The sequence below is a fragment of the Glycine max genome, chromosome 2 (assembly GCF_000004515.6).
Source record: "Glycine max cultivar Williams 82 chromosome 2, Glycine_max_v4.0, whole genome shotgun sequence".
NCBI classification, from domain to species: Eukaryota; Viridiplantae; Streptophyta; class Magnoliopsida; order Fabales; family Fabaceae; genus Glycine; species Glycine max.
The window spans coordinates 11,144,612-11,267,469 of NC_016089.4; the positions used below are offsets into that span (position 1 = coordinate 11,144,612).

The following is a 122,858-nucleotide window of genomic DNA, read 5'->3' on the forward strand; positions in this document are numbered from 1 at the left end:
TGTAAATATCATGATTTCTTGCTAGCCTAAAATTTTGCTGTTTTAGCAAAGGCACCTTGCTTGATCATAAACAAGAAGTGAAAGGAATAATATAACCCTTTATAGACCTACTTAAAAAAATAAGTAAGTGGTTGGAATAATGCATGCTTTGTTTGAGTTAATATCCATAACATCATTTGATGAGTGGAACTTTTCAACAACAAAATTGATTTTCAGTGTTTGGCCCACCATATATTACAGCTACTAGTTTTGATACCGCAAACAGTGTTTTGTATTTGGCTATTTGAACACTCGAAAATTCACAAGTACATCGAAATAGGTTTCTGGTGCAATGCACCAATATAATTGCTTTAATGCAATGTCGTTGGGTGGATAGACAAGACTTTAATCCTAAAGCATTGCTTAAATAATCACTAGTATATGTATATCAACTGGTACTGCACTTTGCATTTTTTTTTTCTTGCTGAATTCACTTTTTGCATGTTAATTCGTACATTATTGTTTTTCAACCCTTTTATTTTATTTATTTTGAAAATTCATATACAAAATAAAAATATAATTAATAGTACGTATTTTTTTTAACATTGAAAGTTTTACTTTTTAAGCATAATATACTTAATTACTTTCTTTCATTTATGAAAAATATATTAAGAAATTTATTAATGTACACATACTTATTGTTTAGAAGAAATATATTAACAAGTTATAACTACAATTATTTCCTCCTTAAAAAAATATGATTATTTATTTTTTAAAATATGCATAAGATATAACTTGTTAACTCATATATTTTTCTTAAAAAACAAGTGAATTTATATATGTAAGCACTTATGGAGCTTGCAAAGGTATATACTCACTTCTTTTTTAGAATAAGTATGTTAGCATATGTAACTATAATTTTCTCAAAATAAACTCAAAGTGTAGCTTGTACGTTATTATACTCTTTCTAAAAAAAGATATTGTAGGTTAGCAAATTTCATATATAAAATATTAAAGAATTAAATCTAGATAAATATATAATTAAATTAAAGGATAAAAATTAATATTATTTTAAATTCTATATTAAAATATTTTTTTAAAAAAATAAAATTAAATTAAGAATAAATAATATATTATTTCATTTCCTAATTGTTTTAGATAATTCTGTCAACTTTTTTTTATATTAATATAAACAAGCAGGAGAGCTGGCTAGTTTAAATTGAGGGGGCCGATCATGACCCCCAATTTATTTTAAGTATTCTTTATTTTATATGTAATTTCTTTTTAAGAAAAGAAATTTAATATTCTAATTTAATTATTTTTCGGATTTTTTGAGTTTTTCTGTTGGACAACCCTGCGTCAAATCAATCTGATGCTACCACTGTATATAATTAATAAGCGAGACATGAGGTGATAATTAAATTTAAATATATCATTTTATGAAATTCATTTTAATAATTAGATTTTAATGTATAACTTATTTTTTATTTAAATGTTATATTTGTTGATTTGATAAATATAAATATATTTAATATTCCTAATAATATAATATCATATTATATTTTATTTAATCCATATTCATTCCTTTTTTAAAAAAACAATATTTTTAGTCTCCGGTATAAAGTTAACAAACTTTAGTTGATCTATATAAGAATTAAAGGATAAATACATTCTAAAAAAATATTAAAAATACTACATATTTATATGATCATACTATATAATTATTCATCGGTAATTATTCATCCGTACTTGTTTGTCACAAACATTAAATGTAGGATCTTGATGTCTCTTTCCACACGAAGGGTTTTTACCAGGATTGTGACAATTGGTCTATTGCAGTTTAGTTTTTTATTTTTTGGTGAAACCTCATGTATTTTCACAATTTTTGAGGCTTTGAACCAATTATGTTATTTTGATTTTTAATTGTAATATTTGGTTTGTTTAGTTTTATAAATTAATGATTTTAATTTTTTTATAGATTATTAACAAATAATTTTAATTAAGAAAATTATTAAATTAATTATAAAATAATTCAAATCTATTGATTATTAAAAAATTATCAACTCTAATTATTTGCAACATGGTGGTCCTCTTCTCCGTAAATGTACATTTCTAGTAGAAATAACTCTGAAAGAATAAAAAAAGAGCAACTGCCTTAAGAAAGCTGGAGATTGCTCATAGGTCACCATGTCATATATCCTCCATGCTACAAGCTGAATTCGCAAGGGCATCGGCACACCTATTAGCTTCCTGATAAATGCTGATGAGATTGACCTTCCAGGGCCCAGTCAAGATCTTTCTAATAGCAGCTATTAATCTTCTTTTTTTTTGAAACAGCAGCAGCTAATCTTAATCCTTCAACATATCCTTGTTTTCCTCCATTAATGGTTTCCACCACAGCTTTAGCTAGCATCCACTTGAACCTCCACATGTCTACAATGAGAAGTTAACCTTTTCACCACCACAAAGACATGCACGATAAGAAACTTGAAAGAAGTCATTAGTATTTTGAAACTTCGAAACCAAAATAAATTACTTTAAATATTTTACTTTTGCTAAGCAAATGTTTAAACAGAAAATTAAAGAGTCTATAAATTTCAAAAACAGTGACACACGTTTAACATAGATTATGGAAGAAAAATGATAAATGGAATACTAACATGATAGTTTGGTTACTATATATATATAGAGGATTAAATCTGAATTGTATAATTAAACATGGATGGTTAAGATTTAATGTCATGAAATTATTTAAAAAGTCATATCATATGAGAGATGATTAAATCTGGACCGTATAATCAAACATGGATGGTTAAGATTTAATGTCATGAAATCACTTAAAAAATCATATTAATTGAGAGAAAGTTATCTTATATATAAGAGTGAGAGAATTAAATTTAAACCATATAATCAAACATGGGCTGTTAAGATTTTTTCTCAAGTTACTCCTGTGTGTGTGTTAAGATAAATGTTAAGATGTAACAATAAATGTTAATGATAAAGCATTTGTGATGTTAAGATGTTAACAACTTAATATATAATGACCCCTTAGACAAAACTTATATATGGTATAATAGGTGTTTTATAATCAAAATTTGAGTTTTACCTCAATAAACTATGTTAGATATTAATACATGAACCTAGAGGGATAGGTCACCTTTTGACTATGTTGAAAGTCAGAAATCATGGGCATGACAAAGCAGCCTCCACGGTCACAACCAAACACCTCTTTATCAAAGCTATTACCTTATTACCATGATTGAATGTCCCATAAACCAATGTTGGATATCCCTTAACATATTTGAACACCTTGAAGCATAGTTGATATTCTCAAGACAAGCCAAACACGCTTTGGACATGGCCGAATACCCCGTCGACTATGGCTAAATATCCTTGTTTTTAATATGCACCCTTCAACTACAATCGAACACCCTCTTATCCTAGTTAAACATCCCTAATCATGGCAACATATATGCATGTCGATCATGGCCAAACAATGACTCTACTCCATGGAGATTCAACATAATATGAGTGGTCTCCCATGTGCATCATCCTTTAACATAGTCCCACAAACAAACCATTTAAGGAATTTCTTGGGCTGATTCTACGGAGGAAGTGTGATTTTATCGAATATAAACAAGTGTGGGTATTGACTTACCTCTGTAAGTTTACAAGGTCATACATCTAATAGGATTCGCCTACTTGTCTATTCTATAGGCCTATTCCTGTTAGCCACCATGAAAATTCCTACTCATATGTATGTGCACCAACTGTGCATACAATATATACCAACAACAATAACAACAACAAACCCTTCATTCAAGATCATGTTCACATCGTCGTCTTGACCAAAAAATCATCATGCATCAATCATACAATTATAATGACTTTCTGCCTCATATTTATGGTTCTAATAACATCTCTTAAGTTTTTGGGTTATTATCTCCTTCATTTCCTACTATGTGTTTATGACCTATAAACATTATAATTAAAGCTATACTAACTCAATTAAGTTGATTCTTGTCTCATTTGAAATCTAAAAATATTATCTCCAACTTTTATGTTTACCCAACACCTAGTTTGGAATTATACTTTGCCTAAAATTATAATCTATATGAAACTTTTACTTATTACCGACAACTTGAACTTTGGTCACAAATTTGACCATTTATAGAGGTATACACAATATTTTTAAGTGACACTAAAGCCATTAGTTAAATAAAATCTAGGGTTAAAATTTTTATGCAGATCACTTTTCCAAATTCGGTCATCTAGATCACCTACATGGTCACACAACTCGCCCAATGAGTAAAGCTATTTGTAATTCACATTGAGCTTGTCTTGCCCAACGAGCCTGTAAACTCCACAACTCAAGATTTCAATGTTCTTGCAAACCCAAACACATCTTTGTCACTCCCAACCTCTCCAAACACTCACAAATGATTCAAAACTCATCCCAATACTCAATACAAGTCTAGAACAACATAAATCAACAACTAATTAAGCATATGCAAGATTCAATCGAGAATTTCCAAATCAAAAGCATAAAAGGGGCAAGGACTCTAAAGGTAATCCAACACCAAATTCCATCAACCTAAAAAAATCAAACATTCTTTGGAGCATAAACAATCCTTCCAATCAGATTAAACAATAGAACATAAGGTAGAGCTTCCCTTACTTATTGTCTCCAAGCTTAGGTTTTGAAAAAGAAAAGAGAATGAGAAAAAGCTTTGAGTTTTTAACAAAAAGGGTTTCCTTCATCAACAACACCATCCAACAATGGGGTTACCAACACAAAGGAAAGGAGGAGAGCATCTTGCCTTGAAGAAAACCAAGCCTAAACAATGATGTAGGTTTTGATCTCTCACTCACAACAACAAGAGACATAGAGGAAGAAGGAAAAATGAAAGAAATGGAAAATAGAGGGAGGCTCTTGCACAATTAAACCCTCCCCTATTTAATTACTTTTGTTTTTTGCACCCAAGTTCCTCTAAGCTTACCCCCTTCTATATCTAAAGCTCACTAATAAGGTCTAACACTCTCACAACCTACATTGTAAGCCCTACAACTTTATGAAAACTGTCAATAATACTGTGACACATAACACAACAATATATATATATATATATATTAAATTTGGTTATAGATATCATGAATAGAAATTTAATTACCTCTTGTAGCATCTATCATGCACTTAACATACATTATGAAAATCATAGTTAGAGTGACCTTCTAGTAAGTTTTCTGAAAAGTGTGTGAATGATAACAAAGCACACTAAAAAATATCATGTTGGTTTGTGGGAACAATTATTAATTCTGAAAGCAACTAAAATAGATTGTTGAGGTCTCGAAAATGACTGTACGAAGGGTTCTAAGTGGTGGAGGATTCTAACTAACAAGAAAGTTGAGTGAAGTATCGTAGAATGTGAGTCATTAAGACGTCAATAACTAAATGCATTACAACTAGTCTAGTTGTGGCTAGGTGTGAAGTCCAATGGGGTTGCCAATAGGTTTTGAAATCCAATGGTTTGTTGGTCCAATAGTGGTTGGTTGTCTTAGTGAAATCTTATATTGAAGGGTAAGGATTGAGCGTAGCCCAAGGCTAGAGTGAACCAATATAAAAACTAATGTGCATCTTCTTTTTGCTTTCTTTCTCTACACTAATTGTGTTTTTTGATCTCTTTACTGGTTTTTGATAATCTAAAGGCATAAAAACATTTTTTATGAACACACTTAAAGCTGAACATTTTCATCAAAGCTTTTCAACCAACATCTTTTTGAAACAGAGCTTTGAACTGGGAAAACTTCTTTTCCAAAACTTCTTGCATTTTCATTCAGAGTTTAAAATAGTTCTTCATTTTGAATTGTCTCTTTTTGAATTGATATCAGGAGTTTGTTTATTTTCAAAAAAGAATTAAAATTTATGAAAACACAATTCAACCTCATTTGTGTTATATTTTTGTCACTTCACATAGGTCCATGAATATTTGTATATAAATGATGAGATTCTCAAGATAATATTATTTATTCTCATTTATTATTCTTATTTATTATATTTAGAGATATTTTTTACTTGAGCGGCATAATATCTTTATAAGTATCTAGTCATGTCACATAAAAAAGGAACTCAACACAAATGGACGAAAAGTATGCAACATCTGACAAAGGGAAAAATTACATTGATACCTCTATCCTTATGCAATACAAATCTTTATTGCGTATATTATTAACCAAAAACTCAAATTTTCATTATAGAACAAAAGCAAAAAATATGAATGTATGAATACATGATTTTGATGATGCCAAAGAATAATCAAACAAGGTTGCTTTCAAGATTACTTCAACAAACATTCAAAGATTAAGCATTGCTTCAAGAATAATACAAGGTTGCTTCAACAAACAAGCATTGCTTCAAGATTAATTCAAGATCAAGCTTTTGCCTCAAAACAAAGTGTTTCCAAGAGATCAAGGCTCTAGTAATTGATTACCAGGCAGTGTAATCGATTACCGAAAGACAATTTTGAAAAATCAACTTTTAGAAGGGTTTTGAAATTTTAATTTAAAAGTTGTAATCGATTACCATTGATGTGTAATCGATTACCAGCAACAGAACTCTTTGAAATTCAATTTGAAAAGTCATGATCCTTCAAAATATAACTGTGTAATCGATTACCAGAAACCTGTAATCGATTACCATTGAAGAATTTCAGAATTTTTTTTTATAAAAAAAAACACATCTCTTCAAACCATTTTGAAAAGGCACGAATAGCCTATATATATGTGTGTCTGACTTCGAAAAGCAAGAGAGAAATATTCTAAGAGAACTTCATAGCCAAATACTCTCTCAACAACTCTTGGACAAACACTTGCAAATCTATTAAGAGTTCATCAAGGAATTTTAAATTGTATTATCATCTCTAAGAGAAAGAAATTCCTCTAGAAACTTCAATTTGTATTATTCACTCTAAATGAGAGAAATTTTTCTGTTCATCTTAGAGAGTCAGTTGTAATCAAGAGACTAGTTGTCTCTTGAATTGTGAGTTTTCTGAACACAAGGGGAAAGAGATCCCTCGGGTGTTCAGAAGTTGTAAAAAAGATTTTTAGAAAGTTAGTGAAAATCTCAAGTGGGTTGCTTGAGGATTGAACTCGGGAAGTGACTAAATCAAGTTTGCATTTCTCTCTTCTCTTATCTCATTTATGTTATTGGAATCAATTTTGTCTTGCATACTTAAAGAACATTGTTAAATTGATTGTTGTTTCTTCTTCTGCATTTTACATTCTGAGACTATAATTTAAAAGGGAGTTAAAAGTTTGTTAGTGAGAAATTTTAAAACTTAATTCATTTCTCCTCTTGAGTTATTGAGGCTATTTGAAAAAAAAATACCTAAATTAAGGTTTTTATTTATGAATGACGAATGCAATTTAATTCAATTAGTTGAATTAACTATAATTCTTCAGGCAGCAAAATATTTGGTATGAGATATCTACTTTTTTTTTTTTTAAGGAAATCTACTGAATTTATTGATAACTTATACTTCAAATTTTTTTAACAAAACAAATAAACTTGTAATCAATGTACACGTGTTTAATTTGAACAATCAAAATTTACAAAGAAAAAAAGAAGTTAAGATACCAAAATTTTTGGCTTAACGAAAAAGTTAGCAACAAACAAATCCTACTTGCTCGAAGGAAAGCAACTGCAAGGAGGGTCCAATCATTCATCCGGGTGTGACCACTTTCTTTCTTCTACCTTACCATTCAATTAACACTCATTTTTCTAACTTATCTCTTTTCTTTTTCCTTTATTTATTTCACAACTTCATAATTCAATTCTTTTAAGATAAATGAAAAAAAAAAAAAACCTTCTCTCTCTCTCTCTTTCAACTGTGTATTGACGAGACAACGCTTTCAAAACGCTTCATAAACTTCAAAAACTAAGCGTCCCTTCCTCTTCTCAATCAAACCCAAACAAAAACCCTAACTTTCTCTCTCCTCTCTCTTCTCTCACTCTCTCTCCGTGTTTTCTCTTCAAATTATCCAGAATTGGATTCAAATTTCCTTCAACACGATTAACACAGATCGCGTTCGTTCTTGTTCAGACTTCACAATTCGCGCGCGCACTTCATGAATGGAAGACAAAGACAGAGCAGCCTCCGATCCAGCTGAGTTCGCCGGCGACACGAGTTGGACACTCGCCACCGATGACTCCGACGGTGCGTACCTGTTCCCCGGCGACCGGGAGCGGAGCATACTCAGGGAATTCGGGTGGAACCTCGAACCGGACCAGCCAAACCGGATCGGCACCGACGACGGATCGTGGAGGCCGGTTCAGTCCTCTCTGACCGGTTCGATCGAACCGGCCGCCGCCATGTCGTCTAGGTCGAATAACCAATCGGTGTCGTCCAGCTCCAGCGAGGACCCGCCGGAGAAATCCACCGTCTCCGACGAGAAACCGCCTGAGATACCGTGAGTTCGCGAAAACACCAAAAAAGAAAAAAAGAAAGAAAAAAAAAACTTCACTAATCACTTAGTTTCAACTTTGCTTAACACTTTCCCTGCGTGCGTGGTGAATCCGTAATTAACGTAAAATTGAGGGGGAAGGGTTTAATAAGAATAACTGAAAATCTCCACATCAACCAAAATCACAATCGAATCAACTTGCGCTAGTTTGTTTGTTTGTATGCATCATATTTTATTTATTCCGTTTTTTTATTTTATTGTTTTATTATTTTAATTTATTCGAGTCAGTGCAATTCCCGGCCCGTACAATCAGGAATCTTCTTCCATACAGAACATTTATAACAGACGCAATTTTCGAAAAGCCATGGATGAAAAAGCAAAAAATTGGGGTGTAAAAAGGAAAAACTATGTTGTTACCTTTTCGAGTGTGTGAAGTTTTTTTCAGCCCACGGGCACGCCGCTATTGCGGCGGCAATGGCTTGCTTCTGAGTCATCCATGGCTTGGCAGAGTGATAATAATTTAGTGGTGTTCATTATTTTCGTATTATTATTGTCATTATAACGCTTTGTTTTGATGAGAGTTTTTTTTTGGTCCTTGTTTTGATGAGAGTTTGAATAGTCAATGAAAGAAAAAGAATACCATAAAATAAAAATTGGAAAGAAAGGGTGGGTAATTGGGCTCCACTTTTTTTCCTTTTTTCTTTATTGTTTTATTAAATGATTTATGCTTACACACACTGCTCTTGAATTTTATTTGGGAATAAATAAGATTCTAACCACTTGTAGCTTTATGGTTCGAATTATTATATGCTCATTTTTACATTCGAATGTGAATAACAGGGTTTTTGCTTTCTATGTATGATGCTCATTCATTTCAGTGTTATAACATTTGCATTAATTAAGATTTTGTGCTCGTAATTATCATGTATTCAATGTAAGTTGCATATGACATAATGCCTATTCCCCTAAATATTGATTGCGTGTGTTTTCATTCTAAGGCTTGTGGTCCATATCTTATGTCCATTATTTTCTAATTAAAAGAAAATTAATGTTCATTTAGGACTCAGATATACGTATCGAGGTGTTGTGCGTCTTTAGTTATCGGATGGCGACCATGGATAACTATTTTGTGTGTTTTTGGCCTCATGCAATGTGGATCTTATTGTTTTAGCCTTTGAACATGAAATCACTTTAATAATGATTTGAAAAATCTAAATTGGAATAAAACGAGGCTTTTAGCAGAATTGCCATCAATCTCCATCTATTACTCATTTTTTATTTATTTAGAGATTATTAATGTTGAAACTTGAATTAATGCATATATCGGAATTGCCTTAACTTAGTTCCTCGTGATTCGGATTATATTAATGCTTAATGGATGACTTTTTTTTTTTTGGTAAATAACTTCATGGATGTCTATGTCTCTATGAAAACCAACAGAATATAAAAGAATACAATCTTATAGCTAGTTTTACTTTTTAAAACATATGCTCCAAAACATTTACATATAAATTGTGTATATATTGTTGATATTTCTGTATACAAATAATATTGTGTTATGCGTATGATTTATAATGGCATGGGAAGCAATATAAAATCTGCTTCTAGTTTAGGCTAATTATGACATTCTTTTTCTTGTTATTTTGATGATTTCTGTATGCTGCTTTTTTTCTGATAATTGTAGGTGAAATATTTTGTAGGAGTAAAGGTAAAAAGAAGGGGCAAAAGCGAATACGGCAGCCACGGTTTGCATTTATGACCAAGACTGAAGTTGATCATCTTGAGGATGGCTACAGATGGCGGAAGTATGGTCAGAAGGCAGTTAAAAATAGTCCTTTCCCTAGGTTTACAGCTACCTTCACATCAAATTAAACTTAAATCATATTACCAGAATTATTGCAAATTCTTATAAATATCAAAAAATTTGATATACAATTGATTATTTTGTGGCCCCTTTTGGGTTTTGTTAAATTTTCGTTTGTGTCAACCTGACATGCTAACTTGAGTTGTTTTGAAATATTCTTGAACCTCTTAAGACGTGCTTAATTAATAAATAAAATGAGAAAAAAAGGACATAAAAGAAAGGAAATATGCAATTAACTTAGCATGCGATGCATGAATTACTAAATTTATTCACATCTCTTTTTGTTTGGGAATATAAAAGTATCAAACTATGAAAAAAAAGAAATCAATAAGCATTCCAGATCGATAGATTTGCTAACACAATCTATATATATATATTTTCTGTGGAAAGGTCATAGAATATTATGGGCAGCTATCAGTATACGAGTCTTTTTTAATATTTGGTGTATAATGACCACACTAATATTAGAACTGTTATCCAAACCCTCACCACTAAATTGACTTCACAACATTGCAGATAATTAATTATTCTGATACATTTTGCAGGAGCTACTACCGGTGCACAAACAGCAAATGCACGGTGAAGAAGAGGGTTGAACGGTCTTCCGAGGACCCAACAATTGTGATTACCACATATGAAGGGCAACACTGTCATCACACAGTTGGATTTCCTCGAGGGGGAATCATTAGTCATGAAGCTGCATTTGCGGGCCAGTTGGCTCCAACAATGTCACAGTTTTATTATCCGATTCAATTACCCAGCAGAGAGAATGATGATAATAATAATAATACTTTGAGCACTATTTCTCAGCCATGCCAAGCACAGGATGAAACTGGAGAAGGATCAAGTGTTATGATGCCAGCTGATGGATCGTCACCGTCACAGCCTCCCACGGATGAAGGGTTGCTTGGAGATATTGTTCCCCCGGGAATGCGCATCAGATGAGAGAATTATTTGATGGTATATATATCCAACTTCGCATGATCTCTCTCTATCTAGTTTTTTGTTCTTTTTATTATGAAAAATATTTCATAATACTCATTATCCTATAAAACATCTAAAGAAAAAAATAGTATTATAATATTTATAATGTGATAGGAAAAAAATGATAAAAAAATATCAGTGAAATATTTAAAATAAGTGGATATTTATACATGATTGTTCTTCTATTATTATTACTGCATTATTTACTAGATTGCAGTTTTACAGGTTTAAAGGAGATTTTACAAAACAAAAATATAGGAAGTGTACTATCAAGGGAGACTAATTTTCATTTTAAAAATGTGAGAACTAAATATAAATCTTGGTCATACCAATTTAAAAATCATGCATTTTAATTTTACAAATTTTGAGCATTTAAATATAACTTAACAGTTTATATTTTTTATTCTCATTTTTTATAATAAGAACTTTTCTCATTTAAAATATTCTCTCTATAGTGAAATGGTTTTATAAAAAATACTACTGTTTTAACAATTTTAAATTTCTGCAAATAAATATTATATGCTTCCATTAACAAACTGTTATATATAATATGTTTTTTTATAATAATTACTTTTAATTTCTGATTAGTTGATACCATAAACTACTAAGTTGATAGAGCATTTTTAATAAATTAATGTATTTTCTTTTCAATAAAACTTTACAATTTTTAGTTGTCGTCTTAAAGCCTATATTAACAACCTGGTTTAAAATATAGCCTATATATCATTTTTTAAGGCTAGCTGCAGAGAGGAGAACAGTACTTTCAGATATACATTCTATAATAATAGAGATACTCATCATGGCAAGGGTTTAGAGTTCAATGATATATATTGGTTTTAGAACAAGAATGCAGTTTGTGAATCAAATAATAATTTGAGCACTACTATCAAATCTAGAATTAGAGTTATTAGAAGTATATGTTGGCAATAAAGGGGAATTGATAAAATCTAGATGCCTTAGTAACTATACTCAGATGGATGTTCAGCCAGGGTAATATTTAGGTGTTTACGTCATAATTTCTGCCGTAAAAGTAGTCTAATAGTAGATTGCTATATTTATCATAATGTGCCTTGTTAATGATGACTTGTTACCGAGCTCTATTACATATTATAGAGATCGGGAACTAGAAGGATCGTTTAGTTTGAGAAACTGTTTAGCATTTTTATTTTCTATTTTTTCTTTTAATTATAAAAATATTACTTAATGATATCTTGATCTTGTTTTCAAAAAGCTTGTTGTGTTGTGCACATGAAATAGTAAAAGATATTTTTATTATTTTCTATTTTCCCTCTTGTAGTAGAAACTTTTGAGAACAGAAAATCATAAAGTAAAAGTGTTATTTTTTAATATTTTTGGTAGGTGTCATTTTTATTATTAAAAGTTAAAATAGATAACAAAATCTAAAAACTTTTTCTCAAATAAAATTATACAATAATAGCATAGTGTATGGGTCGGGAGATATCATTTCTGCTTAGGATCTGTTTGCCTGTGGTCGTCACTCCGCATCATTACCATCATAATGCATATTGATTTCTTAGTGGCTACGAACTTCTCTGGCATTACCTTATCTTGACTCATCATGATGGTGTCTTCATCAGCACTTAGACATCTTAGGTTAAAGTATGACTGGAGACAACTTAAGCAACCCAAAGATATTGCCCCTCAGATGTCTGGTTTTTAGATTTTATTGCTTTACAAACAATGAACCTTTTCTTTTTTCCAGAAAAAAAATAGAGTGCTTTGGAACTATTTATTGATTCCACGAGAGACATATCTCAAAACAAAAATTATATAATTGATTATATTCATGTTAGATAAGCTATATAGGTTATGTATTCCTTGTGTATAGTTATTTTATATTGTTATCTAATAAAAAAATATTACGTATGAATGTAAGATAAGATTGATAACTGTTATAATAATTATCTTAAAAATTATATTAATAATAATTTTTTATTGATTCACATTCACGGCGTAAAAGATTTAACATTGACTGTGTCTAGCCATTAAATTCTGTGTTATATGAATTTACGCACTCAAAGGGAGTGAGAGAGACACTTTATTCTGTGTAAAAGATTTCACATTGACTGTGTCTAGTCATTAAATTCTGTTATATGAATTTACACACACTCAAAGGGAGTGAGAGAGAGACTTTATTCTGTTTATCTTTTCCTCCTGCGGTTCTTGAATTGTTTAATCTTTCTTTAATCTCCCGACTATTTTTTTTTATTGAAAAGTCTGCTCCGCGTGACATACCTGTTTCTCTTTATTCGGCAGATCAAGAAGCTTTGCTAGGTCTTCTGCTGTCTTTAAAAAGCCAATTCAATTAAATATATATACATCCTTAATAAATAAAAATTTGTTGTCTGTCACTTTTCAAGAGAACATGACATGTTTCTCCATAAAATTTCACCCTCAAAGTGAGGATCGATATAGGCTCATATATATAGTCATATCTGCGAGGGTTTCTGGCTGGTAAATTGTGGTTGAAAAAACCCATTATTATTTAGCACCTCCACGATTATTATTACCATCTATTTTATTTAGGTTAATTAGTCATTATATTTGTACACTGTACTCGTATACCGTTACGGTTGTTGATATCGTGATAGTTATAGATACATAGGTTCCCTTGGCTTCAAGTGAAGCATAAAGAGAAAAGCGAAAGGGAAAGAAAAACACCCCTTTTAGAGGTCAGGTTTGACTGGTTGCACGTTTGTCGCATCAGATCAAGTTGGTGTCAGTCAGATGTTACTCATAACGAGTCGTGTGTGTGAGTTAAATGTGACTCGAAAGTGTTACCTTACTCAATATGATTGTGAGCTAGTTAGAGCCTCGTGTAGTGCTGATGTCTTTGATGCCTACTTACTTGGTTTGGAAGTGGAACCCAATCCATCAATGCCTTTGCCTTTACCTGGCATTTCGTATATTGACTACACAAACAACAAATACATGAGGTTGCACGTACACATGATCAAAGGAGTACCAGATGATATTGTTCTTTTTCATATGTTTGTATTATTATCATATTGATCAAGCATTTGTTTTTCCTGATGTTGACTCAGGAATCCCTGCAAATTAAAGAAAAATATTAAAAACACACTTTCTAATACTTCTTTTAACACATTTTCTCGTTGCTTAAAATTTATTAAAAATTATAAAATTTAATAGCTCTCGTCTTATTTAACAAACTCTCCTGATTTTATATATGGGATAAAATTTATCTAATAAAAGGAGTGTGTTACATGATATATTCTTAACACTCCTTGTCCCTGCAATAATGCATATGCTTGCACCTGCATTTGATGGGCCAATAATCCTTGTCATGATTTGTGATTCAGCTGATGATCATGTGGAAGTGGAGCAGCGAAAATGCATGGGCATGCATGCATCTTTGTTTTCTGCATACTCTGAGCGAGTAACCCCCAAGTGGCAGCATTTTTTTTTTTTAGCAGCAAGTCCCTTTTAGCCATCTATTGTCTCGAGAAGCGAATCTAGTATTCATGCATGGGTACCATACTACTTGGTAGCAGGTAATTATCTACCTTGACCTTGAGCAGTTGAGCTAAGTGTTATATATATCATTCATTTAGTGATATATAGTTATATATTATGTATGTATGTATGTATATAGTTTATATTATTTTATAAGCGATAGCCACCGTGCATAATTAATGTATATTTAACGCGGTTTAGATTTGCCAAATTCTCCTTAAGACTGTACAATTTGTATCAAACCTAAACTCCTAGAACACTTTCATGCATGTTCATTATTTATAATCTATGTAGAAATACATAACTTTTGTTTTATTTTATATCCAGATTTGACAAATTTTATTTTCGAGAGGGTTTGTTGAACCATTAATTATAACTTTGTGGTGTGTATTTTGCGTGCTTAGATATTCATGGTTCATATGTTACGTGGCCTTGAAAAAGATAGGGCAACGGTAAATAGGGAAGCTGGTGCGCAATCAGTTGCGTGGAATTCGATATTGCTTAGGAGTCGGCAGCCCACGTTACTTTATGCCACTCCCACTTTTAACTTTCCACTCCTTTCCTTTTCAGATTTCACCCTTTTTTTTTTCATTTCCATGCTTTTCCTTCTTTTTTTTTTTATTCTCTTTTAACCGCTTGTCCCCTCACCATTATAGTATATTTGGATTATATCTTGTGAATTATTGTTTAATTCAACCGCAAAATATCTTTAAACAATTTAATTATTTCTTCAAATTTTAACTGAATATATCTTTAAATGAAAATTGTAGTTTTATAATTAAACTTTGTTCCTTCTATTTAAAATACTGTGAAGTATTTTTAAATTTATAATATATGTAAGAAATATAAATTACATGAGAAATATTTAATTTAAAATTATTAAGAAAGTATACATTAGTAACTCGAATGAATACAAAAAAATATATTGCAAAATATTTATGTTACATGTTTTTTTAATGGAAAGTACATTGAGAAATTTAATTAACTACCGTTTAGAGAATGAATTCTAATGTTTTATATATGGGTGAATTAGAGTATATTATCTTGATTAAAAAAAGAGAGTATATTATCTTGAAAATGACTCAATTAACTAATATTTTTTGAAAAATAATAGTTATTCTTAACTTCTCCTTTATTTTAATTAATTGTACATAATTTTCTTTGTATTTATACACATAAAATGTCATCTATAACAGGTAAAAAAATGTTAGGCTAAAGTGATATTTTAATCAAGATCATATTTAGGCCTAACAAAATTTAACCCAAGGTAGCCTATTCTTTATGAGTAAATAGAAGTGACTGATAAATTAATTAGGATAAGTGTTGTATAATATTTATAAAAATTAATTAAAAATGAGGATATTAAATACTCAATTAAGGAATATTTATTCTTTTTCCTTTAAAACTCAACTCTAAAAAATATCTTAAAGCTCCTAATTAATATATTTTGTTTAATTTTGAGAAAGAAAAGTGTTTCTATGGTATTTTTGTGCCAAAAATATTATAACAGATTCCTTCTTGAGCTTTTATAATTTGTTTTTTATTATTTTCTAATAATTATACTTTTTGAAAATATATTAAAATTTAAAATTATTTAAATAAAGTAGTGAATATATTTTTACATAAATACAAAACAAAATCCAAAGAACACTTTTTATGATACTTCCTTTTCAATACATTTTCTGATTGACTGAAATTCATGATTTTTAATAAATTTTTAATAAATTTCAATCAATTATACAACGAATGCGAAAGAGAATGTCAAGAAAAAGTGTTTGTGGCATTGTGCATTAGACAAAAAGAAACTTAAAAGTACATGTAATCTATCAAGAGACGAATTCATCGGAGACCAATCACATTTAGAGTACGTATTTTTAACTGATCAAGAAAATTTTGTAAAAAAAATTAAATACAAATTTTACTATTAAACAAATCATTTTATCACGTGTAAATGCAATATAATATTATATTAATATGTGATATGGATTGGATAATAATTTTTTAAATGTATAAATACTACTTTAAATATTTTTGTCATTTAAGAAATATATTCACTTCTCTGCCAATTTTTTTTCTAAATAAGAGAATATTGTATTTTTGAAAATAAAAAATTCTACAAACTGACTTTTTTCTCTAAATTTTAATACAAGGGAGTTTTCATTTTAAATTATAAGATTGAAATACTAAATAGTTTTTCAAGATAATATTAAAATGATTATTTTAATTTTAAAATGTATAAATTATCATTTTTTATTTTAGATTATTATATCAGTTATTTACTAATAGTAAATATTTTTTTTCTTTGCACATTTATTGAATAAATAGTCTTAGATTTTGGTACATAGACAAATATATTTGTTGATATAGCTAATTACTAAATTTTGACGGAATTTAATTAATCATCTTTAGTTGAATATTTTTTTCTACTATATCAATGACGTATTGACAACTAAAATCATCAATTTGATACATTATAAAGATTAAAAATATAATGAAATATTTTTTAACGGAAATTATAATTAAACCTGTTTCGTAATATATATTCTATTTCATTATATTAAATTTATCTTTTTCTTTTGTCTGCGCTACATACTAAAAGCACACACGATTGATTTAAAAATAATCAAATGAGTGAATGCTACTATAAAATATTATGAGTCGGATTGAGCAATTTAAATAAGAAAAAGTTGACCAACAAGAATTTGACATAAGTGAAATATTAATTCTAATTTTAAAATTAAATAAACATAAAAATGAATAAAAAAAAGAACTATGAATTTTTGTACCATAAAAAGTGTTTCAATAATTCAAAATAAAGTCCACTGATCAACTGATCATGCTTGACAAGGAAATAAATATTTTTACCGTACTCTTACTCATAACATAAGCTAGTTATAAACTAGTTCAGATTAAGTCCAGTTACATCCCTCTTTCAAAACAAAGTTCACAACAATGTATTGATTTCCTTCAACCTTTCATGTCATTTATGTTATCTTTTTTCGTATTGTTGATAAGGCTTGATTCCCTTAAATAAAGTTTTAGATTTAAATATTATTATGAAAAAAAAATTCTACTAAATATCGTCAACTAAGTTTTCTATAGAAAATTAATCATTAATAAAGTTAATGGATATTTTGTATAAATAATATGTTAATAAAAAAAAAATTCTTAATTTTTGTATTGAATTTCTTAATTTGTTTTACGAGTAAACTGGATTAAAATTATAACTTAATTGGGATCCAGAAATCCAATGCAAAATACAAAATTCATTTAATGATGTTTATGTGAAATTAAATTAAATATTGATCCCACATGTGGTGTTGTAATTTGGATGCATACACGGCCTCAATCTTTCAACTGGTAGAAAAAGAAGCTTCTACATCGGTTAAAATATGCTTTCTACATCGGGTCAATCATCATCTTTGATTCAAGTGTCGTTGTATGTCGACAACAACTACGATGGTCAACCTATAGCCGTCTTTGTAAATTGAGAAGACAACGTCAATGTCCACACAATGATATATACAACAATTCAACAACGCACTTTATTGTTTACCCGTCATTGTTTGGGTGCATTTCAACGTTGTGTGTGTACTCAACACCCATCGTTGTTTTAGTGCATTTCAACGTCGGGGTTTACTTGACACCCGTCGTTGTTTGGGTCTATGTTAACGTCGATGGTTTAAATACGTGTCGTAGAAATGGGAAGAATATAACGACGGGTGGCTTATTGACCGTCATTGAAAGATATTTCCTGTGAACAAAATTTGGGTTGAACCGTTAAAGCAGAAATCATAACTACGAAGAATCAACTAAAATTTCAAAGGAAGTTGGTAAGAGCAAGATATACATATAAGAATCACTTGACTGAAAAGAACAAAAGAAACGTGAGATAAGGATCACTTGAATGGAGATATATGAATGATTTGCTGATAAAAAAAGAAAAAAAGGGAATTATGGGTTCAAATTCTTTCACTAATAAAAACTATAAAAAAAACTAATAATTAACATTTCCAAATTAAAATAAGGACAATCTGACTCAAATGGTGAAAATACCAAATATTTTTTTAAAGGAGTGAATTTTGAACATTCAACTTTTTTAAATATGTAATTTACAAAGTGTGTTGTTAGCAATTCTAGACCCAAATAATATGCAACAAAAGATTGAACCAACCTAATCTATTTAGGAAATATACTAATTTAATATGTATAGTTAATTTGTGAAATTAAATTAAGATAAACATAACAATATACATTGTTGACAATAAGATAATTTCACAATCAAAAGCCATGAGACTAATCTCTCAATCTGAGGAAATAGAGTATCAATTAAGGGAAAATTCATATCCCCACATATGTTCCTCTATTAACATATAGCTAGAGATCAAACCACTAACATATGCTTAAATGATCTAAGCTATTTATGGCTTATGTCATACCTTATGGTATATATCATACTGTACAAAATATTGTCTATTAACTTATTATTAACACATAAATGTTTTTAAATTAATTGTGATGATTTAGTTTAAGTCAATTTGCTAAACAATTTTTAACCAAGTTATTGGTTTGAGTGAAACTGAATTCTATCTCCTTAAGGTCTTAAGTTTGAGTCTTATAAATAAAAAAAAGTGATTGGGAGTAGGTGATGCAATCCTACCCCGCAAGGGCATTAGGATTGCATCAGTAGGGGTGAAAATGCGTGCCTTTCCAGGACGGGTTGACCCATCAGTCCACAAAAAATGGCATGCTGAACTAGGTGACTCAACTTGTCACTCCACATTGGTCTACCTTACCTAACTCGCTAACCTGGTAGGCCAACAGCAAGGCGGGTTGACCCATCATGCATATTTTTTTTTAATAAAAATGTAAATATTAATAGTTGTTTAGACTTTGAGTTGTCACTTTGTATTTTTTTTTTTAATTTTATGATGTTATTCAAAATACATATTTGTTATTGTTTTTATATTATTTTATAAATCTAATTCTTTTAATACTAATAGGAAAATTTACACTAAAACCAAATTTAGGATAAACAATTGATATACTTAATGTTTTCTTACTAAATTTATTCATTTTGGTTAATTTTATGAAGATATTAAAACATCATTTTTGGTGGGTTGGCCAGCCAATGCACCACTAAGCGGGTCGGGTTAGGATTTTTAGCCCACCATGGGAAGACAAATCCAGTTCTCCTTATCTTGTTTTTTGGCGGGCTAGTGGCAGGGCGGGTCAAAATAGGTTGGACTGGTATGCTTTATCATCCCTAATTGGGAGAGGAGACCTCCATTAAAGATATCTTGTCAAGTTTTTTGACGAAGATTAATTATTAATAAAATCAATAAATATTTTACACTAATAGAATATTTAACAAAAAGAATAAATGTTTTTAAAAAAATTAAAATAATATATTTTATTAGGTTGAGACTATCTGAAATATAAATCGGACTCATTCTCAAAATATTAGAGCTGCCAGATAGGGCAATTTAATCTTGCCTGACAGGCCAATTGATAAAAGCATGTTGGTTTGGCCCAAAATTCTCACGGGTCAATTTTTTGCCCAACTTGATCCTTCGGCTTGTTAATTTGAACCAAATTCGCCCATTAATTTTTTTTGTTTTAATTTATATTATTTTTCAAAGAAAAAATAAATAAATAAAAATATCAAGGCAAATAGTCCTAGTAATTTTCAAGCCAACAATTTATAGGGCTTGATGACAACTCAAACCAAATTAGCCTGACTCATTTTAAGCCACCATTTTTACAATTCGTCTCGTTCGGTGAAATCAATTTTGATAACTCTTCAAATATGTTGAGTCTTATATTAAAAGTCAAAAGCTTGCACTTACCAATTTACGAAGTACTCCCTCTTTTCCCTTTTTGATATGTAAACGGCCTAATTATCCTTCTTATTTATTTTTATTTTAAAACAACTTTCATTTCGTCAAACCTCTTTTTTCTTCCCTAAGATATTCCCTCTATTTTGTGCAAATACTGATAAAATCTGAGTAGAATTACAATCCCTTGTATTTTTTCAAGATCTTCTCTTCATTGTGAATGAAAGACAGTCAAAATTGGAAGTTGGGGACTTGTCATATCAAAGTGATGCTTCCCAATGAATAGGGTGGTACCACTCTTACTTGCTTCCAAATTCATCCATCTCCTTTATACATCCTTCTACAATTTCACCATTTTGTGAGCCCACCTTTGAATGGATCCCTTAAAGGCCCACATGCTTGCCGTTGCATATGGTTAGGTCAAAAGAAAACTCCATTGGGTGCCTCCCTTTCTCGCCGAAAATACATTAATGGCCATTGTCACAATCACATTAGCTTGGAAATGTAACTGTACCTTGATAAGCTCATAGGAGTTTCTTCCCTGCCATGAGTTTCTTTCCAATTCCATTTTTTAGTTGGGGAGAAAGGTTAACAATTCATGTTATTTTTTCGTTGACTTAAAATTTATTAGAATTTATGAAATTAAAAATAATTAAATAAAATGTAAAATCCATTTCATTTCATAAATATAATGATGAATTTCAATTGCTAATAAAAAATTTACTAATTAATTAATAGTCCTCATTAAGTATACTGTTTGCAGGCAAGAATGAAGAAAAGGGAGCTGGCAGAGTAGTCCATCCCCCCGGAATTTTTTATTTTATTATTTATATGGGTCTCAATATATTATACTGTATCTGCTTTTAATTGTTTTATTCAAAATATTTTTTTTTTATTTCTCTGGAAACTCTTTACAACTCTTTTATTTGTTTCCTTCATATATTAAAAAATTAATTTAACTTTTAAATTTGTCCTGTTTCCTTTTTTAAATTAATTTTCCTCAAATCTTCCTTTGTAGTACTGTGCATGAAACCATGAAGTGCATTTCGTGTCTATCCATATTCCTAATTTTTAATTCATTTCAGTGCCTTTGACTTGTGATGTCTGTTTCTTTCCTCTTTCTTTTTTTTTTTTCAATCTCTCTAACCCCCTCCCCGGATTTAATATTCTTGTGATTCTAGGAAATTACGTGCATAGTTGTAGCTTATTAATAAAGGCACTAGTGTTGTGATGCAAGATTACCACGAATATAAATTGACCAAGAAAGAGACAACAAATTTATAAGTCTTAAAAGATAAGGAATTTAAGGGAGCATGCATTTAGATAGGGTGAGTATAGGTTGGTTTAAATCAAGTTTAGGAATGTATAAAAAGAAACAAGTTTAGAAAAACAAAATAAAATTTGGTTGGTTTGAGTTTATCATTTTCTTTTTCTTCAAATCCGAATCAAATCAGCCTTCTCATAAATAGGTTGATTCAATTTATGATATCAATTGATGTATATATAATACTTTTTCTTTCAAAAAAATCTTTAATAAAATATATAAGAATACATATAGCCATCATAAAAAATGCACAATTTTGTAATAAGAAAAAATTTAAAAATTTATTGAGTCTTTATCAAACAAATAAAGTAAAACCTTCTATTTATTTATGAAATGAACTATAATATACTAAACAAACAAACAAAACCAATTATACAATAACTACCAAAAAATGGTTATCAAGAGTTAAGCATAAATAAAACTAGTTGTTTTTAAGAAACAAGGAAAAAATCATTGGATTCAGTCATTGGGTTCAAAAAGTGATTAAGTTGAGATATGAACTAATTGGAAATATATTTTATTGGTTTAGTTTAAGTTAGAGCCAATGGTGAAAAAAAATGAACAAATTTTACTGGTTTGTTTATTTTCTCGAATTAACTTGTTATCATTAAAAAAAGAGGAGAATATAAATAAACACGACCTTATTAATAAAATTTTGATGAAGACCAACAACTCAACCCATTCTTTTGGAACTTGGTAATATCTCCTAACCTGATCAACTTTAGCTCAAATTATTTTTTATTTATGGTTGAAAACCATTTAATATTTCTTCTAAAGAAACACAATTTTCACAGCGTGTGTAGTAATCCCCTATCAAAGTATATACTTGCAGCATCAATAAATCAAACTTTCCTGCAATGCGACTTGCTTCACAATAAATTAAAAGATGACTTTTTTAAAAATGTTTTAACTCTAAAAAAATGTCGAGAAAAATATTAAACAATTCAATGTTGATCCAGTAAGAAATAAATTCGGTATTTAAAATGAAAAAAAAAACTTTTATTTGAATTTTTTTTTCTTAATTAAATATGTCTAACAACATTTCCTGTAAGATATTTACATGAGTTATTTAACTTTAAATAAAGTTGTTTAACTTTTTTCTTTCTTCACTATATGACATGAAGTTGTTTATATAAATACTATTGTTTAAAATATTATATCATAAATAACATATTTTTTCAAATATTTTAGGATATGCAAAATTAACTTAAACATTCACTTTAACAATCTTAGCATTTTAATAAATTTTTGTATAAAATATTTAAATTTATGTAAAATTATAAGACTCATAAAATTAAGATAAATAACTATGCATGATAAATGTTCCAATATTTTTTTATTGCAATTGCTTATTATAATATTTTGTTCTTGCGTGAGTACAAGAATCTTGATTTCGTCTCTTTTCTATGAGAAATTATTTGGTGATTTTGAACCATCATGGGTTTCATAATTCTAACCAATTTTTATGACACGTAACCAAGCCGTATTAATTATTTTCTTCTTTTTACATGAAGTAAAGTAACATAAAAGATTAAAAGTTAAAAAAAATGGTAGTTGTTCTTTTATTAAATAATTTCCTTAAACCTTTTCTCTCTATCTCCATGATGTGTATACACACACCTAATTCCGAAACTGTTAAAGGTCCATTATTCAGGAACTAGTGAGCACGCCGTTTCATATCACAAAGGACAATATTCTCCCTTCCACAATTAACATAGAGATTGCGGATTGTTGGAAAAAGTTGACAGTGAATATGAAAGACAAATAATAAAAATGTACAACACACACACACAGAGATTCCTTGTAAACTTACACCTTATCTGCATCCTGAAAAGCAAGAATATCCCGTGTAACTTTTTTCTTCCATGAGACATTAACATTGAGAATTTGAGATAATGCCTTTTTTCCACAAATGGGGTACTCACCCATGCTCCACTCAGCACTGAAAAATGTTCCAATAAGAGGTAGAACCAGTTGTTGTGATCCCCCCAAATACAAGCTGCACTGTTGATAACTTGAGTCAATTTTAATTGACACCAGAGTAATCTCAACCTTCACTGTGCAAATCTTTGTCTTAACAAGAACTAAGTCAGAAAAGTTGCCTGTTTAGCATTTACTTTTATGGGTAATAGAGACAACACTTGTCCTTGTTCACTTAAGCATCATGACTCTGAGTCACTGATGACCTACATCATGAATTAAGCAGGGGTGATTTTTCAGTTCTAATATCACAAAGCAATATGTGATGACATCTATGACCCCTTTTTATTTTTATTTTTCTTGTTTTTCATTTCAAACTATTAATTATCCTTTTAATAAACACATGAATCAATTGCTGTTAGATTGTTTCGGCTGACTTAATCAGTTTTCTCAAATTTAAATCTTAAATACTTTCAAAGAACTTTACTCCCTGTAATGATCTTACTCGAATTCAAACAAGAGATACATGTGGTATGTATCAGAAAATTATTACGAGCGTATTTGGATAATAGTTACGTTGAACTTAACGAGCTTTTATTCTAAAGCAACAAGGGACTTGCTTCTATTTTTTTGTCTTGGAAAGTGAAAAAAATCCCGTTAAACATGATTTCAGCGGAAAACCTAACACACACCAGCTACTCATAAAAGTTGAGAAATTTTTACAGGACCCCAAAAATGTGCCCTGATGAAAACTAAGTTCAAATTTATTTCATTGATTCATCATTTGGTTGTATGTCTCAATTGAGGAGAAAGAGCATAAAAAATTCTAGCCGACTCTTGATCACTCATCAATATATTTGCACAAGTTAAGGCACCCCTTGTGTGTGGTTCATTCCCCCGCATGATTCCACATCCCATACGAGCATATAATTCTGTTGATACACGGGTTTGATTCTTCTTGAGTGCCTATGGATTCTACCTGATTGAGCCCACATGTGACCATTACCAAGAGCTAGTAAAATACAAGTGGTCCTCTCTTACTACACCCCAAGGACTAAAACAATTGAAAAACATAGGCAACAAAATGTAAAGGAACCGGCATGACGAAAAAGGTGTACAGATTCTCTTGCCATTAAGATATATGTGTTTGAAAGGTGTACATGGAGCAATTATAAGCTTTACTACCATTAACTAATATGCGACCTTACAACACCTCACCCACAAATTTTTTATCTTGAACAATAAAGAAGCTTCTTTTGCTTCCTCTTAGTTCTACAACGTAATTATCCCCAAGTCAAATCTTCAACCTAAGGAATGATCCAACAACCACTTGATCTTTTTCAATGGCTAGGGAATAGGACTAGTTAAACAAAAAATAAATAAAAATTGGTGAGGTAACTAGGGAGCTTCCTCTTACGACTTCACCTTCCAAAAATGATGCACATATCACGGGCATAACGGGTTGACCATAGTGCTAAGTTCTATGTTAAAGGAACCACTTTGGCACGAGACATTCCTGTGCTTTAGCTAAGTTTAAAAATAAAAATTGTTTATTTAACTTTAAGAAAATTAGAAAACCATTAACATTTTTCAACCTTGGGAATGGTTCTCCCACACCCAAGTACAATTTTTAGTTTTCAACCACTTTCATAGCATTAAAGGTGTTGGTCCCTGATCTTTCTTAGGAACAACACATAACTAAAAAGCAAGTTTTAGTCACAGTTGGAGAGAGAAACTAGGATCCTTGCAAACAAAATCATGCCTCCGAAAAGACAAGTCACAGATTGCAACTTGCAAATAGGAACCAAGAACTGGACCCTGACTTCAAAAAAATGAGTTACTATTTACTTTAGTTTTAGTACATGGTTATTAGTAGACCCATGATACCTACATTTTCATAGGAAGATGAAAAATTGGAAGACCCCAACATTAAAAGACAAAATTTCATTGAACCAACTAAGGGTGAAGTTAACATTTGCAGGAAAAGAACATAATTCCAAGAGTATATAGTTGTACTTGATAAAGGAAGTAAAGAAAAAATTCAATGGAGAAACTAGAAAGTTCTCATATTCCATAAACATGAAAAAGAAAGACTACCCCTACCAAATAATGGATCTAAGGCCTTAGGAACAAAAATCAATTACCCACTTGTCTGTACCTTGTAATTGCTTTCATCATAAGGGGATAAAGACAAGACATTTTCAGAACTCCAGAGACATTCAGCTACCTCAACAACAGAAGATGCTTCAAAATGATGAAAAGCAAAACATAAAAAAAAAAAAAAAGGATTTTGGTTTCAACATTTTCTTTCTCCCTATTCATCAACAGGTGCTGGTAGATTGAGATCAATGAGGCAAGGCACAGCAGCAGGAGGAGCACTTGGCCTTATCACAAGTGTGTTTTCCTCAGAACCTCCAATAAAATGGGATCTTTTGTGACCCCCCAAAGCTTGGCCTGACCTGAAAATCTTGTTGCAAATTGGACACTCATGTGCCTTGCTTTTCTTTGACTTCAACTTCTTCTTCCCCTTATTGCCACTGAGGTTGTTCCTGTTGCTATGATGAGCCTTTGGAGCAGGATAAGAATCAGTGTCTGTGCTGTTCTCATCACTCTCATAAGCAGAATCATCAGAACAACCATTGTACCTTTCACTAGTCAAGCACTCATACTTCCTAGTAGAAACCCCACCTAAGTTTTGACCAAGAGAATCATCATCGTAGTTGGACTTCTTGAATTTCTTTGAACCAAATTTCCTTGCAGCCACATCACCATCCTCTCTATCATAACTCTCCCAATCCTCCAAAACAAATTTCTTAAATTCACTGCTCCTGCTTCTTCCCCTGCTCAGCACCTTCCTCGATTCAACAACATCATACTCCTGATCAAAACCATTCAAGTACCCAACTTTCGAAGACTTTACCTCATTCCTGAAAAACTCATCATTTGATTCATCCGACTTAGGACCATATCTGAAATACCCAGAATCTGAATTGTCTGAATCATAGCCAACTTCAACAGACTTAAACTTCAAGTCCTTGTGCTGCTCCAACTCCAGCTTCCTCTCCATAGAATTCTTGCCATAAACATTCATCATAGTAGTAACCTTGGTTTCAAGAGAAGGTGACTTTGTAATTACAACCGAGTTGTTGTCAGAAGACTCTGTAAGCAAAGCAAAACGACCCTTGTAGCTAGAATCTTTAGACAACATCATCAAGCACCTAGCCAGCTCTTCTTGCTCCTGCTCAACCTCTGACACAGAAGAAGATTGAGGTTGGTTGTTGTTGTTGTTGTTGCTGCTGCTAAGGGTTTTGGACTTCATTCTCTTGGACCTCCTAGGAGCAGAAGAAGTTTCGGTGTCAGATTGACTATCCATAACCAATTTCTGCTTCTCAGTAGCAAAACCTCCCTTGTCCTTTTCAGAGTGACAAGCCATGTGGCCACAAAGAGCCTTCAGTGATGGGAAACCCTTCCCACATTCTTTGCAGAACTTGTCAAGTTGCAAAGTGGCATTGGAGTGCACAAACCTAGTGGTCTTCTTGGGGTTCTCTCTGAGACCATAATTGTTGTTGTTCCCATTTTCTTCAGACCCCAAATCCCTCTTCTTCTTTCTCCCACCATCAAACTTGAACATAGCATTAGCAGCATTGTTGTTGTTGTTGTTCCTCTCTTCATTGTTGGCTAAAGCTGAATGATGATGCTCACTACTCATCATGTGAGTTCTGATGTGGCCACCCAGAGACTTACCACAAGGGAACCTCTTGCTGCAATACTTGCACACAAACTTCCTCGTCTCCTCCATTGATTGATACGACATCATCATGAGAGTAACAAATAACGAGAACAAATCTGATCCAAAATGTAATTAATTATTATTATTATTATAAGCCCCACCCCGGCAAAAATAAAAACACATAAAAGATCAGCAAACAAACTTTTTCAACACTACTTACCTCAAAATCAGCAAGTACTGTGTTGTGTGTATGCACATTCCATGATCATGTGAATTGTGAACACACAAAACAAAACGGTTGAAGGTAGAGAGAGAGAGAGAGAAAAAAAGAGGTGATGAGGTAAGAGACAAATTCAGATCAAGTTCAGAAAAACAGATCACGAAGCTTCTTGCTTTTTAACCCAGGTGGTGATCAGAGAGAGAGAATCAAAGAAAGCGTTCAGATGTGACAGTTCCATAAGTACAAAGAAAGGATCAGACCCACCACAAAAGAAAAAAAAAAGGCATAACAAGAGAGAAGAGAAGATAGTGAGAGTAAGAGAGACCCTTTAATTTCGGTTTCCCAAGCAAACAAAATTAACGGGTTTGCGATGGAAAAAATCGAATTTTGAGAGATGGGCTGTTGTTGTTATTGCTATACTGCTGAATATGCCCCCGAAGAAGAAGAATTAGAACTAACCATCACTCTCTCTCTTTTTTCTCTCTATTTTCTCTCTATATATCTATCTCCTTGGTTCTCTCTTGTTGGTTGTGTTGTAGTTGAAAGAGAACTCCATGCATGGAAGAAAAATAAAATAGAGTAATTAAAACTTAAAGGGTGGTTTTTTATAAATAAAAAGGAAAAAAAAAAAAAAAAGCAAAGGGGGCAAGGAATGATAGGAAGCACGTGTACTCGGTTGAGAACAGTTCGGTGGTTGTTTTGACGACCAAGATTTGAGGATCTCTAGGCCTGCGGGGAGTACCAGATATGGCAAGCCAAAAACTGAAACACCCAAACTATGCCTTAAGTTGTTGTTGTTGTCTTGCTTCTAAGCTCACACAAAGTGCAAGTTCAGAATCTCCAACCGTTGTTGTTTTAAGCTGCTCTCAGCAGCTCCTTATTCACTTCCACCACCCCATTGCTGAAAACGATATGTTTTAATTGCATTTATTGGAATTTATTTTTTGTAACATTGTGGTTTTAATACCCTGTCTTTCTTTTTCTTTTTTTTACCCCCGTATATTTTCCATATTCCTTAATCATTATGGTCATTTTTTTTGCTACATAGGTATTTTTTTAGAGACGATTGGACTGAATATTTAATTCGGTTGTTATTCAAAGTTTGAGCTCAAAGTATTGTTAATTAGTTAAGTTTGATGATTCTCATACCAGTTAATCCAAATATTTAGTGGTACATCAACAAGTTATTTGTTGGAGTAGTATCACACTCTATTTTTTTAAATAAATCTTAAATTCAAGTTATAAAATATGGCTAAAAGTAATCAGTCAGGGTTGAATCTACTACAAAGTTTAATATCTCATAACATAGTGAATCAAATCGAGTTTAATTTTTTATTCCAACACATTTAGTTTTGAATAAGATTGTCTCCAAAAGAAGAAGAAAAAATGTAACTAGATTTTTTTTTTAAATAAGTAAAATTTCAAAATTTTCATAATTTATTAAATGTATATTATATCCCATTATAATTTTAACGGTTAAATTTGTAATCAACAATTATAATTATGTTTTATCTTTAAAAGAAGGGTCTTATCTTTAGTGGAGCGAAATCTTTTTTTCATTGGGTGTTAAATAGAGAGTTATATCCCATATTTTGGTAGTTAATAAAATATTTGGAAAGAGACATTGAATTTAGATTCTAACTTATTTATATATTATGCATATCATCTTTTAGTGGATTGATTATGCCTATTCTCGTGAGGTCTATTTGATGACTTACTTAATCAAGAATATACCTTTTTTTAATAATAACTAATACAGTATGTATGTTTATGCACGGGTAAGATCGTTGGTTACGTATGTTGTAAAAAAATAAACAATTTTATATTATACATATAATTTGAATTTGGTAAGTCGATTGTTATTGGGTAATGTATTGTTATGAGATGGTTATTTAATAGGGTTTAGTAACATGAGCAATAGGATAAATTGAGTTTAAAGGATTTGTTTTGTAGCGGCAGACTAAATTGTTTGCAAAAGGAGAACCAAGTTATTGCATATTAAAAAAGTTGTATCTAATTTTATATAATTGATTAGTTATTAATTTAGATCAGCCAATAGAGAAAAAGAAATGATATATTTCATAAGATATCGAGGTAGAGTACATAAGAAAAGAAATAAAGTTACAAAATCAAGAAAGGAGTGGTTTGTAATCTCTTATCTTAACTATAACTATGTCCTGGTACAAAAAATCATCTTGTATCTAAAACACTATATTACCCATCCTTTCTTCATATATCCATATCCAAGCAAAAAACTGATGATGAATATAAAACACATGCAATATGCTTAGTCCGCCTCAGTGATCGTGTTGTTGGCAGATAGACCAAGCATATGAAGAGTAAGAAAAGTTTCTAACTTAAGTTTCATGGTACTATGGTGAGCCATTTCTACTCCCAACCATGTATAGTACTTGACTGAAATTTAACTGCACCTAAAAGACAAATTGTTCTCATTCTCCTCATGTTCACTCATAGATGAAATCAAATGATTTCTATGTGAATAAAATGGTAGATACAATGAGGAATAAAAGGAAATAACATGTTAAGTATCATATTGAGTTTTTGGGTATAAATTTCCATAATGATAAGTTTAGTTTCATGATCATAGGAAAAAATGACATGATAGTTTAGTTTACAAAAGATAAGTTATTATACAGATACATTATCATCAAAACATAATACTAATATGCAATTTTCACTCGGCAGCAACCTGTGTTGGAGATAGAGGTCACGAAATTAATTTGTATTTGTAATCATGAAAACATAAGCTTTAATGGAACGGGGATGAGTAATTATTTTATGCATTGTTAGTAAGATTATTTTAGGTATAATACTTACCAAAATATTGTAATTGTTTCTTCAAAAAATCCTAAAAAAATGATCTTTGCAAACTAAGTTTCCAATGTTCCCTCTGTTGGATCAAGTGGCATCGGAATAATTAAGAAGGAGGTTGAATTAATTATTACTAGACCTTTACTAATTAAAAATTATCCTTCTTAATATTACCAAAAGTAAAAACAATAATTAAAGTGCACAGTCGAAATTAAAAGAGTAGGGAAGAAGGAGACAAATACACAAGAGTTTTATACTGGTTCAGCAACAACCAGTGCCTACATCCAGTCCCCAAGCGACCTGCGATCCTTGAGATTTCTTTTCAACCTTGTAAAAATCCTTTTACAAGCAAAGATCCACAAGAGATGTTCCCTCCCTTGTTCTCTTTGAACAACCTAGTGGATGTACCCTTCACTAGAATTGATCCACAAGAGATGTACCTTCTCTTGTTCTCAGTCAACAACCCAAGTAGATGTATCTTCTACTTGTACCACAAAGGATGTACCCTCCAATATGTTAAGACAAAGTTCTCAGGCGGTTAGTCCTTTGAAACTTTGTGAATGGGAAAACAAAAGAATTTTCAGGCGGTTAGTCCTTTGAAATCTTTTGTTTATGAGAAAGGGAAGAATCAAAAGAATTCTCAGACTGTGTCATTTTGAATTCTTTGACAAGGGAGAAGGGAGACACAAAAGAATTCAGGCGGTTAGTCCTTCGTTCTCTTGGAAAAGGGAGAAGAGAGACACAAAAAGAAGTCAGGCGGTTAGTCCTTGGCGAATTTTTTTTGGCAAAGGGAGAAGGGAATGAAAAAGATGAATAACACAAGTTTTTGAACAAAGAACTTTTCTTGGAAGAAAAAGTTTTGAACAAAAACTTTTAGAAAGATGAAGAGAAGATGAAATAAGAAAGTTTCGAAAGAAATGAAAGAAGATATTGAAAGATAGATTGAAAGATAGAATGGTTGAAAGAGATGATAGATCTGAATGAGATTGTTAAAATGTTTCATCTCAAGGTCACATATTTATAGTTTCTTGATGACTCAAGTCAAAACTTGTAACTCTTGGCAATTCCTTTAAAACTAAACACATAAAAAGATATGACTTTTGAAAGAATCTTCAGAAACAAGTCACTTGAAGAAATGTGACTTTTGGAAATGAATTTTTCGAAAACAGCCACTGATAATCGATTACCATAAAGGTGTAATCGATTACACATCAACAGATGTGACTCTTCATTTTGAATTTTGAAAATCTTAACGTTTTAAAACTACTGGTAATCGATTACTATAATCTGGTAATCGATTACCATAGAGTAAAATTCTTTGGTAATGATTTTGTAAAAAAACTTCTTGTGCTACTCAATGTTTTGAAAAACTTCTTAATACTTATCTTGATTAAGTCTTCTCTTGATTCTTGATTCTTGAATCTTTGAGTCTTGAATCTTGATCTTGATTCTTCTTGAATCTTGAATCTTGATTCTTGAAATCAAATTTCCTCTTGATCCTTGAAGTGTTCTTGACTCAATCTTGAACTCATTCTTGAATGTCATCATCTTTGTTATCATGAAGTGATCTTGAATTTTGAGCTTTTTGTCATCATCTTTGTTATCATCAAAACTCCTTGAATCAATCTTGATTCATCATGAAGCTTGCTTCTACACCCTCCATAAATGATCTTTGCTTCAATAACATGATTTGCAAGTCTTGTGACTATTAATTTAGTTCCATTGCAGAGGTCTTCAGATTGATTTAAATTCCTCAACAACATTATTGGAGTCCCACTTTTTAATTTGATTCTATGATCAGGAAGCCCTGATGTCTTTAATGTGTTAAGAAATTATGGAATAATTGCCTCTAGTGGGTGTTATCAATTGCATCATATATGTGAACAGAATTAGAGCTCGAATATTCTCTTTCATCACTAGGAATCAAATAAAGAATTTAATCATTTATTTGATTAACTGTGTCAATATTTGAGGCCAATATAGCTCTAGATTGCATAAACTCTTCATTTTTGTAGAGCTGAATTAAACCTAGATATGTTCTTTGTACAATGGCTTGTATGGGATCATTGAAATCAGTTATCAAAATTTCATTAGGAATCTGTTTTTTTGTGTAACCTTCATTTGGCTCAGTTAGTTTTCCATCCCCTACACATAATAGTCATTCTAAAAGTGTTTGAGCTCTTCAAGATTTAAGTTGCTACCATGACTTTGTAGCCTCATGTTTTTTTATTAATTTCAATACTTTAAAATATTCCCAAAGGTAAAAGGCATTGGTAGTAGCATTGACAATATCAGATCTAGTACCTCTTGGAATGACAGGGTGAATTTGCCTAAAGTCACCACCAAATACAACAACCTTTCCACCATATGGCGAATCTCCATTATTAGAGGAACTCATGAGGTCTCTAAGGCTTTTGTCTAATGCCTCAAAACAAAACTTATGAGCCATTGGAGCCTCATCCCAAATTATAAGTTTTGTGACCTTCAAAAGCTCAGCAAGTTCACTACCTTGAAGAACATTGCAAGTTGAGTTTTGCAAGGTAGGAACAGGGATTGCAAACTTTGAAGAATGTGCAGTTCTACCCCAGGCAACAATAAGGATGCTATGCCACTTGATCCAACTGTTAAAACAATATGTCCCTTTGAACGCAATGCAAAGACTAATGTCTTCCACGTAAAAGTTTTTCCAGTTCTCCCATAACCATAAAGAAGATGTCACCACATTGCAGATTAATAGCATTCATTATTGTATCAAAGATACTTTTTTGCTCATATGCACTAAGGACAGTTGACAATAATTTTAATTACTTAAGATATATAAATAATTGAATTTATATGATTGTTGCTAATTAAATGTATACTTTTAAAAAAAAGTATTTGTAATTAATCGTATTACCTATAATAGAAGCAAATAAAGATTCAAATTCAAGGGTCAATTGATCTTTATTGTAATCTCACTCTGCATAAATCAATTTATTTCCCAATTGAGTTGTTACAACACCTTTTGGAAATGACATTGATGGATAACCCCGTAAACTTCTTTGATTAGATTGCAAAAAATCTTCAGTTTGCAAGAGAGCTAAGTTTTGTAATTCTTGATCATCCAATTGTAAGTATGTAACATAACAAGTCGTTATACATGCACACACAAAATGCATCATGAAAAGAAATATTTCCAATAGGTAAGTAAGATGTTTTAATATATTAAATATATGAAGAGGTATTTGCAAAAGTCAAGTAAGATGTTTTAAGCTAATTAAATGAAATGGTGTACCTTAAATGTTTGATAACCTTTTCTTATGCAAAATAGCATCCACTAAACAGTCTCATGTTTGCTCCCATACATGCTCAGGTCTATTTATACTATTAGAGATAATCATTGTGACAAACAACTTTCTAAGATAATGACCTTATCCCCAATTGTTGGCCTCTTTAATTGCTTCAATGTACTCTCTATCATCATGAAGAAATCCCATGGCAAAGCAAGCCTATCGAAAAGTAGGATATTGTATCCCAACAACAGTTCTAATTTATTCATAGATGCATGGTCTTTTAGCTATAGAAAGCATCATCCTTAAGTAAAACAACTCACCAGTAATGTAGCCTTGTTTCCTTGGTTGCTAACATATTTTGCTAGAAATGCACATTTGGGTATGATAATTTAATCAAATTTTCCTTTTTTTTTTTAAGAAATTGAATTTTGGACCGAGAACGGAGTGAGGATACTCGATCCCAAACAAGGACAAGAATGGATGTAAAAAATTAGTCCCGCTGTAGATCAGGGACGAGAATGGGGAACATCAAACTCGTCCCTACCCCACCTCAGTTGTCATGCCTACTTGGTAGTGTGAAAAGAGGTCAATCTTGGAGACCCAACTTGTTCACCTCAACAAGTCCTAATTGCCTAATTGTAAGTGCAGCAAAGCATGTGATGTAGCATTATGATAATGTGTGCTGTGTAAAGATGTATACATGAAAAAGAAGGGTCATGCTTCGTTTTCTTCTTTAGACATCCCGCATAAAGAAGGAAAGGTACCTTTTTTTTCCTTCTCGTTTTGATTAGTTAGATGTCATTCAAAACCAAATAACGTGTATTCTAGATTAATTATCATCACAATTAAACTCGAAATATATATTATTGGATCGTGTATGAAAATATAAAAGATCATGGAAAGGATCTTGACTCTTTATCACTTGTATATACATATTCAATTATCCATTTATGAAATAATGAAAATAAAGAATCATAAATAATTATAATTAACGTAAATTTTGTTTGTCTCCAAATAACGATTTGTCTTTTCAATAGTACACCCTCCCAAGATGTGGACAAGTCAAGGATACCAATTTCGTATATGATAAAATAACTGTGTATTGCAATCTACTTACTTATTATGGGCTTACATATAATTTTGGTATCTATATTTTATCAGTCCATAATTTTGATTCCTTCATTTTAAAGTAGACACATATGGTCTTCTTATTTTAAAAAATCTTTAGTTTTGGTCCTCATATTTCAATATAGAGACATTTGGTCTTCTTACTTTAAAAAATTTGTAATTTTAGTCAAATCCATAATTTTGTGTATACTTTATTATATTTTATTTTGGTTTAATTGAATCATAGACCTAACGTATTCATTTAAGGTGTCATAAAAAAATAATTTAATTAATTACAATGTAAGAAATAAAAATAGACAATTAAATATTTGACCAAAATTATGAATTTTCTAAAATATGGGGACCAAAATTATGAATTTTCTAAAATAGGGAGACTAAATGTCTTTATTTTTAAAATAGGAGGACAAAAATTATGAATTAAACGAAATAGGATGATCAAAATTGCATTTAAGCCTAGGTAATTATAGGTGTAAGCAAGTCTAATTAAGTTGCATATAGTTAAAAAATTTATATAAGTTGATCAAAATATTTCAATTTGGGTTAGGTTGGATCAAATCGACTTATATATTTTTCTTGTAAAACCAAGGAGAGTTGTTATTGATCCCATTGGAATTGCTCTTGACCCCTATCAAGGGGCTGACCCTTTTTTGCCTTCCAAAATTATCCTTCCACATCACTTTGGAATTATGATTCCATTGTGATAAAAAATAATAATTAAACAACAAAATCTTGATTCCGTTATGATAAACAAACAAAACGAAACTATGATTTTGTTGTATTCTTTGTTCAGACACAACAAAATCATGATTCTGTTGTGGTATTCAAAACCTAAAAAATATTATCGTAGCTCTATATTGGAATTGTGATTTTGTTACTCTTTCTTTTTTGAAATAAAAAAAAATTGGTGGAAGAAGGAAAAGGGAAGGGTTGCTACTACTGGTGGAGCAAGGAGAAGGAGGACGAGAGAAGAGGAAGGGGTCAGAGAGGGGTGAGAAAATTTTTAATGGGAGACAAAATTGAGATTTCAGCCCTTGGTAGGACCAAGAGCAAAATGGGTCGAAGTCAATTGTAATCCCTCTCATCTTAAATATAAGCGAAAAAAGACACATTTCACATTTATTAAGAAAATTAGTTAATTTCATTAAATTGTATCATTTTCAATTTAAAAATAAATATTTTTCCTAAATTATCCTTCATTGAAACTTGATATCAAACATAAAAAAAAATCTTTGACCTTATTAAATAAAAGATATTTTGAAGAAAGTCTCATTAAATAATACATAAGTAAATAAGATTTGCTTATATTTGAGACTAAAAAAATAAGAGTATTATGCTGCTTATATTTAAGACTGGATAGAGTAGTTCCCAAAACCTAATTGAATTACCCAAATCAAATAACATGTTAGATCGAGTTTGATTTATCAGATAAAAAAACTTATACAACATTTTAAATTTTCTAAAAAATATTGAATTGTAAATAAATAAATGTAAAAAAAAAACATATAAATGATAATTAAAAAAAATATTACATCAACAGGTTGGATCATTAGATTCACGAGTAAAAAAAAAAATTACTCAAACCAAAGATCATGATAAGATTTAAACGTGTTGGTGAAATCCAACTTAAGCAACACCAAAATTTAAACCAATGCGTTTAAGTTGGATCAATTCACAAATTAGCCGAACATACAAACACCATAATAGTGGTTTGAGATAAAAAAAAAAAAAAAATTGAATGGATCAAAGATCAATTTTACTTTTGCGTTTATTTTTTTTTATCCGTTAAATTTAAATTGAAACGCGTGCCACAACATTTTCTATTACAAACCAATTACATACACTTCAATGTTTAACTGAGCTGAGGAGCTCTAGAAACTGGTGACAATCCAGCAGTACTTACGGGATGGGTTTTGTACTGCCGTTCTACACTTGTGGTTGGGGGCATTACTTGGTGTTTTTACGAAGGTAAGAGTATCTTTAATCGTGATCTGATATTTCTAACCCGTCGTTGTTTAATAGTAGCATAATGCATTATTAAAAAAGTAATGATGTGACATATAAAGAGTATGAGCCAGTTACTACAAAAATGATTCTACCGTGTGACCCACCACCTTTGGTATAATAATACGTAATATGTTAGAGATAAAAGTATGCAAGTAATGCAACTCAAAAGTACTGTATGGATTGATGTACATGTACAAATGTACTCATACAAATTCATGGTCATTGAAGAGGGAGCGAAGTTGCTTGCAGGGATGGAATTCATGCAAGATTTGGCAAAGTACTATAATGCTCCTTTTTCATGTTTGTGATTTGAAAAGCATTTGTCGCTGGGGTACGTACTTATGGGAGTAAGTAATTAATTATACAGATAGATATCTAGCTATTCGTACTCAACTTTATTATTCACACTTTACCCGTGCAAAGTATGGGTGTTGCTCTAGTTTACCATACGTTTTTTTTTTATATTTGGGATATTTGTATTATTTTTTTTTTTTTTTACTTTTTACACAATTAAACAACCTAAAAAAATGTACCAAAAAAACAACCTAATAAATTATCATTTTTAGTCTCTTTCCTTTTACTTTTTTTCCTCTAACTTTCTTTCACAAACCAAAGTTACCATTAAAGATTTTTTTTTTTTTTTGGGAAAACTTATCTTTAGAGATAAGAAGGGAAAAAAAGATAAATAATTAATATAATTGATATATATTATGATAAGGATAGAGAAATTGAGAAAAACAAGATATGTAATGGGTGGAGCAACTATTAGGGTAGTGAGAGAATTATTACTTAAATTTTATTTTATGCTTTATACTTTAAATAAAAACTTAAAACTGTTAGATAGGTAATTACTAATTAGTGACACTCCTCAGGTAATAAACTTGAGCAATTGTAGTAAACAAAGAATAAGATATAAGAGTGGTTCTGATTGAACCTCTTTAACCAAAATTTTACGTTTGAATTGGTGATAAAAAAAACAATAAGTAGTTGCACATTTCAATAGTTTAGAGATTAAAAAATTGTCATTGCAATATAATCTGTAGGCTGTGACCATAAAATTATATAGTTATTGGCGTAATATTTGTTTTTCTAAAATTTAATATGATAAATAATGTACTAGTGGGGAGACGGGTGGAGTGGGGTAGACAAGTGAGTCCAGTACCCATACTTATATTCTTCATTACACGTATTTATATGGAAATATCTATACACGAAATGACATTCATTGAATAAGTAATTCTCCTTTCCATAGTATTTTTTCGTATTGTAATCATTAAATTCGAGCACGATTTTTTTTATTAACAATAATTATAATCATTCGGAGGTTTAGTCATACTTAAACTTAAAATTTCTCCCATCTTCCTAAAAATCTATTATGTAAGAATCAAATCTTAACATGCATGTATTACAAATTGAATACGACTGTTGTTGTTAATAGTTATTGTTGGTGATAATAGTTATTGCCAATTGAGTACCTTGCATAGATATGTATTACATAAAACCCTTTTTTTTTTATCTCATGCTCCAAAATAAAATAAAATAAAAATTTGAAAACTTTTGTGTTAAACCACTTCTAATATAATAATTACAGCATAAATATTATTTTACATATGTAATATTGTACCTTACATAGATATGTATTACATAAAACCCTTTTTTATCTCATGCTCCAAAATAAAATTTTGAAAACTTGTGTTAAATCACTTCTAATATAATAATTACAGCATAAATATTATTTTACATATATAAATGTGTTGTGTATTATAAAACACATGAATTAATTAAGGTAAAATTATTTGAACTTAATTAGAGATTTTTCGTTTAGTGTTGGTTTCTAAATATGACTAAGTCTCCACCCCAGCTCCTCAACATGAGATTATCGTAGGCTTCTAAGTTCTAATAGACGAGTACTTTCTCAGAATAAAAGTGAGTAGTCATAAAACTAAAGGATCCTAGTTGAATGCTTTAGTCAATTGGCGTAAATATAGGGTACCATTGCTCTACAAGGCCTGTGTGTGGCTCAAAATTGGTAATGGAATTTTGGACCGTACCAAAGATGCGAATTGGAGTGTATTTTATCAATGAGGGCCTGGATCCTGAGCATGAATTGGGTTGCAAGTCCGAAACAATTTTTCATAATTATGAGGAGAGAGCTGATAAATAAAGCCATAAAACATAAATAATATTCAGCATTTGCCTATAAAAGTTCCCAACATCCCTGAGGAGGGTTATAAATTATTAAAAAGTCCCTATTTAAATGATATTATTTTAAACTTGTTTGGGTGTATTTACTAAGAAATGCTAGTAAGGCATTCTTTTGGGTACATTTTATTATTATTATTGATTTAAATTTATTGAAAATTATAAAATTTGATGAATCTTCTTATTTGATAAGCTTTATTTATAAATTTGTAGTTTTTAATAAATTTTAACCAATAACAAAAAATACACATATATTTTGAGACATGTGTCAGAATGTATTATTACCGCTCCTATTATTTATTTTAATAAATGCTTATGAAGTATTTTGGTCTTATATGGATGAGCTAACATACAATAATTTTAAAAAAAAAAATCCCAAATAAGTTGTTTCATACTCATCTTCACATACTTATCTTCACAACTTAGAGAATAGAAATCAAAACAAAATGAAAATAACTTAGGGTGCCAAAATTAAAATCAAGGTCATGGAAACTACACGTTCAATGAGACAGATGCTTTTAGGCTATGCTTAGATTGATGATATATGGTGGAATGGAAAAGGATGGGGTAGAAACAAAAGTCGTTTCACTGTTTAATTTGTAAAAATAAGAATGGAACATAATAATAAAAAAAGTTGGATCATGATTCATTTCATTCCATTGCTTAAACTCCAAATTTATTTTCTTTCAATTTGGGGTGCATTTCATGAGTAAAACTTTTAGATATTAAAATGACTACTTTCTCCTTTCAAATTTTACTCTGTTAAGGATAATATATTTAAAACAAAGATAAAATAGGAATTGAAAAGTTATAACTTGTTCCTTTCTATCCTTTTTCCAAACAATGGAATGAATGTTTTGTTTAGTTTTATTATAAATATTCAAACAATACAATAAACATTTGTATTCCATTTCATTGCAATCCATTCCATCCGATTATATTTTTTATCAATTCCATTTCATTTTCTACCTCCAATCCAAAGATGACCTTAGGTTCTAAATGATTAAGGTCACAATTTTTTCTTATTTAAAAAAATATTTATTGTTAATTTAAAATATAAGGTTAATTATATTTTTTTTTACAAAATAATATACTATTTTTTATTATTTTCATTAGTAAAACTATGTGGTCTTAAGATTGTATTGATTGGAAAATTAAAAAATTTGTATGAGAATGAATTTAAAAAAGATTGCGTTAAGTTTAAAATGATTTTAAGTTCTTGTGAATATTATAATAATGAAGATTTTGATTTATTTTTTAAAATAAAGAAATTGCTAGAAGTACAAAAAATATACCGCACTAGAAATATTAAATTATATCAAAATATCATATTCTTTTTTCAAATATCAGCATCACTTTTAAAATAGTATTGATAATATTTGTAATTATTGTTATTGTTTAAAGTAGTTTTCAAAATTAAAATTACTCAAATTTTATTAATATTATGTATGTAAAGAATAGATTAAATGAATTTTCTATTTTATATATTGATGTAAAATGTTAGAAACACTTATCTATAAAACTTTGATCAGTAGTTTTATAGTTGATAAAAAAATGAAAATTGGCAAGTTGATAAATTAAACTTTAATTTGAATATAAATTTTGTTTAATGCCTTAAATTTTCTAGACATTACCCGGTTAAAATCTACTTAGATGGCAATTAATTTGTTATGCGTTATACTATATTAACATCATTGAGTTCTCAGATAATATTTCTTACTCTACAAATAATTTTTAAAGTATATTTAAATATTGTTCAATTTATTTTAATTCACACTTATTTTTGCTTATCCAAAAAATATTAATCAATTCACCCTTATAAAAAATGTGCTTAAATTTAATGCATTGAAATCCTTCATATCTAAAGTTAGTGACAACATGTCTTTTGTCCATAGTCATGTATCATGTGCACCTCCTCTAAAATTCACTAGGGTGTAATGGGAGGTTGGGGTAGATATAGGAGGACTTCACTTTGATCCTCATTATCATCATTGAACACAACAAAAAAAAATGCATCTTCCCTAACATTACTCAAGCAATTGCATAGCATTGATACTAATAATGTCTAGGAGAAATTCTACTCTTATGTTTTACAATCTTATTGAGTCATTCTTGTTGATCTAGTGTGACCCAAGGAAGATCATGCCTATTTATTAAATATGATTGGGTCTAAGGATTGGAGGATCACCCATCCAAAAAGGGACAATACATAGTTCCTCAAGCACTAAGCCTAAAAGCTGTCTCGATCATCTTGGTCAAATAATTCATAGCTTTTTTAGCATTGAACTTGAAAGACATCAATATTATTTGAGCTTAGTCATGCTTGATTGTTCTATCTGGATAGTTCAACACCCCCCCACCCCCCCCCCCCCCACCCAAAAAAAATAAACATTGAGCCTAAAAAGCATTGAAACTTGTTATGATCAACCATCTTGGTTAGATGTAGGTGTAGGTGCATGTTAAGGTTGACCATTTTGGTTGAATACTTCACATCCCCACAAGTGTTGAGCTTGAAAGGTGTAGTAGGTGTATGTTGTAGTCGGCCATCTTAATCAAATAGTTGATAGCCACATAATTGTTGAGTAGTTAAACCTAAAAAGTGTGAGTGTTTGTTAAGTTTGATAATCTTGATCAAATGGTTCATAATCTCTTAAGTGTTGAGTCCAACGATTTATTTTTAGAAAGTTCATCTTGGTCGAATAGTTCACAATCTCTCATTTTTTTGTTTAACCATTCTTTTTTTAAACTTTTTTCTTCTCTTTATCTTTTATTTATGATATATGTTTTATTGTTGATAAATTTATTGTTTTAAAATTTTATATTTTTTATTGTATTTATTAAATACTATTATGTTTAGTTGAGTGAAAAATAATAGGAGAGAAAGTAAAGTTTGAAATTTAAATTAAAAAAAGAAAAGAAAATTTTGAATTTATATTTCTGGAAATTCATTATTTTTTCTTCAACTAAACAAAAAAACCATCATTATTCATTTTTTTTCTCTATAATAAAAAATACGGTACATTTTAAGAACCACGAGGAATAAACAATAAGGAGAACTCTTTATTTCAAGAAAAAAGAAAATGACAAAATATCTCTCGTCACTTTACCAAGATAGTATTTTTAAAGTACTAGGTGTGTAACAAAAAATTAAAACTAAATCTGAATAGTTTTATTTGTAAGAAAGGAAATGGATGGGAAAAAAGGGGATATAATTTATACAACCCGCACGCCACACGTGGTCTATTAATATAATTTTGTTTATAGAGATTCATCTGTCTATAGCTGCCAACAACAAAAGCCTGAGCTAGAGACAAGAGAACATTTCTCATTTCTTATTATCAAAAACATTTTTCATTTCTTTTTTCAAGAGAATTTTAATTAGCATACTTAATAATAAAAAACAAGCAATCCCTGTAAGGCTGTAATGTTAGAAGAGTAAGAAGCAAATTCTTTATTTGAGACTTCTGATTATTGATTTATTTATGCACTAATGGAGAAGTGCTTCTAAGTGTTTTTTTTTTTTGTTACATGTTTCCAAGTGTGATTATTATTAAATAGAGAAAAAACGAAGGCAAACTAATGGTTAAGAATAAAAAATATTAAAAGTAACAAACGGAACATAAAACGAATGATATCCGTTGTATAAAAAATCCCTTGGTACTCCTTTATTACAATAAACCAGGTCAACAATAAGGATTTTTAGCGAGCTAAAGACAATAATATACTTAGGAAATTAAGCTCTCTCTACCTTGGGGTAAAACCTGATCCAATAAAAAGTAACATCAAAGACAAAAACAGAACAGAAATCTAAACTATTAGATAGAAATATAATACAATGGATTGGATGGGGGGGGGGGGGGGGGGGGGCATTCTCTCTGAAAGACCAACAGCAAATTCAACATCCCTAAAGGAAGCTCCAGATTGTGCTTTTTTCTTTATTTTTTTCTTTAAGCCACTGCAGGCATGTCCTTGAGCCATGAATCTAGAGGTTTGCCAATGGAGTAAACAATGAAACCAATTTCCCTCAGCTTGTAACATCCACGACGTTGCGGCCATCGAAAATGAATGCAGGCTTCTGCATGCTGTCATAAACCTTCTGGTAATCAAGGTTCTTGAACTCATCCCACTCAGTCATAACGCAGATGCCATGTGCATCCTTGATTGCCTCATAGGCATCCCAAACCACAGATACTTGTTTGTTGGAAGTTGGACTCAGTGGTTGAAGATGAGCAGGGTGGTCCCAATCAAACTTCTTCATTGCTAAATCCCTCATGATTTGATCTCAGTGACCTGAGGATCATATATGCTCAACTTGGCCTTGTCTCCCAAAAGGCCCTTGCACACATCAATGGCTGGGGTCTCCCTAGTGTCACCAGTGTCCTTCTTGAAAGCAAATCCCAAAACAGCAATCTTCTTCCCTGAGACTGTGTTGAACATTGATGACACCACGCGATTTACGAACCGCATTTTCTGGTAGTCATTCACCTTGATGACCTGTTTCCAGTAATTGGCCACCTCTGGTAGGCCATTGCACTCACAGATATAGACCAAGTTCAATATGTCCTTCTGGAAGCATGATCCACCAAAACAACACTGGCATTCAGGAACTTTGGTCCAATTCTCGAGTCTGTCCCGATTGAGTGTGACACCTGGGAGACATCAGCACCAGTTGCCTCGCAAAGCGCCGACATGGCATTCACAGAGGAGATCCTCTGGGCCAGGAAAGCATTGGCTGCAAGCTTTGAGAGTTCAGTAAGTTTGATAATCTTGATCAAATGGTTCATAATCTCTTAAGTGTTGAGTCCAACGATTTATTTTTAGAAAGTTCATCTTGGTCGAATAGTTCACAATCTCTCATTTTTTTGTTTAACCATTCTTTTTTTAAACTTTTTTCTTCTCTTTATCTTTTATTTATGATATATGTTTTATTGTTGATAAATTTATTGTTTTAAAATTTTATATTTTTTATTGTATTTATTAAATACTATTATGTTTAGTTGAGTGAAAAATAATAGGAGAGAAAGTAAAGTTTGAAATTTAAATTAAAAAAAGAAAAGAAAATTTTGAATTTATATTTCTGGAAATTCATTATTTTTTCTTCAACTAAACAAAAAAACCATCATTATTCATTTTTTTTCTCTATAATAAAAAATACGGTACATTTTAAGAACCACGAGGAATAAACAATAAGGAGAACTCTTTATTTCAAGAAAAAAGAAAATGACAAAATATCTCTCGTCACTTTACCAAGATAGTATTTTTAAAGTACTAGGTGTGTAACAAAAAATTAAAACTAAATCTGAATAGTTTTATTTGTAAGAAAGGAAATGGATGGGAAAAAAGGGGATATAATTTATACAACCCGCACGCCACACGTGGTCTATTAATATAATTTTGTTTATAGAGATTCATCTGTCTATAGCTGCCAACAACAAAAGCCTGAGCTAGAGACAAGAGAACATTTCTCATTTCTTATTATCAAAAACATTTTTCATTTCTTTTTTCAAGAGAATTTTAATTAGCATACTTAATAATAAAAAACAAGCAATCCCTGTAAGGCTGTAATGTTAGAAGAGTAAGAAGCAAATTCTTTATTTGAGACTTCTGATTATTGATTTATTTATGCACTAATGGAGAAGTGCTTCTAAGTGTTTTTTTTTTTTGTTACATGTTTCCAAGTGTGATTATTATTAAATAGAGAAAAAACGAAGGCAAACTAATGGTTAAGAATAAAAAATATTAAAAGTAACAAACGGAACATAAAACGAATGATATCCGTTGTATAAAAAATCCCTTGGTACTCCTTTATTACAATAAACCAGGTCAACAAATAAGGATTTTTAGCGAGCTAAAGACAATAATATACTTAGGAAATTAAGCTCTCTCTACCTTGGGGTAAAACCTGATCCAATAAAAAGTAACATCAAAGACAAAAACAGCAACAGAAATCTAAACTATTAAGAATAGCATGATAATCATCATCATATCAGGAGGATGGATTGGGGGGGGGGGGGGGGGGGGGGCATTCTCTCTGAAAGACCAACAGCAAATTCAACATCCCTAAAGGAAGCTCCAGATTGTGCTTTTTTCTTTATTTTTTTTCTTTAAGCCACTGCAGGCATGTCCTTGAGCCATGAATCTAGAGGTTTGCCAATGGAGTAAACAATGAAACCAATTTCCCTCAGCTTGTTAACATCCACGACGTTGCGGCCATCGAAAATGAATGCAGGCTTCTGCATGCTGTCATAAACCTTCTGGTAATCAAGGTTCTTGAACTCATCCCACTCAGTCATAACGCAGATGCCATGTGCATCCTTGATTGCCTCATAGGCATCCCAAACCACAGATACTTGTTTGTTGGAAGTTGGACTCAGTGGTTGAAGATGAGCAGGGTGGTCCCAATCAAACTTCTTCATTGCTAAATCCCTCATGATTTGATCCTCAGTGACCTGAGGATCATATATGCTCAACTTGGCCTTGTCTCCCAAAAGGCCCTTGCACACATCAATGGCTGGGGTCTCCCTAGTGTCACCAGTGTCCTTCTTGAAAGCAAATCCCAAAACAGCAATCTTCTTCCCTGAGACTGTGTTGAACATTGATGACACCACGCGATTTACGAACCGCATTTTCTGGTAGTCATTCACCTTGATGACCTGTTTCCAGTAATTGGCCACCTCTGGTAGGCCATTGCACTCACAGATATAGACCAAGTTCAATATGTCCTTCTGGAAGCATGATCCACCAAAACCAACACTGGCATTCAGGAACTTTGGTCCAATTCTCGAGTCTGTCCCGATTGAGTGTGACACCTGGGAGACATCAGCACCAGTTGCCTCGCAAAGCGCCGACATGGCATTCACAGAGGAGATCCTCTGGGCCAGGAAAGCATTGGCTGCAAGCTTTGAGAGTTCAGCAGACCACAAATTGGTGCAAAGGATTCTGTCCTCAGGAACCCAATGGGCATAAACACTCTTCAGAGAATGAATAGCCTTTTGACCCTCTGGGGTTTCCCTGCCTCCGATGAGGACTCGATCCGGCTTAAACAGGTCTGCAATTGCTGTACCCTCAGCAAGAAACTCAGGGTTTGACAGAATTGTGAAATTGATGCCTTTCCTATTGTGAGTCAGAATCCTCTCAATTGCCTCAGCTGTTTTCACAGGCACGGTCGATTTCTCAACCACGATCTTGTCCGATTTTGATACATCAGCAATCATCCTGGCAGCACTCTCCCAATATGTGAGATCAGCCGCCTTACCGGCTCCAAGACCCTGAGTCTTTGTCGGTGTGTTCACCGAGACAAAGACAATGTCAGCCTCAGCAACATGCTTCTCCACATCAGTGCTGAAGAAGAGATTCTTCCCCCTACACTGCTTCACCACATCATCAAGGCCGGGCTCGTATATCGGGAGGTGGTCACTGTTCCACGCGTTGATTCGTGGAGCAGCAATGTCCACCACGACCACCTCGATCTCAGGACACTTCAAGGCAATCACAGCCATGGTTGGGCCACCAACATAGCCAGCTCCAATGCAGCAAATCTTTACCATTTTTTATGTCTTCTCAGCAACCTGCGTAACACAAAAGGCCTAAACTCAAAACAACACATCGACAATGCAAATTGCCTAATTCACCCTCAAAATGTTCATTACCAGTCAACAAGGTAACCAACCATATCAAGATCCAAAACTAAACAATTGAAACACCAAACAACAAAATTCATCTAATATCCACACATACAACATTGCATCAAAAGCGAATTTCGAAAAATCAAGAGTATAGTCACAGGGAAAACAAGATCTATAATTTCCAAGTAAAGCAATCATAAAAAGACAAACAGATCCAGAGAATATTGGCAAGGAAAATGCAAACGGATAAATAAATCATTGAAATGTTCGATAACTCACACACATGCAAACACAAAAACATATACGAAACAAGAGACAAATTGTGGAATCCAAATTTCCGCATAATATATTTAGCAATCAGATCTAACGACACAATTCACACGAAACCAGCCAAAACAACAGATCCACACACCAACAATTCACAAAAAACAATTCCTCCCAATCATGCACAAATCATAAAAAAAAGTTACAATAGGTGGCATTTGAGTTCGAAACAAAAATACCCAGAAGGCGAAATCGAAAGGCAACAAGGAAACTCGAAATGGGTAGGAGGAAAAAAACTCACTTGCTACCCAGAAACGCAAATCAAATCAAAGGGGGAGGAAGCAAGAGAAAGAAAGGGGGAAAAAAAACGAAGCAGAACTTACCTTGTGGTTGGGATGGAAGGAAGGGAGAGGGAGTGAGAGAGAGAGATCTGAAGGGTGAGAACAATTCAGAGGGAATGAGAGGAATGAAGACGCGTGAGAAATTTATATAGAGAAACGGAGAGAGAAAGAGAGAGTGTGTGTAATTCACGTAGCAATAGCATCATTTATAGACCATAGTTTCCGTGACAAAAGCACTGCTACCGCCACTGCCATTGTGCCTGACACGTTTGAGCCATTCACATTTTTCCTGCGTCTTCAGCTCTTCTTACCCGCTAATTATTATTATTATTATTTCATTCATTAGTTATTAATTAATCTTGTCTTTACCACAAACTCCTCTCCTAGTAAAACGTATATTTCAGACCAGGAAAAAAAAAACTTTTTTTTAATCCAGAATATTCTCTCGAATTTGAACTGATTTTTTTCCACATATTATTGTTCTATGTAACAATATTAAAATATATATTACTTACATATATATTCATTAGTTTTTATTAATTGAAATTTGGAAGAAAAAAATGGGAAGACAGTTAAGGTGAAATTCTCTTATCTTTTATGTTAGCTGAATAAAGAAAATGTTAATAATTAATATTAAATAAAAGATTAATCAAACATGAATAAAATTAATATAATTATTGATAATGCTAGTCAAATGATAAAATTTAACTAATTTTAATATTACCTAAATAAGTAGAAGGTCAATTCTGCTATTTAGTATTAGCTGAATGGAAGAATACACTTAATTATTTTAGTATTAGTTGAATGTGCATGATGTCAATTTAACTACCTATAATGTTAGTCAAAATATTAGTCTAATGATTGATTTTGGCCAATTTTAAGCATCCAAAAATTAGTTGAATTAAATCAGATTTAATTTAATAAAATTAAGAAAATATTTTCCACAAATTTCTGATATTTAAATGACTTGTAATGGTTAAAATTGACTAGTGATAGTGTTCCTGGAAAAATAAGAAGTGATTTTTATCTTTTTCAAAATTTTGAAATAACATATCAATTGGCTTGTGGAAAGATGAGAATGCGTCCAAAGCACTTACCAAAAGATAAATTGATATCAGAATTAGTTAGCCGAATTCAATTGTTAGAATTAGTTGAATTACTATCAAACTAGTTAAATGACTCTTAAATCACGGTTTAGAAAGTTATTAAGTAAAATTTAGTTTAATAGAGGATTTGAGTTTGTAACCTTTAAATAGGTATTGTAGTTAATTTCAAATGACAAAATCAATCCAAAATTAAAGCCCATTTTGCTGAATATTTCATTTTTTATTGCCTTTTGTCTTTTATTGCTTTAAATTATAGTTTTCCTCTATTGCTTTCATTTACAACCCTTAGTTTATAGCTTTCAATTTTTATCTTTCACACAAAATCTTATTTCTTCCTTTCTTTTTTATTTAACTACACCAAAGAGTAGCTTCAAAACCAAGTATACTCTCCTTCTCATCACAAGTGATTTGATCATTATTTGGAATTGTATTGAAGCAAGATTAGTCAAAACATATTATGACTAACTTATAAATTTTCATGCCACAACACTTATTGACAACTAAATTTTACTAAAGAAAACCTAACTAATCAATTTTGTTAACTAATCTATCATATTTTTTTTTCTTTATGAATATTTAACACACTCCTTTGGATGCATGCTCATTGATTGGTTCTAATTTATTAAAAACGATAAAATATTATAGGTTTCTCATCATATTTAATATTTCTCTCTTCTATTGTAATTTTTAATAAATTTTAATAATTTAAGAGTATATATTTTAAAAAGTGTTCAAAGAATATATTTTTAACACTCATCTTAGCACCTTTATTCATGATTGTTTTTCTTCATATCTTATTATTTTCTTCATAATATTTTTTTAGAATCTAATTTCATTATTGTTTCTGGTAGAAAACTTTACACTGTTATTTAACAATGCATTCATAAATAATTACACTCGTTTTTTTTACTAAAATTATTACACTTGTTAAATTCTGCAATAATACATAATTGTATGATGATATAGTAATTTTATAGTGAAAACTATTACATAGTGAATTATTTGTTAATAAACTCTCGCTATATTTTTTTATACTAAAGTTTAGTTTTAGTTTTAAATTATTTTGCATGTTTAGTTTAATTTTCATAAAAAAGTATTTATTTTAATTCGTATATTTTAAAAAATGATATAACTTTAATTTTCAGAAGAAAATAAAAAAAATAATTTTTTTGTGAGTTTTTAATAAATAAGAACGAATAAAATTTTATAAAAAAACAAAGTAAAAGATATCATATTTTAAAGAGAAAATCTCTTTAAAAAAAGAGAATAAAAACTTCTTTAAACCTTTTACATTTATTTTAACATTGATTGCCATTAATTTTTCATGTATATTAAGGATATTTCATTACATTTAATTCTTAGTTTCGAAATACAAGGAAAAATATCTATTATTAACCAGTTTGTATTCTTTTTGCAAATAATGGCACACTTTCTCATATAAATCTAAGGATTGAGTTCATAAAATCTTTTCTTTTCAAGAAAAAGATTTATTTTTTTACTGTAACTAAAATAACTAATACCGTGAAATCGATGCATTTAGGAAGGAAAAAAAAAAGAGCATTACGATGGCATCAGGTATGTTCAGTACCGTAAATCTTTCTTTATTATAGTTCGTATTAATAGAATTTTGTATTTATATATTTAAATTTATTTGCATTAAGTGCAACTGAGCAAAATCAATATTACATTAATTATTTCAGGAATATCTAAGTGAGTTTGTTGCATTTAATTTCATTTATATTTTCATTAAAAACAATAGCATTGCGTAGAGTACATAGTACGTATTTTCTGTTTTTGCTTGGTGAAGAATTGCATCTGATACGTATTGATTTTTTTTAGAGCAAGGATTTTTACATGAGACAGTGTTACTTAAGGCTTCTAGGATTATTATAAATACTAAATTTTATCTCCAAGAATTTAATTCAATTATATATATAAGATTCAATTTTAAATCATTAACTAAGTTTAGATAATCTCACGTCAATTCATCTATATACTAAGTAGTTTTGCATCTAATACCGGTCTAATAATTAATATAAATTAATTTATTGTCTTTAAATAATATTTTTATTATTAGTTATCTTTATTAATTAAATACTCTGTATATTTGTGTTTTTTTAATGACAATTTTTTTTAATATTTGACTCCATACTTTTGAACATGAACTACATAATTTGCGTGTCTTCTTTTACTACTCCATTACATTATATCATTATGCATTAGTTAAAGTTAAAAAAAATTATACATTTATTATTAGAGCTCATAAAATGTTTTTCACTTAATTTTTTATACAATATGTTTTTCACTTAGTTAAGTGATAGACATATTTATGTATTTTTTTAATCAATACAATAGACCAGATTTTATTTATTCTTTTATTTTGGGATTTAATTTGAAAACCTTCTTAAATTTTTTTAAAGATAATAATATTTTTTTAAAAATCATTTAACAGATATTTTATTTCAAGTTTTTTCATTAAACTTTACGTACTTTTTAACAAGTTTTTCGAAAATAATAGTGTATGAGAATGTGTTCTTTATCAAATTAGTATATATAAAACACTTTTAACATGCAAATTAACCAAGAAAAGCCGCAGAATTTAGTATTTATCTAACAAAACTTTACCGGTTCGACAAAATGACGGACCAACTTGATATATTCTGGTTATCGCATATAACATTAATAATATTTTTAATTCTTACACGTCTTATTTAATTCTTATATATAGCATTAATAATATAAATTTTTGAACTGTGACAAAATAAAATTTTGCATGTGCAGGAGCACTTTCCTCATGTTTATTTGCTACCGTACGTGATTTAACATGTTTAATTATCATTTAATGGTTATTATGCATGTATCTAATCCCTTTCTCAACCTTCAAGAATGAAATTTACGCAGTGTTAGGATATGGGACATGATTATGCCTTTTTTCTATGGAAGGATGTGGTAAAAATATATGATAAAAATGATGGGAGTAGAAAGAGGATGAGTTTTTAGAAAATTGATACCTTAACTTGAATTATGCTTATTAGCTTCTTTACTTACATTACATGGCTTGCTACAACTTATGCCTTTATATAAGTTACACAGGTGATTTCTACACACTTCTATTCTACTTAGTCATAGAGTCTTCTAAACTCATCTATCATCTACCATTCATCTCTATAATGTTTTAGGTGCTTCTATGACTTTAGATAATAAGATATTTTTCTACATCCATCAAGAAGTTTCTACACACTACAACATCTTCATAGGTGTAGAACTCTCTAGATAATGGACCACCAATTATACATCTACACTTTTCTAGATTAATCTTCAACACTCCCTCTTAGTCTAGAAAAGTCTTGAACTTCAAGCATGTCTCTAAATTTGATGAACTTCTCTGTTGTAATTGGCTTGGTGAAGATGTCTGCTAATTGTTCTTCAGTCTTGTAGAACTCCATTTTGATTTCTCCACGTTCCACGAGCTCTCTGATGAAGTGGTATCTAATCTCAATGTGCTTTGTACAGCTGTGGAATACTGGATTCTTAGTCATTGCAATAGTTGACATATTATCACAATGAATAATTGTTGGAGTCTTGGAGTCTTGTTGTACGTCTTGCAGAATTTTTCTGAGCCATGTTGCTTCACACGCAGCGCTTGTTGCAGCCATGTATTCTGCTTTTGTTGATGATAGAGCAACTATCGTTTGCTTCTTTGACGCCCATGATATTGCTTTGTTGCCTAGAAGAAACACATATCCACTTGTGCTTTTTCTATCATCTGTGCTTCCTGCCCAGTCGCTATTTGTATAACCTGTCAAGTTAAAGTCTCTATCTGTCTTGTACAAAATGTCAAAATCCTTTGTGCCTTTGACATATCTTAGGATTCTCTTGGCTGCTGCAAAGTGTGCTTTGCTTGGATTACTCATGAATCTAGACACGATGCTAATTGTATGTACGATGTCTAGCCTTGAGTTGGTTAAGTAGATTAGCAAACCGACTAGGCTTCTATAAACCGTTGCATCAACTTTGTTTTGCCCATCATCTTTTGAACGCTTCTCGTTCATCGCCATAGGTGTGGCAAGTAGTTTGCAATCTTGCATGTTGAACTTCTTTACTAAGTCATCCGCATATTTTTCTTGCGAGATAAATATTTGTCCAGGTCTTTGCTTGACTTGCATGCCGAGAAAATATCTCATGAGTCCAAGATCGGTCATTTCATACACTTGCATCATAGCCTTTTTGAATTCTTCCATCATCTGTGCGTTGTTGCCGGTGTAGATTAAATCATCTATGCATAGGCACAAAATCAAGAAATGATTACCTTGCATCTTCACATATAGTGACGGCTCACTTGGACTTTTGAGGAATCTATGCTCGACGAGGTATTTGTCTATTTTGTTGTTCCATGCTCGGGGAGCTTGTTTGAGACCATAAAACGCCTTTTTCAAGCGATATACTTTGTCTTCTTCTCCTTAAACTTTGTATCCTTGTGGTTGCTCCACGTATACTTCTTCTTCAATCTCTCCATTCAAGAAAGCTGATTTTACATCTAGCTGGTAAACTTGTAGCTTCAACTATGCAGCTAAGGCTAGTACAGTTCTGATTGTTTCCATGCACACAACGGGAGCAAATGTCTCATTGAAATCAACTCCTGGGAGTTGTGAATAGCCTTTAGCGACAAGTCTTGCTTTGTGTTTCTGGATTGTTCCATCCTCGTTATATTTAATTTTGTAAACCCATTTCAGGCCAATGATCTCCTTGTCTTCTAGTTTTTGCATGAGCTCCCATGTATGATTTTTCTTTATCATTTTGATTTCCTCGTCCATGGCTTTTCTCCAAACTTCTTCTTTCGATGCTTCCTCAAACTTTTGAGGTTCACAGGCAAAAAATCCAACATTTGCATACTTTGGATTCAGTTTGTGTGGCCTTCCTGATCTTCGAAGTTGTTGTTGTGGGACTTCTTCTTGCTGGTGTTGTTGGTCATGCTGTGTTGATGATGGTGGCAGTGTGCACGGGCTTGGATTGGTTACTTCTTGCATCTCATTGACTTCAGTACTCCATTGCCAACTTGCTCCTTCGTCAAAGATGACATTTCTTAAAATGATCAGCTGCTTTGAATCTAGTTTGAATAATCGGTAACCTTTAGATTGGTCACTATAGCCGACAAAGATGCATTTTTCTCCTTTTTCATCGAGCTTTCTCGGTTCTCCTTTGGAATGTGCGAATAAGCAACACATCCAAAAACTTTAAAATGATCAACTGTTGGTTTTCTGTTGAACCATGCTTCATATGGCGTCATATTTAAGACTGCTTTAGTTGGAGAACAGTTGAGGATGTATATTGTTGTGCTAACAGCTTCCGCCCATAGATTCTTTGGCAAGTTCTTGTGTTGTAGCATTGATCGAGCCATTTCCATAATGGTTCTATTTTTCCTTTCAGGGACACCATTCTATTCTGGAGTGTGACGAACAGTTAGCTCCTTCTTGATGCCATGATCATTGCAAAAATTGATGAATATGTGCTCATTGAATTTTCCCCCATGATCTATTCTCAAGATTTTGAGGGAATGCTCACTTTGCTTTTCCACTAGGGCCTTGAAGTCCTTGAAGCAAGAGAATGCATCGGATTTTTGTTGGATGAAGTACACCCACATCATTCGAGTGTAGTCATCAACGAAGAGGATAAAATATCTTCTTCCACCAAAGCTGAGGGTACTTGATGGTCCCCAGATATCAGTATGCACCAATTGAAGTGGAGCTTTAGCTCTCCAAGATGTTTTTGGAAACGGTAACCTGTGCATCTTGCCATAAATGCAGCCTTCACAAACTTTAAGGTTAGATGAAATAAAAGGAAGTCCAAGCACCATATTTTTTTGTTTTATTAATTTGAGGCCATTAAAGTTTATATGACCATACCTCAAGTGCCACAGTATGGACTCATCCATATTCTCACATTTCAATGCATTGTTTTGCCCAAATGGCATAAATAGAGGAAATACTTTATTAGGAACCATTTTGATAGAAATAATTTGGCCCTTTCTTTTATCAATGATATTACATTTATCATCATCAAAGATGACTTTATAATTTTTATGAATAAATTGACCAACACTTAGAAGATTTTGAGTAAGACCTAACACATAAAAAACATCATGGATATATTTTTGGCTACCATTTTGAGTTTTAACAACAATGGTGCCTTTTCCTTCAACTGTTTGAACATTTCCATCACCAAGTGTAACTTTGGATTTTATTGTCTCATCTAGTTGCACAAAGCAACTTTTGTTTTTTGTCATGTGGTTTGAACAACCAATATCAACATACCATACATCCCTTGATTCTTGAGAAGATAAAGCGGAGTACAAAGTATGATCAAGGGATTCTTTATTTTCTAGAAAATTTGCTTCTTCTTTTTGTCGGTAAAAACAATCTTTTTCATAGTGTAGGTACCTTTTGCACTTTTTTCATTTGTACCGACAATCATTTGTATCATGATTATTTTTCTTGCATAATTTGCAATAGGAGCTTGAAGCTTTATTACTCCATTGTTTTTCGCTCCTTTTTATCAGGATTAGTAAATGCTCCTCCTCGGTTATTTTTCTTATTTCTATCATTTTTAGAGATATTAATTTTAGATTGGAATGCTTGTTGCTCTAGTGGCTACTCAAATCTTTTCATTCTAGCTTCATGAGCTTTTAAAGAGCCCATTAATTCTACTAGAGTGAGTTTAGATAAATCTTTTGATTCTTTTATGGCAGCCACAATATGATCATATTTTATTGGAAGACTTCTTAATATTTTTAGTATTATTTTCTTGTCTTCAATCGTGTCCCTGTAACTTCTAATTTGATTGAAGATATTAGAGACATGAGAGAAGAAAGATTGTAAAGATTCATCTTCCTGCATTATTAATGTATCAAAATCCTTCCACAAAGATTGAAGTTTAATAAAAATTACCTTGTCTGTGCCTTTAAATTCATTTTTCAGAGTCTTCCACGCCTCCTTTGCATTTTTTACTTGCATGATTCTTGGAAAGATCTCTCTACTAACTCCTTGTTGGATGAATAAAAGAACCTTATCATCATGTTGCTTGTTTTGCTTGTACTCCTTTTGCTTTGTTGTTGTCCACGTAGCCAATTCTTCTTGGCTTTCTGGGACTGGATATCATTCTCTATAACATCCCACAAGTCTTGTGAGATGAATAGAGTTTGCATTTGGATGCTCCAATAATCATATGCTTCCCTATTAAATATGGGAACTAAGGTTTGGTTATAGTTGAAGGTTGGTGGGCTAGGTGATGTAGCAAAGGCCATAGGATCAACACTGCTCTGATGCCACTGTTAGGATATGGGACGTGGTTATGCCTTTTTTCTATGGAAGGATATGGTAGAAATGTATGATAGAAATGATGGGAGTAGGAAGAGGATGCGTTTTTAGAAAATTGACACCTTAACTTGAATTGTGCTTATTAGCTTCTTTACTTACATTACATGGCTTGCTACAACTTATGCCTTTATATAGGTTACACAGGTGATTTCTACACACTTCTATACTACTTAGTCCTAGAGTCTTCTAGACTCATCTATCATCTACCATCCATCTCTATAATGTTCTAGGTGCTTTTATGACTTTAGATAATAAGATATTTTTCTACATCCATCAAGAAGTTTCTACACACTACAACATCTCCATAGGTGTAAAACTATCTAGATAATGGACCACCAATTATACATCTACACTTTTCTAGATTAATCTTCAACACGCAGGTCTCAATTCTTACAAAAAAAAATTGATGTATAAAGTTAGAACATAAAACGTAGTTGGAGGAAATTAAGCCTTTATTTGTTTCCTTTTCTGAAACTGTTGGGAAGCTTTGAACCTCAGGAACACATGGCCAGAGGAATTGAGTACCGTGGAAGGTAGTTGAGCACAACAAGAATGGCAGTTGCAAACCTGTGTTCAAGCAATTGTTTAAATTTAATATCATGAGCCAATAAAATAAAAGAAAAGAAAACCTAAATTTGTTAGGTTAGTATATTGTTCATTATACATTCATACTTGTCATAACATGAAACAAAATAATATATTTACTATGTTCACACAAGTAATTGGATCTCTTAATCAAGATCGGTAAGTTTGGATTTATTAGAACAAATGGAAGTATCACTTTAATTCAAAATAAGGCGACAGACAAATACTTCTTTGTTAATTACAAAAAAAGGTATATACTGTATTTACTTTTTATGTTACTTTAAATATATTGGAGATCCATGAAATATATCGAAATTTTGCAACTAATTTTAATTTTTTTTTACTTTTTGTTGAGTTTCTGGAATTTCAAAAGTTTCATGAGAGATTCCTGTAGTTAATCTCTATCTAAAACGTGATGACATGTCCATTAGTTAAATATGTCAATGATACATGTGCGAAACTACATTAAAGATATCAATGATACAACATGTCAATTGGATTTTTTTATATATTTAATTTAATTCAGTAAACTATTTTATTAAAAGAAAATAAAGTTAAAGGTTTGGAGTTTGTCTAAAAACAATGTTTTCAAAAAAACTAAACCAAGTCCTAAGTTGGTTAGTGCGTTGCTGTGAAATAGAGAAGTAATCCCTTTTCGTCTCCATCTCTAATGCATCTCTTCTCTGTCTCCATCTCATGTTTTGTCTACATTGTCAAAATTCTACACCTCTGGCAACTTATTCTTATGCAGAAACTCCAAACATCAGCCTATTAGACATTTAAATCTCACATAAACCCACCCACCCATGATCAAAGCCAAAGTCCTAATCAGTTGATTCTCTTCAACTATATACAACACATTGAATCCATCATAAACCAACCCAATTTACAAAACAATTTTAATCACCTTGAATCCTTCAATTTCGGGGACAAATATATCTGACGGTTAACTTTTGTTCGTCAGCGTTAATATAATAGCTTACGTGGCACAGAGGGACAAATTTGTCTCTGAAATGATTGTCAATGTGACTATCTCTAATTGCCAGCATAGAAACATATTTGTCATATAATATTTTTTTTTTACTTTTTGTCTTCCCACACCGTTGACAAATGCATCCCGGAAAGATGAAAATACAAAATTTAGTCCCTGAAAGTATAACAGGTGCAACAAATATATCCAAACGTTAATAGTAAACTGTGATTAATTATTATAATTTGAAAAAATTTATAATGATTAAGACAATTTTTTTTAACAAACTCGTAAATTAAATTAAGTCTAAAAGAAAAAAAATACTTGTTTTATAAACTATAAATAATTTTTTTACACTCACATTCTTGATGAAAGGTTCAAGTAAAAAAAATGATTATTGTAAAACATTATAGTTAAATTAGATCTATGAATAATTTTTAGGAAAAATTACAATTGCAATGACACTTTTAATTTGTAAAAAACACTCACCTCCTTTGGAATTATTTTTTTTAAGATTATGATTTTTTAAATGATCAGTTAATAAAAAATAATTGTGTATGATTTAAAAAAAATTTAAAAATTAATAAACTTTTATTATTATAATTTATAATTTGATGGCATTGCATATATTAATAGACATTCATATTTTATTATTAAAAATTTATTAAAAAAACAATTAAATAAATAGTATAAACAGAAACAATGATTTTCTTATTGTTTTACAGTAAAATTTCTTCTTTTTTTTCCTGTGTTGATAGCATTTATTCAGGAATTAACAATCAAAGGATTGATTTTTTTTTTGTAGTTGAAGAAAAGTAAGAAGAATTCGCTAAAGCAATAAAAATTTACTTCTATTGGTAATATTTTATGCATGTCTCAACCTTTGATAAAACTTGAAAATTATATAACGAAAACATATATTTACCAATGTGATATAACTCTCCCAAAATTTTGTCACAATCATTATAAATTTTTTAAAATTATAATAATTAGTCATAATCTATTATTAACGTCACGATATATTTGTCGACTTTTTACACTTTCGGGAACTAAATTTTGTATTTTTATATTCTAGGGATGCCATTTGTCAGCGGAGTGGGAAGACGAAAAGTCAAAAAATATTATATGACAAATATGCCCTTATGCTAACAATTAGAGATAATCACGTTGACAATCATTTCAGTGACAAATTTGTTCATCTGTGTCATGTAGGCTATTTTATTAACGGTGACGGACGGAAGTTAAATGTAAAATGTATTTGTCGCACTTTTTACACTTTCGAAAACTAAATTTTATATTTTTATTTTTCAAAAATACATTTTTCAGCAAATTACATATTCAGGGACAAAAGTAACTATTTATCTAAAGAAAATTTAAAAAAAAAATAAAAAATTAGGACTCAGACTTTATTTCTTTTAATAAAATAATTTATTAAATATAAAAATAAAAAAATTCAGATGACACGATACTCTGACATGGCTTCGCATGTGTATCGGTGACATGCTTTACTAACAGACACGTCATTACATTTTGGACGAAAACTAAAGACAAAGATCTCACACAAAACTTTAATGTTTCAAAGGCGTAACGAAAAGAAAAAAAATTCACGATCAATTACGAAATTAAGATATATTTGAAGAAACTCCAACATATTTAAGCTTTTTTTTATATAGAAAATATAGGAGTAATTGTGTTTTTTATCTAGCTATTATGTATGATCGGCGTGACATTTTGATTTTTCAATATCTTTTTTTACTCAAATTTAATCGTCTATCTTTTTTATTATTACAATCAAGACATTAGTTAGTCGGTTTCTTGTATAAGAAAAATATATTCTGTCCAAGTAATTAAGAAACAAATTTTGAATAGGAAATTGTCAACGGATTAAAAGTAAAAGAAAAACGATGATATTTTTGAAACGTTTTGTATGAAAGAATATATAGGATTTCAAAGAGAGACCAACTTTTTTTTTAATTTTAGATAAAATATAATATATGTTCGATTGATAAGTACTAATTTACTAAGTAAAATAATTGAATTGATTTAATTTATAAAGATTTTAAACAACATAAAAAAATGAGAGTTGTAATTGTAGGTAATCTAAAAAGAAGGATTCAATTGTATGAATTAAAAACTTGTAAGAAGAAACGTTATTGGAAGAGATTGACTCTCCCCTTCAAAAAGGATTAGTTTTTATTTGTCGGCAAAAAAAAAAATCTTTTTTTAGGAAGGCAAAGAAATATCTTTTGTAAGATGGTATCCAAAAAAAAAGAAAGTTGAGAGATAATAAAATAATTATTGAAATACAAAATTATACATTAATTATAGTAGAGAAACTACAAGTGTAATTATGCCAAAAGCATAAAATTAAAACAACTGCATGCTCAACTTTAATTTTTTTGAGAAATAATATTTTATTTTATTTAAAAAAAACATTGTTAAATTTAAGTATCAAGTATGTCAATTATAATTAGGTTAAATATTTGATCTGGCCGGGGGTGGGGGAGTTGTAATGAAATGAAGGCTATTCAAATTATATCTGTTTTGGACAAACTATATTGAAAGTTGAATGGACCTATATTGATATTTAAAATTAAATCAATTGAGAAATTAATAAAATAAGAAAAAATTAAGGGGTATTTGGTTTTACTGTTTTCAGTTTTCATTTTTACTGAAAATGTGTTCGGAATATTTTCAGTGAAAATATTTTCTCAAACGAACCAAAAATTGGAAATAATAAAATTTCGTTTCTAATATTTTTAGTTAAAATTAGAAATCTCATCTTGGGTAAAATAAAAATGCGGTGACAAACAATGTAATTTTAAGCAAATATAAAAATACATTTTTTTTAAAATGTATTTTCAGTGTTTTTATTTTTTGAAAGTAGAAAAAAAAGTCAAATCAAACATGTTTTCAAAATTATAATATTTTAAAAATAAAAATAAAAACAAAACACACCCTAATATTTAGGCATATCTTCTTTTTTTGAATTAAAGCTGCTACCCAACAACTCATTCACGGAAATAGTCTCTGGAATCGCCTTTTCTTCTTTCATACTCTTTACTAAATCACATTCTAAAGCCATTCATATTAGGTCATTATTGTTTATAGAAATCGTAGAAACTAATACATCATAAGCTTATATAATATATTTGGTTCGTGCAAGATCTCATGTTCCAACTAATATGGTAGGTAGTTGTTTATTTTTGTAATGATAATTACATAATAATAAGATTCATCATACTTAGGAATAATTTTGTCAAGGATCAAATATCTAATAGCGTTAGTTATTAGGTCGGATCTCAATACTCACCATTTTATATCACTAATATCATATATAAAAAATTTATCATTAGATGAACTTTTCTTGGTAATTTTATGGGGGTCTATATATACTAAAAATATGAGACATCGTATTAACTTTATATAATTAAATTCACTTTACATGAATGTAGTTTATTCAATATATATATATATTTGTTGACAGTACCAGGTATAAATCATTAGACTTACAGTAAATTTAAACCATTAATATAAATTATATAATCTTACTGGTGTGTTTTGAGAAAATTAATTAGTTAGTTTTAATTAATTAAATCATTTAGTTTTATTTATCTAACTTTTGATTTTAATTATTTATGAAATTATTAACATATTAATATTTACATTTTTTCAAAATAATTAGTAAAGTATATTATTAATTTGATTTTTAATTATTTTTTTAAAAATTATTTAATTTTTTTATAGAAAAATTAACTAACTCATTTAAGTTAAAAGTTAAATGGTAGATGGTAGGGATTTAATTAATTTACACGCGCGCGCGCGCGCATATATATATATATATATATATAGAAAATTATTACGGTAATAATTAACTTTGTATTTAAATAAATAATTTCTGCAAGTAAATAATTATTAACGTAATAATTTAATAATTATTAAAATTTTTGTAAATAAATTAGATGAATTTAATTAATTGTTTATATAATATAATAAACTCTGATCATATGAAGATTTATATTACAAATTCAATTATAAATTATTTTAAAATACACTAGATCACAAATTTAATTATAATAGTTATTGAAATTCATTAAAGAAAATTTATTTTAATAAATCACACCGAAAAATTCATTTAAAAATATAAAGAACTCATAATGATCAGAAACTACTATTTATAAAAAAATATAAAAAAATGTTAATAATTTAAGTCTATAATTTTTGGAAAAAAATAATCAATTAACTAAAATGGTTTAATCAATCAATTAATTAAAGTTAAAAATAATTGGCTAATTAATCACAAAAACCATGTCAAAATTAATATAATTATATTTTTTTTTCAATTTATTATGGGAAAATTAGTAAATTAATTTTTCAATAATTTCTATAAATAACTAAAGTAGAAGCTAAATTGATTAAACAATCAATTAAATCCTCTAAAAAAATAATTAGTTAAATCAAAACAAATGATATAATTGATTGATTAAGATTAAGTAATTGATTATCAAAAAAATATGTTAAAATTACTATATATATGTATGTATTATAAACAGCAAAATTAATTAAGTACTAATGATTTGGATTTATTATACTAATGTCTAATGTCAACAAGTGCATGTCTCTCACGATCAATGCTTGAGGCTATGTGAAACATCCGAATAAATTAACAAGGCATGTCAAGCGCTCACGATTTTCAAACTCAATATTTAAGGAATTCTGAACTATCATAATAGATCAATCGAGGCAGATCAACCTTTGACCCTTAGACCTAATCATTATTAATGTGGATCATCTCATTTAGAACTGGTGGACATTGACCCTTTGACTCAATGACAATAGCTAGAAGTGATCCCATTGATCACACTAATTCACTGAAAGCAGGACAGTGCAATAGGATTTCTTGTGAGCTCCTTAGCATGCTTCCACTTATATATATATATATATATATATATATATATATATATATATATATATATATATATATATATATATATATATATATCATGGCCTGGGCCACGGTGGACCTCATTTTATTTGGTCTTTGGGGGACAAGGAAAAATGTCACCTGCCGTAGAAAGTGTTGCTGTTAAATGTAATAAAACAATAGCATGATTATTTAATTCTTTTAAATATATATGACTGTTTTGTCATTAATAAAGTAAATGATCATGTTATTTTTGAACTGTTATGTTTATGATAATGTCATCACTTACATCTCATAAGAGAGAAAGAGTGTAAACAAGAATAGAGTGGTTTTACAAGAGAGTGTTACAGTTCGATATGTATTTGGTGGTGTATTTCTTTTGATGTTTGTTATTCACTACTAGTCTCAAATGTGTTGCCTTTATCTTGGCACAACTCAAAATAGTTTGACTCTTTCACCATACCTATTGACCACAAGGTTGGTTGCAGTGTTGGTTTTGAAGTATTGTAATGGTGGCGTATGCTGTTGCGGTTTGGCCGAAATGTTGTTGGATACAACAACTTTCAAGTCATCGGCGAAGAAATTGTTTTACAACCAAATGCTTTATTGTGCCGAACAAACCTTCAACGAGGACAAGACATCTTTAATTTTACTCTCCTATGTAATTTTCGAACCGTTATAATCTTCACCCGCAAATCTAAAAAAGAGACACAAAAATAAAAACACTTAGATGGAAACATATTTATCTTTATACAATAATAAGGACATAAAGATCATCAACAACATAATTTATTTAAATAAATTATTTAATCAAAATTCATATATATCTACACTAGCTACATGATCATTTACTGGTCCACCAAAGTCACCAAAAAGACTGGACCACCTTAGCATTGGGCATATATCATAAGCAATAGGAAGACAGTTTTTTGTTTTTTTTACTCTAGCTGTATGGTTTTTTTTAATAATATAGTTTTGGAATAGTCAGAATGTTTAATGCAGTATTGCCTAATGATTGATTTGTAGTATGTGCATGTTTTCAAATTTTGCATGGTTAGGTGTGAGTGGGGATGAAGCCACGAAAGCTATACTCAAGTCGCAATAAGTGTGGCGACGAGCTGACCAAGTTCAATAATCAACAATATACTTAATTAAAAAACATAAATAAATTATTATCAGTTTTTTTTTTATGATATTGATACGAATTAACTCTATAAAAAATAATAATTAATTTTTATTGAAAATCATGAACACACTAATAAATATTTTTCTCATAATACAATTTCTTTCATACCTAAAGACTAATCAAGATTTAAACTTTAAAACATTTGATTAAAGGACACAGTTAGTATCCCTGTGTCAATATTGATTTTACTATCAGTTATTTAATGGAATAAAAAATAATTTCTCAAGAAAATCAAATACTGGGAAATATGAGGCTTTCAATTCCTCTTTTTTCTATGTATTCATCCATTTATTCCGAAACTGTTGGCTAGATTAACGTAATGCTAACAAGTCATGTGAGGTTGGTGATGTATCACTTAACGAGTGTGCAAAGAACTCTTTTCATGGAATGCCACTGAACTTTACCGTTTTTTGACCCGGCCTTTTTGCTTTTTCTACTCAATGTGACCTTGTGGCCTATGGGAAAGTTTCCATGAAACGTAACATGCCAAAGCTCAAGTTTAATTTTCAAACTTCTAGTTAAACCAATTGAATTCGTTTAAAATTTTCTGGTATTTAAAGTAAATTAGTAATTAATGTAAACCCAACTCGTTGACCATGTCATTTTCCCCCCTGTACATGCCCTAGGTATGCGTTAGGTTCCAATTGATATGAGACCACTTATTAGCTGCCAACCACATCGATTCAAATCTGGCTCCCTATGTTTGTCAATCGTCCCCTATGTTAGGAAGAAATTATTACTTGGTTCATGATCGTTACATGTTGTGATTCCGATTAATGATTGTGTAACACGTAAACAATCAACTCACTAACAACATGATTACGATTAATGTTGTTGTCCTTTAACATAATGATATGAAATTTAAAATCCTCCTTAATCCTGGTCCGGAGGGGCTACTCTTAGTTATCCTTCACAAGTTATCATGAATGTCGGGAATAACCATTGTGCAACATGGAATTGTTAAAGAAACAATGTTCATGTTTAGTGGCACTTCCTAATCATAACCAACTTTTTTTTTCATTTATAAAAATTAAATTTAAAATCTTGTTTGGGGAACTCTAGTCAAATTTTACTTAAACGAAACACTTGATGTTAGTTATTAAATAAAAATATTATAAAAATGAATGCTTTTTGGGAACTACATTTCTTACCCATAAAATCACATCAATTAGGTTAAATGCGTGAAAGCTTGAACTAGCTAGGAGCTTCTACTGTGATGTAAAACACTGCATCATGGATGCAAAAACAAATCCATTATAAATTTGGTATCATTGATAGATAATCATGTTTATTAAGCATTTAATTAAAAATTTGATCCTCAAGTGTGTTTGAAGAAACATTTATTAGGAAATATCATCTCCTTAAATAAGTTTTGATGCTTTGAGAAAATAATCTTTGACTTTCAGCTGCTGATGGATAGACAAGCTAAGTTAAAAAAAAAATAATAAATTTGGTTTAAAAATGTATAAAAGAAGACAAGTTAGAATATAAATACATCCTAATTTTAATTACACAATAGTCATATAATACGCAAATCACACGTACATGATATAGATACATCAACAATTCGGAGGGGAAGAAATTTAAAATGTAACTAAGACTCTAACTGGGATTAGTTCTATAACCAACACAAATGACAAACCTGTAGAGATACCTCAAAGTCGTCCTACTTGACAGTGGTAAAAAAAATAAAATACATCGATAATTTTGAAATACCCGTGTACGAAAGTTCAGTAGTCAGTACTAAAGATTGAGTTAAGCTTTTTTAATTTTTTCAGGATTAAATATTAGCCTGGACCTAAGATTTTTTTTTGAGTTAAGTTTTTTTAATTTTCTTGGCACCAAGTTTCTTTTGTTTGTTCATTGATTGTGACATCTGTAGTTGTTTAATGGTTTGGCAAAAACATTTACAAAAAGTAAACTAAATCAAAACCAAATGATTTTAATCAGTTTGGTGTTCTTTTTTCCTTTTCAGTCCGACCTAAACCGGCGCTTCTCCATGCACCCTTTTTCCACCTGAAGGTTTCACTTAGATTTTAGTCAAATGAAGGTACAATATTGAACCAAACGGTTGGACATGTGTCATTTTACGTTACACAACTTAAAGGAAGAAACGTAAACACAACTAAGAAGGAGATTTGCTGAGTTTGAGTAACATTACATGCTTGCATCTCAAGGGAATGGTGGGTTGTTTTATGCTCAATATAGAAGCTGTAATAAAGTACAAAGTGTGTGTTTTTTTTTCCGTACACGAATGGTTTTTTTTTTATCAGATGGAACCCAATTCATAGGCACTAATTGTAAAATAATGAGCTAAAATATATTTTCTATTTTTAATAAATACTCTAATTTTGTATTTGTTCACTGATAATTTTTTTTATTGAGTTCCTAATAAAATAAATTATTTGATTTTTGGTTCTTGACACTTTTATTTAATCATTGATAAATTAGTGAATTTTATGTTTGTTTTTTTATTAAAAAATCATTTTTATTAGTCTTTTTTAAAGGAACTAATAACAAATCATTTTGATAAAAAAAACTTTATTTGATAAGCTTTAGAATTTTGATCGTCCTACTTTTGAGTGCATGGAGCGTATGCTCTTTCTTCCATATGAATTTGCGTCTTGTTTTAAGTTCAGTGGTTATTTAACGTGTGAAATGATTAATGTATTGACATGTGAAGCACTCAAGAAAGTTACTAGCAATTTGTGAGTAAAATAATCAAAAAGCATAGTGATGATTATGTTATGGTGGTTGTGTGTTGCTCAAATGCCAACTATGGTCCTTGCTTACAATTAAGTACATGAAAGGAAATTATCTTTTTTGCCTAAAATTGCTTACTTTTTTAATTGTTTAGATCTGTCCTTTACATTGATATCCATAATCATTGGCTCCAAAATTTGCTCCATTGAAAAACAAGAAGTTACAGATTAATAATGTAGGGACTAATTAGTCTCCATTATGTGCAATTTGTACAGGCCATTGCTCAATTTAGAACTGTTTACTCTTATGTTAGCGAGAGCAAGGCATTGAATTCTTATTCTGATGCAATACAAAACACACTGAAGCTTGGATAGAAGGCAGGGATGGCCAAAGGTTTAAGCCTAGCTAGGATGCACACATGGAATAACTTGTAATGAAACATCCTTTTGATCTTCTCACATGTTTGTTTACTTCAACAGGAGTTTGGGACAGTCATTTTCGAACTTAGTCGCTTTCAGCAAAGGCAAAGCAGATGGATACAAATTGATGGAGTTCATCAAACAGAAACCAACCATAGTGGAAGATTCATCTGAAGGAAAGTGCTTAGCTGAGGTTAATGGCAACATATATTGAACTAAAGGATGTCATTTTCAGCTACCCTTCGAGGCCAGACGTATTTATCTTTCGCAATTTCTCAATCTTTTTCCCTGCAGGAAAAACTGTTGCGGCTGTTGGTGGTAGTGAATCTGGAAAGATCACAGTTGTTTCCCTGATAGAAAGGTTCTATGATCCAAAACTAAGCACATTTTTAACTCTTGTAGGACCAAACTTTTGGTACTGACATTTTTGTGATACTATTGAAACTTTTTACTTTGGAAGATAGCAAGTTTTGATTCTTGGATGAGCTACAATGCTGATCATTTTGAAATGCCCAAGCAGGTGAGGTTTTTTAGGAAGTTTCACATCACTTGACTCAATTCTCCGGGTGCAGATCATATATTCGTTGAACAACTTTACTTAGTACTAATTAATTTTAAATAGAAATCTAACACTGTTGGATATCGTGGACATTAAGACACTACAACTAAAATGGTTAGGCTATCAAATTGGATTGGTGAATCAAGAACCTGCACTCTTTGCAACTACTATTCTTGAGAATATACTCTATGGAAAACCTGTTGCAACAATGGCTGAAGTGGAAGCTGCTACTTCTGCTGCAAATGCTCATAGCTTTATCACCTTGCTTCCTAATGGCTATAACACTCAGTGGATTTTGGTGAATTTATTCACCACAAATGAAATTTTTTGTTTGATTACCAAAAATGAATAGTGCAATTACTGAAATTATCAACACCCCTTTGTCCAATCTTGGCAGAAATTGATCAACAAAAAAAAAAAAAAATCTTGGCAGAAACATACATTCAATTAATTTAAGTTAACCGTTATCATTGCAGTTGTTTGTTACCCTCTTGTCTTGCACGGATTTAGTAGTAGGTAACAAAACCAGTGTCATGGATTCTTCAAGGTGTGAGAAACTTACCCACAAATTGCTCTTACTTCACGTGTCAAAAAAAAAGTTTAAAAAAGAATTACATGAACATAGAGCTTTTTTAGATTGAGAAAACATTTTATTTTATTTTATTTTGCTTTTTACAAATAATTATTAAAATATGTTTTTATTTAATTCAAAGGTTTCAAAAGATAAAAATAAAATAAAAATAGAAAACCAAACACGTCCTTTAGTGTTTCTAAAGTTCTATAAGCTGAATGTTCTTGTCTTATCTGTTATTTCATTCATTTTCTAAATGATGGAATATATATAGAGTTTAATGTTACAATGTTTTGTTGATTTCATTTTCTTTTATTTAATTTTATTGAGTTAAATAATTTTATATTATCAATTAATTATAAATTAGTATTGAAATGGCATTTAAGGTAATTTTGTCTTAAAATTATAAATTTATAAAAATCATCTGATTTTAAAACTTAAATATGTTTTTTATTCATAAAAATATTACCAATGCCAATTTTAGTTATAATTTTTATTATTTTTTAAATTTTTATATTTGAGTAAAAACACAATTTTATTTTAGTCTCGAATAAAGAAGTAAAATTATATCACTTTTAATAAATATAAAAATTAAAAGTAAATAAAAAAACCCTTATAGAAACTAAAATTAAAATTTGTAATATTTTAATAAATAAAAACATTTAATCATTTCTATTAAACACTAAAATGTGATTATTGAAGAGGAATATCAGAATATCTGTACGAGAAACATAACAAAGAGAGGAAAACACACGAACCCAACATAGAACAAACAAAGCAGTTGAAGATGGAGCACGACGAAGACGAAGTGCCACCTCTTGCTGTTCAGATTCAAGGGAATGATGATTCCGTTTATCAGCGATCTTCTTCTGTTGGGGTCACTCTCATCACCGGTTATCTTGGTGCGGGCAAGTCCACTGTAAGCTTTCTAAACCCTTTCCGTTTCTATGCCATCATTTCAAACACCCTGTCATTTTTCTGCTCATGATTCACTCTAAATTTTCCATTTTTTCTAATCTTTGGCCAATTGGGTAGTTTAAAATTGTGTGCTTTTTCACTTTGGAATGGTGATATGATGTTGTGACTGAACCATTGGCCTTTCAGCTAGTGAATCATATTTTGAACACGCAGTATGGGAAGAGGATTGCTGTCATTTTGAATGAGTTTGGTGAGGAAAAAGGCGTGGAAAGAGCGATGATCAATGAAGGGGGTAAGGGTGCACTGGTTGAAGAATGGGTTGAGCTTGCCAATGGGTGTATATGTTGCACTGTCAAGCATAGTTTGGTTCAAGCACTTGAGCAGCTTGTTCAGAGAAAGGAAAGGTAAAACACGAAAACACTTCAAGTTTTCTGGTTAATTTGAGGAATGGAAAATTGAAGCAACAGTTATGAGCTATGGCACTTAATGTTGCAGTTCACTTTCATCTAACCCCGTTTTCATTTTTTATCATGAATTGATGTGGTGTTCAGCAAAGTGGGTCAACTTTGCTGCATATTTTGGCACAATTAAGCACTTTTTTTTTTTATTAAGTATTGTGTGTCCTTAGGCTTGACCATATATTGCTGGAAACCACTGGATTGGCAAATCCGGCTCCTTTGGCATCTGTTCTATGGTTGGATGAACAGTTGGAATCAGAAGTGAGGCTTGATTCTATTGTCACAGTAAGTATCTTTCTTGGGTGAAATTCACTATAATTTACCGTCTTTTGGCATGAACATTGCTGTATTTTTCTATATTTTGTATTTTAATTCATTCTCTAGAATTTTCTGTATATCAAGACATTTGCTTATAGTTGTTTTATTCCATGCCAAACAAAATGAAGCTGTGCTAGCTATTGTCTCAAGCAAAATTGTCATTATAGTTTTTGCAGACTTAGGTGGGCCATGGTTTTTGGAGACTGTCCAAGAAATAATTTTCTCTATAATAAGACATTTGCTTGTAGTATTTTATTCCATGTCAAACAAAATGAAGCTGTTTTAGTTATGGTCTCCAGCAAAATTGTCATTTTTTTGTGTCTAAGAAATAGTTTTTGGAGACTGAAGCGGGACATTGTATAACACCTGTCTTTTATCATGTTAAATTTTGTAACTCTTCCACTTTGATGATGATAGATGCATTTCTTTCCTTGGTATATAATGGTTTGTAAATCATGGCCACTTTTCTAATTGAGTATATGCTCGAGTAGGTGGTGGATGCTAAAAATTTGCGCTTCCAGCTTGAAGAGCATCGTGGGTCATCTTCATTTCCTGAAGCATATTTTCAGATAACATTTGCGGTAATTATTTATTATATTAGCTGGATATTGGATTATCGGTTCTTATTGATAATATGATTCTCGTTTCCTCATTTAATAGCTGCCAGAATTTCAAAGATTGATGATAAGGGAAAAAATAAAGAGGGAAAATTAGAAAATATATTTCATTAATGAGACTCTTAAGTAATTGTTATGTATAACATTGACCTTATACCCCTATTTATATTAATTATTTAGGTCAGGTAATGGCATAGCACAACTAGTACAAGTGTTTAGTGGAATCGGGTACTGAAGAGCTAATTTTTTGCTGCTTGTTACAGGACATTATAATTCTTAACAAGGTTGATTTGGTATGTGCAGAGAGCTCTGGAGAAACTTGAGGAGGAAATACATAGCATTAACTCTCTTGCAGAGATAATACATTCTGTCCGATGTCAAGTTGAATTGTCTAAGATATTGAACCTTTGCTGTTTCTCTTTTCAGCGTGCCACACATTTAGAGGCATTATTAGAAGAAAGTCGTTCTTTGTCTACCAAAAAGCTTCGTGATAGTGGCGTGAGAACCTTATGCATGTATGAGACACGGTCGATTGATCTTGATAAGATATATATAATGAGACCCATCAAATGAGAAGGTTTTTGTTGTATGAGGGACAAATATTGACCATTAGATCTTATCATGAATGATTAAATTTAAAATATAAAAAAATGTATAGCTTTACGACCAAGATTTGCTCCTCTCACTCTTGTAAAAATAAACTTTTCACTGAATACATCCACACACACGGAAAATGTTAGTTTTGTTAGCAAAGGTTCTTCTATTTGTTTATTGTGTATTATTGTTAAATCATTTGTTTGTAAGAAAAACTTGCAGGCAGTGAAGGAACTTTATGAGATTGTTCCATCTCTCAAGTGGGAAAAGGAAGAGAAACGCATAAATAAGATAGTCTTTATTGGTAATTTGATCTACTTTTTCTAGTTTTAACACAAAATTTGAGGAAGTGAAAAAGGCCTTCTTCAGCTTGTTAACATTCTTCTTCTTCTTTTTCTTTCTGAATGACAGGTCATAATCTAAAAGAAGATATTCTAATTAACACCTTTAGAGATCGTGCAACGTATTGAGCTGTATTTGCTCCCATTGCCTGGGTAACAGTTCAATAATCAATGATTTGATGATGATTTTAAGTTTCAATCAAATGACGATGTGTTTGAAACATAGGCGTTTTTTAAATCACATTCATAGGCTAAGTTTGAAGTGTCAGCTTGCTGTATACATAATAGTTATAGTTGACTAATATTCATAAAGACTTTTAGGACAAATACACAATTGTGAAGCTTCAAGCTTGCTACTTTTAGGTGCTATTAATCGGTTTGTTTGTAATAGTTTTTTTTTTTGGTGAATCACTTTTAAAAAAATACTTTTTTTTTTGTTGTTCTTGTGCTTATTTCAGTTTTTTTTTAAATAATTAGAATCTATAGAAAAAATAAAATCTGATTAAAACTGAAAGCTATTTTGAATAGTTTCTCATAAAGTCACATTAAAAAAAAGTGTTTTCTTCGATTGTAAATAAGGTTTAATGTCTATAAATTGATAGTGTAAAGTTAATATATTTATTATACATGATGAATTGTGATTATGTGATCGGAAAATTTGTTACAATATTTAACTTTTTTTCCTCTTGTAAATAAACATAAATTAGCTTTTTTTTCTTTTAAAAAAGTAATTACTATTTTGCATCAAAATTATTTTTTAATCTGTAGCAAATTGGCCTTTGGTTTGACAAAATGTTTTCTATTTTTATTTTTTAGTGGTGATATTTTAACATTCTTTTATTTTTAAAAACACCTCACCAAAATATTTATCTTTATCTCTTTTTATTTCACTTCATATAACTCATTATACTTATATTTTTCTCTATTTTCTTTCTCTCTCACTAGGTGTGTATTAGTATTTGGGTGTCAAGATATATTTTTCCTTTATTTTTTTATCTTTAATTACAAAAATTGTATCTTGTTTCGTCCATGAATATTGCAGTGGGAGTGACAAATTGGCCCTAGCTTGGGTAATTCATTTACTTACTTTTATTTTACCCATAAAGTTTTGGAGCATTTGATACAGAGAGGTCCATCTTTATAAAGAATCGGTTAATATTGTGTTACAGCAATGTTCTTGTCTTCTTGGTAGGCTTCTGGTTAAGCATTATATTATTTATCGCTTAGATTTTTGTGGTGTTATGAATTGGAGTATGTTATTAATTGTGTTTGTGTGTGTTTACCTTAGAATGTGCATCATTTACTTAAAGTAGTAATATATAAAGCTTTTAATCGGTATAATTCATTCATTCAAATGTTAAACCTGCCAATGCGGTAGGTAAGAATAGGTCCATCATTCTTCTGCCTTTTTTTTCCTAGTGGTTCATTAACCAAACTTAATAACAACCATTTGGATTTGGTGAATCTGTAGCTTCTAGATTCTACAATCAACAACAACCGTTACCTACAACATCAAGTGAAGTGAGAAACAAGTAATGCTGCTATAAAATACTAGTACTAAGCACCATGTTTACTTTTTCTTTATAACAATGAGATGAAAACCATTGATGGCGAATATGATTATGTGTTATTGTGTATATTAAACTTGAGCCGTTCAAAATATTTTAATACTAAGATTTGAAACAGATTTTATTTTGAGGTATTGGTCTTTTCTTTTTAAAGATGTTTAACTTTCACAAATGCTACCTACAAATCTAACTCTTTTAGTAATGTGCCAACCTATAACTAAATTAAATGCGCATGCACATAAAGTAAATGTACAAAGTACTACAAATTATTTTTTCTACGGTTAGCTTTAACTAACAATGCGCAGAGGGGTGGGTGGGAACAAAGTTGAGTAATACTACTATATACCTTCAAGATTAATTGTTATACTACTCTAGATTCAGTTTAACTTATTTTGAAAAAAAAATAATACTACTAATTAATTTTGTTTTCAATTTTCTTTAGAAAACCTTTGGAAATTTTAACTTGGATGTTGATCGACTTCTTGCGCCGGCAGTGTCTTCAACTTAAATTTTAGTATACTTAATTAAGATGGAATCATCAGCTAATTAGTAAAAAAAGCCATAAAGTCAATGTATAAATAAAAATAGGCAACTGTTGTAATAAATAAAAATAACACTAGTCAAACACTTTTTTAATTTAGTTGTACATACGATATTTTAACTTAGGCGTTCGTGGTGGTATGCTAGTCAAAAAAGGTTATACTTCTTTAACAATGTTGCCTGTGTAATGAAATACTAGCATACCACAAAAGCATAAGTTAAAATTTATAGTGACACGTTTCCTTTTAAATGTGAAAGATCATGGTCTGGACTCTAAGGATTAGGCCGTCCAGATTAATATATGAGTTGTATTTCAAATTTTAAAAGTGAGTATATTGAATTGATTTTTTTTAATTATGTTATTGATATGAAATATTTATTAATTTTATTAATGATTAATCTTTTTTGAAAAACTTGTTTGATCACCTTTTATATGATTCTTTTCTATCAATTATGTTATTTTTATTTATAATATTTAAATTAAAAATGTTATTTAAGAAAATTAAATTCAGTATCATTCAAATTAATAACTAATAACTTGATGGTGAATTGAATTCTTTGAATTCAAACTATTATGAGGGACGATAGTAGTAATTATAAGGGTTGGGGTCTCACCAGTTATATGGATTTCATAGGACCTTTGTATTTATATCTCTCATACTGGAAAATTTCAGTAAATGAAGAAGAGTTTTTCCCTACATATAAAAACATTTTGATACATAAGTTAACCATGAATTTTATAAAGAGTACAATTTTAATAATAAATATACCTGAAACGCTTATGCAAGTCATATATTTTAATACTCGGGGTCCATGATACAAAGAGATAACTAATGTTAGTTTTAGAGTAATCGTAAAATGACTTTAATCCCGTATATAATTGGCCATGATCTATGTAAACTAAGAGTAAAGTATATATTATTTATTCTAAAAATTTCCCACAAATTTAAATTAATTCAATTTTAGAGCTGATAATTCATTAGTTTGATTATCCGTTGATATAAAAATTCTCAAACACGTAGTTATGATTTGGTTGTATTTAAATTAAAAAGAATCGAGAAAAAATTTCAAAAATTTATATAGATTCCACATCTTAAAAATATTATTTTAATTTAAATATTTCTTTTCAGTTTTATTTTTCTCTTCTACCCCACGTAACCAAACTATAAACCTAATAATCAGTTAATTTCTGCGAAACATAACTTACAATGACAAATCAGCACACATAAATTTCAAATATATAAAATGTGAGCAACAAAATATGTGATTGGGTGGCACAAAAATATTGCCCCCATTTAGCCCAACATGTACACGTATTTATTCATTTATTAGCCGTCCATTTCACTGACAGCAAGATCACCAAATGCACTAAAATCAAGACGCCAAGTTGCCGTACCTTTGCCAACTTGGTTTCTACTGTACTACATTTTATACAATTCTTTTGATATAGTAAATCTGGAAAGACTTTGTTGCCACCCAATTTTATAAGTATTTTGATGAAAAAAAAAATTATACAATTATTTTTGTAAAAATTAAAATAATTTAGTATACCTGTGAAGTGATTACAATGTTTTAATTGTCGTTTAAGATTTTTTTACTAAATTCTGTTAACCCTTTTTTCTTTGAAAAAAATTCTTAAATTAGTACAATCATGTGGTTAACCCTTTCTTTAATGACTAAGTTTATCATAATTTTTTAGTTACTATATTATAGATTTGAAATATTCGTTATCTTTGTTAATAATTATTCTCTACTGAAAACTTTATTAGTTATTTTTATTGAAATCTTTCATTGTAGTTAACTATGTTTTTTTTTTCATCCTAGTTTATCACAATTTTACTTTTACATCAAGTTTTTTCTCCACTTCTAAAAGAAATATACAACAAGAAAAATCACTATAAAATAAAATTCATATATTAATGAAAAAAATAGTTAATAGTTTTATTTTTATTGATATGATTTTTAATTAATTAAAATATATTATTAATCTAGTATATATTAAGTTGTATTAACATGATAGGTCATATTACTAAATAATTTTAGTAGTATAAAATAACATATATTATTGATGAATTATTTTATTAATGTGCTATATCATATTATTAACATTGATTTATAAATTTTATGTTAATAATTTAAATTTTGTTAGACAAAATAATTATCTAATGCATTACTGCTATTGTCTACATTTATCGAACATAATACACTGCATCTATTGTAATTTATTCTTTTGATTCCATGTTTAGGAACATTAGCAAATGAGTGTTTAAAAGAGTTTGGAAGAAATTTATTTAATTTTATAAACATAATTTAATCTATTTATAATTTTTTTAATTTATTTCAATAAACTTAACAATTAAATATCATATAAGTTCTTATACAATAAATTTATTTAATTAATATTAAATTAAAATATTTATCAAAAAATACTCTTTGTATCAAAATAATAGTGTAAAATCAGAATTTAAATTTTTGTTAAATAGAAAACAAGAGGAGTCAAGGGAAAAGTTGAAAAATAAATAAATTATATGTTAGTTTGTCCAAATTTGTACTTCTTGTACCCGTTTTGGGTCATATTAATAAATTTATTTTCCGTTGTTTAAAAAAAACATTTTTTCAGGAAAAAAAACGTTAGAAAGGAATATTTTCAACAACTAATTTAATCGCTAGCTCGTTTTAGTGTGACTATTATAACTTAACCACAATTTGATTTTTTTAACAACAAAGTTAATCAAATGTAATCCTTTTTAGTTATTTATGCTACCCTAGTTACTATTAACTTGGATAAAAAAAATTATTAAAATGAAAAGTGTATAATTAAATACGGATATTGTTAACAAGTGTTTTATTGATAGCGGAAATAATTATATAAAAATATTTATTAATTTCTTAATCAATATCTTCAACGACCTTAAAATATTAGTACTAATTTATTTTGATGATAGACAAATTATATACTGCACCTTTTCAAAAACATAATATATGTTCCCTAACGTTGAAGCTACGTAGTGAGATAGTAAAAACAATCATTAAAGAACAATTATTCCTTGTTCGTTTTCGGTTACCCAAAACATTTATGAATGTTTATTGCTTTTTTCTCTCTTATGGTTCTGTTTTATGAATGATTGTTGGCATATAAATGCCAAAAGACAAACATGACATCACAACAAAATTGGACTCAATTCCATCAATTTTTGCTTTATCAATCAATCTCACTCTCTTCTTAACTAACTCAACTTCTTGGTACCAACTAAAACCCTAATTGTCCATTTCCCTTTGTCTTTTCTCTTTCCCATGTTCTTTTGCACTTAATTATTTAACACCTTTGATCTGATCTGTGTTAGTTTTAATTTTTTTTTTTGTTATTCTGAGATTTTTTATTTTCTTTATGTGAAATGGGTGTACATTGATTGATGGATGGATCGAATCTCTTTTGAATTTGTGTTGCAGGTGATCTGATTGGTGCTGTCAGAATTGGGTTTGATTCAGAATTGGGACTTTGGATTCAGAAGTTTTAGCCCCTCTTTTTGCAGCATATTTGGGGTCTTGATGAATCCATTGACATTCCTTCGTTATTGGGGAAGGAATGTGAGCTATTGTTTCAATGCTTTAAGGGATAGTGAGGGTTTCATAGAATCCTGTGTTATGTTATGATAGGTTGTTGTGGCTTTTCACTTTGCTTGCTGCTCTTGGAATTCTGGGTTGGTGGAATTTGGTGTGGGTTTTGAATCTTTTTGTCAAAGGAAGTTCAAGGATTTGGACATGAGAAGCTCTTGGTTCAATAAATTGTCAATCATTATTGGCCCTAGACCTCCTGTGAACTGGTTATTCTTGTGGCTAATGAGTCTGCTTGTGCTGATTGTTGTTCTTGGTTCATCTTCTTCTAATATTGTTGATCCGGCACCTCATATTCCTGTGTCTCTCATCTACACAAACTATAGGAGGGTTAAGGAGCAGGCGGCGGTTGATTATTTAGAGTTAAGGTCCGTGGCTCAGGGTGTCTCTAGACAAAGAGAATTTGACCTTTGTGGCAAGGAAAGAGAGAATTTTGTGCCTTGTTACAATGTTTCAGCCAGTTTGTTAGCAGGGTTTAAAGACGGAGAGGAGTTTGACCGGCATTGTGAACTGTTAGTTGAAGCAGAGAGGTGTTTGGTTCGCCCTCCTAAGGAATATAAAATTCCCTTGCAATGGCCAACTGCCAGGGATGTCATATGGAGTGGAAATGTGAAGATAACCAAAAACCAATTTCTTTCATCTGGAAGTATGACCAAAAGGTACTTCTTTCTCTATGTTGATTACTAGAGCGAATCTTTGGGCCAAAATAGTGTTTTGGCCATAACAATTGACTGCTTATAGAAAAGCACTCCAGTTTTTGCAAGGAGTTTGTCGATTCATTAATAATGAATAAGGTTTTTCTATTTGTATAATTTTGCAATGAATTATCTAGGTTAATGCTTCTAGAAGAGAATCAAATTGCTTTCCACTCAGAGGATGGACTGATCTATGATGGTATGAAAGATTACTCTCGCCAACTTGCAGAGATGATAGGGTTGGGAAGTGACTATGAGCTTCCTCAAGCTGGTGTAAGTCTTCCATTTATCATCATTTCGCCTTTGGGGAACATAATGTCTGACAAGGCTGATTTTTGTGCAAAATGGTTTAATGTTTAGTAAAGTCTCTTTTTTCATTCTCTTTAAGGATTTTGATGTTTTTGTTGCATATTATGTGACTGCTCTATATTATCACTTTATGGCAGGTTCACACTATACTAGACGTTAATTGTGGATTTGGTAGCTTTGCAGCTCATTTGGCACCTTTGAAAATAATGACAGTTTGCATTGCTCCATATGAGGCAACAGGTAGCCAGGTTCAGTTGGCCCTTGAGAGAGGCCTTCCAGCTGTGATTGGCAACTTCATTGCAAGACAGCTTCCATATCCTTCATTATCATATGACATGGTTCATTGTGCTCAATGTGGCATCATTTGGGATGAAAAAGGTAATTATATTATATTATTGTTAATGGGTATTCACAAGTCGTATTTGCTTCCTAGGTAGTAGACTTCACTGTGGATTATTTGTTTAAAAAAAAACTACTTCCCTCTTCTTTCCTAGTTGCCTGCTTGCTCTATACTATAGCTAATAACGTTTAGCTTCTTTATTAACTGTCTTCCTTTTTGCTCTCTAACATTGACATGTTGAACAGATGGAATGTTCCTTATAGAAGTTGACCGTGTTCTTAAACCTGGAGGATACTTTGTGTTAACCTCACCCACAAGCAGGTCACAGGGAAGTTCATCACAAATGAAAAGGAGGAACATGTTGATGCCAATGGAACAGCTGACCCAGAAACTCTGTTGGACTCCTCTAGCTCAGCAAGATGAGACATTCATCTGGCAGAAGACTGCTGATGTTAATTGCTATGAATCTCGGTAAAGAAAGTTGCTAATATTGTCTATAGACTGTTTATTTGAGATTACTAATGTTGACTACCTTTAGCTCTGCTAAAGGCTTGCTCCATGGGTCTCTTGAAGTAGTCTGCTACCGTAATTCTTTTAGTGACATGTTCCCTTACACTGTAGAAAGAAGCATGCTATACCATTATGCAAAGAAGATGATGATGCTCAGTCGTATTATCGGCCTCTTCAACCATGTATAAGTGGGACCTCTAGCAAGCGCTGGATTGCAATACAGAATAGATCCTCTGGATACGAATTGAGTTCAGCTGAGCTTAAAATGAATGGAAAGTATTGTTTGTAAAGGCTTTCATATCATTTGCTTTACCTCTTTCTAACTTCGTTCACATTTTGTACTGCTTTGTCTTTTCATTGACATCTCTCTGTTATAGCAGGTGTTCAGCCTGAAGATTTTTTTGAAGACTTGCAATTCTGGAGATCAGCTCTCAAGAACTATTGGTCTTTGCTTACACCACTAATTTTCTCTGATCATCCAAAGAGACCAGGAGATGAAGATCCATTACCTCCATTTAACATGATGCGTAATGTGATGGACATGAGTACTAAATACGGGGGGTTGAACACTGCCCTTCTAGAAGAGAATAAATCAGTTTGGGTCATGAATGTTGTTCCTGCCACTGCTTCTAATTCACTTCCTTTTATACTAGATAGAGGTTTCGCTGGTGTTATGCATGACTGGTAAGTTGCTTTTTATTCTTGGTCTAGGCAAGTTGTGGAAACTCTTGTGAAATAAGTGGTTGATATATGTGATCTGGTGATTGATCTTTAGGTGTGAACCTTTCCCCACATACCCTCGGACATATGATATGCTTCATGCAAATGGACTTCTTTCTCATCTCACTTCAGAGAGGTGCAGCTTGGTGAACTTATTCTTGGAGATGGATAGAATACTGCGTCCAGAGGTACACTGTCCCCTACTGTCACAATTATTTGTGCTGGAACGATCAATGTGATAACTTGATTTTTCTATTATGCATAATTCAAACTTTACATTTATTAGCAGAACAATTATGAATTATCTGACACCCTCTTTCCCAAGTATTTGACAGTCACTCATGCATGCTCACTTGTTGGTGTGATGCACAATCTTGGATTCTTTTTTGTCTTTTTGAAATAAAAGGAATTGTCTGAGTCAATGATCTTTGAAACCTAATATTGGTATAGCATTACATGGCTTGGTAGGGATGGGTCATTCTTTCTGATAACATGGGAGATATAGAGATGGCTCGCACACTTGCTGCACAAGTACGTTGGGAAGCACGGGTAATCGACCTTAAGAATGGCAGTGACCAGCGGCTTCTTGTTTGCCAGAAACCATTTCTGAAAAAATGATTGGATTGGCTCTATTATGTCTTACCCTGGCGGATGAACACGCTGTTTTGCTCTGGTAATTCTTCTTAACTTCTACTGTACTTGGTGAGAGGACTGTAGGTGGAATTTAATTCAATACAAAATCAAACATTACTGGATGCTGTAAAACTCTAGAACCATGTAGGACATGGGATATGCATTGGTCTTAATGTGAATTCTTTTGTATACTACTATACTAGTATTATGTTTTTGTCAAACTAAGCTTTGATAATGTTGCCTCCAAAATTGTGAGGGATGGAATCTAAGCATCCATGATGACTTTAATCTACAAGAAGCATTGCTACTTTTGAATTATGATGTTTAAGCTGAGAATCTTCCAAAAATCGATTCCAAAAAATATGCAAATTGAATTCTTCTGCAGGCTGTAGCATATCAGAACGTATTGAAACTTAATTACCTTCATACTGAACTGCATTATTTTTTTTGTTTTTGTTTCAATTTCAGGGAATAAATAGATTATTCAGCAGGCACAGGTTGTATATACTGCACGAAGCCTTGACATTTTTCCATCTTCTTGCGCAATTGGGTCGGAGGATTGTGGAGGTTCTTGTTGAACTTAGGCTCCAATTCATTTTATTGGTCAGAGGTGTTTGTAGTAATTCATTCATTTATATCTTTTTAGCAAATTTTTGCTTAATGATTTATTTTATTGAACATTGGAATTTGGACATAAATGTCAACTTGTTGAACAATCACACTGATTTTTATAAGAAAGAATATGAATGGCCACGAAATTTAAAAATGAATTTGAGACTGTAACACAGTTGGAGCCAGTGTTCACCATATGAAGAGCATTTTTCTTTCCTGTTGATGGTATATACAGAGCAATTCTTAATTAAGTATTTTTATCATTCAGGGCAATCCTTTTTGTGAATAACAACAAAAAGGCTCTAGAAGCCTCTAGAGAAGCTAATACAAGCTAGATTTGCATGTATTACAGATAAAATCCGTCACTACCTCAAAAACATGAAATTGACCCATTAACTTCATTCCATGCTTAACCAAACTATCAGCAACTTGGTTAGCTTCATGCACAACACGAACTCAAATGTTATGTCCTTGATGCTAATAGATATTTGGATCCTTTGCACTAGAATATAGGAAGAATGCAAATGACAACAACTCTTAGTTAACAAGTTCAAGGCTACTTGAGAGTTTGACAACACTTTAATCACGGAGACCTCTTCCCAGGTTAATTCAAGACCATATAAACATAGCTCAACTGTTAAAATAGAACACACATCTTTGGCAGAAAATCCGCAAATAAACATGCCATTACCTATAATTTTATAAATAAAAATTAGATGTTTACAAGAAACACAGTAAAGAAAAACAATATATTGGGACTGAGGCAATGCATATTAAAGTATGAAAACAAAGTGATTCATACAATCATTCTTAAACATACAAGCGCATAAGTGTTCATATAAAATCTAAAACTATTTGTCCAAGGATTCTCTCATACATAGGCTCTCATATAGAATGCTTGACTATTTTCACATGCTTCCAAAAGCTTTTAAGACTTGTCCAAATCCAAAATAAATGTCTTTGAGATGATTATCCAAATCTCCCATAGGTAATTTGGGGGTGGTTTGCTAGAGTCTTTCACTCCATTATTTTGGTCTGCAACGTAACCCAGCAGAAAATCATCTTTCTAAGATCACCTGAAGAGTAGTGAGTGCAGCAGTGCCCTTTCATACATTGCTGAATCTTAATAAATGAGCAGCACAGCACCTTCTTCAATCTTCATGTTTGAGAAATGAATTCAACTTTGACACTGCTATTTTCAATTTTCTAATATACATCACATTGCATCATAGTATCATACCACTTTCAAATTCTGAGATCAGACAAATCAAAATTATATGAAAAAAATGAGTATTGATTGACATTCGGTATATTTTAAAATAAATAAATAACTCACATTTACGAACCTACTTAGAACAAGACATTGTGCTTAAGGAAATTAACAGATTGAAAGGATTGTTACAAATAACCAATTACAGAACCAATACTACCGCTCAAGAAAAAGGTTGATACAAAAGTCAAGAATCCACTCATGCAATAAAGTCGATCCCGTAGGGTTTTAGTATCACTCTACTTGTATTAGAAGTTTAGAAGCAAAAACAAAAAGTAAACCAAAGGAATTGTTATTAATCATTTTAGGTACAAAATTTTAAAGCCTGCATAGTACGTGTTTACTCCAATTACTTAAAATTAATAAAGCTTGATTGACATAAACGTTCCATAAAGGACATGCACTACTGCAGTGATCTTTTGAGGATGGATTATCTTGGAAACAAGAAAGATGTAGATGTCTTTCTACCCAGAGTTGTTTTTTTTAAATAAATAAATCAATTGGAAACAAGAAAAATGTAGATGTTTTTCTTTTGAGAATTTTATTTTTTTAAATATAAGAATAAGAACAACAAATGAAAGTACACAACTGATCTTCAGAAAGACAGAAACAGTAAAAGGCACATGCTCACCCTAAACCATTATTTTAAATTATTGTTTCATAGAAACCTCCAATAATTGGAGAGAGACATAGGTAGCTTGTATATGAAACTGGAAAATCGATGATGATAGTAATATTTAAGGGCATATCAACCTGAATCATGTGCTCCTTGCAGGTTAGGTTGCTGTTCCTAAGCTTAAAAATGTTAAGATTTTTTATCAATTACCTACTTCATTTCTAATAAACTTTGGTTTTTGACACAAATTTACATAGTGTATAGATTTACACAACCTAATGATATCAGTCATTAGAATCTTCAGTTATTGGACTTCTGTTCCTTCTCCTATCTCTAGTAGCCATCTTCTGCCCATATCTCTCAAGTATATCTGCCAAATCAACCAAACCCACCTCTCTCAACTTCTTTCCCACATCCTCAAACATATGCACACCTTCCTCATTCGAAAAGGAGTGCAAAAACTTATTATAATCAAACCTTGGCACCTCCATTCCTCTGTTCAACACCCTCTCCACATACTTAGTAGCTTCCTTTGACTTCCCTGCCTTCACCATCCCCCCAACAAAAATAGTGTCGAAATTCACAAGCGGATCAGACCCTTTCCTCCCCCTCCTCCCCAAATGCCCTTGCAGCAGCAGTATGTACCTGGGCATAGTCGGCTCGCAACCTCTCCCTATCATCTCCCTAAACACCTGAGTCGCCTCACCGGCCCTCCTCAGCTTCAGAAGCCCCTTTATCAACCCGTGATACACACTCAAATCCGGCGCCTCAATCCCCTCAAAAACTCCATAAGCCTCTCTAACTCTCCTCCTCATTAGAAGCCCATACACAACATCCCCCAACGTCGAGTTCTCAACCCAAACACCCCTCTTGTGCATTTCGACAAACACCTCGTGAGCCTGGGCCGTCATCCCCTTCTTGCACAACCATCTAATCACCAGCCCATAAGTCGAGGCACCTAGCTCATCCATCCTCTTGAACCTCAATGTCTCAAAGAGCCTCAAAGCCTCACCATACTCATTCACGTTAAAAAGGGTCTCCATCATTTTCTCCACAGCATCAACATCAGCCTCAAAACCCTCATCCTCCATCAAGTTCCAAACTTTAGAAGCCTCAACCAAATCACCCTTATCACAATACCCTCTAATCAAATTCCTTTAAGTCACACCATCAGGCCTAACACACTCCCTCAACTTGAAAACAACAAATTTGGCCTCCTCAACAAGCCTACTCTTACACATTGCCTCAATAATCTTATTCAAAGTTCCCAAATTGTATTCACACCCATTAGAATTCACCAAATGGAAAAACTCCACACACTTCTTAAGCTCCCTGGCACCACCCAGAGTCCTCAGGGCAGTGACAAAGGTCTTGTCGTTAACGAAACGACGGCACGCCATGTCGTTTAGAAGGTCCCAGAAGAGGTCGATGTTGCGGGACTTGCCTATCACGTCGAGCATTTTGTTGAAGGAGACGATGGTGTGGGTGAAGTGAGGCTTGGATTGCGTGTAGAGGAAGAAACGGTAAACGGGTCGCCATGAATAGGGGAATTTGTTGCATACATTGAGGAAGAACTCGTGGGTGAGTTGGAACTCGGACGAGGCGAGTTTGGAGGTGAGTCGTGGCTCGGGCGAGTTCTGCTGCTAGTACAGGATGGTGCTGACTCGGAGGAGGTGGTCGGGGTTCACCGGAGAAATGTGGCGGCGGCGGCGGGGTTGGAGGGAGAAGGGGGTTGACAATATGAGCGTGGCGGTTCGCCGGAGAAGAAGCATTACATTCTGGTTTTTAAGCGTTTGAGGTTTTTCTTTTTAAAGGTTTTTAAGCCGTATTTTTTAGAAGTGTTAAAGCAGGTCAACTGTTCATGCTATAAACGAGTTAACTTTAACTCAGCTTACTTTTTGGTGAGCCAAGAAAATCACAAAACCCAAATTATTTTTTTTCTCTAATTTATTTTTTAGATTCATTTAATTTTATTTTTTTAATCCAATCTAGTCCTCTAATTTTTAAAAATAATTTAATTTGATCCTATCATCTAAATTGGATCAATATTGTTAAGAAATTATACTTTATGTTACTAAATAATTTTAAATTATCACATAATACATATTTTTTAAAACTGTCAGTTTTATATAAAAAAAATTAAATTGAATTAATTTTATAAATTAAGGATCAAATCGAATCTAAATTATAAATTAAGAGGAAAAAGTAATTTAACCAAAAATTAATCATGTTTTTTATATAAAAAAGGTCACATTTTTCTCATAATAACATTCAAATGATTTAAATACAAATACAAATAATAGTATTATAATATTTAAATATCAAGTAATTTAAGATTGAAATAACAATTCCAAATAGAAAGTGTAACACGATAAAGTGATTTAAATAACATCGTTTAAGCATATAATATTATCTTTCAAATAATATGAGCAAGTGATCTACTTACATCAAGGAAGAATACAAGTATTTCTTTTATAAAAATAAATAAATAAATAGGTTAAATAGATCAACTTGACTCAAATTCAACTCAAATCCATTTAGCCTGCTGCTTAAGTGAGTTGAGTTGTTATTGTCCCATAATTGTGAATTCTATTTTTATAATACACACTTCCAGATTCGCTGGCATTCATGATTTGTTGGGTTAGCTTATCGGATTCTGACTCACTTTGACACTTCTATTATTTTTTTAGTGTGTGTGAAGAAAGGAGACTAAAATGATTAAGTTATAAATTAGGGGTTAGAAAAATGTTTCATCATTTGGCTTCTGCCCTAATTGCCTTTGTGAGATTGGAAGAACATACTCGAGTAAAATGAGAATCAAGTTTGTTTTTTATTATGATGATATTGATAAAAAAAAAAAAATATTGAAAACAAACCTGGATGGGAGAGTATAACATATCTCTTACTGTAGAAATGAAATTTTAGAAAGTCAGATATATTTATTTGTAAATTGATGATTCAGAATAAAAAAAATTATTTGTTTCTCCTTCATTATTTTTAAATCGTGGGTCCCGTAGGAGTCATGTTCTACTCTCCCACCGTAGTAGACTGCAAGTGAAGTATTTTATATAAAGTTATAAAATAATAAGAGAAAAATATAAAATTAATTCATTAATGCAAGTGAAGTATGATTTTATATTTTATGTGCTTTTATTAAAATATGTAACTTTACCGTAGTTTAAAATTTTTTATTTTAAAATTTGATATCATGTTAAACCTTTGCGTTGCAAGCCAAGATACTCAATAATTAGATAGAAAAAAGAGAATTTGTCCAATAGACTGGAAAAAAATTCCATATATATACTAAAATATAAACAAGTAATATGTTATAAAATTACTACATATTTTTATGCATTAACCATTAAAATTTTATTTTATTTAACTCTATTTTTTTATTTTTTTAAACATCAATTTTTAATTTTTAATGTATTACTTTTTTACAATTAAGTTTTATAATATTTTTACTTTTTAGATGTTGTTTTAATTATTTTGAATTAATTTAAGAGAATAAAAATTCATAAAAAAATACTCAATAAAGCGTTATTGAAATAAATCTACAATATTAATCTCCAAATTCAAAATTGAGATAATTTTATATCAAGTCATTATTTATTTTAACATGTGTAATTTTAATGTGATTTAAAATATTTTATTTTAAAATTTATATTTCTTTTATGTCACATTAATTTTTTTATACTTTAAATTCTTATGTTTGTAAATATAAGTAAATTTCTCTTATATTTTTCTAATGTTAAGTTTTTCCTCACAAAATAAAATATAAACATATACACTATCATTTTTTAAATTATACTCCTTGAGGTTTACCCAAATTACACATAAATTGTTTTAAAATATGTTTAAAGACAGGCACAGCTCGTCTAAATACACTTATGATCGACTGACTAGTAACTTGTTGGGACGGGTTGCATGAACAAATGATACACAAAAGAAATCTTATTCATATACCCCAACTAGAAATGAACATCTTTCCTATTACAAATCTTTTTGTAAGAGCAATACAATAATGTCCGTATCAAAATCAGAAGTGAGAACTTTATAATAAGAAAAAAAATGTTAAAATGTCAATATCAAGATATAAGAAATGTTCTCACAATTCCAAATGTAATAAAACTATGACATTTTTCATATCCAGATCAGTGTTACCATTTTTCACCAAAAATTCTTTGGAGCAGGTATTGATCTTAGTCCTTCGTCTGGACTTGGAGGAGACCTAGAAATCCTCTCAAACCTATTTAGCTTTAATCTCATAGGAGGAACCTTACGTGCAACAGCCTGCCAAATCATTTGGACAGCGTCATTTTCCTTAGAAGGGAAGTGAAATTCTAGAAATGTTCAACCTCTTTCAACTTGTTCCACATTTGTGTCCACTTGATAGCATAACAAACATGTTCAACCTCTTTCAACTTGTTCCACATTTGTGTCCACTTGATAGCATAACAAACACACGGGAGAACACAACAAGTAGAGGCAAAGACGTAGCAAACACAGAGGTGCCATTAGCAGATGATCACGCACAACAAGCAGAAATAGAGGTGCAAACAGCAAGCAAGATCAAAAGAAAGATTTCAAGGCCTGCTTACCTCAAGAATTTCATCTGAGCACTCATGATCGTGAGGGAATGATGCTGCAAGATTTGATGCTGGTAATTAGGAGACAATAATAACGAATTGGTGATATTCTAGATCACAAAAGGACAAATTTTGTTATGTAGAATTCAGTATATATATTACTATGTAATAATAGCATCAATCATCAATGAAAATTAACAAATTACATTCTCTCTCTCTTTTCTTCTGAGGCATTGGTCCCTCGAAACCAGATCCTTGCATTCATAGCACCTATCATCTTGGTGCCCTCGTTGATCCTTCCATGGTCGATTCTTCACCCACCCTTGAGGATGCTATCCATAAACTAACCATTCACCATATTTCCCTTGGCGAAACACTCCAAGCCGTGACCCTGAAACTTGACGTGCTCCTTCATCGTCTTCATCCTGTACTTCCCAATCTTGCAACACCTTCACCCTCACCACCTCCATCTTCTACTCCTGCCACCACACACAAGATAAAATTAGATGTACCTCGTTTCGATGGTACTGACCCCCTGGGCTGGATCTTTAAGATCACCCGATTTTTTGAATACCATAAGACATCGGAGAACGAAAGACTTATCGTCGCGTCATTTTACATGGATGGCCGCGCTTTGGCTTGGTTCCAGTGGATGATTGGAAATGGCCAATTCACCTCCTGGCCAACTTTCCTTAAAGCTCTTCAGACACGCTTTGCCCCTTCGCAGTATGAAAACCGGATGGGGACTTTGTTCAAATTGACTCAGTGTGGGACAGTGGCGAAGTATTTGTCCGCCTTTGAGGACCTTGCCCATCGCACGATCGGTCTTCCTCTGTCGTTCCTGCTCAACTGCTTTATTTCGGGCCTCACCCCCGAAATCTACCGCGAGGTTCAGGCTCACTAGCCTTTGACCCTCGTTCAGGCTGCTGGCCTCGCCTGCCTTTAGGAGGAGAAGCTCCTCGATGCCCGCCATAACTTACGTCCCCGACCCTCACCACCCCTACCTCCTCCTCCCCTCACACAGCCTCTTCCTCTCCGCACAGTTCCCCCTTCATCTTCCCCCTTACTGCCTTCACCCACTCGTCCCTCCCCTCCCACAGTGAAACGCCTAACTCATGAGGAAATTGCCGCACGGCGGAAGCGTGGGCTATATTTTAATTGTGATGAGAAATACCATAGAGACCATAGATGCACCTCTAGGGTTTTTCTCCTCATCTCTGAGGACGAGGACCCCCTTTCTTCTCATATAGAGTAGCGCGACCCGCAACCCAAACCCGACCCTGTTCACCCATACCCGACCCAAATAAGTTTCAACTCCTTGGCTGGTAACGTCACTCCGGAGACACTCCAATTCATGGGGGCCATTGGCAACCATCAAGTCATACTGCTGGTGGATAGCGACAGTACGCACAACTTCATTCAACACCAGCTCGTGTACCATTTGGGCTTGCCAACTCGAAGCACCACTCCCTTGCAGGCCATAGTGGGAAATGGTCAGCAATTGGAGTGCAATTTCTTATGCGAAGCTATCACGATAACCATTCAGGCCACGCAATTCATGGTGGACCTTCATGTCCTGCCCATCGTCGGTGCCAACGTCGTTCTCAGCGTCCAGTGGTTAAAATCCTTGGGGCCGATACTTACTAATTACAACTCATTATGCATGAAGTTCTTCCATGCTGGTAATTTTGTTGAACTCAAAGGCGATACGGAGACTACCCTGAACTCCTTATCCTCATCGCAATTTCACAGACTCCTCCACATCCAACCGGATAGTTTGTACTTCCATGTGGCAGTGCTCCACGATGAAGGATCACCGGGGGTTGCCATGGGCATCTTCCTTGTCCTCCAAGCTCTCATCGATAGGTTCCATTCTCTATTCCAGACCCCTGACCACCTCCCACCTGAAAGAACTACTGATCACCGAATCCATTTGATACCACAAGCTACTCCGATGAATCTGCGATTGTACCGTTACCCTCATTTCCAAAAGCAAGAAATCGAGAACCAGGTTGAGCTCATGCTTCAGAAGGGCCTCATACAACCCAGCATAAGCCCATTTTCGTCTTCGATGTTGTTGGTTAAGAAGCGGGACGACTCGTGGAGGTTTTGTGTGGATTATCGGGCTTTAAATGCACTCACCGTCAAGGATCGCTTCCCCATTCCTACCATTGACGAGCTTCTGGATGAGCTCGGAGGTGCTCGTTGCTTTTCAAAACTGGACTTGCTCCAGGGATACCACCAAATTCATGCACGCTGGAGACATCCTGACAACCGCTTTTCGAACTCATCATGGCCATTATGAGTTTCGAGTAATGCCATTTGGCCTGTGTAATGCTCCTTCTTCCTTTCAGACCACCATGAATTCACTTTTCCGACCTTACCTCCGATGCTTCATTATCGTTTTCTTCGATGATATCCTCATTTACAGCGCTTCGTTTGAAAAACATCTTACTCATTTGGAGGTCGCGTTCCAGGTATTGCTTGATCATTAATTTGTTCTAAAACTCTCTAAGTGTTTTTTTGCACAGACCCAGGTTGAATACCTTGGCCATTTGGTATCCTACGAAGGTGTGCAACCTGTCACTTCTAAGGTCGAGGCCATCCAACAATGGTCGGTTCCTCAATCTATCAGGGCAGTGCGCAATTTTTTGGGCCTCATCGGATTCTATCGGCAATTCATTAAAGGATATGCCTCCATAGTAGCTCTTTTGGTGCAAATTGCCACTCTGGATCGATTTCACTGGTCAACACAAGCCCAAACATCCTTCGAGCACTTGAAGCAGGCATTGTCGGAGGCACCAGTACTCGCCTTTTTGGATTTTGCCCTGCCTTTCACCATAGAGACTAACGCTTCCGGGGTTGGTATGGGAGCAGTCCTATCTCAGCAAGGTCACCCCATAGCCTTTTTCAGTAAGCCTTTCACCGCAAAGCTCTTTAGTGCGTCCACCTACGTGCGAGAATTATTCGAAATAACCATGGCGGTCAAACGGTGGCGTCAATACTTACTAGGACACCCTTTTCTAATCATCATTGATCATCGGAGCCTTAAGGAGTTGCTCACTCTGGCAATTCAGTCACCGGAGCAACACACTTATCTAGCGCGACTGATGGGCTATGATTATCAAATCATTTATTGCTCCGGAACCCACAATCAAGTCATGGACGCACTATCCCGTCTCCCTGAGCAGCCTCGCTCTTCACTAATGACGCTCTCAGTGCCATGTCTTACCTTCATTTTGGAGCTCCATCAGCAACTAGAAGCCTGTCCTGTTTATGTCGACCACAAGAACGCAATTCTGCAATCACCAACTGCACATCCCAATTTCACCATTACTAATAATTTGGTTCTTCACAAGAGGCATATTTGGCTACCGCGAGGATTTCTGATGATCCCCACCCTACTCACAAAGTATCACTCCACTCCGATAGGAGGTCACATGGGCATAGCCAAAACTTTTGCCCGCATAACAAAGAATTTCTATTAGCCAGGTCTCCATGAGTATGTCACTCGCTTTGTTTCCCAGTGTGTCAATTGCTAGCAAACTAAGTACGAAACAAAGAAAATCGTAGGGTTGTTATGTCCATTGTCAGTGTTGCATCGTCCATGGGAAGACCTCTCCCTGGACTTCATCTCCGTCCTTCCCCCTTATCATGACAACACGGTTATCCTGGTCGTGGTTGACCCTTTTTCTAAAGGAATTCATTTGGGAATGTTGCCCACTTCGCACACTGCTCACACCATGGCCTCTTTATTCGTGGATACGTAGGAAAAATCCACTGGTTACCTCGAAGCTTGGTCTACGACAGGGATCCTCTATTCATGAGAAAATTTTGGCAAGAGTTATTTCAATACAATGGAACTCAGTTGTGGATGATCTTTACCTACCATCTGTAGAGCGATGACCAAACAGAGGTCATGAACAGGGTGATAGAGCAGTACCTCCAGGCCTTCACGCATAGTAAACCATGAACGTGGGGCAAACTACTCCTCTGGGTTGAGTGGTCCCACAATACCTCTTGGAATGCAGCAACAGGGTCTACCCCATACGAAATCACTTTCGAGTGCAAACCATTTAATTTTCTCGATTACCTTGCAGGCTCATCAAAGCTTGACGCAGTGGAGGACATACTTACAGATAGAGATGAAACTTTCAGAATCGTCAAGAAGAAGCTCCTTAAAGCTCAGACCACTATGAAGTAGGTTGCAAACACCAAACGTCGGGACGTGGTGTATTAGCCAAGAGATTGGGTTCTTCTTAAACTTCGGCCACGCCACCCACTCTCGACCAAGGATTCCTCAGAAGTAAAAGGCAATTTGGCAAAGCACTTCTATGAACCCTTCAAGGTGTTGGAGCGCATTGGACCCGTGGCATATCGTCTGCAACTCTCGAAGGGGATTCGTATACATCCAGTCTTCCATTGCTCTATATTGAAACCATTCCAGGGCTCCCCTAAACTCGATGAAGCTGTTCAATTGCCTAGCCAATTCTTTCAGAACCAACCTCGCATCTCTCCTCTAGCCATCTTGAACTATCGAAGGTTATCACCGTCGGGACCATGGGAGGTGTTGGTGCAATGGCAGGGACTCTCCCATGACGACACCTCATGGGAAGACTAAGGTACACTACAAAAAGAATATCACCTTGAGGATAAGGTGATTCTGCAAGGGCCACCGGTTGATAGCATAACAAACACATGGGAAAACACAACAAGCAGAGGCAAAGACGCAACAAACACAAAGGTGCCATTAGCAAATGATCACGCACAACAAGCAGAAATAGAGGTGCAAACAGGAAGCAAGACCAAAAGAAAGATTTCAAGGCCTGCTTACCTTAAGGATTTCGTCTGAGCACTCATGATCGTGAGGGAATGATGCTGCAAGATTTGATGTTGGTAATTAGGAGACAAGAATAACAAATTGCTGATATTCTAGATCACAAAAGGACAAATTTTGTTATGTAGAATTCAGTATATATATTATTATGTAATAACAACATCAATCATCAATGAAAATTAATAAATTACCTTCTCTCTCTCTTTTCTTTTGGAGGCACTAGTCCCTCGAAACCAGATCCTTGTGTTCATAGCACTTATCACCACTCTTCTTTGGCAATAACCCTGATGAAGTTTATTAGAAAATTTTCTTTGATAGCATCACTAGTATAAACAAATATGCAGAACTCGGAGTAATCAATGACATCTTCATATGGTAGCTCAATTTTATCATCGATGATGACAGGGCCACAATAACTAGCGATGGCATCGAATAAGCGGTTCAATGAAGGGGTGTCACCGGCTATGTTGAGGTAGAACTTGGAAGCATGCATGCCTTCTATTGCTTTCTTGATTCCATCTTTCCCAATACTTCCAAAGGAAAAATGCATATCCTTTTCATTTTTCAGAAGATAGAACAACTCTTGTCGCGCTAAACCTCCCTGATCAAAAGGAAAAGAAATTCAAGATAAGCATAATTAGTACTAGAAGATTTACAATAACTCATGCAACTTGAGCTAAACCCCTAAATTACAAAACATATGTACAATTTAGACTAGTGAGAACAAAAATTATTACAGAACAAGACACAAGACAAATACTTAAAGTGAATATCATTTTGGTTTAACTTGGAATTGAATCTGGCATACAATCGATGGAAGTGATTACAAGACAAACTACATTGATTTTCTACTTATAACAATAAAAAGCATACTTCACAATTCTCCCTCTTATAATTGTTTCAGAACAATTGCATAACATTATGTAACTAAGATGACCAAAACATCAATATTTTTATTTATTTTAGACAAGGAATTTCTCCTTTGGAAATTGATATTGCATCAGACCAATATTTGTACATAAAATTTACTAGATATGGCACCATAATTCCCAAAGAAAGATATTCTTAAGAAAAGTTCCTCCTGCAGTACTTTAACTTAGTTGGGCAAAGATATGATCATTAGCATGTACACTGTGTTGGAAGCATGGAGAAGCAAAGAAACTTATGATAGAACATATTTCGTGACAAGAACTTGGTATTCAACCAACCAGTGTAGACATCAACTCAGGGATTCAAATTTCACCAATTTCAGACTCGTTGAACCACATAATACTCTAATTTAGCTAATATGGATTCCTTCGTTATTTACTCTATATTGTTATGATTTAATAGCCAAGAGGCAATGTAGCAGACCTTCATGAAAGGATGCAAAATCGTCAAAGATTGCTCCTTTAAGATACCTATCAAGTGACTCTTATAGAATAGGGACCCCATTAGCCCCCTTAAACACTATTTAATTATAATATAGAAGTAAAATGTTCTCTAACTTAATAAGTTCTGGATGTCAATGAAGAATTATCTTTTCTAAAAAGCTATTAAAAAAAGCCAGAACAACCAAGATATGAATAAAGAATAAGAAGAGCATACATCTTTTCTATATATTGCCCCTTGGAAGTACAACAATGTTGGTCGGCTATCGAAGTTGGAGTTGTCATTGACATAGAAATTGATTAAATGTTTATATGGTGCAATCACATCCTTTTCAACATTAGCTATATTTGGAGGATACCTTCCAAAGTCTGAAAGAATGAAAGTAGCAGGCCACAACTTCATTCTTGCATCCAACATACTTTTGGGATGGTGTGCTAAAATCAAATGATCATTTCCTCCCGATCTCTTCCGTTCCTCTTGCGTTGTCAAATACTTCACTAACTTTTCTTGCAGTATCTTGTTTCTGCTCTTCTTTACATGAGGGCTACCTTTGGAGTAGCGGTTATAGCTCAAAGATGAAAAGAATGGCACAAATATAATATTGGCTTCACTAGAGTTTCGAACTCGGATTACAGTCCTAGCCTTAGAGGCTTGAGGAAATTCTGAAGCAAGAATATCCAATGAAAGCCATAACTCTATACTATGTTGCAAATTCAAGCCCCCAGGGTAACCAGGTATATTAGTTCTAACATCAGGCCACACACTATTTCCACTTGGTTTCCCATCTAGGAGTCCAAAATGGAATTCTGGTGGTAAATCATACAAGAAAACCTTAAGAACAACCTCATCATGTTTCAGTAGTTTTTCTTTCCCATTGAGAGTTTTTGTCTCACTTGCCTCTTCTACTACATCTTCATTATCCACAAGGATCGCCCGATTCCCAAACATAGATTCAACATTTTGCTTCTACATATGAGGCTTTGAACCATCTAAGGTAGAGAAAAGCTTTGAATTGGGCAACAATTTGTGGTCAAAGAAATGAGAACTACTCGTGGATCGCAGAACAAAGAACCAAGACATGATGAACAAAACAAATGTCATTATGAAGAGGAAAAGCAACGACTTTCTAGAAACAATCTTGAGGAAAGAAGCATTATTTCTCTCAGCAATTGTTATAGTACTCCAATTACTATTTCAACAATTCACACACCACTATGCACTCCACTATTTGGCACAATCATAAATCATGGTTAACTTTGCCATGTCTTAAGAGAAATTGTACAAACTACAAAGACAATGAAGAAGGGTATGATCATACACAAACAATACAACATGAACCTCCAAAAGTGAATAGTTTTAAAGAGGGCATTAATAGCACCATTCACTATTCATTGAAATTACCAACCCGAGATGTGATGAGTGATTACTAGCTACATAGATAAACAGTGTGTTAAAACCCAATTGAGATTAGAAACAAGGAGATCCACATTTCCTATCATCTCAACATAATAGAAACAAGAAGAAGAAAAGAAAGATGTTGCTTTAGTGGTGCAACTGTGGTTGTTGACATAAAAAAATAGACTATTTAGTTTTTGTGACAATGTGTGTAGAGTTGGAATGGAATGAAATGGAAGAAGAGAGCAAATGAATAGGGTCTAACAATGGAAATGGACTTCTAAGCTTTGAACTCCACTATTTTGTGTCACTTATTTATTCCTTTTTACTTGTTAGGAATCTATCTTTATAACTTCTACAAAAGTTTTGATGTGACATCTACTGTTTATAGAAAATATTTATTTTTAATTCAAATATTCTTCACTCATTTATGTGTTGAATTTTTTTTAAAAAAAATATTAAAGTTGTTATATTTATTATTTGATTATTAGGATCTAAAAGTATAATTAAGTCTAATAACAATAATAATATTGATAAATATAAATATAGTTAAGGAAGTAATAATATGAATCTACTTATGGACCGTTTGGAAAAATAGGTAGAGAAAACAAAGAGAAACTTGATCCTAATCTTATCTGTCGACCGTAAAATCAAAGTTGTTAAAGAAAGTGTGATCCTAATCGTGATTCTTAACCCAAGAACAAAGTGGAGCTCTCACAATAAAGAAATACTTAATTTGATTAATCTACAAATTTTGCCTTGGAATCTTACTAGAGGTTCCCATTTATAGGCTGAAAAACATAAGATGAAAGTATCAAACAATGAGAAAAGCAAAAAACAAAGAAGATATAAGATTTCAAAACAAATTCAAAACCCTTTATCAGTTAAACCATAAGAAAAGTATACAAAGAATTTATACTAGTTTGTCTCAATCTCAAGATTACGTCCAGCTCTTGGCAACCACCAAGTTTTCGCTAACTTATCAAAGTTACAAGTATTATTCATTGTAACTTCTGGCTCTTACACTTGCAAGCTCTATCCCAAGCTTGATTTAAATCCAATATTCTTCGTCCTACCAAATCACTACTAGCTCTAAACAAATCAACTAGATTTGTTGGAAAATTGCACACTAATTAACAAGTATGATCGTCTAACAGATGAATATATCACTCACACTTTTAGTCTTTTTATCTTTACAAGGATTTACAAAAAGCTTTATAAGAAAGAATGATTTGCGTAGATGATTTGTGTCTTTTTCTTCAAAGTTTCTTTTAAATATATCCTTCATCTTCAAGTATCTGTTGTCTTTCAACGATTGGATTCCTCACTCTATTCTTCATCTAAGGTCTTGGGTCTGTTGGTGCATTTAATGCTACATTCCTTCTTCATGCAAAGTACATGCTAATAGTATAATGTGTATTGTAATTTAGCAGGAAAGTCACTTCTTTCATCATAGCAGGTCTATAACAACAGAGCCTGTCTTTTGATGAGGATCAACATCGTCTAGACTATAGGCTTCATTTATTCTTCATAAGACTTTGATAGATCATAGGAAAATGTTTTCTGCATGAAAGAATATAAGACATTGAGTATTAAATGAAACTCTTAAATGTACTACTTCAATGTTATATCAAAACTCTCATGAGTGCATCGTTTGAAAACTTCAAATGCATAGAGACAGATCATAATCTGATAGCATATCAGACACAACTTTTATCATTTATATTTATTTGCATCTAATAAAAATAATTTGAAGTCTTGATTCATTTTAAGACATAAATATCTTTTGACTTAACACCCACTAACAATTACTTCCTACTAAGCTTGTATTTTTCACCAAAATTTACTTCCCAATAACCATCATAATGGATTAGAAAGCCTAAAAACACTAAAATCTAGCCTAGAAAAGATGAAAATATGTTAACTCATTGGAAAGTGAACCAATTTATCTCAAGTAGTAAAGTACTCGGAAGTTTGAGTGTCAAATCCACAAGAACTTTGTTTGTACTTAGATTGATGCAAACCCAATTTGCAAGCAAGAGATAAGTAAAAGAGATAAGAAATTTAAATTAAAAGATAAAGAAAGATAGAAGATAAGATAAAAATTTAAATCAAAAGATGGTAAATATATAAGATAAAGATGATGATTAAAGGTAAATTCAGAATTTAAAATATGTCGGGGCCTAGAATGTCTAACTACCCTTGATGCAATGTTAAGATATTTCCCTATTTAATGTTATTCCAATTTCTATCCACATTTACTAAGACACTCAACCCCTGATCCCTCAGGGTGAAGAGCCTAATTTATGTATTCTTTCTCTCAAATCCCTTTGCAAGGATAAAATAGTAAATCACATGAAGCATGAAGATGTATACAGAGATAAAACAAAGTCACTCTGTCCATAGCAAACCTCTCATGGGGTTGATATGGATAGAAGAAGAAGAGAAATGGATATAGGAAAAGAAGGGGATAATGGACATAGAAAGAGGGTTTTGTTAGATTTCATCTTAAAACCAATTGGCATTAAGTGAAGTTGCTCAACAGGTATATAAACTGCACTCTAAGGAGTAAGGCAGCCGATGTGGGACTTGAATATTTCCCAACACACCCCCTCACGCACAACACTTATTGGGCTTGGTGCGTGAACAACAAATGGTGGGTGCTCGTCACAGCGGAAGCGAGGACGAGGTCCCAGGTTAGAGCCTGCTCTGATACCATCTTAGAATGAGTAATGTGAGAGGCCTAACTCAACCCCAAAATTTAGTTCAAGGGATGAAGGTTGCCCCTCACTTATATATTCTAATATGGGATTACTTTTAGCCGATGTGGGACTTGGATTATTTCCAACATACCCCCTCACGCCAAGCACTTCTTGGGCTTGATGCGTGAACAACAAATGGTAGGTGCTTGTCACCACAAAGCGAGGGCTAGCGGAAGCATGATCCTAGGATCAGAACTAACTCTGATACCATATTAGAGTGTATAATGTGAGAGACCTAACTCAATCCCAAAAGCTAGCTCAAGGGGTGAGAGTTGCCCCTCCCTTATAAAGTCTAATATGGTTGTATTGTTAGCCGATGTGAGACTTGGATTATTTCCAACACACCCCCTCACGTCAAGCACTTCTTGAGCTTGATGCGTGAACAACAAATGGTGGGTGCTTGTCACCACAAGCGAGGGCTAGCGGAAGCGTGATCAAAACCCGCTCTGATACCATCTTAGAATGAATAATGTGAGAGGCCTAACTCAATTCCAAAATCTAGTTCAAGGGATGAGGGTTGCCCCTCACTTATATATTTTAATATGGGATTACTTTTAGCCGATGTAGAACTTGGATTATTTCCAACAGGTTTCCCCTATTTAACATGTTCAGGCAGGATCTATTCATTAGAGAGCTTTGAGTCTCGAGCGTGTCCTTTACTTCCTACTCCTTTTATAGGCCTAAGGTAGTTTAATTTTTACGCAACTTTACGCTAAGCGCGCTTTTGGACCTTTTTGTGGACCTTCTTCCCACTAAGCATAATATATTTAGAGTGGAAGAAAAATTAAACATGTGTTTGATATATTTGAAATTATAATAATAAATTAATTTTTTTTATTTAAAAAAACCATCAAATCAAATCACAAATTAGTTTGGTTTGATTTAAATTTAATGTTATATTTAAACTAAACCACATTTATTTTTAGAGAAAGTTATAATGAAACTCTCTAAATTTTACATGAATTATATAACATTTGATGAGGTAAATGTGTAATTAGAGTAAAATTGAGAAAATATTAATAGAATTTATTTTTTATTTTATATTTGGTTCGTATCACACTTTTTTACAACATTTGATAAAATGACGGAAACAATTTTACAATGACAAATACAAAATTTAGACAAGATAGAAATCATACAAAAATATTTAGAAAAATTAGAAAATATCTAAAAAAGGGTAATTAAACCTAACAAATATAACAAGAAGACAATCCTACCATAAAAATAATATAAACAAATAGCAAAAATTACAGATAAGCAAGCATTGTTCTCTTCTGAGTCGATCACGATTTGCGCGCTTCGTCTTTCAAACTCAGAGATCCAACGGTTGAGATTTCGGTCTCCCTTTGACCTCCACAACATGCTCCCATCTTTGGCCACTATATAACCACTCCACCCTTTTCTATTTTTCTTCTTCCTTCATTGCATCGTTGTTGTTCCCTTCTTTTTTCTTTCTCCGCCCCTTTTTTGTTGTTCCTTCTTCTCGTTCGTCGCTTTGTGATCTCTCTCTGCAACCATGTCCGTCGAGAAAGAGAGAGAGACCCAGGTTTACTTGGCCAAGCTTGCCGAGCAGGCCGAGAGATACGAAGGTCTTGTTACACTTACCCTTCTTTTTTTTCTTTTTTTTTTTAATCTGATTTCTTTTTTTGTTTTTGTTTTTGTTTTGAATGAGTTGTTTTTTAAAATGTTTTCTTGATGGGGTTTGTGTTATTGATGCTGGCATTGGTCTGGATCTGTTTGTTGGATCGTTTTCTGGTGTTTTTTTTTTTTGTGGATTGGTTGGAAATGTGGGTGGATATGTAAAAGATTTGATTTTGAGATGTGGGTTTTGATTTTTTTGTGGATTAGTTTGTGGATTAGATCGTTTTCTCTGCGTGACCCTCATTTATTTGTTGAATTGTAATTTGTTTGGATTAGACTTATGCTGTAATAGTTTTTCTTTATTGTGGCCTTGTAGTGGATTTTAATTTTTAACATGTTAATCGTTGGATTTGATGTTTTGTCAGGAAAAAAAAAAACTAAGGGTATGCTTGATTTTTTATTTTCAAAATTTGTTTTTAGTTTTCATAATGTAACTAGATAAGGTTGCTCAGATAGTTGGTGGAGGGTAGGCAAAGGAAAAATGGAATTGAAGGAGAGACTGAACTTGATGAAAATAGAAGAAAATGATAAAACATCTCCATGCTGTTTCTGTTTTTGGTTTTTTAAACACTTATTCTGGGAACAATTTTCAAAACTTATTTGATTTTGGATGAGAAATTGATTGATGAATAATGTGAAATTATTTTAGAGAACAATTTTTAAATTCAAAAAGTGAGAAGGGAATCAAATGGGTCCCAAGTTTCAAAACTGAATAGGGTTACCAATGTGTTGTCATGGGGCCAATGGGGGAGACACTGTCTAATTCATGATTTTTTTGGTCAACAGAGTGAATCATAGAAAATGAAATGCCGTTTTTTTTTTCTTTTGCTCTTGAACCTGTCCACCTCTATTTGATAAACACTATTTGCATTTCTAACTTTTTGATCGCAAGAGGCCAATATGAATATGCTTCAATTTTTTTCTTTTACCTTTTGAGTGTCATCTTGTTGCCCGATTAGGTGAAGAACTGAAGATTAATTTGTTTTAAATTTTATTTTGTTAATTTTGTCTGATATTTGACCAGGGTTGAGAAAGCCTGATTTGTGCTCAGAATGTACAGTATGTGAGCTTAATTTTTGTTGCATAATGCATAGTGCATGCCAGTTTGCTTTGAATTTACAAAATGCAAATAGATAATATTTTCATCCATGTAGTCAATTCCTCAGGCTTGGTTTTTTGTTGTATTAACACAATGATATCTCTCTGAAACTTAGTGTTTATTATGCAGAAATGGTTGAGTGTATGAAGAAAGTAGCAAAACTTGATCTTGATCTGACTGTGGAAGAAAGGAACCTTCTCTCAGTGGGATACAAAAATGTGATTGGTGCACGAAGGGCCTCTTGGCGCATAATGTCCTCAATTGAGCAGAAGGAAGAGTCTAAGGGAAATGAGCACAATGTTAAACTGATCAAGAGTTACTGCCAAAAAGTTGAGGAGGAACTCTCCAAAATCTGTGGTGACATTCTGACTATTATAGACCAGCATTTGATTCCTTCTTCCGGATCAGCAGAAGCTAGCGTTTTCTACTACAAGATGTGAGTCATGTTGCTACCTTGCTGTGCTACTTGCTTGATGAATTCAATTCATTTCCTGGTTCTTTCAGTGATTACCATTATCTCCATATTCTTTTTTTGAGTATGTTCTAAACTTGAGTAGATATAATTGGCTTTTCTCATTAAAGTCTAAAAGAAAGTTATCAGGACAGATCTGGTAAGCATAGAATCTGTATGAATATGATGATTTGATTACTTATTTTCTGTGTGCTGCATGTACTGTTTTTCCACACGGTGGGTAGAACACCCTTAGCTTGAGTTGTTCTTAGTTCTATAGGGACTCCAATGCTATGAATGAGTCATTGGATTTGTGTGTTCAAATTCTTCTCAACATTAATGTTGCACAGCATCTCTTGTTGGTTACCACATACTTTTCTTTGCTATCCTTGATTTCCTTTATTCTTCTTTTGATCCAGGAAAGGTGATTATTTTCGGTATCTTGCTGAGTTCAAGACTGACCAAGAAAGGAAAGAGGCAGCTGAGCAGTCACTAAAAGGATACGAGGTACATGCTTGTCTGTTTGATCTTGTGTTTTAGTACTAAATTAGTTCATAAGTTATTTATATTGTACACTATACCGTCATTTGATTTTCGCTAATGTTTTAATTATCAGGCTGCTTCTGCCACTGCAAACACAGATCTTCCATCAACACATCCAATCCGTCTTGGACTTGCACTCAATTTCTCTGTCTTTTATTATGAGATAATGAACTCTCCTGAAAGGTAAGTTATTGATTCTCTCATTCTTCGTGGATCCATTTAATTGTTTTTGTTGCTAGCTCTTGTCTGAATATCATTACTGAAACTTACAGGGCCTGCCATTTGGCCAAGCAAGCTTTTGATGAGGCAATTGCGGAGTTGGACACCCTGAGTGAAGAGTCATACAAGGACAGCACTTTGATCATGCAGCTGTTGAGAGACAACCTTACTCTCTGGACTTCCGATTTACCAGAGGATGGAGGTATGAGAATGATTGAAACTTGATATTAGATGCATTTGAGTTTTGCATAGGGAAAGCAATAAATATTGCACCGTATGTTGCTGAATAATGATGTCTTAGAGGCAGAAGTGATTGATGTACACTTTGTACAATATCATTGCAACTGTTATCTTCCACTCACTTAGTCCCCCTCAACCTTGTGAAACAATCAAATTAAGATGAATAGAAAATGAAAAAAAAATAAAAATTGCATGCTCTTGGATTGTTTATCATGAAGATCAATGTCATTGTTTCAAGAGTGGTGTCTTCAACTGAGTCACTCCTAATTAACTGCATAATTATGTTTCTTGTTATTATTTGGTTTATAAACTAAAGTGATGCTCTCGTGCAGGTGAGGACAACATAAAAGCTGAAGAAGCCAAACCTTCTGAGCCTGAGGTGTGTGCATTATAAGTTTTGGCTTATGCTTACATGATTTTCTCGAGAAATTTGTGCAAAGACATTATATTATAGTTGTTAACTTTTAATACTTAAGAATGTGTAATGTAGAAAATAAGTAAATTCTTGTATATGTAAGAATGACTTAGGGTCTGTTTGGTTTGAATTTTTTTTTTTCTCATTTGTTGGTTTTTCAATTAATTACAAAAAACATCACCTTTTTTTTCACTTAAGGTTTCAAAGATTTGTGTAAGAATAATTTTTTCTTTAACGATTGTTTATAATAAACAAGGTTTCTTATATTGACATTCTACTACTTTTGCAGCATTGATGTGATTCAGTAGTCAGAAATCTAAGGTACTCCCCAAGAGGGCATTTTTCAGCTTTTCTTGCAATGGATTTGGACCGGACAATAGGGACTGTGGTGGCCATTTCATAATTCTTGTTCTCTCTTAATATCTTTACCAAAGCCAGAAGATCTGCACCCTTTTTTTTCCCTTAAAACTTTTTATTTTTATTGCCTTCTCTGTTTTAAGTGGTCAGTTAAGCAATGAACAATTTACATTTACCCTTATAAGCATCTTCTTATTCCTTCATTCATAATGTTTGGCTTTATTTTGCTCAAGATATTTATGTTTCCTATACACTCCTAGATAGTACACAACACAGATCAATGGTTTAGAATTCGTGATGTCTCCTGACCTGAAGATTGCACCTTGCACCTAACATGCAATCTCTCCCCTCAAAATTTCTACCAAACAAAAATAACCCCAAGGTTCCAATGAGTAATTTTTCTTACTTATTAAATGGATTAAATTAATCAACAATAGGCACATTATATTTAGTTACTTTCTCGTTGCTTATTTCTTTTTAGAAAATAATCATGTGCAAAACGTAGAAGTATGAAGGTAACTGTTGAAAAGTGCTAGCACACATTTTCTAACACCTGAACACACTACTATTTGTTGAAATTTATTTAAAACAAAAAAATCAGTAAAGACATTTAATAAGTGAAAACTAAAAATTGTGATTTTAAATAAATTTTAATTAATAATGAAGTTTGTTCAGAATAATGTTAAAAAATGTGTTATTACTTGTTAGTATTATTTTTTCTGTGGGCGGCAAAAATTTTCTTTAGTATATAGCATAATTTATATATTCAAATTTAAAGTTGAGATATTACTTAAGTTAATACTTTTGCCTGAGTTGATTCATGAGTGCTCGATGGTGTTGCTAGTTCTCATTGTTATTTATACTCCTTTTTAGAACCATATTCATCAATCTGAAATTATCATTTAAAATCATTTTTCTGTTAGTCCTATACATAGTTTTAAATTGCCGTCGCTGTCTAAAAGTTTGATCTCGTTCAACTTTTCATGTGCCGTAGCACCGTATTAGAGAGGGGTGCGTGGCAGCAAAAGGAGAATCAATTTCTAACTTGATTAAGGTGGGAAAGAAGTTTTGAGCTTCATGTGGTAACCTTTTTATCTGGAACAAAATTTTTCTACTTGTGTCGAGTGTTTAAGTTCATTGTTGGAAAATTTTATTCACCTGTAATTGATAGAGTTGTGAATGTGATACTCTCGATGCTTGCTTGATTTTTTTACATATGTGCTGAAATTGTGTTCTGCTGTGAAGATTATTGTGATATGAAGCTGGTGACATTATTAGATAAACTTTGGATTTAAATTGTTATTTTGCGACTGATAAAAAAAAATGTTATTTGCGTGAGGGAGTAGGACTGTAGGAGAGTGGATTAACCACGGTTTTCAATGAAAAACCAATGATTAATCTCTTTGATACCGAAATTCATTTAAGGATTGATTTCTCTCCATTAATATTTTTCATATATAAAGTCAAATCGAAACTGTAAACAAATGTTAATGGACAAAATTTAAAACCAGTTCGCTCACTAGAAGACCCACTTTGTTGGATTAGTGTATATTTCCCTTCTAAAATTTTAATCAATATAGAAATCACATAATAATATTACTATTATTATAAGAGGTAGAATAAATAAGTTTCAACCATCTCCTAAAATATTTAAACGTGACATGTAACACTTACATATATTAAGTGTATCACACTTTAGTTTTAGCAGGCGCACGTAAACGTAAATAAATAAATAAATTGCTGCGATTGAACTTTCATTTTGTCTTATGGACAACAACTAATCTTTTATGTTAAAGTTGATATCAAGAAAAGTAATTAAATTGTTACCTCTGGATAAAAGGATTTGTTGAAAAGCCCATTATTGAAAAATTGAAATTGTATTGAAAGAAATGAATTTTTTCTTGTTTTTTTTATCGATAAACATTAATAGTTAGTTTTTGTTGGCAGCAAGTTACAATCTTTTCCTCCTTATCCTCCCACACCTTGATGAACATCAACTCTAATAAGACTGATTTTAATCATATCATGGTCTATTGGACGCATGATCCTGGAGTAGCTACACCCTGTGATGGAGTGTGAATCTTGTGGTGGAGGCCAAGGAGACCTCGAGGGTTGTGACTCCATGTCGTGATTAAGGCAATTGACGCACTATCATTCGTGATGGATCACTGTAATTTATCCACAGTATAGAGCATTGCCACGTACTCTTTATCACCAAAAGCTTTTACCGTTCTAGCTTCGATTGATGATTCACCTAATGCTATTACCATTCTAGATTAGGTGTATTAATATGATATAAATTAACATGCTTGGCTCTGTTGATGAGGATATTGAAGTTCAAAGACTGGCACAAGGACCAGGAGATCTATGATTAGAGCTAAAGTCAGAGAGGCTGAGGATATCCCATAACAAGTGATAGCAACAATTCTTAAAGCTATATGACATTGAATTAAAATTATTTTGGCATAATAATAATTGAGACTCATGAGTTGGAGGGTATTGTTGCTGACTTTCTTTTTAGAATTAAATAAAATTGTATTTCTTTTATTTTCGTTTTCTTTTCTTTTATTTATTTTAGTAGTTGATAGCTTGGAATCTGTTCATGTGCACCACTATGAATTAAAGTATTGTGCTCATAATTGTAGTTAATGGTGTATTTAGAATAATTAAGGATTGTCTGCTCTCAGTGCATCTAGAAAGATTGACTCTCTACATTCTAGGTTTCATGCTGAACTCATTTGTATTTATCAAGGACTGTTCATCACCCTCTTGCCGTCTTCCTTTAGCTTATCTTCCATTGTTGGAAGTAGCGCGTTTCACTTGTCATCAAACAATCCCCTAACCAGAATCTTGTCATCAGTGGAGACAGTAAGAGCTCCTAACTATGCTACTATGTTGTTTAAAAGTTCTCCATGGAGGTGAGTCAGCATCCATGTATTCATCTATTGTGTTTGATCTCCTCTCATCATTTTTGTATCCATCCATTGCATGTGAATATTATATGTAATTTTATATACTTGTATGAATTGATTTTATTTTTATGGTGATTTTATGCTAGATTAGGTCCCTTTGTTTGCTTTGTTACGGCATAATGCTTTGATCACGATTCTCTTATAAATGAGTGGTAGTTTATGCAAAAGCAATTGCAATTCTTTCAAAACTTCACGGAGCCAAATAAGTTGAGCTGCAGTGAATGCAATACTCCAGTATTCAGCCACAATAAATGACTTGACAACAATTGATTGCTTCTTACAAGACCAAGAGGTGGCATTAGGACCAAAGTAAATAATGTAGGGTAATTATTTAACACACCTCATTATTTGTTTAGTGCATCCCAAGTGTATCAGAGATTGTCCATAATATAGGCAGTAGTGGACTTATCAGCTGAGTCACCAGCCCAAATTACGCGAAGGTGAAAACCAGAAGAGGAAATTGCTTGGGGCACCCAGCAATTTCTGAAAATGCCGAAAATACCCTTATAGTTGTAAATAGCAGGTTCAATTTTTCATTTCTGCAGTGCCATTTGCCCCCCCCCCCCCCTCCAAAATTTCCATGACTTAGTGTAAGTTATTTCCGTTAAGGACGGTTTGGAAGCGTATTTGGTCTCTGATGGTGTACGTGCGTTTGTGAGTAGTATACGGTGAATTTTGGTCGATTTCCATCATCAGAGTGCAAAAAAAAAAAATTTGACGTATGTACAGATTGAAAATCCGTATGGGCCATACAGATCAACAATCCATATGGTTCATACATATCAGCAATCCGTATAAATAATACGGATTGACAATCTGTATGATATGGCCATACGGATTGCCAATTCGTGTGTACGTCAAATTTTTTTTGCTTAATACTGGCCTTTTTCACAAAACAATTAAAAAATTATTTTAATGATTAATTTTAATTTAGTTATTGGTTAAATTTAGTCATTAATTTTAATTTAGTAATTGATTAAATTTAACAATGATAAAAAAAATTTCATATAGTCATTAATAAAAAATAATTTATTTCAAAAACATGACCAATTTTTTTCAAAAACAATGAGATAATATTAGACATGACAAAACAACTATTATATATAAGAACATTGTTGCAACAAATTTTGAATCAACACATGATAAAATAATTATTATAAAACAACTATATAAATAAATTGTTTAGAAGTAATTACAATGTTCATAATAATTAAAATGTTCATAATAATTGAAATGTTCATAGTAATTAAAATGTTTATAAACATGGCCAATAAAGCACACGGTTAACATTGGGATCAATGAATTAAAAAATTATTTTCATGTCAGCTGTCAAGGACAAGGTTTGGCAGAAATGTTTCCATCCAGCTCCAATTTTAAGTGTTTTCCTCCAATGATTGAACACAAGCCGGCATTTTACAACGTCCTCCAAGTGCAAATGAGTCCAGCTTTTGTTTTTAAGAAAATAATATATACTACTTGGAACGTCCTGACAAATAAAGAAATGTTATGTCAACAATTTATGTTATGAAATTTAAAACTTGGAAAATAAAGAAATGCTAACAACTAAATTATAAAGTTGCTTACCAGACTGTTACAGGTAGCTTTCTGCCGAGTGAGATAAACCTTGAAGGTGACAGAATCTGGCACTTGATGGTATAAAGAGTGTCATCTTGAGAATGATCTGGGCAGACAATTGGTCTTGAATATGATAAGAAAAAATGCACTCTTACCATAATGAGTTAAGGATACTAGATGATCTCTAGTCAGCTGGTAAAAATCTCATAGTGTTGTTCACCCTACTACAATGGCTGGTTGGTCCAAATCTTTATTGTAGACAACATTATGATAATTTCCGTCCTTGTCAACCAAATGCCATATGCCGTCAAGTACGTCCTTCCACCTGAGAGCATATACCTTACTAACTTCACCGAAAATCTACATTTGACATCACAAAATAAGGTTGGTTAGTTACACGAAATAACAGAAAAATCATATGTTAATTAAATCAAAATGAACATGACCGGATCCCTGGCGTGATCGATCTGGAAAAAAAGTCTCTAGTGGAACCGTTACATTCTGCATCATGTTTGCCATTTCCCTCCATTCTCCGTGCTCTTCAATTGTTAATTTTGACATAATTAACATTCAAGCAATTAATAGGCATTCAAGCAATTAACAAAATTAACATTCAAGCAACTATATGTTAATTATCATTGGGCACAGTCGCAAGAAGCTGCTCCAGTTTCTCATTGAGGTTGATCCAACGTGATAACGACGGACGAGAGCGTGGCATTCTGAAATATATTTGACAAAGTAATATTTTACTATTTTTGTTCTACCAACATTTTCCTGTTTCTAATCTAATTTTTCTTTCTCAAATCTAATGTTTGTTTTAAAAATCTAATCTAAATTGTAATCTAATCCTACTTTTTCGTTACAAATCTAATAAATAAATCATTCATAAAAGCAATAATAAGCAAACTAAAATCAATATAAATATTTAGAGTTTTTCCTACTTTTTTCTAATAAAAATCAATTTTTTTTAAAAAAAAAACCCATAGGGATTGTCAATCTGTATGACTTTTCACTAACAATTTTTTATTTTTTATTTAAAAAAAAAACCCATACAAATTGTCAATCTGTATGGGTTTTTCACAGAATTTCCATGGAACAAAGAAGCATGGCAGGGAACAGAGAACAGTACACACAACAATACATGGAGCAGAATTTTCGAGAATTTTCATGGAGCAGAGAACAGTACACACAACAATACACAAAACACAAAACAAGCCGCACCAATGCAAACCAAAACACAAAACAATACATAATACACAATATCTAATGGCAAAGAAGAACAAACACCACAGGAGGAAGAAGATTCACTAACCTCGAAGACGGGAGACGAAGAGGCCGCAACAGCGAAAAAGAAGTCGCAACACCGACAAAGAAGAAGAGGCCGCAACCGACAATGGAGAGGCCGCAGGAGGAAGAAGAAGAGGAGGCAGTGCGGAGGCAATGCGGACGAGAAGAAGAATTCTCAGAAGAAGAAGTTTTCTCTCAGAGGAAGAAGAAGCGTTTTCAGAAATGAACAGTGACTCGTACGAACGAGTCACTGTGCCGCTTTTGTATTAAAGGATGAAAGGCATTTTTACCCTTTCACCCACATTGCTAAGTGCCCCAGCAAAAATGCTGGATGCCCCAAGCAACTACCACCAGAAGAACGTCAGAGATGTAGGCCAAAGTCACGTGAGCCTTGAAACACTATTGTAGCAACTTGCATGTGAAGAGTGGCAGGAGCATGCATGTACTGGGAAAGCTTGTTGAAATATCAGGGTGAGTGACAAATATTGTAGAGATCCAACAATTTGGCTATAGCCACGTTGATCACACAAAGCAGCATCACCTGTAGAAGCCAAGTTTGTTGTAGTGGACAGCGAAGTGGAGACTGGTTTGGCATCATGCATATTTGTTTTGTGTAGTAACTTAGTTGCCTATCAATTTGATTTTTAATCATACCTGAATTGTAAGACTGGAATATTATCAATTTGGTTTTTTAGTTGTTAATTTTATCTTAGATGTGCAATTAGCTTAATTTGAAAATTCATTAACTAATATGTATAACTAGCTCCTTTTGAAATTCAATTATGTAGCAAACTTGTGCAGCAACTCATATAAGTGCTACATCAGAGTGAATAACATTTTGCAAATTCTGTTCTAAAAAAACTACAGTTGGGTTCGGTTGAGTAGAAATAAGAGAGGAAGTGGGAAGAGCAAGGAAGAGAGGTAGAAAAGGAAAATTAAAAAAATAAAAAATAAAAAACCATAGGTCCAACAAAAAAATCTCCCATACTAAAAGGGACGAATTTGTGTGAAAATGGTACGATATTGGTTCTCACTCCACAACTACAAGCCTGCATCAAAGAAAATTATACGATATTGGTTCTCTCTCCACAACTACAAGACAAACGACTCAAGTTCGGTGTTTAGGTGAATATTTCCAAACACAGCACATTCATATAGAAATGGACATTTACATCTCTAACTTTTTAGACAATGATAAAAACGTGCGCTTGATTGGAAGTTTTACCATTATTTGCAGTAGAATTTAATTTAATACAACCACAGCACCACAAAAAGCAGTTTCCAAATCCTTGGAGCTTGTAGTCGTTGCCACACTAGATTGTTAAGAATAAGCAGGCAGTGCCAAAAAAACACAACAAAAAATTAAGAACCATGAGAGAAGTGTCGATCTTGATTCTAACCTCTTCCAAAATTGGATCAGTCCTACAATTATTTCGAACTTTGCTGGAAAATTCACTGCTTTGGGCTTTCACTAAGAAAGCTAATTCCATCATCAACATCCTCCCCGCTTCATAAACACATAAATACAACAAATATAAGATTGCACAAAGCTGTTCTTTGCATCATCCGGCCCCGGCAACCTGAGCAGCATCCACTAATATACATAGATTCCCTTGGAAACGGATGCAATAAAAAGATATGCCAAATAGTTCAAATAATTCATTTGAACATCAAAGACAATGCACCCTGCCAAAAAGAACTATATATCAATATGAAGAGTAGGTTTAGAACTAAACACCATTCAACTTCAATTCATCCAAGAGGAAAGATAAATCCTCCAAATAAAAAGAAACAAGGGAGATAAACAGAAACAAATTTACTGTAGGCACTCCTTTATAAGAGTCATACCCGCAGTGTATTTGTGTGAAAGAAACAAGACTTAACCAAAATGTATATACTACATTCCAAAAGTAAATATTTTCACTCAGTAAAATAAGAGACCATTTGAATTAAGAAAATATTTTTTGTTTTTAATTTTTTTCTCTTTTAATTACAAAAGTACCGTCTTATTTTCACTGTTTCCTATTTTCAAAAGTTCCTATAATAGTGAAAAAAAAAAAAAAAAAAGTGATATTTTTAAACAGGAAACAAAGTGAAACAGGTGACATTTATATAATTAAAAGTGAAAACAGAAAACGAAAACAAAGAACATTTTCTAAAATCAATCAATCTTTAAATTAACAAACCAACAAACTAACATTTGCCAATAATAAAAAATCCTTAAATTTTCCAAAAAATTATCTTGTAGTGTCAAAACTTACCATTCAAGCATAACCCATACTACTGTAATTAAGATTAAACAGAATATCCCGTCGGTTTTCTGAACCCAATCGGTAATTCAAGGAATTAACCAGTGATTGCACTCTGGCATCGCTTTCGTTGTCCATTTCTCGCATGCATCGCCTTCTGACCTTTTTTAGCACCTCTTTTGATGGTTCATATCCAGCAGCTCTCTGTCAATGAGTTTGATATACATCAATGACCTTTGTTGGCAAAATATACTAATTTTTTTAAGAAAAAAAAGAACAATGCAGTTACCATATCATCAATCACTGCCAGAGCAGATTTGACATCCCGGTTAATGAGGTGGGCATCAACAAGAAGAGAATATGATTTTGCATTAGGCTTGAGACCCAAACTCACTAGATGCTCAAACACCCTTGTAGCTTCATGTGTCTGCCACAAGACAATTAAAGATATAAGTGGGTTTTTCTTTGTTTGACACATCAGTCAGACCTTGCTCCAGTACATAATAATTAAGCAGCAAAAGAACAATCAAAAGGAAATGTGCCCCCACAGCGCCCACTACCACATCAGCTTCCAACCAAGCATGTGCATCCTTTCCTATCATCCTATGCAATCACAGAAACAATTGTAATGACAAAGAAAAGCTAGACTGAGTGGCACCTATGTACTACATCTGTCACTATATATAATATAAGACTATTTTAACTAATTCACAGGAATTAAGAAAGTTGATTAATTTAGTGAGTGGCATTAAAATTAAAATTTGTTAACAATTTATCCTTCAAATTATTGGGACTCATCATCTCACTCTACCTAATTAATTAATGTTTGCGGCTAGTCAATCCTCTTACAAGAAATAATTTACAACATTTATTGTTTATTGACTAAAAAATTGAAAAGTAATCAAGGGTATTTTGGTAAAAATAAAAAAATAAATGCCAGAGAAATTTGGGAGGAGTCTAAAAAATAAAAAGGGTCAAAAAAAATTCTCAAAAGGCTCCTAAATATATAGGGACAGAGGTATTATATGTCAACTTAAATATCATGCATGCAGAGCTCAGGCAAAACTGATTTAAAGTCTAATGCAGGCTTTCAAAAGGTGTGGGGCAGTGGAAGTAGAGAGGATGGGCAAAAAGATACATAAAGAGGAGGATTGGGAGAATGAATCATCACCTTCTTCAGCTTCCCAAAGGCATACATCAACCCATTGTATGAATGAATGTCAGGGATCAACCCAAAAGTAGATCCAATTGATTCAAAAGTTTGGTAAGCACGATCAAGGTCCCATATGTTTGCACATCCTAAAATGACACAGTTTAGTGCAGCAACAGATTTATAAGGAGGTTCTGCACGGTTTAAATTCTCCAGTTGAAAATAAACCTATACAGAACAAAGCATGATTAGACAAAGCTGCAAATGAATATACCATAATTAAAAACCAAAAAGACCATGGACGCGATTTAATATATGGTGCATGCGTGCCAACAGGTGCAGAAAGGTAGTATAAATGCAACATATGTCATAGCAACATGGAATCTTATTTAAATAGATATATTTAGGACAATACATATATATTATGTTAAGAATGAAAAGTTGCACAATTTATATCCAATAGAAAACTTGTAAAGTCTACAAAAACTATAAACATCACAACAGGATTGGATTAGTAACAAATCCTAAAGGTTAGGCAATTATTTTCTTCAACAGAAAGAAAGCTATACATTATCTAGAGTCTCAAAACCCTTCTTGGAGCATGCCACAACCAATGGATGTAAAGAAGTAAATGGGCAGAACAAGTCTTCAGCTTCTTGACCAGAGTCTCCATAAGCTGCCTCATATTCATTTAGAGTACCAAAAGCCTTTTGTAGATTCCCCAATGACGCAAGCGCGTATATCTTTCCAAGATAGGACTCTGGATTAGGAACTTTCTTTTTACGCAATGAGCGGTCCAAAACAGCCCATGATGCCACTAGCAGATCAGAATTATAGGTTCTACCAGCAGTCAAAAGAGCTGACAGTACTAAACCTTCATCTACAGAAAGATATATAGGGGGTCTTTGACGTTCACCCTTTACAATCCATTTAGCCATAAACTCCAGGCCATAAAAACTTAATTTGCTATTATCCTCTCGAGTTGCGATTTCAACAATAAAATTGCACAAGTCCCAGTTGGGGCAAAGAGCTTTGTTTTGATCTGATGCCTAGAAACACCAACGAGATTTCAGAATATCAATAAAAGAATCATCAAGTTTATTAGTAAACCTGGTACAGAAAAATTTATTAAGAAGATTAATCACTCACCCTGCACCTTTCAATTATTGTCACCAATGTATCAAGCCTTCCCTTATTGACACAACTCCCCACACAGTTCATAAAAACCTTCATTGACAACACATTACCAGATTTCAAAATTAAATCTATATATTTAAATGCAGTGTCAATCTGGCCCATGGAAAAGAGCATTCCAATGACTAAGTCATACGATTCGTCATCAGGGAGAGCATCATTTCCTGACTGCAACATCCTGACAATATAATAACAAAGCAAAGGTTGATATATAAAGAAGCAAATGTGCTCAATTTACTCATACAAATACAAACAAATGGCATGTATATACTAATTAGAGTAATTTTGACAATGATTTGTCTCATTGTATGCTTATTGGTATTTCAACTTTCTGTTCAATAATACAAGCAAGGAAATGATGCAAGAGTGAGGCCCATTCAGTTGAGTGTGAGAAGCAAAACTTCGTCTAAAGTACAGACTCTGCCTTCTTAACAGCCTACCTGTTAGGAATGGGCTGACCTCTAATCAAATGAAATAGAGCCCACTTTGTCTACCCTTTGAGTGTATGGATTGTTCTTTTGAACCTAACGACATTGACAACGAAGCTAGAATCTCATATCAGTTGGGATTGGGAATTAGACATAAAGCTCAAACTATTAAATTAGTGTCACTTAACAGTTTGTCTTTAAAAAAGAGTAGGCTCTCCCTCTACATCAAGATCAACAAGAACAAGCAACAGACAGAAACTAATCAAGGAAAATTTATAACTTAGGAATACCTAACCAAAAAAATTCAATCCAATAACAATTAAATAAACAAGTAATTATTTAAGGTTATATATTTATTTTTTTATCAGCACATGTTAGTTGTTAGTATGTTAAGGTAATATATATTTAAACCATTAACAGTTCTTCTAGCACAAGTAGCTCTTGCCAGGTAAACAGTATTACAAGCAATTACAAAACAGCAATTTTGCATATAATCAAACCCATAAAAAAAGTGGAATGTGTAAATTATGCTCATACCAAAAGAACTAGCCACAGGAGAAAGGAAAACAAATATTATTACATATATTAGTAAGCTATTATAAAACTAGGCAAATAATACTCAGCCAATTATAGACCAAAAACACTATTTTAAAACCAGGCAAGTAACTTATTAAATATAGCATGCACAGTATACAACACACTTGTCCTTGCATTACGCAGGTGACTTTTCTTAATTACTAAAAACAAATGGATCTTAAAAAGGGTAGTTCAATACACAAAGTTTCCACCATTGTCAGGTTCTTTGCCCCCACTGGCAGAGAGAAGGCATGTCATTATTATCAAAAAAATTATCCTAAAGAAACTGCTACGATGTAATCCTAATCCAAAAGATTCTATTATTCATTTCCAGACAACAATGTACGGAAACAACTCCCAGCCAAAAGCTACGTAGTTCATGTTTGCTTCTAGGTTTGACAAACAGGCTACTAAGACTCTGATTAGATAAACTTCTTCAAAAGCACTTTGAAGGGGATCTAGCTCAGTTGATTGAGTAGTGAGTCATTATAAATTACTTGAGTTTAATTCCTATGAATCAAAAAAAAAAAAAAAAAAAACTTATGCACTTCAGCTTTTGGAAATGCTGAATGAGAGCTTGCATAAAAGTTTAAGTGCATCAAGTTAGTTTTAAGTTTTAACCTATGAGAGAAGCTCAATTCATTTAACCTAGAGAAGTTTATCCAAACAAGACCTAATGCATTAGCAAGACTCGAAAGAAAATCCGAAATTTAGAATCTAAAAACTCCTCTAAATTGAACAAATATGTAAACCGATATCTAAAAACTCTTCAGCACTGAGATTTAAATCAGCATCTCACAAACTCCTACTCTTAACAAAGTCCAAGTCAACGGTCAACGCCCTCACACAGCTCTCATCACAACATCAAAATTCAACAATTTAGAGCAGAGAGAAGCGATGGATCTAACCGTTGGAGCAATTTATCGGCGGCGAGGGTTTCCTTGGCCTGGCACATGGCCTTGAGGACGAGGTTGAAGGAGGCGGTGTTGGGGGCGACGTTGTCGAACTCCGCCATCTGCGCGACGAGATCGAGGAGCTCCGCGGCGGAGGCGCCGAGCATGAGGTTGGCGCGTAGGTAATGGTTAAAGAGATTCACATCGGGCTTGTTAGGTTTGCCGGTCTTGTCGAGGGAGCGGACCCATGACTCGAAGAGGAATTTGACGTCGTGCCACTGCTGCGAGGCCATCCAATCGCCGAAGAGGTCGAGGAGGGCGCGGGGGTCGTAGGTGTCCGAGGTGGCGCGGTTGTAGAAGCCCACGGGGGAGAGCGCATGGGAGGTGCCGGCGGAGGAGGGTGGTGGCGGGATTGGGCTGCGCCAGTTTTCGTGGTAGAGGGGGCTGCCGGAGGCGGGGTTGGGAGGGAGAGGGGTTGAAGAGGAAGAGGGGGGTGGGGTGGGGTCCACTAATTGGGGTTCTTGTGAGAGGAAGGGGAATGTGGTAATGGTTTTGATGAGGGTGGTGGTGGGTTTGGAGGAGAGGAGGGTGCGCGTGCGGAAGAGGATCGCCATTTGCGACGCCATGGATGGAACTCAGAGTGATGTGTGTTCGGGTTTAATGCAGTTAGGGTTTTGTTTTGTTTCTTTGAGATTTGGGTTAGAGAAGATGGAGGGTAGAAATGGTAAATTTCATGCATTTTTTTCCCTGCTTTTTATGTGAATCACGGATTGCAGGTTCCGTTGAGCCTTCCGTGTTGGATTAAGCCTAACTGTTGCAGATTAGAACTTGCTATATGCACTCATTAATTTGCAAAGTACACCCCATACCCTCTTTCTACCCATGCCCTCTTTCTACCTCTTAATCACCCATTATACTTTTTTTCCTTAAATTAGTAAACCCCATGGAAACCCATCTTCATGTCATCTTCATTATATAATATTGTGTATATATATGTAACATTGTGTGTTTTCCTATTAGATTGGGTTCAAAATTAGGGTTGAAAAAATAATAAAGATAAAATGAAAATAAAATTTTAAATAGGATTTTATAAACTAATGATTGAATGGAAATAAAAATAAGAAGCATGAGGTTTCAAGATAAACACTTATAATGCTAATTATCTTAAGTGATACTTTATTACTATCACAGATGTCTTTCTGGAAATATATTTATGGAATGGATATATGTTATTCTGGAAAGGAAAAGGGTTCATATGGGGCACACTCCTTTTAAGCAAAAAGGGTATAATGGGTAATTAAGATGTATAAAGGGGGGTATTAGGTGTAGTTAGAAGAAATGGAGGCGCAAATAGTAATTTCCTTACAGACTTAACATTTTGGGTTGGGTAAGCAGATTTTTTTTATTTTTTCTGTTTTCTGAGGGTTGCTATTAGATATACCTTTTTACTCTTCACGCTCTCCTTTTATTTTTTTGTAAGTTTTTTTTTACAAATAATATCTTCTACGGAAACTAGTTTACATTTGATTTGAGGGATGAAAGGTGCGTAATTTGACATAAATTAGTTTCCATTGTGGATGACTACAAAACGAACACTAGTTTACGTTGTATGATCATAAGCAACATAAATTAGTTTTTGTGAAGGATATTTTTATAAAAGAAATTACAAAATTAAGTGAGCAATGAAAACTGAAAATCTTAAAAGGGTGGTGCATATAACAGTCCCTTTCTTTTTCAATGGTAACACAATGATTTTTTTTGTTGACAATAATATTAGTACTTAAAAGGGCAGTGCATAAGATAAATATTTTTCTCTCAATATAATTTTTTGTACTCAAAGATCAAATAAGATTCAAACTTTGAACCACCTGATTAAAAGACATAAGTAGGAAATAAAACTAACAGCACAGAAGTAGGAAATTGAAAAACTATATGAACTATACGTAAAAATAACAAATTCACCAAAAAGAAATGTAAAAATAACGTTGTTTAGTTTGGTTTATCTTTAATTTAATATTAAATCTGATAGAAATCTAACCAAATATTTGGATTTTAGATTGGATTGCTTTGGTGGTTTTATACTTTTTTAGATTTACTTTTATGACATTCAATTAATAAAATAAATTAACACAATATATAATCTTATTATAGTGTGTTTGGGTAAACATTTGTAAATTTAATTTTGAATTAAATAAATTTTGAAATGATCTTATCCATGTTTAGATTTTTTTTAATTCTAAAAATAAATTAATAACAAATTTAGTAAAAAAAAATTATTCTTGTCAAATTATTCTAACTCATAATTAATTTGTCAACATGAAACTAAATATGTGAATATTTCTCTAAAATTACGTTCACTTATATTTCAACATTGATTCTATGCAGTTTATAGCAAATCCAAACACGGAAATGGTTGGGAAAAAAAAAAAAAAAACGTTTTCAAGTATGATAGTATTGGACAAGTATGGATCTAGACGAGAATAAAGGTGGACAGATCATAAAAAGAAGCGTAGAAAAGTGGCAACTTTCGTTATGGACTTTTCAGTAGAAGGATAGACTTTTACACAGTAGGGCTTGGAGGGTACCCTTCATTCATCATGCACCTTTTTATTAAACCCACTTAAGAACTTTAGAGACACATAATAAAGTGACCCAAAAGCAACCATAAAATTCCAAGGAATGCTTCTTTGACCCTCGTCACAAAAAGGAGAAAATTCCTTATTCCTTTTTGAATTGAAGTCCTTACCACATTTCTTCATAATAGTGTATAACGAATCCATTATCTCATTATTGGTAATAATCAACATATGAAAAAGCATTCACGCCGACCTGAACATGTTTTGCTGGTTTTGAGTTCAATGTTTCTGTCATCTTTCTTCCTATATTTTGATTCTGATTTGGAAAGAACGGTAGTTGTTTTCTTTCTTTCTTTCTTTTACTGAAGATTTTATGTTGCTTGAGATTTTTTTTATTTGAAGAATCCACAATGTAATTTTGAATTTACTTAAAAAATGCACTCTAAACAAAAAAAAAAATCTTCCCCTTGAAAGTTGACAAATTAGCATTATAATTTTAAATTAGAGTCACAAATTTCATTGTGATTTTTTGGGGGATTAAGTCTTTTGGACTTTTTTTATTATCAAAATGGGTCTATTATAACACAATGATGATGAACTAATAACAAATTAATAATGTATTATGAAACAACAAAAATGGATAATATTTTGAGATAACCCAAAGAAAAATAGGTAATGTTTGTTCATTTAGACATTTCTTTACATGTGAACACATATTCCATGTATATATGAAATAGCAATCATAGATTGCTATTTTCACCACTTGACGTGACAACATACTGTCTTGAGAGACAAGTAGTTGAATTATCAAATTGGCATTTGTTGATTCTTGTTGTGCATTGAAGCAACAATTAGAATTTTTTATTTCTATACATATTTTTACAACCTTTGAATTTGAGAACAAGCATACACAGTCAAATAACTTGGGTAATTAATTGTGCTTGAGAAGTTATCTAGACGATCAATTATTGCAAGTAGTTGTTTCATTTATGATGCTAACATGATTGCCACATCATCAAATTTTCAGTTTGATATGATCTTTGATCAAAAGAGATTTATATTACTAATTTGTTTTATAACAAACACATTTTCAAAATAAATTTGTAAAAGAGAGCCAAAAAGGATAAATATGAAAATTATAGATTAATACAATTATGCAAGATAAAGATATTATGGATAACTTCAAAATCTTGATGTTGCAATTAAAATCACAATCAAAAACTATTTTTTACCGCCTTAAATAAGATTGGATTCATTAAGTGATGATAATAAAGATCTAGGAAGTATGTCAATGATGATTAACTCAAACATACCTTTAAGTTTTTGCAAAAGCAATCAAGTTTCACTTCTATAAAATTGATGTGCAAACATATGTTTAATAATCATTAAACATATTATGAAATTGAATTTACTGTCTAAAATAGGTTGAACATTGAAGTTAACTAATCTACAGCTAAATTTACTCTCATGAATGTGTCCTAACAACAAGAAGTTCCAACTCTAAACAGGGAATGCTAATCTACAGCTGCCACAAGTTCCATCCCCAAAGGGACTGGTAGCTGTTGGATGGTTCTAGTGCCAACGCACAACAGAACAAAAGATCTATGAGAATCTCCCTCGTACCTAGGCCCACAGGGGCACTTGTCCATTTCTCGTTCACAATGCCGCCACCACCCTTAAACCAAGGTGAGTTACCCTTATGAGTTTAGGACCGTTTGAGCTTAGACAAAAATAAATACAGATACATATACTTAGTACACAACACATATTATACTGTTGTATAGTATAAATAATAAATAATAATAAAAGCTTCTGCTTTAGTACAATTCCCCAGAACAGAACACTCTCCCCAGTGAAGCGTACATAATAAAGTTACATTACTTAGTACTCTATTAATTTATTATGATTTATATTAATACAATAATACTTATGTACATAATGTTCAACACATAAAAGGGTGCCTGAAAAGTGTACCAGACAGGCTCCTACCACCTCACCTCTTGTCCAGAAATCTCCATTCTCCAAAACTGCTTCAACTCTTCTCATTCTCTCTATCTCTCTCTCTGCCTCACACTGGAGTACCCTCTTCAATTTCCATCAATTAAGTTTCTCTAATACCCTCTGAATCATCATCATCATCATCATCATTAGTCATGGCTCTTGTGATATATTTTGTGCTTTTTCTTGCCCTCACTGGCCATTCAAGTAAGCACCTGGATTTGCTTGTGTTTGTTTCAAGTTTCATGGGATGGGTTCTCATGATTACTTTTCCTTACTGATTTTCCTGTTTTTGGTTTTGTGACAAAGCTTGGGATTTTAGAAAGGATTTTGTTCAAGGAATCTTTTCTATTTCTGTTCTGTTTTACTTGGTGGTGCTGAAAAAAAAGATGGGGTTTTTATTTCAATTTTTGATTTTTTTTCCAATAGGTGCTCTTTACTGTGTATGCAAAGATGGTGTGGGTGATCAAGCTCTTCAGAAAGCAATAGACTATGCATGTGGTGCTGGAGCTGACTGTACCCCTATTCTCCAAAATGGAGCATGTTTCCAACCTAACACTGTGAAGGATCACTGCAACTATGCTGTTAATAGCTATTTCCAGAGAAAGGGTCAAGCTCAGGGAAGCTGTGATTTTTCTGGTGCTGCCACCCCTAGTCAAACACCACCCAGTAAGCATATCCTGCACTTCCTAGCCACCTTCAAATTTTTTGACATCTTTGTTAAAATTTAAAATCCCCTTTTGCTAATTTTTTCCTCTCTTTTTGCCCCTGCCTCTTTGATCTACAGCTGCAGCATCTACATGTGTTTACCCCTCTAGTCCTAGGTATGTTTCTTGATTATGGATCTTGCTGATTTGTTTTTATTAAACCACAATCATTATCTTAATTATCTGAAATTAAAGATTTTTTTTTACACTAATGGTAAGTTGTTGTTGGCTGCTTCCATGGTGTATTGAACCCAATTTTTCCATTTACAGAAGATGAAGGTGACCTTGTCCTTGTTTTTTCCTATTGAAGTTAGCTTTTCATATCCAAATTGCCTACTTTTTGGTGCCCTTAGAGATGGCTTTGGTTAGATTCAACTTCGATTAGATCATTTGCAAAAGCAAACCTATGTTGTTATTTTTTTTTGGTACAGCATACTTTTAGTTTTCTGATCAATACTTTCATAAGGCCATTTTTTTTTGGGGTGGGGGGGTCATGTATCCACCGCCTGAATAATCAGATTTTATTTTACTCACAATCCATGACATCATGATTGCCCTTTTGAAACATTAGCTGTCATGATTATGATGTTCCACAATTATTTTTGTTTTATCCACTTCATTCCCACATACTTGATCCTTCCTAGATCTATGATCATACAATATTTAATGAAACTATTTCAATGCTTAGCATATAGTTTATGTTATAAATTATTAGTTATTAATATACTACTATATAGTCTATGTGAAGATCATAACTTATAAGCTGATTTCATTTGGCTTCCACTTGCAGCAATGCTGGAACAGGCACCACAGCAACTCCAACAACCACTACACCAACAACAGGCACACCACCCACCACCTTAACTCCAACCACCCCCACTACTACCACTCCAGGCACAACCACCGGTACCAGCCCAACCACTGGCACTGGTACCGGCACCGGCACCGGCACCACCATAGGTAACCCTAATGTGTTTGGAATGAGTCCAACATCTTCAACTGGAACAGGAGGAGGCTTCAATGACCCAAACAAAGGAGTGGTTCATTTGCAAGACATAAGCATGTTGCTAGTGTCTCTTGTTATCACCTTCTTGCTAGTAATGTTGAGGGTCTAATAATAAGTGGTACAGTTCTTGGGAAAAAAAAAACACTTTTGGGGCTGTTTGTTTTGATGTGTGGATGAGATTTTGCCACACTGTACAAGGGTGTTCTTGTAATTTCATCACTTGGAATCATCCAGAAGCAAAACCCCCCACTTTAGCCTCCTGTTTGTTTTTGTTCTGTTCCTACTTCTAAGAAAAGAGAGAAAAAAAGAAGTGTTAGGGAATTTGGTTCCTTTTCAGTGGTGAATATTTGATAATATAGCTACTAATGGGGTGGAACCTGATCGGTTTCCATTTGTATATTATCTATCTATCACTATGAGAGGCACTATTTTTTATTTATTTTTATTTACTGAGCCTTGCTAGTTGCTACCTTGTATTATTTATATGTTAATATGTGATATTTACTTGTTTTTTACTTATCTATGATCCCTTATTCCTTTTTCTTTTGTTGAACTATTTTTTGGGCATGGCTTGCATTGAGTTACACCGTTTTCAGCAATCGTCATGGCAAAATTTTGATGTTCATATGTTTAATTTTTAGTCCGTGAGGTTGGTTCGTCGTTTTTCATTTGACATTGATGTCATGACTTGCTACTATGTTCAGTTATGGATCAGAACAATTCAGAAAATTGTTGGAGCAAAATATGGCTTAATATTTAAGAATCATGTGAAATCGTTTTTTTTTTAATATGTAGCAATGGTGGCCAACGACAGCGGCGTAACGTAAACTAAAACTATATGAAATATTTGTGATACCGGGTTATTTTTCTTTGTGCAGCAACCACAAAGAAATTAACTTACCCACCGGAGCACGGGCCATAACTGTATACTTGCATAAGTATAGATTGTACCCTACATACACACTGAATTGGCAAAAACGTGTACACACTATATTCTTTCAGCTAAGTTATTAAATATCGTTGATCGGTTGATGTGACTTGTGAGAGTGCGTGTTTCACTTAATATGTGAAATATTTAATAAAAATAATAATAATAAAATGTTGGGTTTCATTGTCCCATTTTTACTCCAGGCATGCATCTTTTGCTGCTAGTTCATTTTAGTGTTAGAAATGGCTCCAAAACAACAGAACCAAAAATACGTATGAGTGAAAAGTGATGATGATTCAAGGGTCTAACTATCACTTGCTTAATGTAGCAACAGTAAAAATATAACTTGTGAGTGCATATCAGGACTGGTCCTGAGATTTCATGGACCTATGCTATGGTTAGGGGCAGACCCATTTGTTGTTTAAGGAGGCAATCTATCATAATTTTTATTTATTTTACTCTTATCATCTATTATTTAATTTATCCATAAAATAATTATATAACAAATATCTATGCATGACAATGAAAATGAGTATGTGATAGGTTTCACTCTCTTTGTCCTCAACTTGGGCAATATATGTTCACGTTTAAAAAGATAAATTTATATATTTTTTTAAATCCATCTCCATCCCATTCAATTTTACAATTTTGATTAAAGCTACGAGGAACTCATTACATTCTTTATAACTTTAATTTACTTATATATATTTATAATTTAATAAATTTAATTTAATATTTTGTCTCTTGAAGAGAATAAAATTGAGCCTCTGTCAGTCATCGACCCTATGTCCACACACCTACGCACCGAACCTAAGCTAACACATATATATATATATATATATATATATA

General features: G+C 32.3%; 10 protein-coding genes, 1 long non-coding RNA gene and 2 pseudogenes across 17 annotated transcripts; 5 read left to right on the plus strand and 8 right to left on the minus strand.

Moving 5' to 3' along the window:
* Positions 1-7,826: 7,826 nt before the first annotated feature.
* Positions 7,827-15,102, plus strand: WRKY28 (WRKY transcription factor 28). Its single transcript, NM_001250598.2, has 4 exons — positions 7,827-8,445; positions 10,140-10,283; positions 10,849-11,263; positions 14,629-15,102. The coding sequence occupies exons 1-3, from the start codon at positions 8,108-8,110 to the stop codon at positions 11,246-11,248; spliced, it is 882 nt and encodes a 293-aa protein (NP_001237527.2). The 5' UTR covers positions 7,827-8,107; the 3' UTR covers positions 11,249-11,263; positions 14,629-15,102.
* Positions 15,103-25,892: 10,790 nt separating this feature from the next.
* Positions 25,893-28,993, minus strand: LOC100807311 (putative uncharacterized protein DDB_G0287457). Its single transcript, XM_003520062.5, has 2 exons — positions 27,814-28,993; positions 25,893-27,709 (listed from the first exon to the last, which is right to left on the minus strand). The coding sequence occupies exon 2, from the start codon at positions 27,681-27,683 to the stop codon at positions 26,178-26,180; it is 1,506 nt and encodes a 501-aa protein (XP_003520110.2). The 5' UTR covers positions 27,684-27,709; positions 27,814-28,993; the 3' UTR covers positions 25,893-26,177.
* Positions 28,994-43,118: 14,125 nt separating this feature from the next.
* On the minus strand, positions 43,119-43,942 carry LOC121174052 (UDP-glucose 6-dehydrogenase 4-like; annotated as a pseudogene).
* A 1,069-nt stretch (positions 43,943-45,011) lies between these two features.
* Positions 45,012-47,807, minus strand: LOC100799142 (UDP-glucose 6-dehydrogenase 4). Its single transcript, XM_003518715.5, has 2 exons — positions 47,524-47,807; positions 45,012-46,819 (listed from the first exon to the last, which is right to left on the minus strand). The coding sequence occupies exon 2, from the start codon at positions 46,796-46,798 to the stop codon at positions 45,356-45,358; it is 1,443 nt and encodes a 480-aa protein (XP_003518763.1). The 5' UTR covers positions 46,799-46,819; positions 47,524-47,807; the 3' UTR covers positions 45,012-45,355.
* Positions 47,808-53,149: 5,342 nt separating this feature from the next.
* On the minus strand, positions 53,150-53,614 carry LOC106797221 (uncharacterized mitochondrial protein AtMg00820-like). The gene has a single exon (XM_014771426.1). The coding sequence runs from the start codon at positions 53,612-53,614 to the stop codon at positions 53,150-53,152; it is 465 nt and encodes a 154-aa protein (XP_014626912.1).
* A 14,972-nt stretch (positions 53,615-68,586) lies between these two features.
* Positions 68,587-70,935, plus strand: LOC100808384 (COBW domain-containing protein 1). 4 transcript variants are annotated; one of them, XM_041012217.1, is made up of 5 exons: positions 68,587-68,796; positions 68,982-69,199; positions 69,424-69,538; positions 70,063-70,152; positions 70,492-70,935. In XM_041012217.1, the coding sequence occupies exons 1-5, from the start codon at positions 68,665-68,667 to the stop codon at positions 70,759-70,761; spliced, it is 825 nt and encodes a 274-aa protein (XP_040868151.1). In that variant the 5' UTR covers positions 68,587-68,664; the 3' UTR covers positions 70,762-70,935. The 4 variants fall into 4 exon arrangements, with proteins under 4 accessions (XP_040868151.1, XP_025981076.2, XP_040868157.1 ...); XM_026125291.2 differs by having other exon boundaries at positions 68,602-68,796; positions 70,452-70,935; XM_041012223.1 differs by having other exon boundaries at positions 68,602-68,796; positions 70,615-70,935.
* A 5,328-nt stretch (positions 70,936-76,263) lies between these two features.
* On the plus strand, positions 76,264-80,893 carry LOC100799663 (probable methyltransferase PMT4). 3 transcript variants are annotated; one of them, XM_006574871.4, is made up of 10 exons: positions 76,264-76,474; positions 76,682-77,505; positions 77,679-77,814; positions 77,988-78,228; positions 78,436-78,661; positions 78,812-78,972; positions 79,081-79,384; positions 79,476-79,608; positions 79,889-80,093; positions 80,522-80,893. In XM_006574871.4, the coding sequence occupies exons 2-9, from the start codon at positions 76,994-76,996 to the stop codon at positions 80,036-80,038; spliced, it is 1,863 nt and encodes a 620-aa protein (XP_006574934.1). In that variant the 5' UTR covers positions 76,264-76,474; positions 76,682-76,993; the 3' UTR covers positions 80,039-80,093; positions 80,522-80,893. The 3 variants fall into 3 exon arrangements, with proteins under 3 accessions (XP_006574934.1, XP_006574936.1, XP_006574937.1); XM_006574873.3 differs by lacking the exon at positions 76,264-76,474 and adding an exon at positions 76,476-76,570; XM_006574874.4 differs by lacking the exons at positions 76,264-76,474; positions 80,522-80,893 and having other exon boundaries at positions 76,481-77,505; positions 79,871-80,013.
* A 1,643-nt stretch (positions 80,894-82,536) lies between these two features.
* LOC100808913 (putative pentatricopeptide repeat-containing protein At1g26500) lies at positions 82,537-84,622 on the minus strand. The gene is given in 1 exon segment (XM_014766574.3): positions 82,537-84,622. A coding segment is annotated over 1 exon segment (1,488 nt). The 5' UTR covers positions 84,324-84,622; the 3' UTR covers positions 82,537-82,835.
* A 2,099-nt stretch (positions 84,623-86,721) lies between these two features.
* LOC100809462 (probable arabinosyltransferase ARAD1) lies at positions 86,722-94,296 on the minus strand (annotated as a pseudogene).
* A 4,653-nt stretch (positions 94,297-98,949) lies between these two features.
* On the plus strand, positions 98,950-102,670 carry SGF14f (14-3-3 protein SGF14f). Its single transcript, NM_001251478.2, has 7 exons — positions 98,950-99,094; positions 100,375-100,681; positions 101,116-101,203; positions 101,313-101,422; positions 101,512-101,660; positions 102,031-102,077; positions 102,403-102,670. The coding sequence occupies exons 1-7, from the start codon at positions 99,022-99,024 to the stop codon at positions 102,406-102,408; spliced, it is 780 nt and encodes a 259-aa protein (NP_001238407.1). The 5' UTR covers positions 98,950-99,021; the 3' UTR covers positions 102,409-102,670.
* Positions 102,671-106,596: 3,926 nt separating this feature from the next.
* On the minus strand, positions 106,597-108,100 carry LOC106795725 (uncharacterized). The gene is made up of 2 exons (XR_001384477.3): positions 107,027-108,100; positions 106,597-106,928 (listed from the first exon to the last, which is right to left on the minus strand). It is a non-coding gene; the product is annotated as an uncharacterized lncRNA (long non-coding RNA).
* A 1,412-nt stretch (positions 108,101-109,512) lies between these two features.
* Positions 109,513-115,526, minus strand: LOC100800731 (pentatricopeptide repeat-containing protein At1g26460, mitochondrial). 2 transcript variants are annotated; one of them, XM_003518718.5, is made up of 7 exons: positions 114,810-115,523; positions 112,853-113,075; positions 112,273-112,752; positions 111,725-111,931; positions 110,843-110,980; positions 110,566-110,757; positions 109,513-109,990 (listed from the first exon to the last, which is right to left on the minus strand). In XM_003518718.5, the coding sequence occupies exons 1-6, from the start codon at positions 115,418-115,420 to the stop codon at positions 110,569-110,571; spliced, it is 1,848 nt and encodes a 615-aa protein (XP_003518766.1). In that variant the 5' UTR covers positions 115,421-115,523; the 3' UTR covers positions 109,513-109,990; positions 110,566-110,568. The 2 variants fall into 2 exon arrangements, with proteins under 2 accessions (XP_003518766.1, XP_006574938.1); XM_006574875.4 differs by lacking the exons at positions 109,513-109,990; positions 110,566-110,757 and having other exon boundaries at positions 110,843-111,156; positions 114,810-115,526.
* A 3,788-nt stretch (positions 115,527-119,314) lies between these two features.
* Positions 119,315-121,600, plus strand: LOC100801269 (X8 domain-containing protein). Its single transcript, NM_001255924.2, has 4 exons — positions 119,315-119,575; positions 119,798-120,037; positions 120,156-120,192; positions 120,866-121,600. The coding sequence occupies exons 1-4, from the start codon at positions 119,524-119,526 to the stop codon at positions 121,188-121,190; spliced, it is 654 nt and encodes a 217-aa protein (NP_001242853.2). The 5' UTR covers positions 119,315-119,523; the 3' UTR covers positions 121,191-121,600.
* The last annotated feature ends 1,258 nt before the right edge of the window (positions 121,601-122,858 follow it).

Bases quoted from the DNA above. Each gene is read 5' to 3' on its own strand.
- SGF14f (NM_001251478.2), top strand. From the start codon at position 99,022: ATGTCCGTCGAGAAAGAGAGAGAGACCCAGGTTTACTTGGCCAAGCTT. The intron at 99,095-100,374 runs GTCTTGTTACAC...TTTATTATGCAG, and splicing joins GCAGGCCGAGAGATACGAAG to AAATGGTTGAGTGTATGAAG. The intron at 101,423-101,511 runs GTAAGTTATTGA...TGAAACTTACAG, and splicing joins ATAATGAACTCTCCTGAAAG to GGCCTGCCATTTGGCCAAGC.
- LOC100801269 (NM_001255924.2), top strand. From the start codon at position 119,524: ATGGCTCTTGTGATATATTTTGTGCTTTTTCTTGCCCTCACTGGCCAT. The intron at 119,576-119,797 runs GTAAGCACCTGG...TTTTTCCAATAG, and splicing joins TGCCCTCACTGGCCATTCAA to GTGCTCTTTACTGTGTATGC. The intron at 120,193-120,865 runs GTATGTTTCTTG...TTCCACTTGCAG, and splicing joins GTTTACCCCTCTAGTCCTAG to CAATGCTGGAACAGGCACCA.
- LOC100807311 (XM_003520062.5), bottom strand. From the start codon at position 27,683: ATGATGATGTCGTATCAATCAATGGAGGAGACGAGGAAGTTTGTGTGC.
- LOC100799142 (XM_003518715.5), bottom strand. From the start codon at position 46,798: ATGGTAAAGATTTGCTGCATTGGAGCTGGCTATGTTGGTGGCCCAACC.
- LOC100808384 (XM_041012217.1), top strand. From the start codon at position 68,665: ATGGAGCACGACGAAGACGAAGTGCCACCTCTTGCTGTTCAGATTCAA. The intron at 68,797-68,981 runs GTAAGCTTTCTA...TTGGCCTTTCAG, and splicing joins TTGGTGCGGGCAAGTCCACT to CTAGTGAATCATATTTTGAA. The intron at 69,539-70,062 runs GTAAGTATCTTT...ATGCTCGAGTAG, and splicing joins GGCTTGATTCTATTGTCACA to GTGGTGGATGCTAAAAATTT.
- LOC100800731 (XM_003518718.5), bottom strand. From the start codon at position 115,420: ATGGCGTCGCAAATGGCGATCCTCTTCCGCACGCGCACCCTCCTCTCC. The intron at 111,932-112,272 runs GTATAGCTTTCT...TGTTCTGTATAG, and splicing joins GTTTTGAGACTCTAGATAAT to GTTTATTTTCAACTGGAGAA. The intron at 110,758-110,842 runs GTAACTGCATTG...ACTCATTGACAG, and splicing joins TGGCAGTGATTGATGATATG to AGAGCTGCTGGATATGAACC.
- WRKY28 (NM_001250598.2), top strand. From the start codon at position 8,108: ATGGAAGACAAAGACAGAGCAGCCTCCGATCCAGCTGAGTTCGCCGGC. The intron at 8,446-10,139 runs GTGAGTTCGCGA...AATATTTTGTAG, and splicing joins GAGAAACCGCCTGAGATACC to GAGTAAAGGTAAAAAGAAGG. The intron at 10,284-10,848 runs GTTTACAGCTAC...TACATTTTGCAG, and splicing joins AAAAATAGTCCTTTCCCTAG to GAGCTACTACCGGTGCACAA.
- LOC100799663 (XM_006574871.4), top strand. From the start codon at position 76,994: ATGAGAAGCTCTTGGTTCAATAAATTGTCAATCATTATTGGCCCTAGA. The intron at 77,506-77,678 runs GTACTTCTTTCT...TGAATTATCTAG, and splicing joins TCTGGAAGTATGACCAAAAG to GTTAATGCTTCTAGAAGAGA. The intron at 77,815-77,987 runs GTAAGTCTTCCA...ACTTTATGGCAG, and splicing joins ATGAGCTTCCTCAAGCTGGT to GTTCACACTATACTAGACGT.
- LOC106797221 (XM_014771426.1), bottom strand. From the start codon at position 53,614: ATGCAAGAAGTAACCAATCCAAGCCCGTGCACACTGCCACCATCATCA.